General features: G+C 35.9%; 1 protein-coding gene, 2 long non-coding RNA genes and 1 pseudogene across 4 annotated transcripts; 3 read left to right on the forward strand and 1 right to left on the reverse strand.

Annotated features, from left to right (window-relative positions):
• The first annotated feature begins 42,456 nt into the window (after positions 1 to 42,456).
• On the forward strand, positions 42,457 to 111,647 carry LOC139888322 (G-type lectin S-receptor-like serine/threonine-protein kinase CES101; annotated as a pseudogene).
• LOC139894398 (uncharacterized) lies at positions 91,580 to 93,473 on the forward strand. Its single transcript, XR_011774970.1, has 3 exons — positions 91,580 to 91,771; positions 92,408 to 92,462; positions 93,303 to 93,473. It is a non-coding gene; the product is annotated as an uncharacterized lncRNA (long non-coding RNA).
• On the forward strand, positions 97,679 to 99,572 carry LOC139894400 (uncharacterized). The gene is made up of 3 exons (XR_011774971.1): positions 97,679 to 97,870; positions 98,507 to 98,561; positions 99,402 to 99,572. It is a non-coding gene; the product is annotated as an uncharacterized lncRNA (long non-coding RNA).
• Positions 111,648 to 111,752: 105 nt separating the features above from the next.
• LOC139894397 (cysteine-rich receptor-like protein kinase 4) lies at positions 111,753 to 114,856 on the reverse strand. 2 transcript variants are annotated; one of them, XM_071877656.1, is made up of 6 exons: positions 114,673 to 114,856; positions 114,151 to 114,392; positions 113,092 to 113,540; positions 112,795 to 113,000; positions 112,568 to 112,661; positions 111,753 to 112,337 (listed from the first exon to the last, which is right to left on the reverse strand). In XM_071877656.1, exons 4-6 carry the CDS (start codon positions 112,854 to 112,856, stop codon positions 112,188 to 112,190), a joined length of 306 nt encoding a protein of 101 aa, XP_071733757.1. In that variant the 5' UTR covers positions 112,857 to 113,000; positions 113,092 to 113,540; positions 114,151 to 114,392; positions 114,673 to 114,856; the 3' UTR covers positions 111,753 to 112,187. The 2 variants fall into 2 exon arrangements, 1 of the variants encoding a protein (XP_071733757.1); XR_011774969.1 differs by having other exon boundaries at positions 111,758 to 112,661; positions 114,745 to 114,841.
• Between the last annotated feature and the right edge of the window lie 29,323 nt (positions 114,857 to 144,179).

Below are 144,179 nucleotides of genomic sequence, written 5' to 3' on the forward strand. Positions count from 1 at the left end.
TCGTCAACCTAAATCAAAGGTTACTAGGTCAGTAGGTTGCCTTTATAAATTCTAATAGTGCATAAAATAAGTTTAAGTGTCATCAGCATCATCATTCATCATCATAAAAGCTAAGTAAGTTTGACGAGAATAGAGATCGAAACAATAGGCTGACTTCGGTCAGCTGCTACGACCTCTACGTAAATCGAAAAGACACATGGTCAGTGGCTATGGCTCCGTATATGAGTCCCCTAACAGCTGACCAATTTTCAGAACCTTGGCGACAGTTTAAATGCGAGTAGGTCAGAAATTTCAGCACAACGTTAATAGGGTGTAATGACTATCGGAGGGCCATAAATCCTAAACCGTAACTCGGATTAAGATGAGGCCTAAACGGAAAATCATCTACTCGAACCGAATTAACTGAAAATCAACTTTCCAGTAGCCCAGGTGGTCTGATAAGATACGAAAATCAGTGGACAAGTGCTCCGGTGGGGTTCTTGGTGCTTGATGCTCATCACGGTTCTCATCCTTGATGCTTGTAGCTTCAAGTGTACAACTCGTTGATGGTTTAGCATCACTTTTGACCAAGATTCACCATCAATACACAATATGTTAAGACCAAGTAAGAACACAACTCATTCATGAGTCTTAGATGGATGATGAACCAAGGTTACATCATGTCCTTAGTCTTAACACAATTTCAATTCACAATAACAACTAAAGTTACAAACTTTACATTAATTCAACAAGTAATAGCACAATCTAAGTCAAATGAGGTGATGGAACCCTAAGCTAGAGAGCTTGGATCCATTTCACACAAGTTACAAGGTTGCAAATCTAGAAAGCTTGAACCTTTAAGTGTTCTTGAAGATCTTGAAGCATAAAGCTTCGATCTTTAAGATATATGAAGATAACAAACACAAGTTTGAATCTTTTTCACAAAACAACATGATCAAAGTAAAAAGAACTTAGATCTAACAAAAAGATATGAAGATCCAAGCTAGAAAGCTTGCATCTTGTTTGTTCTTGAAGATCTTGAAGCATAAAGCTTGGATCTTGAAGATGCATGAAGATTACAAACAAAAGTTTGAATCTTTATCATAAAATAGAAAGATTAAAGTATAAAAGAATTAGATCTACAAAAGATATGAAGATTGAAGCTAAAAAGATTGAATCTTCCATGTTCTTGAAAGATTCATGCTTGAATCAACAAGATATAAGTAAGATCAAAGCTAGAAGGAACTTGATCTTCCACATAATGATGATGATATACACGAATTTAAGAAGAAAAGAGGAAGGAAAAGAAAAACTTACAAGCTAGGAAAGAAAGAAAGAATAAGTGTGTGAAAAGCAAAAATGATTAAGTGTTGGAATGAGGGACTAAAGGCTAGTATTTATAGGCAAATGAAGATCACATGGATTGATGAGGTGGCCAAGACCATGGTGGTGGTGGTGGACGGAATTAGAGGGGGGAGGGGGAGACAAAAACTTGCTTTTTGGCTAATGGTGTCTAAAGTGTGTCCTTTTGCTAGAATCTTATGTAACATTTAGATAAACCTTATCCATTATGCTAGTATGACTCATTAATTAATTTATTTATTATTTATTTATTATTATGGGCCACTAGTAATAATACTTGGGCTAATTAATTGGGTCACTAGCTAGAGTAGGGTGGGCTTGAGCCCAACAAGGTAGAAAGTCCAACAAGACTAACTATTGGGCTTTAGCAATTAAATAAATAAAATTAAGCATCCAAAAGCCCAGGTAATTATTATTAGAAAATAATAATTAATATTTCGCAGTCCAAAAGTTCCGGTTCCGACAAAAGTCAAACGTGCGCGCAGTCCGCGGTTTATTCGTAACGGCAAGTAACACAAACGGTTATAAAGCATCCAATGGACAAGTTAAGCATCCTACATACCCCAGGGCACGTTTTTAAGTAAATATGAATATAAAACACGTGTGCCAAAGTTACGGAGTAATAAAGTAACACAGTATGCACAAATACGCAGTTTCGCTAAAATACAAGGCATAAAAGCAAGTCGAAAAAGTCGGGTCGTTACAGATTAACTTTGTTTACGAACAAGTTTAGAATTAACTAAACTATGTTCTAGTGATTACAAGTTATAATCTTCGAATAAGATAGTTTTATATATATGAATCGAATGATGTTATGAACATCATTACTACCTTAATTTTAGTAGGGAAACCTTCTAGAAATGAGAAAAATGGATCTAGCTTCAAAGGATCCTTGGATGGCTTGAAAGTTCTTGAAGCAGAATCATGACACGAAAACAAGTTCAAGTAAGATTTCCACTTGAAATAAGATTGTTATAATTATAGAAATTGAATCAAAGTTTGAATATGAGTATTACCTTGAATTAGAAAGATATCTTACTGTAAATAAGAAAGATTTCTTGTGAAATGTCCCGTTCATATTGATTATAAACGTTCCATATTAATTGATTTCGTTGCGAGGTTTTGACCTCTATATGAGACGTTTTTCAAAGACTACATTCATTTTTAAAACAACCATAACCTTTATTTTATCAATAAAGGTTTCAAAAACATTATGTAGATTATCAAATAATGATAATCTAAAATAAAGTATTTACACACGACCATTACATAATGGTTTACAATAGAAATATATTACATCGACATATGTTTCTTGAATGCAGTTTTTACACAATATCATACAATCATGGACTCCAAATCTTGTCCTTATTTTAGTATGCAACAGCGGAACCTCTTAGTATTCACCTGAGAATAAACATGCTTTAAACGTCAACAAAAATGTTTGTGAGTTATAGGTTTAACCTATATATATCAAATCGTAACAATAGACCACAAGATTTCATATTTCAATACACATCCCATACATAGAGATAAAAATCATTCATATGGTGAACACCTGGTAACCGACATTAACAAGATGCATATATAAGAATATCCCCATCATTCCGGGACACCCTTCGGATATGATATAAATTTCGAAGTACTAAAGCATCCAGTACTTTGGATGGGGTTTGTTAGGCCCAATAGATCTATCTTTAGGATTCGCGTAAATTAGGGTGTCTGTTCCCTAATTCTTAGATTACCAGACTTAATAAAAAGGGGCATATTCGATTTTGATAATTCAACCATAGAATGTAGTTTCACGTACTTGTGTCTATTTTGTAAATCATTTATGAAACCTGCATGTATTCTCATCCCAAAAATATTAGATTTTAAAAGTGGGACTATAACTCACTTTCACAGATATTTCCTTCCTCGGAAAGAAGACTTGGCCACGGATCAATTCACGAACCTCTATAAATATGTACATATATATCAAAGTATGATCAAAATATAATTACAACCATTTTTTATTATGTTTTAAAGATTTGAGTGTATTAAGTTAGCTGTCCTCGTTAGTAACCTACAACTAGTTGTCCACAGTTAGATGTACAGAAAATAAATCGATATATATTATCTTGAATCAATCAACGACCCAGTGTATACACGTCTCAGGCTAGATCACAACTCAAAGTATATATATTTTTGGAATCAACCTCAACCCTGTATAGCTAACTCCAACATTATTGCATATAGAGTGTCTATGGTTGTTCCAAATAATATATATACATGGGTCGATATGATATGTCAAAACATTTGCATACGTGTCTATGATATCCTAAGATTACATAATATATTAGAATACATGTATAATACAATATAAGTTAGCTAGGATATGATTTGTATAGATTTGTTAAACATTTCCCGTAGCTAAAAAGATCAAAAATATCCAATCTTGTTTTACCCATAACTTCTTCATTTTAAATCCGTTTTGAGTGAATCAAATTGCTATGATTTCATATTGAACTCTAATTTAAGAATCCAAAAATAAAAAGTATAGGTTTATAGTCAAAAATTTAAGTTACATGTCAATTACTAAAGAGGTAGTCATTTCCGTCGAAAGAACGACATCTTGATGACCATTTTGAAAAACATACTTTCACTTTGAGTTTAACCAAGATTTTTTGATATAGTTTCATGTTCATATGAAAAATCATTTTCCCAGAAGAACAACTTTTAAATCAAAGTTTATCATAGTTTTTAATTATCCAAACCAAAACAGCCCCCGGTTTCACTACGACGGCGTATATCCGATTTTATGGTGTTCATCGTGTTTCCAGGTTTTAAATCATTAAGTTAGCATATCATATAGATATAAAACATATGTTTAGTTGATTTTAAAAGTCAAGTTAGAAGGATTAACTTTTGTTTGCGAACAAGTTTAGAATTAACTAAACTATGTTCTAGTGATTACAAGTTTAAACCTTCGAATAAGATAGCTTTATATGTATGAATCGAATGATGTTATGAACATCATTACTACCTCAAGTTTTCTGGATAAAACTACTGGAAATGAGAAAAATGGATCTATCTTCAAAGGATCCTTGAATGGCTTGAAAGTTCTTGAAGCAGAATCATGACACGAAAACAGTTCAAGTAAGATTTTCACTCAAAATAAGATTGTTATAGTTGTAGAAATTGAATCAAAGTTTGAATATGAATATTACCTTGAATTAGAAAGATAACCTACTATAAATAACAAAGGTTCCTTGATCTTAGATGATTACTTGGAATGGATTAGAAAGCTTGGAAGTAGACTTGCAAACTTGGAAGTATTCTTGATTTTTATGAAACTATACTTATGGAATTTATGAAGAACACTTAGAACTTGAAGATGGAACTTGAGAGAGATCAATTAGATGAAGAAAAATGAAGAATGAAAGTGTTTGTAGGTGTTTTTGGTGAAATGTCCCGTTCTTATTGATTAAACACGTTCCATATTAATTGATTTCGTTGCGAGATTTTGACCTCTATATGAGACGTTTTTCAAAGACTGCATTCATTTTTAAAACAAACCATAACCTTTATTTCATAAATAAAGGTATAAAAAGCTTTACGTAGATTATCAAATAATGATAATCTAAAATATCCTGTTTACACACGACCATTACTTAATGGTTTACAATACAAATATGTTACATCGAAATCAGTTTCTTGAATGCAGTTTTTACACAATATCATACAAACATGGACTCCAAATCTTGTCCTTATTTTAGTATGCAACAGCGGAAGCTCTTAGTATTCACCTGAGAATAAACATGCTTTAAACGTCAACAAAAATGTTGGTGAGTTATAGGTTTAACCTATATATATCAAATCGTAACAATAGACCACAAGATTTCATATTTCAATACACATCCCATACATAGAGATAAAAATCATTCATATGGTGAACACCTGGTAACCGACATTAACAAGATGCATATATAAGAATATCCCCATTATTCCGGGACACCCTTCGGATATGATATAAATTTCGAAGTACTAAAGCATCCGGTACTTTGGATGGGGCTTGTTGGGCCCAATAGATCTATCTTTAGGATTCGCGTCAATTAGGGTGTCTGTTCCCTAATTCTTAGATTACCAGACTTAATAAAAAGGGGCATATTCGATTTCGATAATTCAACCATAGAATGTAGTTTCACGTACTTGTGTCTATTTTGTAAATCATTTATAAAACCTGCATGTATTCTCATCCCAAAAATATTAGATTTTAAAAGTGGGACTATAACTCACTTTCACAGATTTTTTACTTCGTCGGGAAGTAAGACTTGGCCACTGGTTGATTCACGAACCTATAACAATATATACATATATATCAAAGTATGTTCAAAATATATTTAAAACACTTTTAATATATTTTGATGTTTTAAGTTTATTAAGTCAGCTGTCCTCGTTAGTAACGTACAACTAGTTGTTCACAGTTAGATGTACAGAAATAAATTGATAAATATTATCTTGAATCAATCCACGACCCAGTGTATACGTATCTCAGTATTGATCACAACTCAAACTATATATATTTTGGAATCAACCTCAACCCTGTATAGCTAACTCCAACATTCACATATAGATTGTCTATGGTTGTTTCGAAATATATATAGATGTGTCGACATGATAGGTCGAAACATTGTATACGTGTCTATGGTATCTCAAGATTACATAATATACAATACAAGTTGATTAAGTTATGGTTGGAATAGATTTGTTACCAATTTTCACGTAGCTAAAATGAGAAAAATTATCCAATCTTGTTTTACCCATAACTTCTTCATTTTAAATCCATTTTGAGTGAATCAATTTGCTATGGTTTCATATTGAACTCTATTTTATGAATCTAAATAGAAAAAGTATAGGTTTATAGTCGGAAAAATAAGTTACAAGCCGTTTTTGTAAAGGTAGTCATTTCAGTCGAAAGAACGACGTCTAGATGACCATTTTAGAAAACATACTTCCACTTTGAGTTTAACCATAATTTTTGGATATAGTTTCATGTTCATAATAAAAATCATTTTCCCAGAATAACAACTTTTAAATCAAAGTTTATCATAGTTTTTAATTAACTAACCCAAAACATCCCGCGGTGTTACTACGACGGCGTAAATCTAGTTTTACGGTGTTTTTCGTGTTTCCAGGTTTTAAATAATTAAGTTAGCATATCATATAGATATAGAACATGTGTTTAGTTGATTTTAAAAGTCAAGTTAGAAGGATTAACTTTTATTTGCGAACAAGTTTAGAATTAACTAAACTATGTTCTAGTGATTACAAGTTTAAACCTTCGAATAAGATAGCTTTATATGTATGAATCGAATGATGTTATGAACATCATTACTACCTTAAGTTCCTTGGATAAACCTACTAGAAAAGAGAAAAATGGATCTAGCTTCAATGGATCCTTGGATGGCTAGAAGTTCTTGAAGCAGAATCATGACACGAAAACAAGTTCAAGTAAGATCATATCTTGAAATAAGATTGTTATAGTTATAGAAATTGAGTCAAAGTTTGAATATGATTATTACCTTGTATTAGAATGATAACCTACTGTAAGAAACAAAGATTTCTTGAGGTTGGATGATCACCTTACAAGATTGGAAGTGAGCTAGCAAACTTGAAAGTATTCTTGATTTTATGAAACTAGAACTTTTGGAATTTTTGAAGAACACTTAGAACTTGAAGATAGAACTTGAGAGAGATCAATTAGATGAAGAAAATTGAAGAATGAAAGTGTTTTTAGGTGTTTTTGGTCATTGGTGTATGGATTAGATATAAAGGATATGTAATTTTGTTTTCATGTAAATAAGTCATGAATGATTACTCATATTTTTGTAATTTTATGAGATATTTCATGCTAGTTGCCAAATGATGGTTCCCACATGAGTTAGGTGACTCACATGGGCTGCTAAGAGCTGATCATTGGAGTGTATATACCAATAGTACATACATCTAAAAGCTGTGTATTGTACGAGTACGAATACGGGTGCATACGAGTAGAATTGTTGATGAAACTGAACGAGGATGTAATTGTAATCATTTTTGTTAAGTAGAAGTATTTTGATAAGTGTATTGAAGTCTTTAAAAAGTGTATGAATACATATTAAAAAACTACATGTATATACATTTTAACTGAGTCGTTAAGTCATCGTTAGTCGTTACATGTAAATGTTGTTTTGAAACCTTTAGGTTAACGATCTTGTTGAATGTTGTTAACTCATTGTTTATTATAACAAATGAGATGTTAAATTGTTATATTATCATGATATTATGATATATAATATATCTTAGTATGATATATATACAGTTAAATGTCGTTACAACGATAATCGTTACATATATGTCTCGTTTCGAAATCATTAAGTTAGTAGTCTTATTTTTACATATGTATTTCATTGTTAATACACTTAATAATATATTTACTTATCATTTAACATAATTAACCAAGTGTATCAATATCTTAATATGATTCATATGTACCTAGTAAGACGTTGTTATAACGATAATCGTTATATATATCGTTTTCGAGTTTCTTAAATTAATAGTCTCATTTTTATGTATATAACTCATTGTTAAAATACCTAATGAGATACATACTTATAATAAAATCATGTTAACTATATATATAACCATATATATATCATCGTATAGTTTTTACAAGTTTTGACGTTCGTGAATCACCTGTCAACATGGGTGGTCAATTGTCTATATGAAACCTATTTCAATTAATCAAGTCTTAACAAGTTTGATTGCTTAACATGTTGGAAACACTTAATCATGTAAATAACAATTTCATTTAATATATATATAAACATGGAAAAGTTCGGGTCACTACATTTGGTCGTTGGTATATGGATTAGATATAAAGGATATGTAATTTTATTTTCATGTAAATAAGTCATGAATGATTACTAATATTTTTGTAATTTTATGAGATATTTCATGCTAGTTGCCAAATGATGGTTCCCACATGTGTTAGGTGACTCACATGAGCTGCTAAGAGCTGATCATTGGAGTGTATATACCAATAGTACATACATCTTAAAGTTGTGTATTGTACGAGTACGAATACGGGTGCATACGAGTAGAATTGTTGATGAAACTGAACGAGGATTTAATTGTAAGCATTTTTGTTAAGTAGAAGTACTTTGATATGTGTCTTGAAGTCTTTCAAAAGTGTAAGAATACATATCAAAACACAACATGTATATACATTCTAATGGAGTAGTTAAGTCTTCGTTAGTCGTTACATGTAAGTGTTGTTTTGAAACCTTTAAGTTAACGATCTCAATTAATGTTGTTAACCCAATGTTTATTATATCAAATGAGATATTAAATTATTATATTATCATGATATTATGATGTATGAATATCTCTTAACATGATATATACATTAAAATATCGTTACAACGATAATCGTTACATATAAGTCTCGTTTCGTAATTCTTGAGTTAGTAGTCTTGTTTTTACATATGTAGTTCATTGTTAACACACTTATTTATATATTTAAATATCATTTTATCATGTTAAATATAGTGTATCAATATCTTAATATGATACATATGTATTTAGTAGACGTTATCATAACGATAATCGTTATATATATCATTTCGAGTTTCTTAACTTAGTAATCTCATTTCTTATGTATATCACACATTGTTAATATACTTAATGAGATACTTACTCATCATGATCTCATGTCAACCATATATATATGTCTATATATACCACAACATGTAGTTTTTACAAATTTGTAACGTTCGTGAATCGCCGGTCAACTTGGGTGATCAATTTTCTATATGAAACTTATTTCATTTAATCAAGTCTTAACAAGTTTGATTGCTTAACACGTTGGAAACATTTAGTCATGTAAATATCAATCTCAATTAATATATATAAACATGGAAAACTTCGGGTCACTACAGTTCCTACCCGTTAAATAAATTTCGTCCCGAAATTTTAAGCTGTTGAAGGTGTTGACGAATCTTCTGGAAATAGATGCGGGTATTTCTTCTTCATCTGATCTTCACTCTCCCAGGTGAACTCGGGTCCTCTACGAGCATTCCATCGAACCTTAACAATCAGTATCTTGTTTTGCTTAAGTCTCTTAACCTCACGATCCATTATTTCGACGAGTTCTTCAATGAATTGAAGTTTTTCATTGATTTGGATTTCGTCCAACGGAATAGTGAGATCTTCTTTAGCAAAACATTTCTTCAAATTTGAGATGTGGAAAGTGTTATGTACAGCCACGAGTTGTTGAGGTAGCTCCAGTTGGTAAGCTACTGGTCCGACACGATCTATAATCTTGAATGGTCCAATGTATCTTGGATTTAGTTTCCCCCGTTTACCAAATCGAACAACGCCTTTCCAAGGTGAAACCTTAAGCATGACCATTTCTCCAATTTCAAACTCTATATCTTTTCTTTTACTGTCCGCGTAGCTCTTTTGTCGACTCTGGGCGGTTTTTAATCGTTGTTGAATTTGGATGATTTTCTCGGTAGTTTCTTGTATTATCTCCTGACCCGTAATCTGTCTATCCCCCACTTCATTCCAACAAATCGGAGACCTGCACTTTCTACCATAAAGTGCCTCAAATGGCGCCATCTCAATACTAGAATGATAACTGTTGTTGTAGGAAAATTCTGCTAACGGTAGGTGTCGATCCCAACTGTTTCCGAAATCAATAACACATGCTCGTAGCATGTCTTCAAGCGTTTGTATCGTCCTTTCGCTATGTCTATCAGTTTGTGGATGATAGGCAGTACTCATGTCTAGATGAGTCCCCAATGCTTGTTGCAACGTCTGCCAGAACCTTGAAACAAATCTACCATCCCTATCAGAGATAATAGAGATGGGTATTCCATATCTGGAGATAACCTCCTTCAAATACAATCGCGCCAACTTCTCCATTTTTTTCATCTTCTCTCATTGGCAGGAAGTGTGCTGACTTGGTGAGACGATCAACTATTACCCAAATAGTATCATAACCACTTGCAGTCCTTGGCAATTTAGTAATGAAATCCATGGTAATGTTTTCCCATTTCCATTCCGGGATTTCAGGTTGTTGTAGTAGACCTGATGGTTTCTGATGTTCAGCTTTGACCTTAGAACACGTCAAACATTCTCCTACATATTTAGCAATATCGGTTTTCATACCCGGCCACCAAAAGTGTTTCTTGAGATCTTTATACATCTTCCCCGCTCCGGGATGTATTGAATATCTGGTTTTATGTGCTTCTTTAAGTACCATTTCTCTCACATCTCCAAACCTTGGCACCCAAATTCTATCAGCCTTATATCGGGTTTCGTCTTCCTGAATATTAAGATGTTTCTCTGATGCTTTGGGTATCTCATTCTTCAACTTTCTTTCTTTTACAACCCCCTGTTGCGCCTCCTTTATTTGAGTAGTAAGGTTAGTATGAATAATTATATTCATAGCTTTTACCCGTATAGGTTCTCTGTCCTTTCTACTCAAAGCGTCGGCTACCACATTCACCTTCCCTAGGTGGTATCGAATCTCAAAATCATAATCATTCAACAGTTCAATCCACCTGCGTTGTCTCATATTTAGTTGCTTCTGATTAAATATATGTTGGAGACTTTTGTGGTCGGTATATATAATACTTTTGACTCCATATAAATAATGCCTCCAAGTCTTTAATGCAAAAACAACAGCACCTAATTCCAAATCGTGAGTCGTATAATTTTGCTCGTGAATCTTCAATTGTCTAGACGCATAAGCAATCACCTTCGTTCGTTGCATTAATACACAACCGAGACCTTACTTTGATGCGTCACAATAAATCACAAAATCATCATTCCCTTCAGGCAATGACAATATAGGTGCCGTAGTTAGCTTTTTCTTCAATAACTGAAACGCCTTCTCTTGTTCATCCTTCCATTCAAATTTCTTCCCTTTATGCGTTAATGCAGTCAAGGGTTTTGCTATTTTGGAGAAATCTTGGATGAATCTTATGTAGTAACCAGCCAATCCTAAAAATTGACGTATATGCTTCGGAGTTTTTGGGGTTTCCCACTTTTCAATGGTTTCGATCTTTGCCGGGTCCACCTGGATACCTTATTTGTTCACTATGTGACCGAGGAATTGAACTTCTTCCAACCAAAATGCACACTTTGAAAACTTAGCGTACTGTTTTTCTTTCCTCAATACTTCTAGCACTTTTCTCAAATGTTCTTCGTGCTCTTGATCATTCTTTGAGTAAATAAGTATGTCATCGATGAAAACAATGACAAACTTGTCAAGATATGGCCCACACACACGGTTCATAAGGTCCATGAACATAGCTGGTTCGTTAGTCAATCCAAACGGCATAACCATAAACTCGTAATGACCATAACGCGTCCTAAAAGCAGTTTTTGGAATATCATCCTCCTTTACTCGCATTTGATGATATCCAGAACGTAAATCGATTTTCGAATAAATCGACGAGCCTTGTAGTTGATCAAATAAGTCGTCAATTCTAAGCAGTGGATAACGGTTTTTGATGGTAAGTTTATTCAACTCTCTGTAGTCAATACACAACCTAAATGTACCATCTTTCTTCTTGACAAACAAAACAGGAGCTCCCCATGGTGATGTGCTTGGTCGAATGAAACCACGTTCTAATAATTCTTGCAGTTGGCTTTGCAGTTTTTTCATCTCGCTGGGTGCGAGTCTGTAAAGAGCACGAGCTATTGGTGCAGCTCCTGGTACAAGATCTATTTGAAATTCAATAGATCGATGTGGAGGTAGTCCCGGTAATTCTTTCAGAAATACATCGGGAAATTCTTTTGCGACGGGAACATCATTGATGCTCTTTTCTTCAGTTTGTACTTTCTCGACGTGTGCTAGAACAGCATAGTAACCTTTTCTTATTAGTTTTTGTGCCTTCAAATTACTAATAAGATGTAGCTTCGTGTTGCCCTTTTCTCCGTACACCATTAAGGGTTCTCCTTCTTCTCGTACAATGCGAATTGCATTTTTGTAACATACGATCTCTGCTTTCATCTCCTTCAGCTAGTCCATGCCAACTATTACATCAAAACTCCCTAACTCTACTGGTATCAAATCAATCTTAAATATTTTGCTACCCAGTTTAATTTCTCGATTCCGGCATATATAATCTGTTGAAATTAATTTACCGTTTTCTAATTCGAGTAAAAATTTACTATCCAACGGCGTCAATGAACAACTTAATTTAGCACAAAAATCTCTACTCATATAGCTTCTATCCGCACCCGAATCAAATAAAACGTAAGCAGATTTGTTGTCAATAAGAAACGTACCCGTAACAAGCTCCGGGTCTTCCTGTGCCTCTGCCGCATTAATATTGAAAACTTTTCTGCGGCCTTGTCCATTCGTGTTCTCCTGGTTCGGTCAATTTCTAATAATGTGGCCCGGTTTTCCACATTTATAACAAACTACATTGGCATAACTTGCTCCGACACTACTTGCTCCGCCATTACTCTTTCCGACACCATTTGTTCCTTTCGTTCTGTTAACCCCTGGTCCGTAGACCTCACACTTCGCCGCGCTATGACCATTTCTTTTACACTTGTTGCAAAATTTGGTGCAGACCCCCGAATGATACTTTTCACACCTTTGGCATAGCTGCTTCTGATTGTTGTTGTTGTTGCGGTTGTTATTGTTGTTGAGATGATTGTTGTAGTTGTTGTTGTTGTTGTTGTGCCGTTTATTGTAGTTTCGATTGATGTTGCGATTGTTGGGATAGTTGTTGTTGTATTGGTGACTCTCATCACCGTTTTCCTCCCACTTTCTTTTGACTAGCTTCACGTTAGCCTCTTCGGCCGCCTGTTCTTTAATTCTTCCCTCAATCTGGTTCACTAGTTTATGAACCATTCTACATGCCTTTTATATGGAGGTGGGTTCGTGTGAACTTATATCTTCTTGGATTCTCTCCAGTAACCCTTTCACAAATGCGTCGATCTTCTCTTCCTCATCTTCGAACGCTCTCGGACACAATAGGCACAATTCTATGAATCGTCTTTCGTACGAAGTAATATCGAATCCCTGTGTTCGTAACCCTCTAAGTTCTGACTTGAGCTTATTGACCTAGGTTCTGGGACGGTACTTCTCGTTCATCAAGTGCTTGAATGCTGACCACGGTAGCGCATAAGCAGCATCTTGTCCCACTTGCTCTAGATAGGTATTCCACCATGTTAACGCAATACCTGTGAAGGTATGCGTAGCGTACTTCACTTTGTCTCCTTCATCACACTTACTTATGGCAAACACCGATTCAACTTTCTCGGTTCACCTTTTCAATCCGATTGGTCCTTCGGTCCCATCAAATTCTGAAGGTTTGCAGGCAGTGAATTCCTTGTAGGAGCATCCTACATGATTTCTTATGCCTTTAGTTGTATTGCTAGATTCAAAGTTATTGTTGGTATGTAGCACGGCCTGTACTGCGGCTATGTTTGAAGCAAGAAAGGCACGAAATTCCTCTTCGCTCATATTCAAGGTGTGTCGAGTAGTCGGTGCCAATTCCTTCAAAATAGTCAAATGAAACAAGTTAATCATACAAAATATTAAGAGTAGTCAATAGTATCTCGTAGCATAATATGAACTCATTTATAAAAGCTTTTTCTTCATATTAGCGTTTTATAAGTTTAAATTCGGGTACTACCTACCCGTTAAGTTCATACTTAGTAGCTAATATACAATTCAACTACTACAATTCCATATGAAAAACTGATTATAATAATATATCACATACAAATATTCTTCAAACTTACAACTTCGCTATATTACATATAACATGAAATATAGTACACTATGATACAGGACAGTTTTGAAGATAAATCTAGTTAATACGCAAGTTGTTCAGCAAAGGAAATAAAGACACGTAATTCATAAGTCCAGAAACAAGTCATGCATTCTGGTTTTACTAAGACGACTTCCCATCCTTGGTCTTGTGGAAAATAATCGTTATGACCATTGGCTAGGCAGCTTGTTGTAATGTCGTCAAAAGGACGAGGGTTTCGTAATGTCCAACAGCCCCGTAATAATCTAAAAACCTTGTTTCTCACCCCAACTACTGAATCCGTCACTTGTGGGGAGGTTTTATTTAAAAGCTGCAATCCAATGTTCTTTTTCTCACTTTGGTAAGAAGCGAACATCACTAACCCGTAAGCATAACATGCTTCTTTATGTTGCATGTTAGAAGCTCTTTCTAATTCATGAAATCCTAGGTTGGGATATGTTGAGTCAAAATAGGTTCTTAACCCGTAGCGTAAAATTGCATTTGGGTTCCCCGCATTTAACGCTTTAAAGAAAACACGGCGTAACTTAAAGTCTCCCAAATGTGATATACCCCACCTATCAAAGGAAAGCCTTTTATAAACTAAGGAATTTCTAGAAAGTCCTTCAAATGTTTGACAAGTTAATTTCACCATAACTAAATGTGCTGATGAATTCTGACCGACTCTAGACAAGATTTCCTCAATCATATCCTCTGGTAGGTCTTCTAAAATATTCGGTTGTCTACCCTTAACATCCATTTTGTTTTTATACTGTAAAATAGACAAGGATTAGATTCGTAATAACAAACAATACAAGCAATTTTTACATAGAACATAAAATTACAAGCACACTACAATACATTTATTACACAACATGCTCACACCCCTCTAATCTGAATCACTGGTTTCTTCTTCTTCGGACTTGGTTCTTTTTCCTAATCTTCTAGGGATATATGATGTTCCTCTAATACGAGTTGTCGTTTTCCACATTGGTTTAGAAAAACCTGGTGGTTTAGAGGTTCCCGGGTTATTGTCACGATATTGAAAATACGGGTGTTGACGGTACATATAAAGTTCATCGGGGTCGGAATCAGATTTCTCTATTTTGATGTTTTTTCCCTTATTATTTTCTTTTGCCTCATTAAATTGGGTTGGGGTAATTTCTATAACATCTTCGGAATCCACATCAGGATCCGATTCATTGAAAAATTGGTAATTTTCCCAATATTTTGCTTCCTTAGCGGAAACACCATTGACCATTATTAACTTTGGTCCATTGGTTGAAGATTTTCTTTTATTTGACCGGTTTTCTATGGTTCCTACTATTCCCCCCTCCAGAACCTCTTCTTCTTCTGGTTCCTCTTCTTCTGGTTTCTCTTCTTCCGGTTCCTCTTCTTCCGGTTCCGTTTCCTCTTCTTCCGGTTCTTCGGGAACTTGTGAATCTTGCTAATATATATTCGACTCTACGTTATTATTAGGTGAGTCAATGAGATTTGAGCTAGATGTAGACATCTATCAGACAATATCAAACATGTTAAGAGATTAATATATCACATAATATTTACATGTTAATAATATATAGTTTCCAACAAAAATGTTAAGCAATCATTTTTAAAGAAAAACACTGTCGAAGTCCAGACTCACTAATGCATCCTAACAAACTCGATAAGATACACTAATGAAAATTTTCTGGTTCTCTAAGACCAACGCTCGGATACCAACTGAAATGTCCCATTCATATTGATTATAAACGTTCCATATTAATTGATTTCGTTGCGAGGTTTTGACCTCTATATGAGACGTTTTTCAAAGACTGCATTCATTTTTAAAACAACCATAACCTTTATTTTATCAATAAAGGTTTTAAAAACATTACGTAGATTATCAAATAATGATAATCTAAAATATACTGTTTACACACGACCATTACATAATGGTTTACAATATAAATATATTACATCAACATATGTTTCTTGAATGCAGTTTTTACACAATATCATACAATCATGGACTCCAAATCTTGTCCTTATTTTAGTATGCAACAGGGGAAGCTCTTAGTATTCACCTGAGAATAAACATGCTTTAAACGTCAACAAAAATGTTTGTGAGTTATAGTTTTAACCTATATATATCAAATCGTAACAATAGACCACAAGATTTCATATTTCAATACACATCCCATACATAGAGATAAAAATCATTCATATGGTGAACACCTGGTAACCGACATTAACAAGATGCATATATAAGAATATCCCCATCATTTCGGGACACCCTTCGGATATGATATAAATTTCGAAGTACTAAAGCATCTGGTACTTTGGATGGAGTTTGTTAGGCCCAATAGATCTATCTTTAGGATTCCCGTCAATTAGGGTGTCTGTTACCTAATTCTTAGATTACCAGACTTAATAAAAAGGGGCATATTAGATTTTGCTAATTCAACCATAGAATGTAGTTTCACGTACTTGTGTCTATTTTGTAAATCATTTATAAAACCTGCATGTATTCTCATCCCAAAAATATTAGATTTTAAAAGTGGGACTATAACTCACTTTCACAGATATTTCCTTCCTCGGAAATAAGACTTGGCCACGGATCGATTCACAAACCTATAAAAATATGTACATATATATCAAAGTATGATCAAAATATAATTACAACCATTTTTTATTATGTTTTAAAGATTTGAGTGTATTAAGTCAGCTGTCCTCGTTAGTAACCTACAACTAGTTGTCCACAGTTAGATGTACAGAAAATAAATCGATATATATTATCTTGAATCAATCAACGACCCAGTGTATATACGTCTCAGGCTAGATCACAACTCAAAGTATATATATTTTTGGAATCAACCTCAACCCTGTATAGCTAACTCCAGCATTACTGCATATAGAGTGTCTATGGTTGTTCCAAATAATATATATACATTGGTCGATATTGAAGGTATTTCATATGCCCGAGAGACATATTAAACTAATGTGGCTAACATGTTATGATCCAAGTCGGGTCATACCTAATAACAAGCTTACCGACACCTTAATCGTATTTAATCTTAATGAATGGATCATTAAATGAATACGCGACACTTGGATTTAGAAAATCGGTTTTCTAAAATATTATTACTTGAGATAAATTGTTTGGATAATTTATATGATGAGGATTTAATTATTTATAGGTTTTAAATAATTAAGTTGTGTTATATTTTATAAAATGGTTTATAAAAGGAAATTAACAAGTAACATGGGTTTTTATTACATGTATATAAATAACATGTTTTATATAAAAAAAATTAAAATCCTCTTGACCACCCATGGGTGGACGGTTTTTTTGTGTCCCAAGACACTAAACCCATGCTTTGTTTTGTTGATTTTAAGATGGCACAAGTCCTTAAGAGAGCATGCTTGATTCTTGAAAAACGGTGAGACTTCTACATGCATTAAAAAGACAAAGTAATAAGAAAAACTCTTCTCTTGTTTTCTTGCTGCTGCTGGCCGGTTTTTACAAGCAAAAGAGAGGGAGTTTTGAGTTGAATAAAAGCTCATTTCCTAGTGTAATAAAATCCTAACTAAACTTCAAGGTTTTGGTGATAAGTTTGGGGTATTTCTCCTTGAGGTTTCATCATTTTGAGACTTCATTCGTCATCATCATTTGGGCAGCTGCTGTCCGGATTTTAGTAGAAGATACAAGTGAGTTTCAAGCTTGGTTTACTAGCTCATTAAGGTTCTAAAGCCTAACTACATTAAGGGTAGCGTTGGTGCATCAAAAGCTTGGGCTTTTACACAAATTGTTCATCACTTTGTTCTTCATACACACCCTCAATTAACTTGAGGAGGTAAATACATTCTTACTTCCTAGTTACTATTTGTAAGCATATATTTAAGGCTTGATAATTATTAATGGAGTTCAATCTAAAATGGTTTAACATATACACTTGTTTATAAATAATATAATGCTTCCACTTGTCTTAATATTCATAAAATTGGTTTTGTGATTATATAAACATATGAACTTGTTGTCATGTTGAATTCCATCAATGGTATCTAGAGCCGAAGTCTTGAAATATGCTTCGAGATGGTTTTTGAACTCACCATAACTTTGCATTTTATGTACATGCATGAAAATAGAATGCAAAAATTATTGGTTTTGGGTGGGTTAAGGTTTAGGCCGAATTTTGGGGGCTCCAAAATAGGTTTTGGTTTGCCATTTGGTTCATATTTTGTTCATATGTTGTTGTTCACAATCATAGCCAAGACCTTGTGGTTGAATGAATGTTTGGTTGGTTGATTTGTTAATTTCAATATGGTTGTAATTATTCATTCAATTGGTTTGTAATAATATTCATTTGGTTATGTAATTTATTTTATATTTGGCATGTAAAATAGATTAGGTTGTATTTTCATTTTCTAGACAAAATGTATTAGGAAGATGAAGATGCATGAAGATCACAAGGAAGAACACAAGAAGCATGTGGATGCAAGGTTAAGTGGGAGGTTAAAACCTCTTACTTTGTGTTTTACCCATTGATCGGTGGCATTTTGTTTTCGGCTAAACAAAATGTCCACCAAAAGGCTTGATTGTGAACATTTGTTTTGCATGCGTGGTTGTGTTAATTTCTTGTATGATTGTGGATTGTGTATGTTACTACAACAAGTTATCACACAAGTTAACAACAAGCAAAACTACAATTTAATTGGTTAAATTATTAACAACATGAAATTTACCAAACCACAATTTAATCGGTTAAATTGAAATGGCTAAAAGGACATTAATAAATGGTTATTAAGAACTAGAAACGGATTACACATATAAAAGGGTTTATATCAAAGTAATAAAATTGGCATTATTACATGCATGAAAATGGATTTTCATAAGTACCATACACTAAATGCATGTTGGTGTATAGTATAAAAGTTTTCTCAAACTAGAATTAATGAAAACTTAAAACCCTTTACACACTAGGTTAACAAGTTTAATGCCATCCTATTGTATGACACTTAGACGTATTAGGGGACTTATAATGGGATAAAGGTCACCTAACCGTTATGAGCAAACTAATATGATTAAGGTAAATTTCACACACTTGTGGGATAAAGGTCACCTAACCACTTGTATGTTAAGTTTACATGTCTATACAAGTAGGACGACTTGATTTGGAAATCATGAACTTAGGGTCACCGAAGCATGATGAACAAATAGTTGTTGATGGGATAATATGGCATGCAAAAGGATTGCATGATCCCATAACTTAGAAGTTGCAAAAGGATTGCAATTGTCGTATAATGACTACCTAGCTAAATCAAATGACGGGATAAAGGTCACCTAACTGAAATTTGGTTTACCGTTGGATTCTAAAATTTAATAAATATCAATTGGATTTAAAGGGTATTGATTGTTAAATTAAAATTAATACTTAAACTACTTTGTTAAATTTTGTAGATGGCCGCCAATAACAACAACATTCCAAACGCACCAATAAACTTTAACAACCTATCGTTGAGGTCAATCCTCGAAAAGGAAAAACTCAACCATACGAACTTCATGGATTGGTTCCGCAATCTAAGAATTGTCCTCAAACTAGAGGACGGGGCGTATGTGTTGGAAGACCCCATTCCCGATCAACCGGACGAGGATGATACGGAAGGCATGGCTTATTGGGAGAAATATTGCACCGATTCGTTGCAAATTTCTTGCCTCATGCTTGGGACTATGATACCCCAACTCCAAAAGGATTTTGAGCATCATAGTGCATATGACATGATCACACAGTTGAAGGAGATGTTCCTTCAACAAGCTCGTGTGCTTCGAAACGGTTCGAGCGCTTCATGCATGTCGGATGGACGACTCCCAATACGTTTCATCTTATGTCCTTAAGATGAAAAGCCTAATTGATCGAGCAAACCGTCTTAACTGCAACGTGTCTAATGAATTAGCCACGGACCTTATCCTTAATTCTTTGTCAAAGAGGTTTGACACATTTGTAATGAATTACAACATGAATGGATGGGATAAGAGCATTGGCGAATTACACGCCATGCTTAAGACGGCCGAAGCGAGCATGGGTAAAAGGACTTCACCCATGTTTATGATCAATGAAGGCGGGTCCAAAGGCAATAACACTTCTAAACTGAAGGCAGCTAAGAGGAAAGGACCAGCCTACCAAGGCAAGGGCAAGGGAAAGGGGAAGATGGTTACCCCAACCAACAACAACAAGAAGCAAAAGGTTGCCGGAAAGGCTAACCCCAAGGAAGATCCGTGCTTTGGTTGCAGTGAGATGGGTCGCTAGAAACGCAACTGCCCGGTCTATCTGAAGGAGTTGAAAGAGAAGAGGGATGCAGGGCAAACCTCAGGTAATGTATATATGGTATACATTGAGCTTAGTATTACTTCTTCTAATACATGGGTATTAGACACAGGATGTAGAACTCACATTTGCAATTCTATGCAGGGGTTCAAAAGAAGTAAACAAGAAGCGGGAACGTCAAGTCTCTACATGGGAAATGGAGCTAAGGTGCACGTAGTAGCTCAAGGAGACTTTATTCTAAAGCTTCCAAGTGGTTTGGAACTTATTTTGAAAAATATTTTGTATGCACCCGATTTATCGCGAAACATTATTTCTGTATCCCGTTTGAAACAATGTGGTTTTAATCTTAATTTCATTAATGATGACATCCATGTTTCTTTAAATAATGTGTTCTATTTTAAGGCTTCGCCTTTGAATGGTATTTATGAATTGGTTCATGACAACACATCATACAATAGCTCAATATACCATACAAACATCAAGAAACTCAAAATGGATTTGAGTGATTCCTACTTATGGCATTGTTGCCTTGGTCACATAAACAAGAACCGAATGCATACACTTCAAAAGAATGGACTTTTGAAATCAAGTGAACTAGACTCGTTTGATGTATGTGAATCTTGTTTACAAGGCAAAATGACTAAAGCACCTTTCAAAGGGACTTATGAAAGGACTAAGGACTTATTGGGATTAATACATTCGGATGTATGTGGACCCTTTAAGCCCATAACTAGGAATGGTGAAAGATACTTCGTTACTTTCATTGATGACTTCAGTCGTTTCGGATATGTCTACTTATTAAGACACAAGGACGAAACTTTTGAAGCATTCAAGGAATATCAAAACGAAGTACAAAATCAACTCAATAAGACAATTAAGGTACTTCGTACCGATAGAGGAGGTGAATACCTTAGCGATGCTTTCCAAGATCATCTTAAAGGTTGTGGGATTATCTCACAACTTACTCCCCCTGGAATACCCCAACTTAATGGAGTTTCTGAAAGGAGGAACTGAACCCTAATGGACATGGTTCGATCTATGATGGCTAGAAGCTCTTACCTCTATCATTTTGGGGTTATTGTCTATGCTCCGCGGCTCGTATTTTAAATATGGCCCCAACCAAGAAAGTGGAACGAACACCTCATGAGATGTGGTTTGGAAAACCTCCATCTCTATCATACTTAAAGGTATGGGGATGTAAAGATTACCCTAAGCGTTACGTCCCTAATAAGTTGAATGCTCGATCCACGAAGTGTATCTTCATAGGATATCCCAAGGATAATATGGGATATTATTTCTATGATCCTTCCGAGCAGAATGTATTTGTTGCTCGGAAAGCTGAATTCCTTGAGACCAAGTTCCTATTGGAAGGAAATAGTGAAAGGAAGGTAGATCTTGAAGAGGTTCAAGATCAAGTGGATGATACACAATTGGTTGATACTAGCACTCAACATGAAAATGTTGAAAGTGATCAAATGGATGATCAAAATACACAAGACGTTCGCAAATCTGGTAGGATTAGTAATCCTCCTGAGAGATATGGGTTTCTCATGGATGGTTGCTATGTGGTTGATTTGGATGAACCAACAAGCTACCAAGATGCTTTATCAAGGATTGATAAAGATAAATGGCAGGAAGCCATGAACGCCGAGATGCAATCCATGTATGACAATTAAGTTTGGGAACTGGTTGTACAACCTATTGGCTCAAGGCTAGTTGATTGTAAATGGCTTTTCAAAATGAAAACCGACATACATGGAAACTTGGATACAGATAAAGCTAGACTTGTAGCAAAAGGTTTCACTCAAACTCAAGGGTTGACTATGATGAAACTTTTTCGCCTGTGGCAATGCTAAAGTCTATTAGGATATTACTTGCCATTGCTGCTCATTATGATTATGAAATATGGCAAATGGATGTGAAGACCGATTTCCTAAATGGACATCTTGAGGAAGATGTCTATATGGTTCAGCCTGAAGGTTTTGTTGATCCTAAATATCCTAAGAAGGTATGCAAGTTAAAGAAGTCAATCTATGGATTGAAACAAGCATCTAGAATGTGGAATCATCGTTTTAATGAGGAGGCCAAGAAATTTGGCTTCATTAAAAATGGTGATGAAGCTTGTGTATACAAGAAAGCTAGTGGGAGCACTATCATGTTCCTTGTATTATATGTGGATGATATATTATTATTTGGAAACGATATTCCGGCAATGCAAGGTGTTAAAACTTGGTTAAGTAAATGCTTCTCCATTAAGGATCTTGGAGAAGCACAATACATTTTGGGGATTGGGATCTACAGGGATAGATCCAAGAAATTGATAGGTTTGAATCAAAGTGCATACATTGAAAAGATCTTGAAAAGGTTCAAGATGGACAACTCAAAGAAAGGTTTGGTACCTATTCAAAGAGGAACGCCTCTCAGTTCATCTCAGTGCCCTACCACGAAAGATGAACAGGAGAGAATGAAGAAAGTCCCATACGCATCTGCTATTGGGTCAATCATGTATGCAATGATATGCACTAGACCGGATGTGTCATGCGCTCTTAGCCTGACACGTAGATACCAGAATAACCCAGGAAACAGTCATTGGATTGCTGTCAAAAGTATATTGAAATACCTTAGGAGAACTAAGGATATGTTTCTAATATATGGGTCTGGTGAGGAGGAACTCGCTGTAAAAGGTTACGTGGACGCGAGTTTCCAAACTGATCGAGATGATTCTCGATCACAGTCCGGTTATGTCTTCACATTAAATGGTGGTGCGGTCTCTTGGAAGAGTTTAAAACAGGATGTTGTTGCATTATCCACTACAGAGTCGAAGTACATTGCTGCCTCATTGGCAGCTCAGGAAGCTGCATGGATGAAGAAATTCATCGACGACTTAGGAGTAGTCCCTTCTATTCAGGACCCTCTTGAGATCTTTTGTGACAACGAGGGTGCGATTGCTCAAATCAAAGAACCTCGTGCTCATCAAAAGACCCGTCACATTGAGCGGAGATTCAACTACATAAGGGATGAAGTTGAAAAGGGAAAGATATGTATTCGCAAATTTACACAGATCTTAACATAGCGGATCCACTCACGAAGCTCTTACATGGATCAAAACATGCAGGACATGTTTGTGCTTTAGGGCTTCGATATTCTAGTGATTGGTCATGATCTGTTTTAAGTAATGTAACGGAACGAAATTATTCAAACTCATTAATATAATTATGGTATTAATTTATTTTGAGTTATGTTCCTATTTTGCATATTTTATCCATGAATAAGTAATTATTCTAAATTCCGTAGTCGATTACATTTGTGGGAACAAGTGTGAGGTTTAGACTGTTATGAACTTGGATTGGTATACATTCACATGATGAATGTGGGGCAAGGTTGCTACCAAGGTTCATAGATATTTGTGGGATATAAATATTGGAAGACCCGCCCTCAAGACTTACTAAATGGAGCCTTTGTGGTTGATCACATGTAATTTGGAGTAAAGGCGAATATCATTGTATCCTCTGACCTGAGATACATATTGAGTTCGGATATTTACCAAATATTGTACCTTGATTCTTTCCTTCGCTATTCTGAAATATGGTAGTTCATAAGGAAGAGCTCAGGTATAATACAAAGTACATATTTAGGACGTATGTAGTCAAGATGGAATTTGTCCCTCTTATTCGTTGAGAGTCAGATATCTAAGGTCTGATAAAGTTAACTCTAAAATAGAGTGATCACTCTGTATCTCTTGGAATTAACATGACATCTAGGTTGAAAGGATAAATGAAAGATTCACATATTCATATCCGAGATGGGAACTCGAAAAGGATGATGTTATTGAATGGCACAAAGTCATAACATATTGGGGGTGATGGACGGTCGTTAGGTGGTATCCATCACTTGCATTAATTTCTTATGTTTCTCGTGCAAGTGGGAGATTGAAGGTATTTCATATGCCCGAGAGACATATTAAACTAATGTGGCTAACATGTTATGATCCAAGTCGAGTCATACCCAATAACAAGCTTACTGACACCTTAATCGTATTTAGTCTTAATGAATGGATCATTAAATGAATACGCGACACTTGGATTTAGAAAATTGGTTTTCTAAAATATTATTACTTGAGATAAATTGTTTGGATAATTTATATGATGAGGATTTAATTATTTATAGGTTTTAAATAATTAAGTTGTGTTATATTTTATAAAATGGTTTATAAAAGGAAATTAACAAGTAACATGGGTTTTTATTACATGTATATAAATAACATGTTTTATAAAAAAAAATTAAAACCCTCTTGACCACCCATGGGTGGACGGTTTTTTTGTGTCCCAAGACACTAAACCCATGCTTTGTTTTGTTGATTTTAAGATGGCACAAGTCCTTAAGAGAGCATGCTTGATTCTTGAAAAAAGGTGAGACTTCTACATGCATTAAAAAGACAAAGTAATAAGAAAAACTCTTCTCTTGTTTTCTTGCTGCTGCTGGCCAGTTTTTACAAGCAAAAGAGAGGGAGTTTTGAGTTGAATAAAAGCTCATTTCCTAGTGTAATAAAATCCTAACTAAACTTCAAGGTGTTGGTGATAAGTTTGGGGTATTTCTCCTTGAGGTTTCATCATTTTGAGACTTCATTCGTCATCATCATTTGGGCAGCTGCTGTCTGGATTTTAGTAGAAGATACAAGTGAGTTTCAAGCTTGGTTTACTAGCTCATTAAGGTTCTAAAGCCTAACTACATTAAGGGTAGCGTTGGTGCATCAAAAGCTTGGGCTTTTACACAAATTGTTCATCACTTTGTTCTTCATACACACCCTCAATTAACTTGAGGAGGTAAATACATTCTTACTTCCTAGTTAATATTTGTAAGCATATATTCAAGGCTTGATAATTATTAATGGAGTTAAATCTAAAATGGTTTAACATATACACTTGTTTATAAATAATATAATGCTTCCGCTTGTCTTAATATTCATAAAATTGGTTTTGTGATTATATAAACATATGAACTTGTTGTCATGTTGAATTCCATCAGATATGATATGTCAAAACATTTGCATACGTGTCTATGGTATCCCAAGATTATATAATATATTAGAATACATGTATAATACAATATAAGTTAGCTGGGATATGATTTGTATAGATTTGTTAAACATTTCCCGTAGCTAAAAAGATCAAAAATATCCAATCTTGTTTTAATCATAACTTCTTCATTTTAAATCCGTTTTGAGTGAATCAAATTGCTATGATTTCATATTGAACTATAATTTAAGAATCCAAATAGAAAAAGTATAGGTTTATAGTCGGAAATTTAAGTTACATGTCAATTACTAAAGAGGTAGTCATTTCCGTCGAAAGAACGATATCTTGATGACCATTTTGAAAAACATACTTTCACTTTGAGTTTAACCAAGATTTTTGGATATAGTTTCATGTTCATATGAAAAATCATTTTCCCAGAAGAACAACTTTTAAATCAAAGTTTATCATAGTTTTTAATTATCCAAACCAAAACAGCCCCCAGTTTCACTACGACGGCGTATATCCGATTTTATGGTGTTCATCGTGTTTCCAGGTTTTAAATCATTAAGTTAGCATATCATATAGATATAGAACATGTGTTTAGTTGATTTTAAAAGTCAAGTTAGAAGGATTAACTTTTGTTTGCGAACAAGTTTAGAATTAACTAAACTATGTTCTAGTGATTACAAGTTTAAACCTTCGAATAAGATAGCTGTATATGTATGAATCGAATGATGTTATGAACATCATTACTACCTCAAGTTTTCTGGATAAAACTACTGGAAATGAGAAAAATGGATCTATCTTCAAAGGATCCTTGGATGGATTGAAAGTTCTTGAAGCAGAATCATGACACGAAAACAGTTCAAGTAAGATTTTCACTAGAAATAAGATTGTTATAGTTGTAGAAATTGAATCAAAGTTTGAATATGAATATTACCTTGAATTAGAAAGATAACCTACTGTAAATAACGAAGGTTCCTTGATCTTAGATGATTACTTGGAATGGATTAGAAAGCTTGGAAGTAGACTTGCAAACTTGGAAGTATTCTTGATTTTTATGAAACTATACTTATGGAATTTATGAAGAACACTTAGAACTTGAAGATGGAACTTGAGAGAGATCAATTAAATGAAGAAAATTGAAGAATGAAAGTGTTTGTAGGTGTTTTTTGTTGTTGGTATATGGATTAGATATAAAGGATATGTAATTTTGTTTTCATGTAAATAAGTCATAAATGATTACTAATATTTTTGTAATTTTATGATATATTTCATGCTAGTTGCCAAATGATGGTTCCCACATGTGTTAGGTGACTCACATGGGCTACTAAGAGCTAATCATTGGAGTGTATATACCAATAGTACATACATCTAAAAGCTGTGTATTGTACGAGTACGAATACGGGTGCATACTAGTAGAATTGTTGATGAAACTGAACGAGGATGTAATTGTAAGAATTTTTGTTAAGTAGAAGTACTTTGATATGTGTCTTGTAGTCTTTCAAAAGTTTAAGAATACATATCAAAACACAACATGTATATACATTCTAATGGAGTAGTTAAGTCTTCGTTAGTTGTTACATGTAAGTGTTGTTTTGAAACCTTTAAGTTAACGATCTCAATTAATGTTGTTAACCCAATGTTTATTATATCAAATGAGATGTTAAATTATTATATTATCATGATATGATGATGTATGAATATCTCTTAATAAGATATATACATTAAAATATCGTTACAACGATAATCGTTTTATATAAGTCTCGTTTCGTAATTCTTGAGTTAGTAGTATTATTTTTACATATGTAGTTCATTGTTAACACACTTAATGATACATTTAAATATCATTTTATCATGTTAAATATAGTGTATCAATATCTTAATATGATACATATGTATTTAGTAGACGTTATCATAACGATAATCGTTATATATATCATTTCGAGTTTCTTAACTTAGTAATCTCATTTCTTATGTATATCACACATTGTTAATATACTTATTGAGATACTTACTCATCATAATCTCATGTCAACCATATATATATGTCTATATGTACCACAACATGTAGTTTTTACAAATTTGTAACGTTCGTGAATCGCCGGTCAACTTGGGTGATCAATTTTCTATATGAAACTTATTTCATTTAATCAAGTCTTAACAAGTTTGATTTCTTAACACGTTGGAAACATTTAGTCATGTAAATATCAATCTCAATTAATATATATAAACATGGAAAAGTTTGGGTCACTACATCTTGAGATTAATTGATCACTTGAAATGAATTTGCAAGGTTGGAAGTAAGCTAGTAAACTTGAAAGTGTTCTTGGTGTGTTCTTGAGTAGTTGTTTTATAACCTGGTTTATGTATGGATTTATGAACTAGATTGAGCTATATTTTGTTGAAGATGATGAAGAACACTTAGAACAATATGAGAGAACTTGAGAGAGAGTAATTTGATGCATAAAAATTGAAAAATGAAAGTGATAAGAATGATGGTGAAAACGTGATTATGGTCTCCATTATAATGTCACATTAGTTTGTAATTTTGTGTAATCATTCATGCTAGTTTCCAAATTATGGTTCTCACATGTGTTAGGTGACTCACATAGGCTGCTAAGGAGCAGATTTTTATGTGTATATACCAATAGTAAATACATCTAGAAGCTGTGTATTGTACGAGTACATATACGGTTACATACGAGTAGAATTGTTGATGAAACTGAATGAAAATGTAATTGTAACCATTTTTGTTAACTGGAAGTAATTTGATATATGTCTTGAAGTCTTTCAAAAGTGTTCAAATACATTTAAATACATTACATGTATATACATTTTAATGGAGTCGTTTAGTCATCGATAGTCGTTACATGTAAGTGTTGTTTTGAAACCTTTAAGTTAACGATCTCCTTTAATGTTGTTAATCCATTGTTTTTTATATCTAATGAGATGTTAAATTATTCTATTATCATGCTAACATGATGTATGAATATATCTTAGTATGATATATATACATTAAAATATCGTTACAACGATAATCGTTACGTATATGTCTCGTTTCGAAATCCTTAAGTTAGTAGTCTTGTTTTTACTTATGTAGTTCATTGTTAACACACTTAATGATATATTTAATTATCATTTTATCATTTAAATATAGTGTAACAATATCTTAATATGATTCATATATATTTAATAAGACGTTGTTATAACGATAATCGTTATATGTATCGTTTCGAGTTTCTTACGTCAATAGTCTCATTTTTAGGTATATAACTCATTGTTAATATACTTAATGGGATACTTGATTATTATTATATCATTTTAAACATATATATTTATCCATATATATATCATCATGTCATATACAAATTATAACGTTCGTGAATCATCGGTCAAACTGGGTGGTCAAACGTTTACATAATTTCTGTTTCAATTAACCAAGTCTTAACAAGTTTGATTACTTAACATGTTGGAAACATTTAATCATGCAAATATAGTTTTCATTTTATATATAATCATGGAAAAATTCGGAAAAGTTCGGGTCACTACAGATGCAATGTTAGAAACTAGCCAATCCTCTCGACCAGCATCTTCTGCTCAGCCAGCTACACAACAACAGCCAGCAGAAGTTATAAACCTTAATGATGACGATGTTCAGGGGTAGCATCTTGTTATTGTTCCCTATCTGCCTTTACAAGAACCAGTATCAACACAAGAACCATCAGCTGAACTCAGGCCTATCGATAAACAAAGGGTAAAATCTGCTCCTAGGGATAATCAGCCCTTAAGGAAAGGACCCCTATTTGAGGCAGCTGATGAAGATACTGTGGCAGTTGTGCCAGTTGATACTAATCAGTCAGCTGGTACTGAAGACACAGCAAGGAGTGCTGTGAATGAAGACCCATCCAGTAGTGTGATGCTGGGTGTAATAAGTGTTGAAGACCCAGCAAAGGTGGATGAGCTGGGTGCTAATAAAGACGCTGATACTGTTGATCCTGCTGATTTCACAGTCTGGGGAAGAGGGGATCACTTATTTGTTCAATCACCTATCTCTGCCCGGACTCGTGCTTATTTTGACAGAATACAGGATGAACGTATTGATCTGTTTTCAGTAGGTTCTTCTGGCATAGCAGAATCACTCATGTATCCTCCATCTTCCCCAAAACGTCATGATAAACAACAACCTGGGAAGATGATCCAGTTGTAAAAGGTGAGCCAGATCTAAGAAAGATGAATCCAGATGAAAGAGAGGCTTACAGGCTGGAGATCACTGTACCTGAATTGCTTGAGCAAAGACAAGCATCTATTTCTGAAAGGATACGCCAAGTTAGATTGCTGCATCATCCACTTGATCAACCATTCTATATCACTGCCTTGACTTATGGCATTTAAATTGGCGTGTATCTAAATAATAGGGGTCAAAGGCTACATAATGATGAAGAGAAAGCTCAATTTCATGAGGCTCTGCAACTGGGTATGGATCTAAGGCAATATCGTGATGCCCTTAAAACTTTTGAGGGTAGGAAGATGATTGAAACGGCAAAATCATTGAACATCACTGTCGATGACTATCTTTTGGGTCTACAAGTTGAAAGGCAAAGAAGGGAGGATGTTGATGCCGAATTTGCTGAGAGGCTAAGGCTTCAGGAAGAAGAAGCTAAGTTGGCTGCTAATAGAAAGCAAGAGGCTGAGTCCCTCAAGTTAGCCAAAGCTATTGTTAAGGAACAGGATAAAGCTTTTGATGAATTGGAAGCTGCTGAGAAAGCACCTGCTACTGCCCCTATAGAAACTGAACGAACAATTGAGCTATCTGATCATTATTATAGGAGCAAGTATGGTGATGTGCTGACCAGGAGATCAAATCCCAGTAAGATCATCAAAGTGCACAGAGACACAAAAAGTGCTTTCAGTATCAGCAGGGAAAATAACATTCAAGAGAGGATAGACTACACTGAATTAAGAACCTTAGGATTCAGTGAATGGATGGAGATATTGGAGTACTTTATTGGTAAGGGTAAAAGTGGTATTAAAGATACACTGAAACCTGAACTTCAAGAGCTCTTCAACAAAGCAGCAAGATATGGGAATGCACCAGTAGTGAATGTAGAAGAAGTACTTTCTCAAAAGCCTAAAGGGAAGAAATCTACTGGTGAAGCCCCACACAGAAGAGATCTCATCATCCTACCTCCTCATATTCCAGTATATGACCCTGCTGAGCTACCTATCCTATTTCCTGAAGCCTGGGCTTCCTGGAAAGTAAAGGAAGAAGAGCTATCTGGTGATGAACAAGAGAAAGATAAAGATAGAGACAGATAGTCTTCTAGTGCTCAAATTGTATCTTTTGTTATTTCATTTTTCATTATACTATGTTGTGGATGTTTGTATATATACTCTGTTGTAATGAAAATGAAATGAGTTTATCTTCAAAATCATATCAAGTTATAAGATATAGATAACTCAGCAAAAGATCCTAAAACAAACTCCAAAGGGACAAACTTACTGCCTATTTTTCATTAGGTTCCTGAGTGCTGGCTTTAGTGTTTTCTCTATATGTCATAGGTTTTGTCATCATCAAATAGGGGGAGATTGTTGAGTCCCCAAAATAAATAAGGATTTAATTATGACAAAACATAATTTATTTGCACTAAAATGTTATGTGTAGCCAGCACAAGTTTGTTTATGTATAGACAGCAGATATTGCTATGTCAAGTGTTTAGTATGCTGCCTAGTCTACCAGCACAAAGTAGAGAGTATTCTTCAATTCAGCACAGGATGAGTACCCAGTAATTCAAGAATATCAACTGACTCAGCATGAGAAGAACCAGTATACCTGGTAAGCAGTATACAACACAAGACAGCCATGATCCATTACAAGCATGGTGGTTTCCTGAGTGGTCTACATCAATTGTACTATTCAACAGAAGTCGAAGACAAAGTTAAACAGAAAAGGACACGCGTCGGCGGCTGACAAGTGACCTTACAAGACCACGTAGGAATGTAGAAGTTTAACGCATGTGCAGACATGGTTATCCTTTGTCAACGCCTAGGGAACACAACATTCTATTTGTTTAAACAAATAGTGGTGGCAAACCGAATTGGGGTGTTCCTGCAAATAGCTACCAAAGAGGAAAGAAGGGAGCACGCTCTCTGACACAATTGTCCCCACAAGTACAGACATCCTATGTACCAGTGGACAATGAAACAATTACACGGTTAATAGGATTATATAAATTGATGTATCCACTATTGTAACAACTAGTGGTGTGGGTTTTGTAACAACTAGTTCCCGACATCTATAATTCATGAAACCTTTCTCAACATGCTTAGAATAGATGCCCTCTCCATACTCAATTGAGTTTTGGTCATAAAAACACTAATTGTGGTTAATTACGCCTAATGACATCTTAATGACAAATTAACTAATATTATGCATAACACATAAGTGTTAATCAACAACTTGTGATCTTAATTCTTATCTAGACATCCTTAGTATGATCATCAAGTACCAACACAATTAAGCCAATGTCACTAAAACAATAATTGCTATTGAAAATGACTTAGTGATTAATTAAGGCTAAATGAGGAACAATGCTCTCAAGTATAACTAGTAATGACTTGTAATTCTAAAATACACTTAGATACATTTAGGATGGTCACCAAGTCCCAACTAGAGATTACTCTTCCCTTGTGCATGTGTTGGACATTAATGTGTGCTTACACATTAATCAAGCAATATGTTATATTGCAATTAAACTTGTTAAAAGCTTGAATTATAAGTTGTGCAAGTATCTATATGATTGATCCTAGAATAACTATCTCTTGCTATGTGTGATTATTACTTGCTACTTGACAATATGCTTAATACTCATAAACTTGTCAACTTGATTAATATGTTTGCTATGTGTTTACTAGTTAGGATTCAAGTAACTAACCTACTCCAATAAATTAAGTGTGAAATGGTTCACAATGAAATTATAGTCAATTGTCTATTTGGTCTAGTCTAAGTAACTAAGTGTGATTGCTTATTCAAGTATGACTTAATCTTGATGTCTCTACTTACTTAATGATTATCTTAGAAAGACATCATTCAATTAATCTCTACCTAAACTTAAATGGAACATGACTTGAGATTAATTGAAACTAGGAAGTTAATGACATAGTGACTAGTCTTTAGTATTGAACTAAAGGCATTAATGTGACTAACTAAGTCTTGACCAAACTGAGATTTCCCAAAATATCAATCAAGACACTTCTCCAAGAATGTTGGGTTTACCACTTTTGGAATGTTAAGTTAATTTCATGCAATAAGACCAAATCTCACACACTTAATGCATATAGTACTTGTATAGGATGTTTGGTTTCTTTTGCAGGTGCTAGAAGGAGTAAAGGTGCCAAAATGTGGTGTTCAAGTTTGAGTCAAACGGCTATACAATGAATACCAAATTTGGACTAGAGCACGCACAGTCGCACCACGGTCGACCGTGCAGGCAATCGTGTGTCAACGGCTATTTTTTGAATCCCACTATAAAAGGCAAACATTAAAGAGCATTTGAAGCTGACCCTCTTGCATATTTCAAAGGCTTATTTCTAGAGATCATAATGGCTCTAATTACTACTCAAATGTGATCAAGCAAGAGAAGATTCTATGATTTTATAGATATAGAATTTGGTTGTTGTAAACTTATTAATAAAAATCATTAATCTTGTGAGTTTTCTTAGTGTAATGTATGTCCTAGTATTGTCTTAGGATCATCATTACAAGTGTATAAGTCTTGTAACTTCAATTAGTAGAAGCATAGGCTAGCTTAGTGATCTACTTCCTTAAAGGGACTTAGGAAGTTGATTAATCTTATTTGGAGATTAATACTTGTCCAAGGTGAAGACAAGTTGATCTAGGTTGGAGTTGATCTTTCAAAGGGATAGAAAGATTAGGTTTGTTGTCTAACAAAAAAGTTGAAGACTTGTAAATCGGATCTCTACCGGGTTTGGAGAAAAGTGCTTAGTGAAGCAACAAATCCTGATTAGTGTAATCGGGGAGTGGATTAAGGTGAATTAGTTAACATCCACCCGAACCACTATAAATCCTTGTGTCTATGTTCTTTACATTACTTCTTTTATCATTTTGAACATATACACTACACACATCAAGTTTGAGTTGAATTGGTTGATCAAAGTTAATCGAATTTGGTGATCAATCGAAAAAGTGTTAAAATCGTATTAAGTAACTATTTACCCCCCTCTAGTTACTTACAAAAACTATTCAATTAAGCATACCAAGTTAAAATCAAATGAGGAATAGCCATCTCTTAAATGCAAAAGGGTGTACCAACACAATAATTCAACATAGCAGATAGACAACAAGAATACAAATCAACTATCAGAGGCATTACCATGGATTTATTCAACAGTACTCCAGGTTTGCCGGGAAAAAATCACTACGGTGGTCACCACCCTCAAACACTTCCCTCCACCGGTCACTACCAAAGTCATCACCGTCATCGTTCAATTTGAAATCGCTAAAGATCTAGCTTAATTCCATTTGAATGTTAATTTAGTTCATAATATCTTAATCGAGTAGCGTTATCGTTCATAAATATGCGGAGAAACGGTTATTGATCCAAAATTCATCAAAAATGACGTCATCCGTAACCGAAACGGTGACGGTGATATCAATGAAATTGATTCATTTTTTTTTTTTTTTTTTGAACGACAATAATATTTAAAAACTCAAAATTTACAAGGTTATTACATGATAATAGCAATAATGATACTGATCTAGAATCTTACGCTACCACCTAGTAACTACTCGAAATAAAACTCAAAAATGAAAAGATTACAACACGAATAGAAAAGGGTTTTGCAACCAATCGATCCACTCGATATGCTTTGATTTGCATCGTCTCGATATCCATTCATAACTCTTAACTTGTATGTCATTTAGAGCTACCGGTGGAGACCAACAAGATATTTTAAAGACTTTGTGATTCCGATTACTCCAAATGAGATATGCGCATGTCCACTTTGTTGCTTGCCAAATTTTCTCACCACTTTCCGAACATTGCAAAAGAGAGTTCCCTTTAATTAAACTATTGAGGTCATATTGGCCCGAATTTATTCCCCACCATTTTAGAACCTTGTCCCATACCTCTCGAACCTTTACACATGAAAACAAAGCATGCTCAACCGTTTCCACAACCTATTCGCATAGAGGACAAAGAATGGAATGGAGATCGATTCCCCTTTTGTCAAGTTCAAACAAAACGGGGAGTCTACCCCGTCTCACCCTCCACACGAAGATACCCACTTTTTTTGGAGATAAATGATTCCTAAGATTTGCTTCATTTGACGCAATCGGAGGGTAACAATATGACATGAGAATCTTCCTAAAAGAGTGTGATGAAAAAATACCGGAGCTGCATAAACCCCATTGCCATCAGTCTTCCTCTTCCAATGTCATATTTGATGTCGAAATCAACCTCTCTAACTCGATTAATTTTCCCCGCGTTCTTCCTGTTATTTCTTGAAGCCAGCACCAATTCGGCCACCCTTTTTGCTCATCCCAAATTACACGATCCGCCACTAAAGCATTTGGACTTGATTCGAGTCGCACAAGTCTCTTGAAGAAATCCTTTAATGGGCTTTCCTTGATCCACACGTCGTCCCAAAACTTTGTGCTTTTGCCATTACCAATCTTCTTTGAAAACGACTTTGAGAAGTTCACACCAAGTTTATCAATCCCGCAACCTGTTTTTATAATATTACACCAAGTAGAACAAGCAAGTGAAGATACCCCACCCGAAAAAATATGTCCCGACCTCCCATGAATACTAGAAATAACTCTAACCCACAAGGAAGTGGGTTCGGTAAGAAACCTCCACCACCACTTGCCGATTAGAGCCAAGTTAATGCAATTAAGAGAACCAATGTTAAGACCGTCATCCGCCCAAGGGCGAATAACTTCATCCCACTTAACCCACGAGATTTTTGACTCGTTACCCGCCCCACCCCAAAAAAAATTTCTCCTCACACTCTCAAGTTTTTTAAGCACACTAGGCGGAGCACGGAAGAGCGAAAAGTAATAGAACGGTAAGCTATTAAGAACCGAATTCACGAGTGTTAAACGTCCACCAAAAGACATCGCACGTGCTTTCCAATCCGATAGTCTTTTTTCAAACTTATCAATAACCGACTTCCAATTTTCTAATTTGTTCATCTTTGCGCCAATAGGTAAGCCAAGATAGATGAAGGGAAACGAGCCAACCTTACAACTGAATAGATGAGCCAAGGACTCCACTTCATTCGCATCAAGACCCACACCAAAAAGATTACTTTTATTGTAATTTACCTTTAACCCCGAAATCACCTCAAAACATTTTAACAACTTCATGAGATTTTCAAAGTTTGCCAAACTCCAAGTTCCAAAAAAGATCGTGTCGTCCGCGTATTGAAGATGAGATAAAGGGACTTTATCTTTACCTATTTCTACCCCACTATAAAGATTATTCATGACCGCCGACTTGGTTAACAAATTAAGGCCCTCTGCCGCAATAATAAAAATAAAAGGAGATAACGGATCCCCTTGTCTTACACCGCGCCCGAGTTTGAATTCCTTTGTGGGGGACCCATTGACAAGTACCGAAATTGAAGCCGTCTTTAAGCAAGATCTAATCTAACCCCTCCATTTTAAACCAAACCCCATTAAGTTCACCATGTCATCTAAAAACTCTCAACTAAGGCTATCAAAAGCCTTTTCAAAATCAACTTTGAAAATCATACTTTTCTAACGATTGTTCTTTAAAAAAATCTAATGACTCATTCGCAATTAGTGCCCCATCCAAAATATTACGCCCCTTAATGAAAGCACTTTGTTCAAAACTCACTAGATTCGGAATCACCTTTCTTAGCCTAAGGGAAAGTAACTTCGGAATAATTTTGTAGAAGCTTCCTATCAAGCTTATCGGCCTATATTCATTTAAACTCACCGGGCCCGTCTTTTTAGGGATGAGCGTGATAAAAGAAGAGTTGCACCCTTCGGAGATTTCACCCGATGACCAAAACCAGTTAATTGCCTCCACTAAATCTTCACGAATTATTGCCCAAAACTTCTTATAAAATAACATTTTAAAACCATCGGGTGCGGGAGCTTTATTATTTGCACATCCTTTTATCGCGCCCCATATTTCTTCTTCCGAAAACATAGCCTCGAGGTCTCTTGCTTTTGTTTCAGTGATTCGAAAATTCAGGTACTGTTGTGTAGGACCTGTCCCAGCAGCTTCACTCTCATTGAAAACAGCCACATTTTCGTGGATCAACAGATTGCTATTCAGCTTGCTAGGCCCAAAATGACAAGGCTGTGGAGATTGTAAACCAGTTACCTACGGCCCAACTTGATCAGGGTCCAAAAGTCGTGGCCTGCTTCCTGTTTGTACCATAAACTGTTTAAGAAAATGTTGGAAAATATGGTTTTTAACCACCTCATGCTCCTCAATCCATTTGCCATCGATATTGATTCCACGGAAATTACATTTATTATTTTTCCTACGTATTGACGCATGAAAGAATTTAGAATTCTCGTCCCCATCAATTGTCCATTTGATACGAGCTTTTTGCTTCAATATGCCGGATTTGATCTTTTCTTTTTCTAACCAACGCCATCTACAATCAAGCCACAAATCCCTATCTGAATCACTGAGTGTTTGACACTCCGCCTTTAGTTCCCACTCCATTGCTTCCTTTTTAAGGCTTTTGATCTCATTATCAAGGCCACCGAACTTTGAAATACTCCAAGATTTGAGAGCCGATTTCACTTTTTTTAACCTATCTCTAAAATTACAATCTTTTCTATTTCCCCGAATTGGTTGATTCCACACAACTTGAATTACCTCACTAATATCTTTAGAATTAAACCACTCGTCGAAAACTTTAAAGGGTTTCGGGCCATAGTCAAGAGCCTTTTCCCGAAGCACCAATGGGCAATGATCTGAAAGATTTCGGTCCAAAGCAATAATCAAAAGATCTTCCCAAAGGCTCATGAAATTATCCATAACCAAGAACCTATCAAGTTTACTAAACTTCAAACCATCATCACTAATTCTAGTGAATTTTCTCCCACAAATTGGAACTTCAATTAGGTTGTTTCTCGAAATGAAATCATTAAACCGATCGGCCCTACTTTGATGAAATTGAGAATTAAGACGATCCGAACATTCCCTAACCTCATTAAAATCCCCACATAGAAGCCACGCGGAATTAATACTATTGATGAGTTTTTCAAGCAAATCCCACATTAGTTTTTTGTTACGGTCTTTATGTGGGCCGTAGACATTTACTATTGTTGATTCCTCCCCCGAGTTTTTCCATTTCCCTTTAATAGCCAAGAAAAAATCACACCCCGTAGTGCTTTCTACTTCAAACCCACTTTTGTCCCAAATAACTAGCAACCCACCCGATTTACCTACCACTTCCTTTTGAATAAAACCACAATTCGAGTTTCCCAAAAGCGCTTGTACCCACGAATCCGAAACGGCCTTGCATTTAGTTTCTTGGAAAACCGCAATGCAAGGCCTTTCTTTTAAACAAATGCTACGCACCCACCCAAATTTCCCTTTAACCGCAAAGCCACGAACATTTAACGACAAAACCTTCATTAAAAAACAAAGAATGAGCGATAAATGGGGAAACAGGTACCTACTGATGATGCAAGGTAGCCCATCTCAGCCCAATTTGCTCTCCATACCTTTTGACTTCTTCACTGTCAATGGACCTAGACGATACGATCCCACCCTTTTCGACATTCATTTTCCCCACTTTTCTTTTCCCACCTTTCCCACAAGATTTACATTTGGAAGAATTACAGTTCGACTCCCTGTTAGTGCGGTTCCTCAGTTTCATGATCCTTGTAGACGCCCGACAATTTGACATCGCCATCACATAGCAATCACTGCAATAGGATGATTCCGTCTTCCTTGATGATTGACTATTCGCTGGATTGCAATTTGGAGGTTTCCTGATGTCGCAATTAAATTTCTCCTTGGGTTTTTTAGTAGCAGGTTTGTGAACTCCATTACCCTCAACATTATTGCCTGGCCCAACATTGCATTTACCATGGATATTCTCGATTACATCAGGCCCAACAAATTTACTTTCAAAGTCTGGCCCAACAGATTTACTTTCAAAAGTGTTGTTGGGCTTTTCACACTTATCATTGATATCTGTATTACATGTGCTGTTTATCCCAACCCTATCCCCATTCAAACTCGTATCATTATTATTATTTTTGATAATAGGGCTACCCCCATTAATAATGCCTGCGTATCCTGCATTGGAACTCCCACAATTGCCGCTACTCTCCTCTGGTGTCTCAACAACTACCTCATCATTATGGCTATTACTTTGGTTTCCAAGAAAACCCGACTCTTTATCTTCAATTACATCCTCCACATTCCACCGGTTGTCTGCCAAAACCTGCATCTTTTCCGGTGATCCTTCGAAATTTTTTGAGTCGGCACCTTCACTTTTCTCGTCGTCACTCTTAAGGACATCGTTCAGCAAACTACACTCATCATCCTCCATCTCAATATCATCTGAATCATCATCGTTATCTTCAACATCGTAATCATCTGACTGTAATGAATCCGAGTCGCTGTCGTATGAGGAACCATTTTTTTGACATGCCCCATGACAGCATGTATCCATATGATGACTTTGGACAATGTTAAGATGACTAACCTTCCCATCCTCACTGATATTAACGAAGTATTCCTTGGATTTGTAGATTAATTTTAGTGAATCGTTGACCACATCCGGATTGTTGAGTTTCACAAAAATCTTCCCGGTTAGCAGACTCTGGTTTCCTGTTAGATTACAATTTTCCATAACATATACCACACCATACCATTCAGCGATAGAGGAGAAAGTTTTTTCATTCCAACAAGGTAATGGAACCCCGTTAATCGAAAGCCAAGCCATACGTCCATTAGGCCAACTTGAGAAATCCCACAGATTTAGTTTGGTAATCCATTTTTTGATCGGTTTATCCCCTTCCAACACAGTTTTTGCAGACTCTTGCAAAGAGAAAATCAACAAAATACCAAAGCCCCCTAATCGTTTGACCTCCACATCCACGTAACCTTCAGCGAAAAGAATTGTTTCCAGATTTTCTAAGATATCCCTATTTTTTCTTCTCCAACGATTGCCTTGCTGAGAGTTTCACAGTTTTCCTTACACGCCTCCTCTTCTATTTGAATCACCTTCTTTTCAGCCTTCATCTTTTCAACATTCTCCTTTTTTTCTTCTTGTAGATTCCTCAGCCTATTTAATGTTTTCCGTAGATCCTTGTTGTTTTGACCCAAAATATCAGAAAATGACCGCCCGTCTTGAAACCTGTTGGCATCGAATCTCCCATTATTTTTTGATATGGGGGATTGCTTTGCTTCATTCTGCTTCGGTGCCCTCTCAGTAGCTTTGAATACTCAAATCTCAGCTCCATTGAATTTTATTTCTTCAAGAGATTTTAGCAATTTGGCGCTATCCTTCACCTCCGCGAACCTAACGAAAGCAAACTTCTTGCCGTTGTGCAATCTCTTAGCCGCAATGTAAACATCTCGTACCACCCCGAATTGTTTGAAAAGTTTCCAAAAATCAACAACTCTCCATTCATCCGAAAAGTTGAAAAACATATACGATGTTAATCTGTTTGGGTTTTCCCACCTGTTGTTGTTGCCCTCATAGTTACCGTTGTATCGCTCTCTAACCCTATCTATGCCCGCCTTAGTAGCTCCATGCCTCACACTCTCACTTTCTCTCTCTAATTTTTCTCTCTCACACATTTTGTGCACTATGAATTAACTATTATAAGTTATAACTATTGATTCATTTTTTATTATCATCGTCGGTGAAGGAATTAACGAGATCTGATATTAGAGCGATGAAATTTGAGGAGAAGTTGCAGCGATGGTTGGATCATAGGTTGAAGGATTTGTTTCCAGTGGACTTACCGTTGTGAACCGTAGATTGAAGGTTTCACAGTAACATTTTTTGAAGGAAATAAGAAGGTGATGGTTCCGGTGCATCCGTGGATATGCTAGGGAAAGACTAGGAAAATACGTTACAGTTTCATATAGTTCAACGTTCAACACTACATCCGAATTTTTTTTTAAGTGGGTTAGGTTATTTTCTTTTCGAAAAAGTAATAACATCATTCAAAAGTTAACAAGTACAACCATTACACTAGAATCCAAAAAGAGTCCTATCCAAATTAAACATACCTAAGCAAACGGTTCAGTAACAAAGCGAAAACACATTTGAACTACGATACAAAGTAAGACTCAAGGTATAACAAATGTATACTAAAGTAAGGCTACACTAAATATATACGGAGTACAACGAAACAAACAAACAATGACGATGACTGGGAGAATGTCGATCATCACCGGAAAAAAAAAAAGAACATACACCACAGACACCGCAAGCTCCCAAGCCACACCAAAAAGTAACCCATCCGCAAAAACCGACCCGCCCACAACAAGGATAGCAGATCTGCAACGAAAAGTTTGTCGTGTAGTCCACATTCTGAAGACGAAACCAAAAAAGAATGATCCTAACCATACCATCGACGGTATGGGTATGGGTAGTAACTAGGAACATAATTTTATCGAACTAAATACAAAAAATTACAATTGCCTTGAGTCCTTAACATAGTCTTTTGGGTGGTAACTCATTGTTTCTAACAAAAGGCAAACTCTTTGGGTGCAGGGGCGGATCCACCATGGTGCAAGCGGGGTCATCCGCCCCCGACGACCGAAATTTTTTAACGTAATTTTTTTTATGGGGTGTTTGGATTTGCGTTTTGAAAATTGATTATGCGTTTTAAATAATCAGAATTAGATAATCAGCTGCAGAAAAACGTGGTTTTAATAAATGGTGTTTGGATTTGATTATGTTGCTTGATATCGTGATAATCATATAATTAGTTTTTCGAGTGTTTGGAAAAATCAGATTATTTGATAATTAAACTAGTAAAATTACCAAAATGACATCCTTTTAAAAAAAATAAAATAGATAACGAAAATGTGGTTTTGGAAAAAGAAAAGATTTTTTTTACTTGATATCGATCAAACATAGTTTATTGGACTTTTTTGTTACTGCGATTAAATTAAATATTAAATATTAAAATAATAGTAAGTGAAGTTTTTATTTACTAGATACTGTAATTCTTTATAGGTGGTGATAGCAAATTTTACCTTTTTCTAGGGGTCATAGTACTATTTTGGAGACATATGGTTGTTAGAGCAAATGGACCCAAGAGAGAATAAAAATTACTAAAGTGTTGTATGTGCGCGTATTGTAAAAATATAGTGGTTACTTACGCTAGACTCCAAAGTAGAATATGTTAGAAACAGGGTATCTAAATAGATAATTCGGATATTTCTAAAATCATGAAACACTTTCCTAATTTAATATTCTGACTCTACTTGTCTCGGGTTACACGAAATTTCAATTGGGATAAGACTATAAATGCAAAATCGTTTCCCTGACAAGAAGAACGCGATTTTTGTGTATAGATTTGTGTGTTCGTTTCTGTGTGAAATTGAATATTAGAATGAAAGCGGTTATCCAAACTGATGATCTAAATCAGTTTAAATCAGTTAGTAAATGAAAGGTTATGACGGTTGGAAAAAGGAGCGGGAAAACGTTTGGATTAAACGTTTTATTAAAACGTATCACTCAAAACGTTTTTGTTTCGGGGCGCTGCCCCGAGCCCCGCGAGGGGCGCTGCCCCCTTGACCCCCGCCATTACCGTGCGCCAGTGTCTAGTTCACTCTTATGGGCGTGCACTCCGCACTCACCGAATCCATGTTAAGTATCACTAGTCAACTCCTGCTTTCTAGTAAATCACAATCAGCTAAAATGATATCACTACACAATAATATCCTATCGAGCCTTTTGCTAGAAAAACTATAAAAAAGAAAATCATAATCAAAATATTTATTGAATATACCAACTTTATGTGTCACTTCTGATTACACCGTCACATTTTGTCCAAATCCAGATTCGTTGTCAACAATTAAATCTGGAGACCGAATCAACTCAACTGACCAGCTTGTTTCCATTGGTAGAAGTTTCACATTGGGGTTCTTTGGTCAAGATTATAGTTATTTGGGAATTTGGTATACGAGTGATCCGGAATCCAGAAAAGTATGGGTAGCTAACCCTAATGCGGCGATAAGGTCTAGCGACCATGCGTTGTATGTCGACCCGAAGACTGGAAACTTGATCATCACTGCAGGAGAGAGTACTCTGATGAATATTACTGATGTTCGAGCCGGTTCTGTTAGATTAGATATTTAGCCCATAACCTATATTATCTGTATTGTATGGGCTCAACCCAATTAGCTTAATTAGGGTTATTTGCCTATATATATGGCTTTATGTTATGTACGTATGCAATCAATCAATAAACATCATATCATTTGTTGATATGATGTTGATTGATTGATTGCATACGTACATAACATAAAGCCATAAAGTCATATATACAGGCAAATAACCCTAATTAAGCTAATTGAGCTAAACCCATACAATACAGATAATATAGGTTATGGGCTAAATATCTAATCTAAACACAAACCCCCACACACACACACAAAACGAAAGAAATAAATGGCTGCACACGTTTGATTAAATTGAGTTGAAAAGTGGATGCCTTTTCAAGCAAGTGGCCCACGTTTGATTATATTTTATTTTTTCTCCTTGAGACTTGATACCCGATTCATTTTTTGGTGTCTTTATGCCTTTTTGATTTAATATTGGGCACGAATAATCTTTTGATTACATAAAAAAAATAGTATAGTAATAATAATAATAATAAAATGGATACTAATGCCCAGCTTCTGAAAATAATTCAAGACCAACAACAGGCACGACTGCAGGACCAATGCTTTTTCACAGCCCCACCCAATTACGGTAATGCAGGGTGACACATGGACACGGGTGCGTCTTCACATCTTACCTCCTGTATTAATAATCTTAGTACCGTTTTTAATAATTGCAAGTATCCATCAGTAGCCGTTGGTAACGGGAACACCATCCCTGTCACTAACACCGGTCATAGCTTGTTACCCAATGTTCAACGACCGTCACATTTAAATAATGTACTTGTAACCCCTAACATCGTTAAAAACCTCATATCTGTTCGTCAATTCTGTAACATCCCAACCCGTTATCCAACCGACAACGCTTAAATTTTTTTTTTTAAAATCAGTCCAGTTTCAGGCATATGGAGCGCCGCTCAAAAGTGGCATGTCCACTTTCTTTTTATGCTTGTTCGTAAAACACGTTCCGCAACACTTTTAAATGAAACAATTTATCATAACACGTCAATATAAGTAAAACTAAGAGTTTCCCACAATAAAATCGAGTTTTACAGCACCGGGCCCACATCGACCCAAATTACGACAAAGTGACCATTTCGACCCATTTTAGTTTAATACAAAACATAGACCGAGCATGGCGATTGGGAATACGCTACCCAATCCTAATCAAATCCAACATCACGTCTTCTAAAGCAAACTACGCAAGTCCACTAGTCCCGCACACTTACCCGAGCCATCCTCCACGCAAATCTATAAAAATGTAAACAACGAGAGGGTAAGCTAACGCTTAGTGAATGCAATAATTATACACATACATATATAATATACCAACTTGCAAACACTTACTCACATACCGCATACATGCTAGCAACACAATTAGCTTATCATCACAAGTACAAAGCTATAACCTTTAATATCACAAGCTAGCACAACAATAGCATATATATAACCTGAATAATATAATATGCTACACTACAACACAATAACCATGGTTAACCAATCGTACAAGGGAATGGCGCCCGCGAAAGGCCATCGGAGTTCACAACATCCATTAGTGTACTTAGCATCTCGTATCACTAACCCCCGGGTGGCATCTTAACACCTCGATACTTCACCCTCGGGTGGCGTCTTAACACCTCGACACTTCACCCTTTATTTTGGAGTGGCGTCTTAACACCTCGACACTTCACTCCTAGGTGGCATCTTAACACCTCGATGCTTCACCTCGAGTGGCATCTTAACACCTCGATGCTTCACTCGTCACGTGAAACGTGGTGTCTTAGCACCTCGACACTTCACATCTCACGCTACAACAAATAGATACATTATATACCTACACATATAATTATTCCACTCACCTCGGAATGCCCGCACAAGTCATGTACATCATGATCTTCGTCCTCAAATCCGAGCAAGTAACCACCTATATCACACATAGGTACAATATACACATAAATAGTCATTCTCTAAAAGAGAACTCGACACAAACATCCCTTAGCCGAGGGATCACACCTTGCTCGCCAAAACCCGCCCATTTAATCTACTAATGGACTCAAACCAATTATCACTTCGGGTGGTAATTCAAACCAACACAACAAAGTAAGATTTAACTAAAATCATACTTTACACCTATTAGACCAAACCTAGGTCTTAATGCTAAATTACTACTTAGGTAGTAATCATTTCAAACGCCAATTACACCAAAACCTCAACACGTGCAATATTGACCCATAACACGGTTGACCACGTTTGACTAAAATCTTAAAATATCATTTTTAACCCAAAATTACTTCTCGCGAGTAATTACGTCCAAAAACATCATTTAACACTTAACAAAAGCGTTTAACATCCATTTAATCTAAATTAGTGTCATCCTCAAGTTTGACCCAATTCAAATTACCCATTTTGACCAAAGTCATAAAACGCCCCAAAATCACTAACGACTAGTGATTATATTTCCAAGACAACCACTAACACTTAAATCAAGTATTTACCTACTTGATTTACCAAAACTTGACTTAAAACTTAATTTAACACCGAATCAAGCTTACTTGTCCCAAAATACCCATTTGACCCGTTTTGACCTAAATTAGGGTTTACACCCAAAAACCAAGACAACACAAGTGTTCTAACGTTTAACCAACACACGCAAGACCCAAACTCATAATTTCATCACTCGAAACCCTAAGTCGCCCATTTAGGCTTACTTACTTGAATCTTACCCAAAACCCTCAAATTTCACAATAAAATGGGTTTATAACACTAACTAACACAAACCCTAACTCAAACAATAATCTTAACAATGAAATTTGGATTTAGAATTTACCATAACAATCAAAACGTAGCCGAGAACGAAAGGAACAACTTCATCACTCGCACATTTGATCGATTCAAGCTTCATCTTTATCAAAGCTCCAAATCTCTCTCTAGAATCTCCATCTCTCTCTAAGATAAGATGAGAGAGATGTGTGGATGTCAAAACGATCCAAAAGTGGATCTAAAACTGCTCTAAGTGCCACAAATCCGTTCACAAGTGAAAGGACCAAAGTACCCCTCATTTAACCCTTTAAAATGCTGAAAATTGCATCAGACGCGATCGGAGCGCCGCTCCAAAGGGTGGAGCGCCGCTCCAACCTTCAGGTCAGTTTTCAGCAACTTGTTTTGGCCATAACTTTTTGACCGTAGCTCCGTTTTCGATGAATCAAATATAGTTGGAAACGTAATAAGATTTCCTTTCTAATGGTACGGTTTTAAAATATCAACTCAAACTTTTTTTGGGGTCGAAAAGGTACGTACACACCTTGTGACTCCAAACAACGTCCAGTTTTCTTCAACGTTCGAGCAAGCAACACGTACATGTCTCGTACACTTCATACACGCATCGTACACCATAAATACATTATATACAATAAATATTTGGGTCTTACAACTCTCCCCCACTTAAACTCGATCACGTCCTCGTGATCTTCGTCACTCAACCCATCCGGACCTACACCCTATGGTCCTTCGACGTACTTTCGAACTCGAAGTCTACGAAATTTCCCGCAACCCAAAGATCTCACACCGCACTTAAGCGACCCTTCCGATGAATCACCCCCTTTCAACTTAAATCTCCATCCGCGATTTACTAAATCCACGAATCCGAGCACTAGAAACTTGCTCAATCCCTCACATCGGGAAGAACTCAACCAATCTCGTACCGAGATATCACCCCTTTAGTGTACCCTTAACAAGTACAATGCCAATAGTAACCACGTCCCACAATAAGGTCAACATCCAAAATGACGAAGACCGAGTAAAAGTAAATCCTTACGGATAACACTTACCACTTAACATCCCTTCAAGTTCTCCCAGCTACAACTCGCAACAAGCTACATCCTTGCATTAATCCAAATCGAGAAGGATTTATGTCGCGTCAAACCTCTGGACTTCAACGACTCGTAAACCAACCAATCAAGAATGTTCTATGAATCAAGAACCAACTTCCCCCGTCTGCACCACCGGGTCATCTCTTCGACGAAGAAATTTTGGTATCGCCAAATAATCACACTAGGGATACAACTTTCCCATCAATCAATCTGTACACGACCACCAGTCTCTGGATTAATCCAGGACGACGATAATACACCACGAGTTAGACGAAACATCAACACTCGACACAAAGTTTCTCCCCTAAACCCTGCAACACATCCATACAATGCGGCTTCCTAGCACTAGCATGGAAACAATTCGTGCACTAGAATCCTGTCAACAGCGAATTATCATTCCAATAATTCGCAATTAGTCACGCGACCTTCAAAAATATTCACCAACACTCGGTAAATCCTCTTACCTAGACCGTCCGTTAAGGATAGCCTCGACATTTCAATGCAACCAACACGTCACATCACTAGGGAACACACCCCCGCAAAGAAACAATATCCGCGTGTCTCTATGTGAGACAATCAGAACCGGCACTCCGCGCCTCACAATCGTCCATAAAATAGAATAATCCACTGACGATTTCCACGATCACATTTCCCGAAAGGGAAAATATAGTATCCATACTGAAATCGAACTCGTACCTACTCAACAGTACTATCCGGGTAAAATGTCCCGTTCTTATTGATTAAAAACGTTCCATATTAATTGATTTCGTTGCGAGGTTTTGACCTCTATATGAGACATTTTTCCAAAGACTGTATTCATTTTTAAAACAAACCATAACCTTTATTTCGTCAATAAAGGTTTAAAAAGCTTTATGTAGATTATCAAATAATGATAATCTAAAATATCCTGTTTACACACGACCATTACATAATGGTTTACAATACAAATATGTTACATCAAAATACGTTTCTTGAATGCAGTTTTTATACAATATCATACAAGCATGGACTCCAAATCTTGTCCTTATATTAGTATGCAACAGCGGAAACTCTTAGTATTTACCTGAGAATAAACATGCTTTAAACGTCAACAAAAATGTTGGTGAGTTATAGGTTTAACCTATATATATCAAATCGTAACAATAGACCACAAGATTTCATATTTCAATACACATCCCATACATAGAGATAAAAATCATTCATATGGTGAACACCTGGTAACCGACATTAACAAGATGCATATATAAGAATATCCCCATCATTCCGGGACACCCTTCGGATATGATATAAATTTCAAAGAACTAAAGCATCCGGTACTTTGGATGGGGTTTGTTAGACCCAATAGATCTATCTTTAGGATTCGCATCAATTAGGGTGTCTGTTCCCTAATTCTTAGATTACCAGACTTAATAATAAGGGGCATATTCGATTTCGATAATTCAACCATAGAATGTAGTTTTACGTACTTGTGTCTATTTTGTAAATCATTTATAAAACCTGCATGTATTCTCATCCCAAAAATATTAGATTTTAAAAGTGGGACTATAACTCACTTTCACAGATTTTTACTTCGTCGGGAAGTAAGACTTGGCCACTGGTTGATTCACGAACCTATAACAATATATACATATATATCAAAGTATGTTCAAAATATATTTACAATACTTTTAATACATTTTGATGTTTTAAGTTTATTAAGTCAGCTGTCCTCGTTAGTAACCTACAACTAGTTGTCCACAGTTAGATGTACAGAAATAAATCGATAAATATTATCTTGAATCAATCCACGACCCAGTGTATACGTATCTCAGTATTGATCACAACTCAAACTATATATATTTTGGAATCAACCTCAACCCTGTATAGCTAACTCCAACATTCACATATAGAGTGTCTATGGTTGTTCCGAAATATATATAGATGTGTCGACATGATAGGTCGAAACATTGTATACGTGTTTATGGTATCTCAAGATTACATAATATACAATACAAGTTGATTAAGTTATGGTTGGAATAGATTTGTTACCAATTTTCACGTAGCTAAAATGAGTAGTTTTTACCAATTTTGTTTTACTCGCCATTTCTTCGTTTCTAATCCGTTTTGAGTGATTTAAGCAGTCACGGTTTCGTATTGAACTTGACTTTATGAAACTAAACAGAAAAGGTATAGGTTTATAATCAGAAATACAAATTACAAGTCGTTTTTGAAAGAGGTAGTCATTTCCGTCGAAAGAACGACATCTTGATGACTATTTTGAAAAACATACTTTCACATTTGCCTTCAGAGTTTTTGGGGTTTCCCACTTTTCAACGGTTTCGATCTTTGCCGGGTCCACCTGGATACCTTCTTTGTTCACTATGTGACCGAGGAATTGAACTTCTTCCAACCAAAATGCACACTTTGAAAACTTAGCGTACAGTTTTTCTTTCCTCAATACTTCTAACACTTTTCTCAAATGTTTTTCGTGCTCTTGATCATTCTTTGAGTAAATAAGTATGTCATCGATGAAAACAATGACAAACTTGTCAAGATATGGCCCACACACTCGGTTCATAAGGTCCATGAACACAGCTGGTGCGTTAGTCAATCCAAACGGCATAACCATAAACTTGTAATGACCATAACACGTCCTAAAAGCAGTCTTTGGAATATCATCTTCTTTCACCCGCATTTGATGATACCCGGAACGTAAGTCAATCTTTGAATAAACAGACGAGCCTTGTAGTTGATCAAATAAGTCGTCAATTCTCGGCAGTGGATAACGGTTTTTGATGGTAAGTTTGTTCAACTCTCTGTAGTCAATACACAACCTAAATGTACCATTTTTCTTCTTGACAAACAAAACAGGAGCTCCCCATGGTGATGTGCTTGGTCGAATGAAACCACGTTCTAATAGTTCTTGCAGTTGGCTTTGCAGTTCTTTCATCTCGCTGGGTGCGAGTCTGTAAGGAGCACGAGCTATTGGTGCAGCTCCTGGTACAAGATCTATTTGAAATTCAACAGATCGATGTGGAGGTAGTCCCGGTAATTCTTTCGAAAATACATCGGGAAATTCTTTTGCGACAAAAACATCATTGATGCTCTTTTCTTCAGTTTGTACTTTCTCGACATGTGCTAGAACAGCATAGCAACCTTTTCTTATTAGTTTTTGTGCCTTCAAATTACTAATAAGATGTAGCTTCGTGTTGCCCTTTTCTCCGTACACCATTAAGGGTTCTCCTTCTTTTCGTACAATGCGAATTGCATTTTTGTAACAAACGATCTCTGCTTTCACTTCTTTCAACCAGTCCATACCGATTATCACATCAAAACTCCCTAACTCTACTGGTATCAAGTCAATCTTAAATATTTCGCTACCCAGTTTAATTTCTCGATTCCGGCATATATTATCTGCTGAAATTAATTTACCGTTTGCTAATTCGAGTAAAAATTTACTATCCAACGGTGTCAATGGACAACTTAATTTAGCACAAAAATCTCTACTCATATAGCTTCTATCCGCACCTGAATCAAATAAAACGTAAGCAGATTTATTGTCAATAAGAAACGTACCCGTAACAAGCTCCGGGTCTTCCTGTGCCTCTGCCACATTAATATTGAAAACTCTTCCGCGGGCTTGTCCATTCGTGTTCTCCTGGTTCGGGCAATTTCTAATAATGTGGCCCGGTTTTCCACATTTATAACAAACTACATTGGCATAACTTGCTCCGACACTACTTGCTCCGCCATTACTAGTTCCGACACCATTGGTTCCTTTCGTTCTGTTAACCCCTGGTCCGTAGACCTCACACTTCAGCGCGCTATGACCATTTCTTTTACACTTGTTGCAAAATTTGGTGCAGAACCCTGAGTGATACTTTTCACACCTTTGGCATAGCTGCTTCTGATTGTTGTTGTTGTTGCGGTTGTTATTGTTGTTGGGATGATTGTTGTAGTTGCTGTTGTTGTTGTTGTTGTTGTTGTTGTTGTTGGGCCGTTTATTGTAGTTGCGATTGATGTTGCGATTGTTGGGATAGTTGTTGCGATTATTGTTGTAATTTCTGTTGTTATTGTGTTGGTGATTCTTATCACCATTTTCCTCCCACTTTTATTTGACTTGCTTCACATTGGTCTCTTCAGCCGTCTGTTCTTTAATTCTTTCCTCAATCTGGTTCACTAGTTTGTGAGCCATTCTACATGCCTGTTGTATGGAGGCGGGCTCGTGTGAACTTATATCTTCTTTGATTCTTTCCGGTAATCCTTTCACAAACGCGTCGATCTTCTATTCCTCATCTTCGAACGCTCCCGGACACAATAGGCACAATTCTGTGAATCGTCTTTCATACGTGGTAATATCAAATCCTTGGGTTCGTAACCCTCTAAGTTCTGTCTTGAGCTTATTGACCTCAGTTCTGGGACGGTACTTCTCGTTCATCAAGTGCTTGAATGCTGACCACGGTAGTGCGTAAGCATCATCTTGTCCCACTTGCTCTAGATAGGTATTCCACCATGTTAACGCAGTACCTGTGAAGGTATGCGTAGCGTACTTCACTTTGTCCTCTTCAGTACACTTACTTATGGCAAACACCGATTCAACCTTCTCGGTCCACCGTTTCAATCCCATCGGTCCTTCAGTTCCATCAAATTCTAAAGGTTTGCAGGCAGTGAATTCTTTGTAGGAGCATCCTACACGATTTCCTGTACTACTAGATCCAAGGTTATTGTTGGTATGTAGCGCAGCCTATACTGCGGCTATGTTTGAAGCAAGAAAGGCACAAAATTCCTCTTCGCTCATATTCAAGGTGTGTCGAGTAGTCGGTGCCATTTCCTTCAAAATAATCAAATGGAACAAGCTAATCATACAGAATATTAAGAGTAGTCAATAGTATCTCGTAGCATAATATGAACTCGTTTATAAAAGCTTTTTCTTCATATTAGCGTTTTATAAGTTTAAATTCGGGTAGTACCTACCCGTTAAGTTCATACTTAGTAGCTAATATACAATTCAACTACTACAATTCTATATGAAAAACTGATTATAATAATATTTCGCGTTCAAACTTTTATACAATATTTTACAAAATTACAATACCGCTTATTTTACATATATCATGAAATATAGCACACAATAACTTTGATACAAGATAGTTGTGAAGATAATTCTAGCTAGTACACAAGTCGTTCAGCAAAGGCAATAAAGACACGTAATTCATACGTCCAGAAACAAGTCATGCATTCTGGTTTTACTAGGACTACTTCCCATCCTTGGTCTTGTGGAACATAACCGTTATGACCATTGGCTAGGCAGCATGTTGTAACGTCGTCAAAGGGACGAGGGTTACGTAATGTCCAACAGTCCCATAACAATCTAAAAACCATGTTTCTCACCCCAACTACTGAGTCCATCACTTGTGAGAATGTTTTGTTTAATAGTTGCAGTCCGATGTTCTTTTTCTCACTTTTGTGAGAAGCGAACATTACTAACCCGTAAGCATAACATGCTTCTTTATATTGCATGTTAGCCACTTTTTCTAAATCATGAAGTCCTATGTTCGGATACATTGAGTCAAAATAATTTCTTAACCCGTTGCGTAAAATAGCACTTGGGTTCCCCGCAATATATGCGTCAAAGTAAACACATCGTAACTTATGGGTTTCCCAATGTGTAAACCAAGGCATTCTTGAAACGTTCTTCAAATGTCTTACAAACTGATTTTGCCGTAAATAGTTGTGCCGAAGAATTCTGACCGACTCTAGACAAGATTTCATCAATCATGTCTCCGGGTAGGTCTTCTAAAATATTGGATTGTCTATCCATTTTGTGTTTTTATACTGTAAAATAGACAAGAGTTAGATTCATAAAAGATACTTATTAATACAAGCAGTTTTTACATATATCATAAAGCATAAGCACACTATATTACATATATTACACTGCACGAATACAATTATCTTATTCCGACTCACTCGTTTCTTCTTCTTCGAACTTGGTTCTTTTTGCTAATTTTTTAGGGATATATGATGTTATCCTAATACGAGCTATCGTTTTCCACAACGGTTTAGAAAAACCTGGTGGTTTAGAGGTTCCCGGGTCATTGTTACAACTTAAGGACTTCGGGGGTTGACGATACATATAAAGTTCATATGGGATGGAATTAGATTTCTCTATTTTTATGCCCTTTCTCTTATTATTTTCTTTTGCCTTTTTAAATTCAGTTGGGGTAATTTCTATAACATCATCGGAATTCTCGTCGGAATCCGATTCACCGGAGAATTGGTAATCCTCCCAATATTTTGCTTCCTTGGCAGAAACACCATTGACCATAATTAACCTTGGTCGGTTGGTTGAGGATTTTCTTTTACTTAACCGTTTTATTATTTCCCCCACAGGTTCTATTTCCTCCTCCGATTCCTCCTCTTCCGGTTCTGATTCTTCTTCCGGTTCTGATTCTTCTTCCGGTTCCTCTTCGGGAACTTGTGAATCAGTCCAATATATATTCGACTCTTCGTTATTATTAGGTGAGTCAATGGGATTTGTGCTAGAGGTAGACATCTATCACACAATATCAAACATGTTAAGAGATTAATATATCACATAATATATACATGTTAATAATATATAGTTTCCAACAAAAATGTTAAGCAATCATTTTTAAAGAAAACACGGTCGAAGTCCAGACTCACTAATGCATCCTAACAAACTCGATAAGACACACTAATGCAAATTTTCTGGTTCTCTAAGACCAACGCTCGGATACCAACTAAAATGTCCCGTTCTTATTGATTAAAAACGTTCCATATTAATTGATTTCGTTGCGAGGTTTTGACCTCTATATGAGACGTTTTTCCAAAGACTGCATTCATTTTTAAAATAAACCATAACCTTTATTTCATCAATAAAGGTTTAAAAAGCTTTACGTAGATTATCAAATAATGATAATCTAAAATATCCTGTTTACACACGACCGTTACATAATGGTTTACAATACAAATATGTTACATCGAAATACGTTTCTTGAATGCAGTTTTTATACAATATCATACAAGCATGGACTCCAAATCTTGTCCTTATATTAGTATGCAACAGCGGAAGCTCTTAGTATTTACCTGAGAATAAACATGCTTTAAACGTCAACAAAAATGTTGGTGAGTTATAGGTTTAACCTATATATATCAAATCGTAACAATAGACCACAAGATTTCATATTTCAATACACATCCCATACATAGAGATAAAAATCATTCATATGGTGAACACCTGGTAACTGACATTAACAATATGCATATATAAGAATATCCCCATCATTCCGGGACACCCTTCGGATATGATATAAATTTCGAAGTACTAAAGCATCCGGTACTTTGGATGGGGTTTGTTAGGCCCAATAGATCTATCTTTAGGATTCGCGTCAATTAGGGTGTCTGTTCCCTAATTCTTAGATTACCAGACTTAATAATAAGGGGCATATTCGATTTCGATAATTCAACCATAGAATGTAGTTTTACGTACTTGTGTCTATTTTGTAAATCATTTATAAAACCTGCATGTATTCTCATCCCAAAAATATTAGATTTTAAAAAGAGACTATAACTCACTTTCACAGATTTTTACTTCGTCGGGAAGTAAGACTTGGCCACTGGTTGATTCACGAACCTATAACAATATATACATATATATCAAAGTATGTTCAAAATATATTTACAATACTTTTAATACATTTTGATGTTTTAAGTTTATTAAGTCAGCTGTCCTCGTTAGTAACCTACAACTAGTTGTCCACAGTTAGATGTACAGAAATAAATCGATAAATATTATCTTGAATCAATCCACGACCCAGTGTATACGTATCTCAGTATTGATCACAACTCAAACTATATATATTTTGGAATCAACCTCAACCCTGTATAGCTAACTCCAACATTCACATATAGAGTGTCTATGGTTGTTCCGAAATATATATAGATGTGTCGACATGATAGGTTGAAACATTGTATACGTGTCTATGGTATCTCAAGATTACATAATATACAATACAAGTTGATTAAGTTATGGTTGGAATAGATTTGTTACCAATTTTCATGTAGCTAAAATGAGTAGTTTTTACCAATTTTGTTTTGCTCGCCATTTCTTCGTTTCTAATCCGTTTTGAGTGATTTAAGCTGTCACGGTTTCGTATTGAACTTGACTTTATGAAACTAAACAGAAAAGGTATAGGTTTATAGTCAGAAATACAAGTTACAAGTCGTTTTTGAAAGAGGTAGTCATTTCCATCGAAAGAACGACATCTTGATGACTGTTTTGAAAAACATACTTTCACTTTGAGTTTAACCATGATTTTTGGATATGGTTTCATGTTGTGATGACCCGAAAATTTTTGACTTATTTATACCAATTCTCTATACGATTTATTATTTTAACACGTTAAACAAAGTCTGTTAGATTGAGTCTCAAAATTTTAGAACTGTTTCATATATACAATTACCTTTGATTACTCTCGACGATTCATGAACAATTATATGTATGTATATATATATATATATATATATATATATATATATATATATATATATATATATATATATATATATATATATATATATGTATGTACAAGTAAAAACGACTTTCCTACAGTAAAACACTATTTGCTACAGTAAAACACTACAGTGCTACAGTGAAACCGTATTTTTCTACAGTGCTACAGTGAAAACGACTTTGCTACAGTGATTTGCTACAGTGACACACTATTTGCTGCATTAAATACTATTTGCTACAGTAAACACTATTTGCTATAGTAAAATACTATTTGATGTCGACGAACTAGCAAACAAAAACGGAAAAGGCGGCCATGCGATCGCATGGCAAAAATACTGAAAACTCATGCGATCGCATGAGCTACAGTAAATCGAAAAGTACTATAAAAGGTCAGTCTTGCTCGACGAATTTTTCATAATCATTCTTCTGTAATTTATTTATAATTATATTATAATTATAATTTTAAATTTAAGTTTAATAATAATAAAGTATATTCGAGGGTGTTTTAATTCGGGTTTCAAACCGCTTTAAGCTAAGGAAATATTGGGTATTGTTCTTGAATCCAAAGGCCAACCATACAGTCGTCTACCATCATTACGTCTACGCATTTTGCCTACAATATTGAGTCTCAATATTGAACTGTGAGTTATAGATCCCTTTTTAAATACTTTAAATATTTTTGGGCTGAGAATACATGCAATTTATTTTAAACGCGATAAGACACAAGTACATACTAAATTCTACACTGAGTTAAACCGAAAATCCCTTAGCTTTGGTAACTAGTAGCTGCCAGTACATAGGATATGGACTGGTGGGCGCGAATAATTGTATATGGATCCATAGGGCTTGACATCCCCGTCCGAGCTAGAGCGCTAGCCTTTTAACGGACGTATGTTATTTGAGTTTAAGACACATTGGTTTGCGTGTATTAAAACGAATGGGGTAATTATCACTATAGCGTTAAGTTTAGTTACCAGGGTGCTCTGTTACGTAGAATATATTGATAAACTTTTGATGAAATCTTGTGGTCTATCTTTATATATGTTTATGACTCGAGCAATTAAACCTATAACTCACCAACATTCGTGTTGACTTTTTAGCATGTTTTATTCTCAGGTCCTTAGAATGCTTCCGCTGTGATGTGCTTGTTGCCTGCATGGAGTCTCTCATGCTTTGTACAAAGTTTATTGCATTCAAAATAAAACTGCGTTGTGTAATAAATAATTGGACTGTGATGTCAACCTGTAAATTAAAGACTTATGTATTTTGGGGTTTTGCTTATACCTAAGCACTCGCCCACATGTTTATAACTTTCTATGTTTAGAAAGTCACTTATTTTAATGAATGCAATATTTTATCAAAACGTATCATATAGAGGTCAAAACCTCACTGTGGAATCAATGATTAACGTGCCGCGTCAATAGTGATTTTGACGGGTCGTTACAGTTGGTATCAGAGCTTGAGGTCATAGAAAACCAGAAATTACATTAGTATGTTTAACTGGTAATTGTTAGGATGCATTAGTGAGTCTGGACTATGACCATATCTGTTTTTACTGATTTTTGCTTATTATTTGGTCAAAAACATTATATGTGATATATTTATATGCTAACGTAATTGTTGTTTCAATTATGTGATAGATGACCTATCATTTTGTACGACTCGGAATCGGACACTGAATCTATTCTATCCACAACTGAAAAGGGCGTTCCAATACCTATTAAAAAAGAAATTGTGTTAGCCGAGGAATCTCAACTCCCGATAAACCCAGAGGAGGTTCCAGCTCCACCCAGCTTTAGTTTTCCGGAGCCACAGTATCGTTGACATGGACCCATGATCCCTGGAGTAAACGAGGATCATCCATTTCTAAACAAATATGGACATTGGTCCAGATATACCACCGACGGGCGGGTTGTGCCGATTAAGCCTGGCAGATTTCGGTTCATGACCACCGGTACATATTCTCGCAGTTCGTCATCATATTCTCCTACGCATGACTCAGACAGTTCGTCATCAGACAAAATCAGTAAGGAGGAGGATTTCGCTAATGAAATAAAAGAGGTCACTAAGGAGAAATTCCAACTTGCTATAGATAATAAAAACAACCACAATAATAAAAAGTCCTTAATTATTAAAAAGGAACATGACCATTCGATCCGTAACCACCCTTATTGTATTAAACAAACTGAGGCAACGGGTACCTCAAAACCCCAACCAAAAATAAAATACACTGCCAGAATGTCTGTCGGACCATGTGCACACAAACAATTGGCAGAGAGAACCAAATGGGAAGAAGTTTCTGATAGTTCTGAATAAACGACATCGCAACCATAAATCTTCCATGCACTATTTTATTGCTTATGTGTGCTACTCTATCTTGTTATGTAAAATAAGCATATGTAAAATATCAGTATTGTATGGTATTGTATTATTTTGGTTTATTAATAATAAATGCATGGAATGATTATTTGTATTATTACTACTTCTTATTATTATTATTACATAATAATGTAGTAACTCGCTATAATTTTTCATAGTGAAATATTATTAGGATTTTAGTAGTTAATTCCTTGTACTAGCTATTATGTATGAACTTAACGGGTAGGTAATACCCTAGAAATAATTATAAAATGCTAATAAGAAGAAAAGGCTTTTATAATAATTAGTTCATATTATTAATATGCTACGATTAACTATTGACAACTCATTTTACCTGTAATATTCTATATGATTAAATTATCTCTGTTGTGTTTATTGAAGAAACATGTCTCAAATGTCGGATGCTGAGTTCGAGGAACTAGTCGAGAAATGTGTGAATGAAAGAATTGCTGCAGCCGAGGCAGCAAAAGCAACAGCCGAAGCAGCAGCCAAAGCAGCAACCGTAAACACAAACTCATGAAACGGATGCTCATACAAAACTTTTCAAGGATGCAAACCACAGACGTTTAGTGGAACCGAGGGACCAGTCGGTCTAACCCGATGATTTGAAAAGATGGAGTCCGTTTTCAAAATCAGTAATTGTGCGAACGAAGACAAGTCAAAGTATGCTTCGTGCACGTTGCAAGACGGTGCACTTACTTGGTGGAACAATTATGCTAAAGCATAAGGAATAGATACGGCATATGATATCTTTTGGGAAGAACTGAAAAAGATGCTAATCGAGGAGTACTGTCCTCGAAACGAGATCAGAAAAATGGAATCTGAGTTACGTAATCTGAAGGTTATCGGCACGAATCTCAATAACTATGAAAAGCGTTTCATGGAACTAGCCTTGTTATGTCCCGAATTGGTGCCAAACGAGAAACAAAAGATAGAAATGTATATTGACGGTTTATCGATCAATATCAAAGGAAATGTTACATCGTCCAAACCGAATACGATGCAGGAAGCCATGACAATGGCACACCAACTCATGGACCAGATCACAGAGAGTTCTGTTAAGGCACCAATTACCGAAGTCAAGACAACTGAAGGAAAGAGGAAATGGGAAGACTATAAGGGCAAAAGTACTCACCTGAAGAAACAAGAAACTTTTAAAGGTAAACAAGATGGGGCAACTGCAAGTCCAAACTATAAGGGACCTCATCCGTTCTGCAAAAGATGTTACACACATCATGCAGGTTATTGCCAAGTGGTCTCTGATAAGTGCAACAAGAAAGGACATGTGGCGAAAGATTGTTATGCCACCGTTTCTAAAGTAAAGACAAAACTGACCGATGTCAAGAAATGTTTTGGATGCGGGAAGTCTGGTCACTTTATAAATCAATGCCCTGATAAGGAGAAGAACAAAGAACCCGCACGTGGGAGGGTATTTAATGTTAGTGCCAGTAAAGCACGTGAGGATCCTAATCTTGTCACGGGTACGTTTACCGTTAATAATCAACTAGCTTCTATTATGTTTGATACGGGTGCTGATAGAAGTTATATGTGTAAAGACTTTAGTTCTAAACTAAAATGTGCATCATTACCTCTAGACGATAAATATACTATTAAATTAGCTAATGGTAAACTGATAAAAGCCGATAAAATTTGCCATGGTTGCGAAATGAATCTCGCTGGTGAAACTTTCAAAATCGATTTGATACCCGTAGAATTAGGAAGTTTTGACGTAATCGTTGACATGGACTGGATGTGAAAAACAAGAGCGGAAGTTGTTTGCGCTGATAAAGCAATCCGCATCCCTCGTAAGGATGAAACGTCATTAATAATTTATGGGGATAAGAGCAACTCGAAGCTGAACCTTATCAGCTGTATGAAGGCCCAGAAACTTATAAAAAAAGGTTGTTATGCTATTCTGGCACACGTAAAGAAGATCGATACTGAAGAAAGAAGCATTGATGACATGCCGGTTGTAAGAGAATATCCCGGAGTATTTCCAGAAGAATTACCGGGGCTACCTCCACACAGATGTGTAGAATTTCATATTGATCTCATACCAGGAGCTGCACCTGTAGCCCGATCTCCATATAGACTTGCACCTTCAGAAATGCAAGAATTACAAGACCAGTTGCAAGAATTATCGGACCGTGGATTTATTCGTCCCAGTTTTTCACCTTGGGGTGCTCCTATTCTGTTCGTCAAGAAGAAGGATGGATCTATGAGAATGTGCATAGATTACCGAGAATTAAACAAATTAACGATCAAGAATCGGTACCCATTACCGAGGATTGATGATTTGTTTGATCAATTGCAAGGATCAAGTATTTATTCTAAGATTGATCTACGCTCCGGATATCATCAGCTGAGAGTGAAGGAAGAAGATGTTCCTAAAACCGCGTTCAGAACCCGTTACGGTCACTATGAGTTTCTAGTCATGCCTTTTAGATTGACTAATGCTCCAGCAGTATTCATGGATCTAATGAATCGCATCTGTAAACCGTATTTAGACAAATTTGTCATTGTTTTTATCGACGACATATTGATTTACTCGAAGAACAAGGAAGAACATGAGCAACACTTAAGATTGGTACTAGAGATACTCAAGAAAGAAGAATTGTACGCAAAATTTTCGAAGTGTGATTTCTGGTTACAAGAAGTACAATCTTTGGGCCATGTTGTCAGTAAACATGGAATTAAAGTTGACCCCGCCAAGATCGAAGCCATTAGTAAATGGGAAACACCGAAGACTCCAACACAAATCCGCCAATTCTTAGGTCTTGCTGGTTACTACCGAAGATTCATTCAAGATTTCTCTAGAATTGCCAAACCCTTAACTACATTGAATCAAAAGGGAAAGAAGTATGATTGGTCCACGGAACAGGAATTCTCATTCCAGTTATTAAAGAAGAAGTTAACGTCTGCACCCATTTTGTCATTACCGGAAGGAAATGATGATTTCGTGATCTATTGTGATGCTTCGCGCCAAGGTTTAGGATGTGTATTAATGCAACGCACAAAAGTTATCGCATATGCCTCACGACAACTAAAAATTCATGAAAAGAACTATACGACGCACGATTTGGAACTTGGAGTAGTAGTTTTTGCACTCAAAATATGGAGACACTATCTATATGGCACCAAGTGTACAGTGTACACTGACCATAAGAGTCTTCAGCATATTTTTGATCAAAAACAACTCAATATGAGGCAACGTCGCTGGGTAGAGTTGTTAAACGATTACGATTGTGAAATCCGTTACCACCCCGGAAAGGCTAATGTTGTAGCTGATGCCCTAAGTCGGAAAGAAAGAGTAAAACCTCTTAGGGTCCGAGCTTTGAATATTACAATTCGTACTAATCTCACAAAACAAATTCAAGCAGCACAATTAGAGGCTTTAAAAGCAGAAACCGAAAAAGGCAAAATGAGCAAAGGGTTAGAAAAACATCTTGAAGTAAAAGCCGATGGAACCCTGTATTTTGCTGGTAGGATATGGGTACCAAAACATGGTAATCTAAGGCAACTAGTACTGGATGAAGCACATAAAACGAGGTACTCAAATTCACCCAGGAAATGGGAAAATGTACCACGATCACAAGAAGTTTTATTGGTGGCCTAATATGAAGACAGAAATTGCTACTTATGTAAGCAAATGTTTGACGTGTGCAAAGGTCAAAGCTGAGCACCAAAAGCCGTCAGGATTACTGCAACAACCAGAAATTCCGCAGTGGAAATGGGAAAGAATAACCATGGATTTCATTATGAAATTGCCAAGGACTACAAGTAGTCATGATACTATTTGGGTGATAGTTGATCGTCTAACTAAATAAGCTCACTTTCTACCAATAAAGGAGACAGACAGTATGGAGAAATTAGCACGCCTATATTTGAAGGAAGTAGTTTCCAGGCATGGTGTATCTATCTCCATCATATCTGATCGCGACACCCGATTCACATCACGTTTCTGGCAGTCATTACAAAAAGCATTGGGAACTCGATTAGATATGAGCACCGCTTATCACCCACAGACAGATGGTCAAAGTGAAAGAATAATACAAACATTGGAAGACATGTTACGGGCATGCGTGATTGACTTTGGAACCAGTTGGGATCGACACTTACCGTTGGCAGAATTTTCATACAATAACAGCTATCATACAAGCATCAACGCAGCGCCATTTGAAGCACTTTACGGTAGAAAGTGCAGATCTCCTATATGTTGGAGTGAAGTAGGAGAAAGACAACTTACTGGACCAGAAATTATTCACGAAACCACCGAAAAGATCATTCAAATACAACAGCGATTGAAAACGGCCATGAGTCACCAAAAGAGTTATGCTCATGTAAGAAGAAAACCGCTAGAATTTCAAGTGGGCGACAAAGTCATGTTGAAAGTGTCACCCTGGAAAGGCGTTGTACGATTCGGTAAACGAGGAAAGCTAAGTCCTAGGTACGTAGGACCCTTTGAAATCACCGAAAGAATTGGAGCAGTTGCTTATCGATTAAAGCTACAGCAAGAACTTAGTAGTGTTCACGACACATTTCACGTGTCAAATTTGAAGAAACGTTTAGCTGAAGAGGATGTCATAATTCCTCTTGACGAAATACGAATCAATGATAAACTCCATTTTGTCGAAGAACCTGTTGAAATCATGGATCGTGAGGTCAAACAATTAAAACAGAGCAAAATACCGATAGTTAGAGTTCGTTGGAACGCTAGACGAGGACCCGAGTTTACTTGGGAACGTGAAGATCAAATGAAGCAAAAGTATCCACATTTGTTCACTAATATCGCTCATGAAACAGGTACTACTCAAAATTTCGGAACGAAATTTTCTTTAACGGGGAGGTACTGTGATGACCCGAAAATTTTTGACTTATTTAAACCAATTCTCTATACGATTTATTATTTTAACACGTTAAACAAATTCTGTTAGATTGAGTCTCAAAATTTTAGAACTGTTTCATATATACAATTACCTTTGATTACTCTCGACGATTCATGAACAATTATATGTATGTATATATATATATGTACAAGTAAAAACGATTTTCCTACAGTAAAACACTATTTGCTACAGTAAAACACTATTTGCTACAGTGAAACCGTATTTTTCTACAGTGCTACAGTAAAACGACTTTTCTACGGTAAACACTATTTGCTACAGTAAAATACTATTTGATGTCGACGAACTAGCAAACAAAAACTGAAAAGGCGGCCATGCGATCACATGGCAAAAACACTGAAAACTCATGCGATCGCATGAGCTACAGTAAATCGAAAAGTACTATAAAAGGTCAGTTTTGCTCGATGAATTTTTCATAATCATTCTTCTATAATTTATTTATAATTATATTATAATTATAATTTTAAATTTAAGTTTAATAATAATAAAGTATATTTGAGGGTGTTTTAATTCGGGTTTCAAACCGCTTTAAGCTAAGGAAATATTGGGTATTGTTCGGGGTATTGTTCTTGAATCCAAGGCCAACCATACAGTCGTCTACCATCATTACGTCTACGCAATTTGCCTACAATATTGAGTCTCAATATTGAACTGTTAGTTATAGATCCCTTTTTAAATACTTTAAATATTTTTGGGCTGAGAATACATGCAATTTATTTTAAACGCGATAAGACACAAGTACATACTAAATTCTACACTGAGTTAAACCGAAAATCCCTTAGCTTTGGTAACTAGTAGCTGCCAGTACATAGGATATGGACTGGTGGGCGCGAATAATTGTATATGGATCCATAGGGCTTGACATCCCCGTCCGAGCTAGAGCGCTAGCCTTTTAACGGATGTATGTTATTTGAGTTTAAGACACGTTGGTTTGCGTGTATTAAAACGAATGGGGTAATTATCACTATAGCGTTAAGTTTAGTTACCAGGGTGCTCTGTTACGTAGAATCTATTGATAAACTTTTGATGAAATCTTGTGGTCTATCTTTATACATGTTTATGACTCGAGCAATTAAACCTATAACTCACCAACATTCGTGTTGACTTTTTAGCATGTTTTATTCTCAGGTCCTTAGAATGCTTCCACTGTGATGTGCTTGTTGCCTGCATGGAGTCTCTCATGCTTTGTACAAAGTTTATTGCATTCAAAATAAAACTGCGTTGTGTAATAAATAATTGGACTGTGATGTCAACCTGTAAATTAAAGACTTATGTATTTCGGGGTTTTGCTTATACCTAAGCACTCGCCCACATGTTTATAACTTTCTATGTTTAAAAGTCACTTATTTTAATGAATGCAATATTTTATCAAAACGTATCATATAGAGGTCAAAACCTCACTGTGGAATCAATGATTAACGTGCCGCGTCAATAGCGATTTTGACGGGTCGTTACACATGTTCATAAGAAAAATCATTTTCCCAGAAGTATAGCTTTTAAATCAAAGTTTTTCATAGTTTTTAATTATCCAAACCAAAACAGCCCCCGGTTGTAACTACGACGGCGTAAATCCGGTTTTATGGTGTTTATCGTGTTTCCGGGTTTTAAATCATTAAGTTAGCATATCATATAGATATAGATCATGTGTATAGTTGATTTTAAAAGTGTAGTTAGAAGGATTAATTTTATTTGCGAACAAGTTTAGAATTAACTAAACTATGTTCTAGTGATTACTAGTTTACCACTTCGAATATGATAGCTTTTTATGTATGAATCGAATGATGTTATGAACATCATTACTACCTTAAGTTCCTTGGATAAACCTACTGGAAAAGAGAAAAATGGATCTAGCTTCAACGGATCCTTGGATGGCTCGAAGTTCTTGAAGCAGAATCATGACACGAAAACAAGTTCAAGTAAGATCATCACTTGAAATAAGATTGTTATAGTTATAGAAATTGAACCAAAGTTTGAATATGATTATTACCTTGTATTAGAATGATAACCTACTGTAAGAAACAAAGATTTCTTTTGGTTGGATGATCACTTTACAAGATTGGAAGTGAGCTAGCAAACTTGAAAGTATTCTTGATTTTATGTAGCTAGAACTTGTAGAATTTATGAAGAACACTTAGAACTTGAAGTTAGAACTTGAGAGAGATCAATTAGATGAAGAAAATTGAAGAATTAAAGTGTTTGTAGGTTTTTTTGGTCTTTGGTGTATGGATTAGATATAAAGGATATGTAATTTTGTTTTCATGTAAATAAGTCATGAATGATTACTCATATTTTTGTAATTTTATGAGATATCATGCTAGTTGCCAAATGATGGTTCCCACATGTGTTAGGTGACTCACATGGGCTGCTAAGAGCTTATAATTGGAGTGTATATACCAATAGTACATACATCTAAAAGCTGTGTATTGTACGAGAACGAATACGGGTGCATACGAGTAGAATTGTTGATGAAACTGAACGAGGATGTAATTGTAAGCATTTTTTTTAAGTAGAAGTATTTTGATAAGTGTCTTGAAGTCTTTCAAAAGTGTATGAATACATATTAAAACACTACATGTATATACATTTTAACTGAGTCGTTAAGTCATCGTTAGTCGTTACATGTAAGTGTTGTTTTGAGACCTTTAGGTTAACGATCTTGTTAAGTGTTGTTAACCCAATGTTTATAATATCAAATGAGATTTTAAATTATTATATTATCATGATATTATGATGTATAAATATCTCTTAATATGATATATATACATTAAATGTTGTTACAACGATAATCGTTACATATATGTCTCGTTTCAAAATCATTAAGTTAGTAGTCTTGTTTTTACATATGTAGTTCATTGTTAATATACTTAATGATATGTTTACTTATCATAATATCATGTTAACTATATATATATATATATATCCATATATATGTCATCATATAGTTTTTACAAGTTTTAACGTTCGTGAATCACCGGTCAACTTGGGTGGTCAATTGTCTATATGAAACCTATTTCAATTAATCAAGTCTTAACAAGTTTGATTGCTTAACATGTTGGAAACACTTAATCTTGTAAATAACAATTTCATTTAATATATATATATAAACATGGAAAAGTTCGGGTCACTACACCGGGTTTCGCACCAACCCAATTTTACATCACGAGAGCACCCGAACGACAGTTTCATTCTCTTGCTCCGGAATCTCAAACTTCATATTTGGTCTCATACCGCACATTGGTACTACACGACCACTTTACATAAGAAGACTTACACTCCCTTCGATCCCACCATCACAATCTTCACGCATAACATTCTGGAATTGTAACTCACAATCGTAAAGCACGATCTCAAGTCGACATTAACAACCCGTCACTCTTCCTCGTTAAGAACCCCGAATACCTATTGAGGCTTAGCACGGTACACTCCAACATTTCACTATTCATAACACTACTGGAGTTCTCCTCGGGCGGCAGTAAAAACTCCCCCACTTAGGATTTATCTCCCCATCCTCACCGCCAAGATGATAACATCCCGCGGAATTGTAATTCCACGTCACACCTGACCATTCTCACCGTTGGTCATAAACATCAAATCATCGCAAATTCACTTTAGGCTCTCAGAGCCGACATGCACAACCACTTGAGACGTCGTACACGCGACGACATCACACCTTCATACCACAAATCACAATTAATAGTTCTTCATCGTTCGCAAAGCGAACTCCACCAAAGTCCCACATACGCCTCTATGACTAGGCATATGCCACTCTGCTTAATCAGTCGTGCATCACAGTCGAGATCACCCGACCTTCTACGCAACGAGTCTTTATCAACAATTGCTCACTCTCATGGAGAAAAGTGACCAAATCCGACACCATAATTGTGTCTACCACAATATCAACACGTCATCATAACCTTTGGCTTAACCAATCATTAAGTCCATCACCGGCTCACCGGTCATCTTTACCCGTCTAACACTTAAGAGCAACAATATTCTCATCCGCCACTTCATAAGAAGTATTTACTGCAATGCTCTTAAACTTCGACTTTCGTAACCATCGAATTACTATCACCCGTCGATCACTATTTAAAATCTTCGATGCTTCCAAGGGTATCTCACGGGCACCCTAAGCACAAAGTGATCACACCATCACGGAGTTGAACATTACACTAGCAGGTATAAGAAGGCACCTCGTGTCATGCAGACTCCCACCACAATCAACCGAATTTTTAGAAATCCGATCTTTAGGTTCCATACACCCGATGTCACCCATCTCTCAATAATAATGACCCGCAGTCATACCTACCCGGCAAACCTTACGTTTTATCGTCTTATCGAAAATTCCTAGCGATCACACGCTACCCGCAATTTCCACAAGGTCAAATGATATAGCCTCACGAAACCCTTCATCTAACACTAAAGAGATGCTTGGAAACACCAAGTCTTACACTCTTTCGCACATCGACACAACCACGTCATCAAGGGGTATTCCGTTAGGAATGTTACCCTAATATCCCCAACATGCTAACACACTACACAATCACCGTCATACGGGTCCCACTCCCATGAGTTTAACGACCCGAAGACTCCTCGATTTCGCCAATTCCAAGGCGACTCACAACAAGAATCCTAACACTATTCTCTAACCACACTCTACCGAGTGTAACTCAAAACTACAACCATTAGACTTATTGCATTCCATTACGGAATTCAAGTCTTCGCCACACACACGCACACGTAAATCGGTCATCCTAGTTATGATAGGTAACTAAAACCAATAACATTCTCAACAGTACATCCACTACTTAGGGTGACTAAGCACGCGCCAAACTCGTGAGTTGCTCACTCACCTTAGCTAACCGAATCCAGCGTAACACTTCCTGACTCGTAAAGAACTCGAAGTGACAACAAGCACATCACTCGAGACCACTATATCCTAGGAACCAATAAAAGATTCCTAATACGTCCCGTTCTACCCCAACCATGCCACGTTTCCTCCGTTCGGTACTTGTCATGTCATGCTTGGTGTCAAAATACACTTTCGTAATAATGGTAATCAGTCACTATTACAAATGCGTACCTTACCATTTCCACATGGTCATGCAAAGTACTTTCCCGGACTGACGCAACATTCACACAAAATAACACGCGATAACTCCTAGTACCCGAATGACCCAAGTCCTTACCGTGAACTTGATCACTCAAACCGCCAAACATGCGAACCTCTCCAATAGATTCGTCCCTTGGACACCGCACCAAAAGATACCTGTATATATACACCAATATACAATAATAATAAACGTACACAAGTATACCACAACAACAAGTCAACCTACAACCTAGGTGACTATCACTAAAACAACGTCCAAGTTTGCCTACTTACATTAGGCACTAGCGATCTAAGGTACTAATTTACACATGAAATAGGGCCCCACAAAATTCCACATTGGACAAGCACAAGTCCTAGTTAGTCACCTACTCTAAGGCACTAACAAATCTCAATCCGACCCGTAATCCTATAAGTCCCGCAATTAACGCACTACTATCAATAAGTTTAAGACTAGGCACCTATTCCAAGGTCACCTAATTCCCTTAGACCATGCTCTGATACCACTTGTAACATCCCAACCGGTTATCCAATCGACAACGCTTAAATTTTGTTTTTTTTAAAATCAGTCCAGTTTCAGGCATATGGAGCGCCGCTCCAAATAGGGGCGCGCCGCTCCAAAGTGGCCTGTCCACTTTCTTTTTATGCTTGTTCGTAAAACAAGTTCCGCAACACTTTTAAATGAAACAATTTATCATAACACGTCAATATAAGTAAAACTAAGAGTTTCCCACAATAAAATCGAGTTTTACAGCACCAGGCCCACATCGACCCAAATTACGACAAAGTGACCATTTCGACCCATTTTAGTTTAATACAAAACATAGACCGAGCATGGCGATTGGGAATACGCTACCCAATCCTAATCAAATCCAACATCACGTCTTCTAAAGCAAACTACGCAAGTCCACTAGTCCCGCACACTTACCCGAGCCATCCTCCACGCAAATCTATAAAAATGTAAACAACGAAAGGGTAAGCTAACGCTTAGTGAATGCAATAATTATACACATACATATATAATATACCTACTTGTAAACACTTACTTACAAACCGCATACATGCTAGCAACACAATTAGCTTATCATCACAAGTACAAAGCTATAACCTTTAATATCACAAGCTAGCACAACAATAGCATATATATATAACCCGAACAATATAATATGCTACACTACAACACAATAACCATGGTTAACCAATCGTACAAGGGAATGGCACCCGCAAAAGGCCATCGGAGTTCACAACATCCATTAGTGTACTTAGCATCTCGTATCACTAACCTCCGGGTGGCATCTTAACACCTCGATACTTCACCCTCGGGTGGCGTCTTAACACCTCGACACTTCACCCTTTATTTTGGAGTGGCGTCTTAACACCTCGACATTTCACTCCTAGGTGGCATCTTAACACCTCGATGCTTCACCTCGAGTGGCATCTTAACACCTCGATGCTTCACTCGTCATGTAAAGCGTGGTGTCTTAGCACCTCGACACTTCACATCTCACGCTACAACAAATAGATACATTATATACCTACACATATAATTATTCCACTCACCTCGGAATGCCCGCACAAGTCATGTACATCATGATCTTCGTCCTCAAATCCGAGCAAGTAACCACCTATATCACACATAGGTATAATATACACATAAATAGCCATTCTCTAAAAGAGAACTCGACACAAACATCCCTTAGCCGAGAGATCACACCTTGCTCACCAAAACCCGCCCATTTAATCTACTAATGGACTCAAACCAATTACCACTTCGGGTGGTAATTCAAACCAACACAACAAAGTACGATTTAACTCAAATCATACTTTACACCTATTAGACCAAACCTAGGTCTTAATGCTAAATTACTACTTAGGTAGTAATCATTTCAAACGCCAATTACACCAAAACCTCAACACGTGCAATATTGACCCATAAAACGGTTGACCACGTTTGACTAAAATCTTAAAATATCATTTTTAACCCAAAATTACTTCTCGCGAGTAATTACGTCCAAAAACATCATTTAACACTTAACAAAAGCATTTAACATCCATTTAATCTAAATTAGTGTCATCCTCAAGTTTGACCCAATTCAAATTACCCATTTTGACCAAAGTCATAAAACGTCCCAAAATTACTAACGAATAGTGATTATATTTCCAAGACAACCACTAACACTTAAATCAAGTATTTACCTACTTGATTTACCAAAACTTGACTTAAAACTTAATTTAACACCGAATCAAGCTTACTTGTCCCAAAATACCCATTTGACCCGTTTTGACCTAAATTAGGGTTTACACTCAAAAACCAAGTCAACACAAGTGTTCTAACGTTTAACCAACACACGCAAGACCCAAACTCATAATTTCATCACTCGAAACCCTAAGTCACCCATTTAGGCTTACTTACTTGAATCTTACCCAAAACCCCCCAAATTTCACAATAAAATGGGTTTATAACACTAACTAACACAAACCCTAACTCAAACAATAATCTTAACAATGAAATTCGGATTTAGAATTTACCCTAACAATCAAAACGTAGCCGAGAACGAAAGGAACAACTTTATCACTCGCACATTTGATCGATTTAAGCTTCATCTTCATCAAAGCTCCAAATCTCTCTCTAGAATCTCCCTCTCTCTCTAAGATAAGATGAGAGAGATGTGTGGATGTCAAAATGATCCAAAAGTGGATCTAAAACTGCTCTAAGTGCCACAAATCCGTCCACAAGTGAAAGGACCAAAGTAACCCTCATTTAACCCTTTAAAAATGCTGAAAATTGCATCAGACGTGATCGGAGCGCCGCTCCAACCTTCAGGTCAGTTTTCAGCAACTTGTTTTGGCCATAACTTTTTGACCGTAGCTCCGTTTTCGATGAATCAAATATCGTTGGAAACATAATAAGATTTCCTTTCTAATTGTAAGGTTTTGAAATATTAACTCAAACTTTATTTGGGGTCGAAAAGGTATGTACACACCTTGTGACTCCAAATAACATCCAGTTTTCTTCGACATTCGAGCAAGCAACACGTACATGTCTCGTACACTTCATACACGCATCGTATACCATAAATACATTATGTACAATAAATATTTGGGTCTTACAAATTCACCCGTGATAATCTTGTCTCTATTGAATTTGATCCTTTCAGTTTTTCTGTTAAAGATTATCTGACACGTCATCTAATTCTTCGATGTGATAACACCGGGGATCTCTACCCACTTACATCACCCACCTCTCACTCTTCTCAGCAGGTTCTTCTCACCAGTTCGGTTACATGGCATCAACATATCGGACATCCCGGACATGATGTTTTTCGAAGACTCCTTTCTAATAAAGATATCATTTGTAATACATCGTCATCCCCCGTTCTTTGCCATGCCTGTCAGCTTGGCAAACACGTGCGACTCCCTTTTTCTGTTTCTAGTTCTCATGTTAATGCTACCATTGATATTATCCATTCGGATTTATGGACATCTCCTATTCCTAGTCTTAGTGGTTTAAAATATTATATTATATTTCTGGATCATTTTTCGCATTACGTTTGGGTTTTTCCGTTACGCAATAAATCTGATGCACTTACCACATTCATACAATTTCGCCAATTTGTCCGCACTTAATTTAACAAAGAAAACAAATCTTTTCAATGTGATAATGGGGGTGAATTCGATAACATTGCATTCCATCACCTTCTTCAAACTAATGGTATTCAATTTCGATTCTCCTGCCCATACACCTCTCAGCAAAACGGAAAATCTGAATGCATGCTCCGCACCATTAACAATCTCATCCGCACGCTCCTCTTTCAAGCTCATCTTCCACCTACTTACTGGGTGGAAGCACTCAACATGGAAGCTTACCTACTTAACATTCTTCCCTCCTCCGCCATCAATCACGATATCCCGCACTTCCGTCTCTACAAACAAAAACCAAACTATACCACACTTCTTGTCTTCGGATGCCTATGCTTTCCTCACCTCCATACTCCTCACAAACTCGCTCCACGTTCTACTCCCTGCATCTTCCTTGGGTACCCCTCTAACCATCAAGGTTACTAATGTCTTGACCTTACCACCAACAGAATCATCTTATCCCGACACGTCACTTTTGATGAGTCTTCTTTCCCATTTGGCTCCATGACTTCCACTTAGCCACCATCATATGACTTTCTGGATCCTCCATCAAATTTGTTTTCCCGTTCATTTCATCTCTCTTCCACCTCTAATCCGTCCCCAGAGACACAGCCTCCTCCTACTGAGGCTACCGTCAATGAACCTACGCCAACCTCGGAGACACAGCCTCCTCCTACTGAACCTACATCTTCCTCCACCTCCACTCACCCCATGATCACCCGTACTCGCGATGGAACCACAAAACCTGTGCAATGTCTTAAGCTTCACACCAGTGTCATTTCTCCCGTTCCTCGTACTTATCCTGAGGCCCTTCACGACCCTAATTAGAAACAAGCTATGACTGATGAATATAATGCTTTAATTAACAACAGTACTTGGACACTTGTGCCTCGACCATCGGACACGAACATAGTTCTCTCCATGTGGTTATTTAAGAACAAGTTTAATGCAGATGGTAATTTGAGCAGGTATAAGGCTCGACTCGTTACTAACGGTCGAAGCCAACAGGTTGGCATTGATTGTGATGAGACCTTTAGCCCGGTTGTTAAACCGGCATCGATACGCACTGTACTCAGTTTGGCGGTATCTCGACACTGGCCAGTTCATCAGCTAGATGCCAAGAATGCCTTTCTTCAAGGACAGCTTTCAGAGACTGTCTATATACACCAGCCACCAGGGTTTCGACATCCTCGGTACCCGGATCATGTCTGCCTTTTGCAGAAATCTTTATATGGCCTTAAGCAGGCCCCCCGTGCATGGTTTCAGCAGTTTGCAAGTTATGCTCAGTGGATTGGCTTTCACCAGAGCCGATGTGACACTTCTCTTTTTATCTATCGCCAGGGTTTGGAAATAGCATACCTGTTATTATATGTTGATGATATTGTGTTGACTGCCTCCTCTACAGGCTTAGTCCAACGGATTATTGCTTCCTTACATAAGGAATTTGCTATGACTGAGTTAGGCCCGCTAAATTACTTCCTTGGCATTCATGCTACTCGTACTGCATCTGGAATGTTCCTCACCCAGAAACAATACTCCTCCGAGATCATTGAGCGGGCTGGTATGCCCTCATGTCATCCTTGCAGGACCCCGGTCGAACCGGGTGCCAAACTTACTAGTCATGGTCCCCCTGTTAAGGACCCCACTCTCTACCGCAGTCTCGCAGGCGCACTACAGTATATTACATTTACTCGACCAGACATCTCTTACGCTGTTCAGCAGATATGTCTCTTCATGCATGACCCTCGAGAGCAACACATGCACGCTCTCAAGTAGATCATTCGTTACATTCAGGGTACCGCTGACCTTGGTCTACAGCTATATGCATCTTCTCTAACCACATTGGTTGCTTATTATGACGCTGACTGGGCAGGCTGTCCCACCACTAGACGATCCACCTCCGGCTATTGTGTTTTCCTCAGCAACAATCTACTATCATGGTCTTCTAAGAGGCAACCCACGCCTTCTCGTTCCAGTGCAGAGGTGGAATATCGGGGAGTTGCCAATGCCGTTGCCGAGACTTGTTGGATTCGTAATCTTTTGCGCAAGATTCATTGTCCTCTTACTTCTGCTACCGTGGTTTACTATGATAATGTCAGCTCTGTCTACCTCTCTACTAATCCGGTTCAACATCAGCGAACCAAGCACATTGAGATTGATATTCACTTTGTTCGTGATCTAGTTGCTCAGGGACAGGTACGGGTCTTACATGTTCCATCCAGATACCAGTTTGCAGACATCTTCACCAAAGGACTCCCATATGCACTATTTGACGAGTTCAGATCCAGCTTGAGCGTCCGGAGTACTCCCGCTCAAACTGCGGGGGAATGTTAGATTAGATATTTAGCCCATAACCTATATTATCTGTATTGTATGGGCTCAGCCCAATTAGCTTAATTAGGGTTATTTGCCTATATATATGGCATTATGTTATGTACGTATGCAATCAATCAATAAACATTATATCATTTGTTAACAGGTTCGAGCCCCAATGTGACTGCAACTCTCGAAGACAATGGTAATTTTTGGTTGATTGACGAAATAGATAAAAATGTTTTGTGGTAGAGTTTTGATCACCATGTACTTTTACTGGGTATGAAGCTTGGGTATAACTTAATATCAGGACAGAATTGGAAGCTAACTTCTTGGTTGAGTGATAAAATCCCAAATTCAGGAGCATTTATGTTAAGCTGGGAGGCCTGTAACATCCCGTTTTCCCCATGTGTGATTTAAGGTGCGTAATTAATCCCGTGTATGTTTAATACTGTAATCATGATCGATTGTTTATAGTTTATGTGGTAGAAACTTGAGTTTGGGGCACCTACTGGAAATCTGTCGCGTCCCAAGGGGGTTCATCGCGTTCTGTTTCATTGCGATACGCAATGGGTGCTACTAAAACGCGACGGGTTCTGAAACCCAACTTCTGTTCTTTTATCGCGTTTAAAAAATGGGTATCGCGTCCTGGTGTCGCGAAACGTGACAAAGTGTCGCAAAACGCGACAAATGTCGCTGTAATGACAATTTTAGTCATTTTAATGGAATCTTTTGGGGGTGTTTTGGTAAATTCATATGTGGACGGTTTGGAGAGCCTAAAAGCTGATTGGAGCTTATCTTATCCTCTTTTACACACAAAAACTATCTCATCTTCAAGTTTAGAGAGAGGGAGAGTTTAAGAGAGAGAGAGCTTGGTTTGGGGAAGAAGATGAGTGAATCGGGTCAAGTCGAGAGAATTAAAGTTGTTCATCTCGTTCACGGCTACATTTTGATAGTAGTGGTAAGTTCTAACTCCGAAATTCATTATTTGATTTTGATATTCAATTTAGGGTTTGAGCTTGATTTTGTTAGAAACCCTTTAATGGTTGTGAAATGGGTTTATTGTGGTTAGTAGATGGGTTTTGACCCGTTATTGGTGGGTTAGGGTTTGATGACAAATTTGGAAGTATTTTTCATGGTTTGAGTGTTAAATCACTAAGATCATAGTGTGTTAGTGTTTAGGTGTTCTTAAAGAACATGTTAGTTAGTCAAAATGGGTGTTAACCTCAAATTGTTGTCAAACTAAGTTTTGAGTCAAGAATTGAAGGATCGAGTATATAAGTGTTTGATTCAAGTGTTAAATGGTATTTTGGAAAGTTAATCACTAGCCGTTAGTGATTAAAGATGTTTTTGGGACTTATGTCAAAAAGAGTTGACTTAGATGGGTCAAATTTAGTAATGACTTTAATTTTGGATTAATTGAATGATAAGCAATTTTGTTAAGACCTAGATTGGTTTAATTGGCGTCAAGTATAATTTAGGTTAAATTGTACTTGTTTGAATGGTCAGAATTACCACCCGTAGTGGTAATTGGTGAAGTCCACTTTAGGTATCTAAATGGGCGGATTGTGGAAGTAGGTACAAACCCTTGGTTAAGTTCTTTGTCGTCAAATTCTTTTGTAGAGAATGTATGTTGATTGTGTATATATCTATATGCGTATTATAGGTAAAAGCTTGCTCAGTTGCGTTTGGAGACGATTTTACATTATGACTCGTACGGGCATCTCGAGGTGAGTGGAAAATCTATGTATGTACGTATATGATTTATGTGCCCATATTAATGGTGTTACATAGCCGTTTTTGTGACCATAGTTGTGGGACGTAGCCATTTTGTCCAATTGATAATTATGCACATAGCCGTGTTTGTGCATATGGTGGTGAGTAATAGCCGTGTTTTACTCCCACGTTGTTGCCCGTATAAATTGTTGCACATAGCCATGTTTGTGCACATGATTCTGAGTAATAGCCGTGTTTTACTCACACATTGATCAAGTGATGCCATAGCCATTTTTGGAACACTTGGGGGTGATGCCATAGCCGTTTTTGGAACACCTCGGGGTTAGCATACCATAGCCGTGTTTGAGCGCTAATGGTTATTATGAACATCGATGACTTGTTTCGCGAAGTCATTCCCTTGCAAAGAATTGGTTAACCATGGTTTATATTTGTTGATGTTTAGCATTTCATTGTTATTATGATTATTATGCTAATGAGGTTGCTAGTTGTACGATTTGACGATACTAGCTATTGATTGCTTATGAGGTTGCTAGTTGTACGATTTGACTATACTAGCTATTGATACGAAAGGGTATGTGATTATATGTATTTATGTGATGTCGTGGTTACGAGTAGGTAAGTTGTATATGCATGTATATATTTATTCTACTCACTAAGCTTTAGCTTACCCTCTCGTTGTTTACCTTTTTACAGGTATTGTGTTATGAAGCTAGCTAGTTGTTAGACTAGTTGCGTAGGAGCACTTGGGCTCGATGGGGTAGCGATTGGATATTGGACGTGGATTGGGGATTTGGTAGATCCTCGGGATTATGCTCTTGGTATCGGGTTGGGCTATTGTGTCTTAACCGTGGTGTTGTGTAAATGTTTCGAGGTCACATCGTTTCGTTGTATCGAGTCAAACTTTGTATGTGAAATACATTCTCGTAAGGATGTATGGTGTTATTTGTAAACCAAGAGTCGAGATAAAATGTTTAACGTGTTATTGTGATAAATTGTACTTGGATAACTATTTGAAATGGTTTATGTAAAGTGGATATTTAATGGGACCTATCTTATAAATAAAAAAGAAAAAAATGTGTGCTCCGTTTTTGGGGAAACGGGTTGGGGTTGTTACAAGTGGTATCAGAGCATAGTCTAAGGGAATTAGGTGACCTTGGAATAGGTGCCTAGTCTTAGACTTATTGACAGTGGTGTGCTATTTGCGGGACTTGTAGGAATACGGTTCGGATTGAGATTTGTTAGTGCCTTAGAGTAGGTGACTAACTAGGACTTGTGTTTGTCCAAAGTGTGATTATGTAGGGCCTTATTTTGCGTGTAAATTAGTGCCTTTGATAGCGAGTGCCTAATGTAAGTAGGCGAACTTTTACGTTATTTTAGTGATAGCCACCTAGGTTGTTGGTTGACTTGTTGTTGCGGGGTACTTGTGTACGTTTATTGTTATATTGTATATAGGTGTATATATATACACGTATCTATTGGTGCGGTGTCCTAGAGACGAATCTATTGGAAAGATTCGAATATTTGGCGGTTTTGAGTGATCAAGTTCGCGGTAAGGACTTTGGTCATTCGGGTACTAGGAGTTATCGCGTATTATCTTGTGTGAATGTTGCGTCAGTCCGGGTAAAGTACTTTGCGTGACCATGTGAAAATGTTAAGGTACACATTTGTAATAGTGACTGATCACCATTATTACGAAAGTGTATCTTGGCACCAAGCATGACATGACGAGTACCGAGCGGAGGAAACGTGGCATGGTTGGGGTAGATTCGGGATGAATTAGGAATCTGTTATTGGTTCCTAGGATATAGTGGTCTCGGGTGATGTGCTTGTTGTCACATCGGGTTCTTTGTGAGTCGGGAAGGTGTTACGGTGGTTTCGGTTAGTTAAGTGAGTGATCCAACTCACGAGTTCGGCGCGTACTTAGTCACCCTAAGTAGTGGGCGCATTATTTGAGATTGTTATTCGTTGTAGCTACTCATCGTAGCTAGGATGACCGATTAGTGAGTGTGCGGGCGACGAAGACTTAAATCCCGTAATGGGACATAGCAAGTCTAATGATTGTAGAATTTGTTTACACTCCGTAGAGTGTGTAGTTAGAGAATCGCGTAAGGATTCTAATTATGAGTCGTCTTGGAATTTGCGAATCGGGGAGTCTTCGGGTCATTAAACACATGGGAATGAGATCCGTATGAAAATGGTCTCGTTAGTGTGATATGAATTATAGGGTAACATTCCTAACGGAATATCCCTTGTTGTAGCGGTTGTGTCGATATTTGGGAGGGTGTAAGACTCAGTGTTCCAAGCACCTCTTAGCGTTAGATAGAAGCTTTCGTTAGGCTGTTTCGTTTGGCCTTGTGGAAATTACGGGTAGTGTGTGACCGGTAGAAACTTTTAATAAGACAATAAACCGTAAGGTTTTTCGGGAAGTATGACTTCAGGTCATTATTATGGAGAGATTGGTGGCATCGGGTGTAGGGAACCCAAAGATTGAGTTTTTAAATCTGGATAAGTTGCGGTGGGAGTTGCATGACACTGTGTCAGGTGCCTTCTTATACCTGCTGGTGTAATGTTCAACTCTAGTGTTGGTGATCTTTTTGTGCTTAGGGTGCCCGTGAGATACCCTTGGAAGCAGCAGAGATTGTAATCGTGATCGACGGGTGATAGTAATTCGACGGTGGCGAGAGTTGAAGTTTAAGAGCATGGCGGTAAATACTTCTTGTGAAGTGACGGGTGAGCGCATCTTATTACTCTTAAGTGATAGACGGGTGAAGATTACCGGTGAGCCGGTGATGGAGTTAATGGACGGTTAGTCCGAAAGTTATGATGAGGTATTGATATTGCGGTCGATGCGATTATTGTGTCAGATTGGTCACTCTTCTCCATGAGAGTGAGTAATTGTCGATAAGGTTTCGTTATGTGGAAGGTCGGGTGATCTCGACTGAAAGCACGACTGGTTAAGCGGAGTAGCGTATGCCTAGGCTTAGAGGCGTACATAGGATTTTGGGTGGAGTTCGCATTGCGAATGATGAAGGGCTGTTAGTTGTTAATTGTGGTACAAAGGTGCGATGTTGGCGCGTGTATGGCATCTCTAGTGATTGTGTATGACGGTTCTAAGAGCATAAGGTGAATTTACGGTGATTTGGAGTATATAACCAACGATGAGAATGGTAATGTGTAAATTGAAATTTTAATTCCGCGTGATTATCATTTTGGCGGTTAGAATATGGAGCTAAATCCTAAGTGGGGCAGTTTTTGCTGTCGTATGAGGATGCTCTGGTGGTGTTAGATCAAGTGAAGTGTGAGATTTCTTATGTAAGGTGATCGTGTAGTACCAATGTGCGGCATGAGACCAAGTGTGAAGTTGGAGATCACGGAGGTGAGAGAAAGAAGTTGTTGTTGTAGGTTCTCTCATAATGAAAAATCTGGGTTGCGATGAAACTCGAATAGTACTATTGAGTAAGTACGAGTTAGATTTTGTGGTGGTTGATGTATTTTTCCCTGTCGGGAAACGTGATCGTGGAAATTGTCAAGTGGATTATTCCACCTTACAGACAATTGTGGGGCGGAAGTGTCGGTATTGATTATCTCACGTAGAGACACGCGGATGTTGTTTGGTTGCGAGAGTGTGTACCCTAGTGATGTGACCCGTAGGTTGCATTGAAATGTCGAGGCCATCCTTAACGGACGGTCTAGGTAGGAAGGTTCACCCGGATTTGATGACTATTTTGTGAGTCGTGTGGCGAATTGCGGAAATTTTTGGATGATGATTCGCGGCTGAAGGGATTTTAGTATACAAGTAGCTTCTATGCTAGTACTAGGAAGCCGTATTGTATGGTTCAGAGGAGAAATCCTATGACGATGTGTTGGTGTTTCGTCTAACTCGTGGTGTATTATTGTCGTCCTGGATTAATCCAGTGACGTATAGTCGTGTGCGGATCGATCGATGGGAAAGTGTAGCTTCTAAAGTGATTATTTTAGGATTTTGAAAAAATTCTTCGTTGAAGGAATGACCCGGTGTGGAGCCGGAGGAAGTTGGTTCTTGGTCCAGAAAGTATTCATGAATGACCGGTTGAGTAGTACGTTTATGAACCAATGGAGTACGGAGTTTTAAGGAAGCATAAATCCTTCTCGACTTGGATTAATGCAAGACATGGTTCACGACGTAGTGGATTTAGTAGATTACATTGGGTGATACAATTACGAATGTAGCTTGTTGCGAGTTGTAGCGAGAACTTGAAGGGATATGTGGTGTTTTTCGTATTTTCCTAAATGGAAATTCTGGACGTTGAGTGTATGAGATATCGCTTGTTGCGGTAGTGCACGCTAGTGATTATTAGCGTGTGGTGAGATCTTAGAATTCACGGAAGATGTTATGGATGTCGGGCTTGGTTGTGTTTCGTAGGATTGAAAGGCACGACGACGATGGTCGTCGGTGAATTGATCTACTTTTAAGACGATTGTGGAGTGTATGGTACGAGTTTGGATACTCGGCGTAGGAGCAAACGGTTGCAGTTGTTTAAACTCGAGGGTTGATTACCCGATATCGTCGTAATATGATGCATTAGAGCACGAAGCGAGAATTCGGATGCGTTTACTACTTGCGTGACTCCGCGTTGGAAGCGGAAGTGTTCGAGGGAGAAGTGCTTAACTTCTAGTGTTAGTGCGGATCACGAGGACGTGATCTAATTTAAGTGGGGGAGAGTTGTAACATCCCGTTTTCCCCATGTGTGATTTAAGGTGCGTAATTAATCCCTTGTATGTTTAATACTGTAACCATGATCGATTGTTTATAGTTTATGTGGTAGAAACTTGAGTTTGGGGCACCTACTGGAAATCTGTCGCGTCCCAAAGGGGTTCATCGCGTTCTGTTTCATCGCGATACGCGATGGGTGCTACTGAAACGCGACGGGTTCTGAAACCCAACTTCTGTTCTTTTATCGCGTTTAAAAAATGGGTATCGCGTCCTGGTGTCGCGAAATGTCGCTGTAATGACAATTTTAGTCATTTTAATGGAATCTTTTGGGGGTGTTTTGGTAAATTCACATGTGGAAGGTTTGGAGAGAGAGAGCTTGGAGCTTATCTTATCCTCTTTTACACACAAAAACACTCTCATCTTCAAGTTTAGAGAGAGAGAGAGTTTAAGAGAGAGAGAGAGCTTGGTTTGGGGAAGAAGATGAGTGAATCGGGTCAAGTCGCGAGAATTAAAGTTGTTCATCTCGTTCACGGCTACATTTTGATAATAGTGGTAAGTTCTAACTCCGAAATTCATTATTTGATTTTGATATTCAATTTAGGGTTTGAGCTTGATTTTGTTAGAAACCCTTTAATGGTTGTGAAATGGGTTTGTTGTGGTTAGTAGATGGGTTTTGACCCGTTATTGGTGGGTTAGGGTTTGATGACGAATTTGAAAGTATTTTTCATGGTTTGGGTGTTAAATCACTAAGATCATAGTGTGTTAGTGTTTAGGTGTTCTTAAAGAACATGTTAGTTGGTCAAAATGGGTGTTAACCTCAAATTGTTGTCAAACTAAGTTTTGAGTCAAGAATTGAAGGATCGAGTATATAAGTATTTGATTCAAGTGTTAAATGGTAATTTAGAAAGTTAATCACTAGCCGTTAGTGATTAAAGATGTTTTTGGGACTTATGTCAAAAAGGGTTGACTTAGATGGGTCAAATTTGGTAATGACTTTAATTTTGGATTAATTGGATGATAAGTAATTTTGTTAAGACCTAGATTGGTTTAATTGGAGTCAAGTATAATTTAGGTTAAATTGTACTTGTTTGAATGGGTCGGAATTAACATCCGTAGTGGTAATTGGTGAAGTCCACTTTAGGTGTCTAAATGGGCGGATTGTGGAAGTAGGTACAAACCCTTGGTTAAGGTCTTTGTCGTCGAATTCTCTTGTAGATAATGTATGTTGATTGTGTGTATATCTATATGCGTATTATAGGTAAAAGCTTGCTCAGTTGCGTTTGGAGACGATTTTACATTATGACTTGTGCGGGCATCTCGAGGTGAGTGGAAAATCTATGTATGTACGTATATGATTTATGTGCCCGTATTAATGGTATCACATAGCCGTTTTGTAACCATAGTTGTGGGACATAGCCGTTTTGTCCAATTGATAATTATGCACATAGCCGTGTTTGTGCATATGGTGGTGAGTAATAGCCGTGTTTTACTCCCACGTTGTTGCCCGTATAAATTGTTACACATAGCCGTGTTTGGGCACATGATTGTGAGTAATAGCCGTGTTTTACTCACACATTGATCAAGTGATGCCATAGCCGTTTTTGGAACACTTGGGGGTAATGCCATAGCCGTTTTTGAAACACCTCGGGGGTTAGCATACCATAGCCGTGTTTGGGCGCTAACGGTTGTTATGAACATCGATGACTTGTTTCGCGAAGTCATTCCCTTGCGAAGAATTGGTTAACCATGGTTTATATTTGTTGATGTTTAGCATTTCATTATTATTATGATTATTATGCTAATGAGGTTGCTAGTTGTACGATTTGACGATACTAGCTATTGATTGCTTATGAGGTTGCTAGTTGTACGATTTGACGATACTAGCTATTGATACGAAAGGGTATGTGATTATATGTATTTATGTGATGTCGTGGTTACGAGTAGGTAAGTTGTATATGCATGTATATATTTATTCTACTCACTAAGCTTTAGCTTACCCTCTCGTTGTTTATCTTTTTACAGGTATTGTGTTATGAAGCTAGCTAGTTGTTAGACTAGTTGCGTAGGAGCACTTGGGCTCGATGGGGTAGCTATTGGATATTGGACGTGGATTGGGGATTTGGTAGATCCTCGGGATTATGCTCTTGGTATCGGGTTGGGCTATTGTGTCTTAACCGTGGTGTTGTGTAAATGTTTCGAGGTCACATCGTTTCGTTGTGTCGAGTCAAACTTTGTATGTGAAATACATTCTCGTAAGGATGTATGGTGTTATTTGTAAACCAAGAGTCGAGATAAAATGTTTAACGTGTTATTGTGATAAATTGTACTTGGATAACTATTTGAAATGGTTTATGTAAAGTGGATATTTAATGGGACTTATCTTATAAATAATATAAAAAAATGTGTGCTCCGTTTTTGGTTAAACGGGTTGGGGTTGTTACAAGGCCAATGAAGAAGTGTCTCAGAGATTATTGATTCGAAGAAGAGGCGAACCGTACTGGACTAGTGGCAATTTGAATACTCAAGCATTTCAAAATATGTTTGCATTAAACGCGTCTGGTAACCAATCACGTTATAATCTCACTTCTGTTTACAGAAATGAAGAGCGTTATATTAGTTACCAAGGTACTAATTCTGATTTACCTATGTGGATTTTGACACCAAAAGGACAAATTAGAGATAGTGATAATTACCAAAGAGCCAATGGCTTGGCGGTATCGAGGTCACCCTTACAACCTTGAGGTTGAGGGTTCGAGTCCTGCTTAGGACAATTCGTGGTGTATATATTCGAGTTAGATTTAAGTGGGTGTGTGAGTTTGCCTCTAAAAAAAAAAAAGAGATAGTGATAATTCTACTGTATGGACCCCTGAGTTTTGTTATGGGTACAATTCAAGTAATGGATGTGTACAACAGTCTAATTTGCCTCAATGTAGGAGAGACGTTGACAGTTTTAGTGAAAAGAATGGAGATTTTGATCCTGTATTGACGAAAATTATTACCGATGATAACTCGAGTTTAAGCATTAGTGATTGCTTCATTAAGTGCTGGAGTGATTGTAGATGTGTGGGGTTTAATAGCAGTACTACCAATGAAACTGGTTGTTTTATTTGGATCGGAAAGAGTAATAACTTTTTGATTATTCCACGTGACAACTCTACGCTAAAGTATGTAATCAACCAAATGCCAATCAATCTAAGTACAGGTATTACTATTACTATTACTATGTTACTATATTATCTACTAGACAAAAATGGTGAATAGTAACTAGCAGTATTTTCGTCATTTCACTTTTTTTTTAAATTCTAATTAAATTTCACTACACCAACAAAGACCCCCACACTTTTTCCAAATATTCAAATCGACCCCCCAAACAGGGGGTAAAGTGTCAAATAACTATTTTCATAAAAAAATCTTAAATAAACTTCACCCAAATATTCAACGGATCATATCTTCTCGCTCGCAACGAGTTAATTTTTTCCGACACCATCGTTAAACTCGAAATAATTTTAGGAACACAATGTCACTAATTATACGCAAAACGGACGCTTTTTAAAAAATGCTAAAAAATTGGGGTACTTTTCATACACGTTGATTTTGCGTTAAATTTTTAAAAGTCGATAATTACATAGCTAAAATGGACATATATTGTTAATTTAAAATAACATTTAAATCTTTCACGGGTTAAACCTTTTAGTTCGACTCGAGTTGCGCTTCAACGACATCATTCTTTAACCACGAAATAATTTTTCAAACTAAACGCAATAAAATACATTGAAAACCGAACCTCCGGCGCGAAGCGAGGGTTCAACAACTAGTTAGGCCACTCCCTATCGTAACTAAACTATTCATCATCTTAATCTTCCACATCAGCGCCACATCAACACCAATATCCTATAACTAACTCATAATTAAACACTCCCTATAATGGCTAAAACAATACTCCTCTTAATATACAACGTACAAGCAATAAAGCATCAAGTCCAACAATAAAAAGCCACTGGACCCACAATTCCTATAACTAAACTTAAAACTTCCGTTAAATCCATGGTGAATGCGGGTAACTAAAGCGGGTAATGGGCCCGTGCCTATGGTTAGTTACGGGTAACGACGGGTAATGTGCGGGTAACGGACGGGTAACTAACGATAGGGGGTGGTCTCACTACTATATGTTTATATCCAATTAAGTTTTGCTGTAGTTTTGAATCTAAACAAGTCTGATATGCAGAAAACGAGAAGGGAAAAAGTATGAAATGGGCATGGATAGTTATTGGTGTTGTTATTTCTCTGGTTATAATTTGTTTGGGGCTTTTGTGGTTTATAAATATGAGAAAGCGTAAAAGAGAAGGTATATATATAACTATAAAGATCAAAATGAGCGTATGTTTTTTTTTCCTCTCAAAGTCAAGACACCAAAGTGTAGTCCATAGGGTTGAACTTGGGTCTCCTTTATAGATTCCCATCACTACAAGAAAAAAACGGCCTTAGTAACGAAGATTATTTGGTCACTACCTATACATAATACATAAGTGGTCACTAATTCAAATTAGTGACCAAAATAAGTTGGCCACTTATTGTCATTATAGGTTCGTCATAAAACTTTATTAGAGACCAAAATACTAAAATGGTCACTATAGTGACCAACCTATGATATGATGGTCACTACAATTAGTGTCAAAAAAATAGTCACTCGCATTGACCGTTCGTGGCCAAAAAATGGTCATTGACCATTCGTGACAAAATAATAAGTCATCACTAAATAATGGTCACAAATGACCATTTTTCTTGTAGTGCATGTACATACGCACTAGTAGGCTACCCCTTGGGGTTATGTTATAGTTGTATTAATTTCTAATCTTGTTAAGTACTTATTGATATACTTATTGTAGAGCACGAGAGGCGAAAGAGAGATGTTGAAATTATCAATCTAATTTGCATGTTACTTAGTGTATGATTAGTTGTGCAGGTTTTCTGGATCAAGTATAGAAGGGGTGAAGACCATGAAGATCAAGTTACACATGAAGATTATGAAGAGCTAAACCCTTTATGGATCGAGTATAAGTTAAAAGTAGCTAACATACTTAGTATGGGGGTGAAATTATACTTATACAACGACGAGACATAGTTGGGTTTAGTTTTATTACTTCAGGGACTAAATCTGTCAATTCCTTTTTTCTTTAAAATATACAGGAACCTGAATGTCTTTTTTAAAAGTGTGTTTAGTGTCGGTGTTAGTGGTTGATATAGGCATCAGATTAGGGTTTGGTGAATTATTCATTGTATTCATTCTAAAACACACACACTCTAAAATTCTCTGTATTTTTTGATCCTTAGTTTGGATTTGTGGTTTATGTTCATCTAGTTGATGAACAAAGTATTGTAATCGTTGATTATTGTTAAAGTGGTTGATTAAGTAAATTGTTTCTGGTTTATTCAAAGTATACGATCTTGTATACTGATTGTGTAGATTCGATTTCATCTTTTTTAACATGGTATCAGAGCGATTCGTCTGATATTATTCGGTGTTCAGACATTCTACGATCTAGGGTTTGTTCTTCGAAGGATATTTTGGGCGTTTTTTGCTGATCTGGTTAATCTAGGGTTTTCAAAAACCTAATTTGTTATCGGTGTTCTTCTTCGCTGTTATCTTGTTTTCTTCCGCTGCAATTGATAAAGATCTAGGGGAGTTTTTTTGATTCTCTCTTATTTGTCTTTATTACTGTTTATTTGAAGTTTGTTAATTCTTCGATTGATCACCATAGCCCAACTCTTGACCTTGATTCGTTGAAATCAATGGAAACCTGATCAAGCTTTGGTTGATCATCAAAGAATTGCTATTTTTTGTGTTTATTATTTTCTGTATTGATGTTATTGTTTTGTTTCATATCTGTTTTACTCATGGCAAAAGATGATGATGATTCTGGTAGTAGTTCTACTCAGATTAGTAAACTGGACTTTGGAGATCCTCTTTATCTTCATCCAAGTGATATAAGTAGCACACCTTTAATTACTGTTAAACTTAAAGGGACTGAAAATTATAAATCTTGGTCTTGTGCAATGAAACTTGCTTTACAAACAAAAAATAAAATGAGTTTCATAAATGGTACTTTAAAAAGAAGTGGAGATAATGAGGTACTTGGAGTCCAGTGGGATAGATGTAATGCTGTGGTTTTATCTTGGATTTTAGGTTCTATGACTGATGAACTTTACAATGGTCAAATTTATTCTAAAATTGCTTCTGATGTTTAGAAAGAGCTAAAAGAAATCTATGATAAAATTGATGGGTCTGTTATTTTCAATCTATATCAAAAATTGAATTCAATCACACAAGGTGGTAGTTCTGTTTCAAATTACTATCACAATTTAAATTCTTTATGGAAACAATATGATACTATGGTACAACTTCCTTGTTGTGACCTTACTTCATCCAAAGCTTTTAAAGATCACACCAGTTTAATAAAACTCATGCAATTTTTAATGGGTTTAGATGATATTTACCAACCTATCAAAAGTAATATTCTTACCAGAGATCCACTGCCCTCAGTGAACACTGCTTTCTCAATTATTTCTAGAGAAGAATCACATAGAAAATCTAATATAAGTGGTAAAAAGAATACTGAGTCATCTGCTTTCTACACTAACACATTTAAACCCAGTGCTAATCAACAATTCAAAGAGTTAAAATGTACCAAGTGTGGCAGAACAAATCATACCATTGACAAGTGTTTTGAAGTTATAGGGTATCCTACTAGGTCTGGAAATCTTAAATGTACAAAATGTGGTATGACTAATCATACTATTGATAAATGTTTTGAAGTAGTAGGTTACCCAAACAATCTCAGGAAAAAGGGTTTTGGATCTAATAACAATTTTAAGGGTAATGCAAGTAAAGCTAATAATGATTCCCCAGGGAGTAGCTCTTCTACTCCTATTTCTTTAAGTAATGAGCAGATAATGAGATTATTGAGTCTTTTGGATGATAAGGGTGGAGTTAAACCTGGTGTTTCTAATATGGCAGGTAATTTTGAGAATTATAATGTGTTTTTCAACTCTCAATTTGATATTTTTTATAAAAACAATATGATTAGTGATAATATTGAGAGTATTCATTATGGGTGGATCATTGATTCTGGAGCTAACCAACACATGACAAATTCTATTAATAATTTTATTTCACACACTGATGTGAGTGATTTTAATTTAACTGTTTCACATCCCAATGGGACCAAAGCTAAAGTTAGTAAAATTGGTAACCTTAAAATTTCAAATGACATTATTCTAAACGATGTTTTGGTTGTTCTAGATTATCGTGTGAGTCTTTTATCTGTTCATTGTTTGGTCAGGGATAACAACTTGTTTGTTGGTTTTGATAATGTTGTTTGTTATATCCAGGACTTGGTGTTCAAGAAGACCCTTGTGACTGGTAGTCAATGTGGTGGTTTATATTTTCTTACTGAAAATGAAAAAGGTATTGTTGGTAGTTCCAACATAACTAAAGTTGATAAGCATTCTGTTGGTCTTTGGCATTGCAGACTGGGTTATCCAGCTGAGCAAGCTTTAATGTGTCTAAAACATAGTTTAAACCTAAACAAACAAGATTTTAATAAACCTTGTGATATATGTGATAAAGCTAAACAGACTAGAGAATCTTTTGCTAATAGTAATCATAAAACTACTGAGTTAGGAGAGTTAGTGCATCTTGATGTTTGGGGACCATATAAAGTTTTAAGTCATAAAGGTTTTAAATATTTTTTAACCATTGTTGATGATTTTACAAGAGCTATATGGGTATACTTAAATCTAAAGAAGAAGTATTTGAGTGTTTGGAAAATCTATTTCAATTGTTCAAAAATCAATTTAAAAGGACAATCAAATGCTTCAGGTCTGATAATGGTACAAAATTTGTAAATTCAAAGGTTAATGATTTTGTTTTAAGTAATGGTATTGTTCACTAAACATCTTGTGCCTACACTCCTCAACGGGATGGGTTAGTTGAAAGGAAACATAGACACTTGCTGAATGTTGCAAGAGCTCTTATGTTTCAAGGGGGATTCCTCTTAAGTTTTGGGATGAATATATTCTAACTGATGTGTATTTGATTAACAGGACCCCTACATCTTTGCTAAATGGAAAATGTCCCTTTGAGATTATATATAATAGAGTTCCTAATCTTTCCCATTTAAGGGTGTTTGGTTGTCTTGCTTTCTCAACTATTTTAAATAATTCAGATAAGTTTGCTGAAAGATCTGAAAAGTGTGTGTTTCTTGGTTATTCTTCTGTTAAGAAGGGGTATAAGTTGTATAGTTTAGAAAGTAAAAGTTTTTTTGTGTCAAGATATGTTAAATTTTATGAAACCATTTTTTCTTTTAAAATCAAAAAAGAGGGTATGCAGTTTGAAAAATGTTTGAGTCAAATCAATTTTTTTGAAGAAATAAACAAAGACAATCAAAATACTCAAAGTCCCAATGATGAAGGGGAATATAATGAACATCAAAGTGAAGGTAGTAGTGACTCAATGCCTGTTGATGACACAAATGATTCATCTAGTTCAGACGAATCAGATGTGAATGCCAGGTTACCAAGTCCTACAGCAACACTTAGTGATGATAACACTAACCCTGAGGGCAATATTTTACAAAATCAAGAAGCACCAACTTATTCTTTTCAACCCTCTATTAGAAGATCTCAAAGGAACACTTCCATGCCAAAGAAATACACTGATTTTGTTCTTAATAGTAAAGTGAAGTATAATATCAACAAGTTTGTCAATTATTCAAACTTATCTAAAGATGTTTATTGTTTCTCTACTAATCTGAATAAGATGGTTGAGCCTACAACTTATTGGGAGGCTTGTAAGTCCAAACATTGGATAGATGCTATGAACACTGAAATGGAAGCTTTATTTAAAAATGATACTTGGGATTTAACTGAATTACCTGAAGGTAGAAAACCTATAGGGTGTAAATGGGTATATAAAATAAAATATAAATCAAATGGTGAAGTTGATAGGTTCAAAGCCAGGCTAGTTGCCAAAGTCTATAATCAGAGAGAAGGAATATATTTTGATGAGACTTTTTCACCAGTTGTGAAAATGGCTACTGTGAGATGCATGATTAATATTGCTGTTCAAAATGATTGGGATTTATTTCAGCTTGATATTAATAATGCTTTCTTATATGGTGATCTTGATGAATGTTTTTATATGACTTTACCATTAGGATATTATAATGAGAATGATAAAAGAGTTTGTGTAGTAACCCAAACTAATCCTCCCGGACGGAGTCTTCAACAGTTGGTTCCATTGCGCTGATCGACTCCAAGTAAGGTCCTTAGTATGAGCTATTGCACAGCGGAAGACTTAATTTGTACCTGAGAATAACATATTTTTAAAGGTCAACATAAAGTTGGTGAGATATATAGGTTTGATGCTAACAGCGTTATAACTATGGACCACAAGATTTCATATTCATAAACATAATACACTCGCAAGTGTATGGAAAGCATTCCAAGCAGTGGGCACCCGGTAACTAGCCTTAACAAGAGTGTGTACCCCTGAGTTATAATAATATGTGCACCGAATCAAGTGCGTTCCGTTAACCTCGAAGTACTAAACACCCGTTCTTCTAGTTTAGTAGTGACTAGAACAACATCTGGGTGGGGGTGTAAAACCCGATAGATCTATCTTTAGGATTCGCGCCTACCAGTTCATAAACCAATAGTTAAAGTTACCAAGCTAGGGGATTTTTGATTCAAACCCATGTAGAACGTAATTTTAGTCACTTGTGTTCATAACGTAAATCATTTATAAAAATAGCGCATGTATTCTCAGCCCAAAAATATTTAAAGTTTAAAAGGGACTATATACTCACCTAATGTATTTTGTAGCAAAAATACATATAACATCATTGAATAAGTGTAGGGTTGGCCTCGGATTCACGAACCTATATCAAGTATATATATTAACACATAATCGTAATTGAACAAGATTATTTATTATGCTATGTATTAAGATTAATATTCTTATATATATTTAATTAATACTTATAATATGTTATAATACTGATTCGATATATAATTCAATTAACGTTATAATATTGTATCAATTAAAACACAATTTTATATAATATTATTATACCTATGTGATAAATATATTTAATGTACAAAATATTTATTTGTTAAAATGATAGTTTAAAAATGTTGATTTACTACTAATATTAATAATTTTATTAATAATGTTAATACCAATAACAAAATGAAAATAATCATTTTTAATAATAATGATACTTATAATAATAATAATAATAATAATAATAATAATAATAATAATAATTAATAATAATAATATTAATACTAATAATATTAATACTAATAATCATCATCTTACAACTAATGATAATATCATATGTATTTATAATCTTAATCTAATCTTAATCATACATATATTATTCATAATCATTAAATGTAATCTTGCTTAAATTTTATCTTAATATTTTATCATTTATATATCTTTTATATTATGGTTATGATTATAATAATAACAACAATAATAATATAATTACTAATAATAATATAATATTAATAATAATAATAAAAAAAATGAAATAAGAAGTTATACCCTCTTTAAACCTTTTTATAAAAAGATTGCCCAAGACCGGGCTCGAACCCGAGACCTTTCGCTCACAAACCAACATCCTCGACCGTGGCACCAATTATGTTTATCTGATTTATTCTCGTATTTATATCTTTTATATATCTGCTTCGATTTCATCTTCTCCAACTCATTAATTCGTCCCAGGAACCAAATCAACTTCTTCACAATCTTAGTTTTAGGTTTTAATATAGAACAGCAACAACGAATTTAGAAATTTATTTTAGGATTTAATCTTTATACGGAAAATGACTAATAATTGAAGAGTATTAATAAAAAAAATAAAAATAAAAAGCTGTAAATGAATCTGTCGACTCTGATAGAAACTAAAAATCGTGTTCGAAATTTTATGAGGTTTCAGGCTGTAATCATAACATGAAAAAGTTCCTAATTTGATCCTAAAAACGTTATCAAGCATCAATTTGATCTGAAATTTCAAAACAAAAACGAATTTCTCCATGAACGGATTGGGTAACTAAAGTTTGACTCACAAATTGAGATTCGATATTACGAATTGAGGGACAAAACTTTGCATATACAATCACTATCGGATTCCTCATAAGACTGCATTATTACTTTTTCAAATTTCGCTCAAAGTCGAAGTATTGCATAAAAGTGTTCATGACAGGGGTCGATGGTTCCTTCTGTTTTCAAATTAATTCGATCCAGTTAAAGTGTTGAAGTGCAACGAAAAAGTTCTGATTAATTACAGGGGATCGTTGTAAGACCCGAATATTTATCTTGCTTGTTTGTGTATTAAGACGTTCGAGATTGGGTTTCGCGGATTATTTATATAAAGTTTAAAATGCAAAAGAATCTGTTTCAGTTAGGTCGCGCGCCGCGCGGGGATTCGGCGCGCCGCGCCGTTTGCTGCTGACAGAATCCCTTGTTTTTAATTGGCTTAAATGAAGGGCAAATGGGTAATTTCACTTGAGGCCGGATTTGTGAGGCTTATGAGCTAGTTTGGATCAGTTTTGGATCCCATTCACATCCACTCATCATCTTCATCCATTTTTAGAGAGAGAGTAAGAGTTTAGAGAGAGATTGGAGGTTTTGGTGAGGAAGAAGCTCGAATCGTGCAAAGTCTCGGGTTTTAAAGTTGTTCCTTTCGTTCTCGGCTACACGGTGATAGTATTGGTAAGCTCAAACTCCGAATTTCAATTATCTAATTTGATATTCAAGTTAGGGTTTTGAGTTAATTGGTTGTAAAACCCTTTTATGTGATGAAATGGGTTTAGTGAAGCTAGTAATCGGGTTTGTTGTTAATTGTTGGCGGATTTCGGGTTGGTGAACTATTTGGCCATGTTTAGAACTTGAAATTTAGTTAAATCACTTAAGTTAGTGATTATGGAAGTATTGGAACCCATTTAGGGTTATTTGGTTGACTAACTTTGACTTTGGGTCAAATTAGGGTTTCGTGGTGATTATGACCCAATTGGCGATTTAATGAAGTTTATAAACTTAAAATGGATTAAGTTGAAGTATAAAACCGAGTTAAATGTGTTTTGGTGTCAAAACTTGCAAAGAATGAGATTTTGACCTTTATGGGTCAAAATTAGGGTTTAAGGGTCAAAATGGGTATGACACGTGTTTAACACTTGAGTTCGGGTTTAATTGGCATATTAGGACCATTCTCACTTGTGTTAGTGACTATTGGTTAGTTTGGGCACGGTTTGTGCTTGGAAGTGCATTTGGGTCGAAATTGCACTTACGAATTGGGTTGATTTGTAAATCCACTCTAAGTGTATTGTTGTAATTGTGATAATGGAATAGGTATTTTCCATTGGCGAGTTGCGGATTACTTGGAAGCTTTCTTCAAGACTTCAAGGTGAGTGATATTATCCTATGTACATATGTATGTGTAGGATGGGTGCGGGTCGGGTGAAGTGAATCTCGGCTATAGAGCTCACTTCACGTGTAGGTGGACTTGATGGACTTTTGTATAAGTCCAATTGGCACGGTTGTGCGTTTTGGTTGACCATCTTTGGCGAAGTACACGTTCGTGTGTACATTATCACACGTGATTGTGATTTGGATGTTGTGGCCCCGATGTGGTGGATTATATAATCCCGTGACCGTGGGTTTGAGTTGGAGAAGTGAATCGCGTGTGGTTTCGGATTCACGATGACGCGTGTAGTTTCGGTCATCTTATCGAATGAATCTCGTGTAGTTCGGATTCATGGTGACTCGTGTAGTTCGGTCATCTTATTGAGGTAGTAATCTCGTGTGGTTTCGGATTACTAAGGCTCGTGTAGTTCGGCCAACCTCGATGTTGTGAAGATAGTAATCTCGTGTGGTTTCGGATTACTAAGGCTCGTGTAGTTCGGCCAATCTTCATTGTGGTATTTGGTTCTCGGTATTGGGTTAAGGTGTTAACCTTGTTCGTTTATATTATTATATATTAATGTATTGTTGTGTTGTAGCTAACCCTCCGGGTGTAGCTATTTGGCGTTGTTCACATCGTCGTTGGTGAACTTATATTGTTATTGTATCTTTAGCTCGTTGCTTAGAGATCGTACGGTATGCTTAGTGTAGTGCCTTATATGGATGCCTCGGTATGCGGTATTTGTTATTTTGTGGCGTGTCCATTTTATACATATATATGTATGTAGTATATTATCATTCACTAAGCATTAGCTTACCCTCTCGTTGTTGACTCTTTTTATAGATTGCATGCGGATGGTGGCTCGGGTAAGCGCGAGGATTAGAGGACTTGCATAGTTTGCGTAGAAGGCTTGCTTTTGGATTTATTAGGATTGGGTAGCGTGTCCCCAATCGCCATGCTCGGCTTTGTTTTGTATTAAAAGTCTTATGGTCGAAAATTGTATTTTGGTACTTAAGGGGTAATTTGGGTCAATGTGGGCCCCGCTTCGTAAACTCAATTTTATTAATTAAACGTGCTAGTTTTTCATATATGAAGTCATGGTTAAAAGCGTTTTAGCTAAATGTGTCGGGAACTAGTCAAACATTTTCATTAAATTGACTTCCGGGGACAGCGGGCTGTCCAGGTGGTTTGGCGCGCCGCGCGGCCACCTGGCGCGCCGCGCAGATGGCCTGCACCAGAAAATTTTTTTTTGTTTGAAATTTCGTCGTGTTTGGTCGGTTATGGTTTGGGTTGTTACAAGTGGTATCAGAGCATGGTCTAAGGGATTTAGGTGACTTGAGATAGGTGCCTAGACTTAGACTTTTGTGTGTGCTTAATTTGTTGCGGGACTTGTAGGATTACGGGTCGGAATGGGTTTGGTTAGTGCCTTGGCTATAGGTTGACTAACGTTTATATTAGTAATGCGGATATTATTAATATGTTGTTGTGTTGTGATAATAATTCTCGCGTGTGTTTGTACAGCGTAGAATTTTGGTTATGTTTGTGTATATCATCGAGCGAGACGGTCGTTGTACTAACGAGTCGATGCGGCATGTGTGCGTAATAAGAACTTGCAAACCTTATTACGGGTGCAAATCGTGTCTAACAAGTGATGTACGATGAGTGTTTAGCAAGATGGGGCTGTGTCGTGCGTACGGTTTTACACGTTCGTGGACTAATCGTTTTGCATTCTTTAGAATGGCGACGCGAAACGAGATCGAGACGAATGACGAGGAGTTTAATACTAGAGTTGCGGCCGCCGTTGCGGAGCAAATGAGTGCGTTAGAAGAAAGAATGGAAAGGAGGTATTCCGAACTTCAAAGTAGTGGTGAAATGGAGCGTTATCTTAAGAGCTTCATGAGGACTAAACCCCCGATGTATGACGGAAAGCCGGATCCTTTGGTAAGCACAACATGGATTTCGGATGTCGAAGGATGTTTTCGTACTATTGATTGCCCTCCCGAGAGGAAGACGAGACTCGCTACGAGTTTGTTGCGGGGTAGGGCAAGGGATTGGTTGGATGGTAAGATTGATCTTGTCGGTGGTGAGACGTTTATGGCCTTATCATGGGACGAGTTTAAGGAAGAATTCTTTGAGGAGTTCCGGACTTCGGCCGATTTGTGGGAATTGCGTAATGAGTTGCGAAATTTGCGACAAGGATCTATGGATTTGAGTACTCTTAAGACGACCTTTATGGCGAAGGCTCGTTTTTGTCCGGAGTATTTGGGGAATGATCGTTTGTTAATGGGGGATTTCTATCGGACCTTGAATGATGACTTGAAGGGTAAGATTAGTCGGGGTCAAGCGAAATCGTTTTCGGAATTATTCGACTTGGCTAGAGGTTTCGAGTCGTATTCACGATCGAAGAGGGGTGAATCTTCAAGTGAGAAAAGAGTTGTTTCTTATGGTGCTCCGAGTAAGAGGACTAAGGGTCCGAGTGTGAGCACGGGTGGTACGCGAACGGGTATATCGGATTCTAGTACGGCTAGATGTTACAATTGTGGCGTAAGGGGTCACAAGTCTTGGGAATGTTCGGTACCAAAGGGTGGTAGTATGGTGTGCTTCAATTGCCAAAAGGAAGGACATCGTAAGTCGGAATGTCCCAAGTTAGCGGGGACGGGTGCAGCGAGGAGACGTTAAGGTACGTTTAATTTTGATAAATATGTCTTTTGATTATTTATTAAATGCCGTTTGAGTTTGAGTTGCATGCCTTTGTTGTGTATGTTATGCTATGGGTGACGTTCCTAATGGAAGTACCCTAAGGTGATGTTTGATTGTCGGGCGAAGGGCGTAAGACTTGGTGCAACCAAGCATTCCTTAGTATTTGGGGTATGTTTCTACCAAGCCACGGAAATCGTTTTGGTGTTCGATTGTTAAGTGCGTGTTCGCTTGTGTGTTGAAGTTGATGAACCACGAGGTTCGTCGGGTGATTGGAACCTTGAGATCGAGTGTTTAAAATCTCGATGTGTGTTGGTAATGGAGTCTTTATGACGCGACATTAGGTGCCTCTTTTATACCTACTAGCGTGGTGTCGACTCCGATTGTGTTGTAGTTACATTGTACTTAGGGTACCGGGAGGAACCCTTAAGTATACGAGTGACTCGGTGAAATTGACAACTATAGTAATTGGATGATTGCGAGGGTGTAGTTTGTGTAATGCGTGGTACACTTTTCGTTCGAAATGTTTAAGGATTGTTTGAAATCCTTCGTATGCTCAAGGTTGGAGCAAGGTGTAGTGATGGGTCGTGTGTACCCAATCGTTGGTAAAGTCTACCTTTGGTAGCATTGTACGGTTGTACGAGTGTGATATAGGAACGTGGTTCCAAGAGGGGGAGTCGCATTTCCGCACGAGGAAGTTTTAGTGTGATATTTCGGATGATGTTTTTAGTAGATCCGGAAATTTCGTCGAGACCTAGTTTTGGTCAACTTGTGGTAGAGTACAATTTTGGTTAAATTGTACTTATGATATTGGATTGGAATTACCACTGAGGTGGTAATGTGGTAAATCTCGTTGAGAGATAATGGACGTGTTTGGTGAGCAAGGTGAAATCCTTCGGTTAAGGGAGGTGTGTGTCGGATTCTCTTTTGGAGAATCATTGTTTGGTACCTATGTTTGATATAGGTGGTTCTTGCTCGATTGTGGGGATGGTTAGTGGTATCCGTTAGGATTCACTATAGTGTAGCAGGGCGCGATGTTGCACTACTCGTTGTTTGAGGCCGAAAGTGCGTATGTGATCGATGAAGCATGATCTTTAGGGTCCGCTGACTTCATCGTGGTATTGATGATTTATGAAGCATGACCTTCGGGGTCCGCTGACTTCATTATGGTACGGTTGAGTGATGGAGCATGATCTTTAGGGTCCGCTAACTTCATCACGGGAGTACGTGATCGGTGAAGCATGATCTTCGGGTCCGCTGACTTTATCCGGTGTTGAGATTTGGTGAAGCATGATCTTCGGGTCCGCTGACTTCGCCATAGTAGTGGATCGCGTGTGGTTTCGGATTCACGATGACGCGTGTGGTTTCGGTCATCATATTGTGGAAGTGGATCGCGTGTGGTTTCGGATTCACAAATGACTCGTGTGGTTTCGGTCATTGTATTGAGGAGTGAGTCTCGTGTAGTTCGGATTCACAATTGACTCGTGTAGTTCGGTCATTCCTCCGGGATAGTGACTCTCGTGTAGTTCGGATTCACTATGGCGCGTGTAGTTCGGCCATTCCCGATTGTTGTTGTGTTGAAGGTAGTGAGTCGCGTGTAGTTCGGATTCACTAAGGCGCGTGTGTTTTCGGCCAGCCTTCGTGTGTTGTGTGATCCATTGGTTGTTTGATACACCGATGGTGGGGTCGTAAGGACCGTGTTGTTTGATCTATCGGTTGTTTGATACACCGATGGTGGGGTCGTGAGGACCATGTTGTGTGATTAGTGATGCGATAGCCGTGTTTCGCTCACATGTTGTTACGGGTGTGACGAAAGTCGATTTTGTACACCTTGGTTTAGCGTTGCCATCATCGTTTTGGACGCTATCGGTTTTAGCCGTTTGTTATGATGTTACGGTAGTTGCGCTTTGGTCGTATTGCGCACTACAAGGGATGTTAGTGGTTGGTGTTGTCCGTAAGGATTCGTTTGGTTCGGTCTTCATCGTTTCGGGTTGTTGACCTTAGGTTGAGACTTGGTTGCTTTTAGCGTTGTACTCGGTAATAGTACGCTAAGGGATTTATATCTCGGTACGAGATTGGTTGAGTTTTCCTGATGTTAGGGAATGAGCATGGTTTTAGTGCTCGGATTGTGGTTTTGATAAATCGCGGGTGACGATTTAGTTGTGGAAGGCGATTCGTTGGAAAGGAATTGCTTAGGAAAGTCGGATTGGGACTTATGTCGAGGACCGTAGGGTGAGGTCCACTTGGTTAAGTGATGAGGATCACGAGGACGTGATCGAGTTTAAGTGGGGGAGAGTTGTAAGACCCGAATATTTATCTTGCTTGTTTGTGTATTAAGACGTTCGAGATTGGGTTTCGCGGATTATTTATATAAAGTTTAAAATGCAAAAGAATCTGTTTCAGTTAGGTCGCGCGCCGCGCGGGGATTCGGCGCGCCGCGCCGTTTGCTGCTGACAGAATCCCTTGTTTTTAATTGGCTTAAATGAAGGGCAAATGGGTAATTTCACTTGAGGCCGGATTTGTGAGGCTTATGAGCTAGTTTGGATCAGTTTTGGATCCCATTCACATCCACTCATCATCTTCATCCATTTTTAGAGAGAGAGTAAGAGTTTAGAGAGAGATTGGAGGTTTTGGTGAGGAAGAAGCTCGAATCGTGCAAAGTCTCGGGTTTTAAAGTTGTTCCTTTCGTTCTCGGCTACACGGTGATAGTATTGGTAAGCTCAAACTCCGAATTTCAATTATCTAATTTGATATTCAAGTTAGGGTTTTGAGTTAATTGGTTGTAAAACCCTTTTATGTGATGAAATGGGTTTAGTGAAGCTAGTAATCGGGTTTGTTGTTAATTGTTGGCGGATTTCGGGTTGGTGAACTATTTGGCCATGTTTAGAACTTGAAATTTAGTTAAATCACTTAAGTTAGTGATTATGGAAGTATTGGAACCCATTTAGGGTTATTTGGTTGACTAACTTTGACTTTGGGTCAAATTAGGGTTTCGTGGTGATTATGACCCAATTGGCGATTTAATGAAGTTTATAAACTTAAAATGGATTAAGTTGAAGTATAAAACCGAGTTAAATGTGTTTTGGTGTCAAAACTTGCAAAGAATGAGATTTTGACCTTTATGGGTCAAAATTAGGGTTTAAGGGTCAAAATGGGTATGACACGTGTTTAACACTTGAGTTCGGGTTTAATTGGCATATTAGGACCATTCTCACTTGTGTTAGTGACTATTGGTTAGTTTGGGCACGGTTTGTGCTTGGAAGTGCATTTGGGTCGAAATTGCACTTACGAATTGGGTTGATTTGTAAATCCACTCTAAGTGTATTGTTGTAATTGTGATAATGGAATAGGTATTTTCCATTGGCGAGTTGCGGATTACTTGGAAGCTTTCTTCAAGACTTCAAGGTGAGTGATATTATCCTATGTACATATGTATGTGTAGGATGGGTGCGGGTCGGGTGAAGTGAATCTCGGCTATAGAGCTCACTTCACGTGTAGGTGGACTTGATGGACTTTTGTATAAGTCCAATTGGCACGGTTGTGCGTTTTGGTTGACCATCTTTGGCGAAGTACACGTTCGTGTGTACATTATCACACGTGATTGTGATTTGGATGTTGTGGCCCCGATGTGGTGGATTATATAATCCCGTGACCGTGGGTTTGAGTTGGAGAAGTGAATCGCGTGTGGTTTCGGATTCACGATGACGCGTGTAGTTTCGGTCATCTTATCGAATGAATCTCGTGTAGTTCGGATTCATGGTGACTCGTGTAGTTCGGTCATCTTATTGAGGTAGTAATCTCGTGTGGTTTCGGATTACTAAGGCTCGTGTAGTTCGGCCAACCTCGATGTTGTGAAGATAGTAATCTCGTGTGGTTTCGGATTACTAAGGCTCGTGTAGTTCGGCCAATCTTCATTGTGGTATTTGGTTCTCGGTATTGGGTTAAGGTGTTAACCTTGTTCGTTTATATTATTATATATTAATGTATTGTTGTGTTGTAGCTAACCCTCCGGGTGTAGCTATTTGGCGTTGTTCACATCGTCGTTGGTGAACTTATATTGTTATTGTATCTTTAGCTCGTTGCTTAGAGATCGTACGGTATGCTTAGTGTAGTGCCTTATATGGATGCCTCGGTATGCGGTATTTGTTATTTTGTGGCGTGTCCATTTTATACATATATATGTATGTAGTATATTATCATTCACTAAGCATTAGCTTACCCTCTCGTTGTTGACTCTTTTTATAGATTGCATGCGGATGGTGGCTCGGGTAAGCGCGAGGATTAGAGGACTTGCATAGTTTGCGTAGAAGGCTTGCTTTTGGATTTATTAGGATTGGGTAGCGTGTCCCCAATCGCCATGCTCGGCTTTGTTTTGTATTAAAAGTCTTATGGTCGAAAATTGTATTTTGGTACTTAAGGGGTAATTTGGGTCAATGTGGGCCCCGCTTCGTAAACTCAATTTTATTAATTAAACGTGCTAGTTTTTCATATATGAAGTCATGGTTAAAAGCGTTTTAGCTAAATGTGTCGGGAACTAGTCAAACATTTTCATTAAATTGACTTCCGGGGACAGCGGGCTGTCCAGGTGGTTTGGCGCGCCGCGCGGCCACCTGGCGCGCCGCGCAGATGGCCTGCACCAGAAAATTTTTTTTTGTTTGAAATTTCGTCGTGTTTGGTCGGTTATGGTTTGGGTTGTTACAATCGTGTGAGTTCACTCATACTAGAATTGATCGATTGATGTATACATATATCGAATAAGTTACACAGGTACCGACCCATAATCACGGGCTAAACAGAAATGTTGAAAAAAAAACATCTGATAAAGACAGGCTATAATCCCTTATGCGTAAGATATTTATAATTATATTTATATAATTAGTTTTTAATATTTATTTATATTTGTATTTATCTGCATATATAAATTATATAAATTTATATAAATATGTTTCCTTTTATATAATTATAATTATAATTATTATTAATAATGGCTAAATCAACATATATAGTTATTAATAATACAGTTAATGATACTAATGCAAATACTAGTAATATAAATAATAATAATAATGATATTATCAAAGTAATACAGTTAATAATAATAATAACTTTTAAAATCATAATTATAACAGTAATAGTATCAGTAATAATAATATAAATGATAATTCCTTTTAATATCACTTTTAAAAATAATGATACTAAAAAAATATAGTATTAATAACGAAAATAATGATAATCGTTAATAATGAAACTTGGTAATAATAACTAATAACTTTTAAATTATAACTAAGTTATACTTTTAATTATTCCTACAACAATATTTATACTTATAAATTATATGTTATCTTATTAATAAATGTAAATACAATAATAGTAATACTCTTTAATATTGTAATTATTAATAATTAAAATATAATAGTAATAGTAATAATATCATTACTAATGATAATAATTATATTAACATTAATAGTAATATAACAATTTACATTTACCAAATTTTATATATATTTATATTTTTATTCAAACACAAATGTTCGTGAATCATCGGGCATGGTCAAAAGGTAATTGATTATCCGAATATAGATTTTAAACTTTCCAGACTCAACATTATAGATTTTGCTTATCGTGTCGGAATTATATAAAGATTACAGTTTAAATTTGGTCGGAAATTTCCGGGTCGTTACAGTACCCACCCGTTAAAGAAATTTCGTCCCCGAAATTTGATAGAGGTCGTCATGGATAACAATAGGAATGTTTTTATGACGAATATGAAGTAATGATAGAGTTTTATCATTATTGGAAGATATGGATAAAACGATTTGATCATGTGAAGCGCACGAGTGAAGCTATCACAAAAGAATGAAATGAGTGAATATGGAATTGTTTTAACCGATGACGTGAATATGTTTGAATTTCCGGGGTTTAAGGGATTTAAAGAAAATCTTACATAATAAGATTTGGTTATTCGGCGATCAGGATCTTCTTTTGATTTAATGCGACAATCTTTTTGATCTCTCTGTCGGATATTTCACTATAAATCCACCTCCTTTACTTCTTTATTTCCATAGCCTACATCTTCCACTATTTCTCCTTAATTCCTATTTTAAAACATTCGTCGACATGCTCCATCAAATTCTGATTCTTGATATACCCCAAATTTTCACATCCGTCATTCTTCTCTTTCATCTACCACTGGAAAAATTTATTTACTTCCACTATTATCTTGGGGTTATAGTGTTCTTTAATCTTCCCATGCCTTTACATGGCAATACGTATTGATATGCACGGTTTGAGGTTGTTATTGGGTTTTATATTTTTCCTTATATCTCGATGTCCCTATTTCTGTCTTTTATGATTATCGTTATCTATAGTTAATTCTCTCTTCGATTTGCTGTGATTTATACTCCAATTTCTAGTTTGGAGTCTTCATCCTTTCGTTTCCTCTTCCCGTCCTTGAGTCAAGTGAACAATGGTCCGAAATTTGAGTGTGTGAAATTTAGAATAAACATAGCTAATGCTCTCAGAAAGGAATGGTAATGGCACGATTTTGATTTGTCAAATTACCAGAATATCCAGGAAAATAGAACTATCAAGATGATTCGTTCTTAATATGTTTCGGAATTGGATAGAATGTAAGAGCCGTGTAACATGGCACATGATGACGGTACTGTGAATCGTCACATTCCATTAGAAACTTAACATGACTTACTGTAATATAATGAAGTTGATCAAGTTTCATTATATTATACTAATTCATGCATCAGTTCCCAACACTACTTCAAAACATTCATATTTTAAATTTGAAGGTTTCAAAATTTAGAAACTAACACAGTTTCTTTTATGTTGTAACGCAGATGTTACGAAGAGATAAACGATCCCAGATAGGAATAGTTGTGAAATTATCTCTAGAAATATGGAGAATATGTATAACGGAAGATATGATGATATCTTATATATCTTAAGATAAGATGATGATGAAAAATATCATCTGGAAAGGTTTAGAATAAGAAGTAGGGTTCTTACTAACGGTTTCAGCAGGCACTGAATTGTTTGAATTCTTTGAAGTCAAACTTATTCTTTATAATTTGTCAACAGCCTCTTTCCTACTTTGCTTAATTCGTTTTCCAGTTTCAACCCTTTTCTTTTTCTGAGCTTTTTCAACATACTGTACTTCATTGTCAAGCTTTTGACTGTTAAAGTCGTTTACAGTTTTTGCTGCTTCATTAGCATTTCAAGAACTACTTCATAGTTCAGGGTGTTTTTCAGAAACTTCACATTTGAAGTATAAGATTCTTAGAGATAAACGTTGTAGGTATAACTGAAGAAGTTCTGCGAGATTTTCAAAATACTGATTGCTGATTTCGCCAAAGAGATAACGAGCTGCTGGTACATCTGCTGATGATGTCGTGGAATATAAAAGGTTCTCTGGTAATAACGGCGAAGGGACAAGGTATAAATATCGTGGTTATAATAAGAGTAGTCTTTCTGAGGAGTCGAAGTGGAGCTGTGACAAAATTGACTACTTTGAAAAGGAATCGTATGGTTACTTTTGCTAATGAATGATAAGGAATTCGACGCGGATACGGTTTAACTACAACTTCGGTTTCGAAAGTTTTTTTTTTTTCAGGTGCATAACGGTATGCATAAATCTTTCTTCCGTAGACGAGGTGCGGCGGGTTCAACTTCTCGATCGAGGTGTTTTCAAGAATCATGAAAAGATTTGAACGCGGATTGTAACTGTCGAGGTACAAATGAGGTTTAGGATGAAATCAAGTGGCAAACTTGATGAATTATTTAGTTTCATATGTTATAATCAACATTTTAATTTATTTTAATCGTCCAAAGTTAGCAGTCTAATAGTCCGATTGTCCAATGGTCCAATAAATTCATATATATAAATTAAACATATAATATTCGAACTAATTAATACGTATCGTGACCCGTGTACCGGTCTCAGTGTCGATCACAACTCAAACCATATATATATTTTGGAATCCACCTCAACCCTGTATAGCCAACTATAGAGTGTCTATGGTTGTTCCGAAATATATATATAGATGGGTCGATATGATAGGTCGAAACCTTGTATACGTGTCCCGTTATTTAAAGTGCGCAAACGTAAATAACAGAAATTAAATGACGATAAATAAAATTGCGAGAATGTAAATTGCGATAATGTAAATGTTAATCAGTTAGCTGGGAACAGTTAGCCGGAACAGTTAGCGTGAAATCCTATCACAATTTTAATTAATTAATTCGTTTGTTTCTAACACTTTTCATTTTTGTCTAATGTTTTCTTCGTTATGCCACTTGTTGGATTCGGATAGGTAAAAATCCGAATATGAAATTTGGATGGAAACGGTTATTTGGTGATGAACGGATACGTATATCGGTAATTGTAATTAGAATAGCAAACGACCGTTGAATCAGATTCGGAGAATGTACAGTGTAACTTATTAATGTGAATTCTAAATATTCCTCGGGTACTACCCACCCGTTAAAATATTTTCATCATTAACAGTTTGTACAAAAAAAATTTTAATTACAATCTTTATGAAAATATACTTGCATATATATTTTCATCGGATGAAATCATGAATTTAATGAGTCAATAAGATATTAAACTCATTTGATTTATTGTTAGTACTTGATTACGTGATCTCTAAAACATTAGAGATTACATAATTGCCATGCCGAACGAAGGTAAATGAGATAGAACAATACGTAGAATGAAATTAATCGATGTAGAACGATATGTAGAACGAAGATCATACTCGAAATACAGATGATAATATTGAGGCGTGTGATGTTGTTATCCGAGGTATAAGGTGTGATGAGATTTATGACACGGTTGTGGTTTATGGGTGATAAGGATACCGTTGACGTTAATGGTGGTGATGCTGCTGGTACTGAAGCTTGCGATGTTGATGTTGTTGTCGGTACTGGTTATGCTGCCGGTGCTGCTGCTGGTGTTTGTAATCTTCGCACCGTGTCCTCCAAAGCCGTCACGCGAGCACGAAGTTCGTTAACTTCTGCTAGTACACCGGGATGATTAGCGGTTAGAGTGAGCGAATGAACAAGATCCGAAACGTGGGATAGGATATAATCGTGATGAGATACTCGAAAAATGAGAGAGAAAATGGTTTCTCAAACAGGCTCGCCGGCAAGTGCTTCAGGTTCATCGTCAAGAGAGCAATTTGATGGATGGAAGGGATCTTCGATGTGAAATGATTTTCGGATAACAGATGATATTCTAACTATATAGAATATCTGTATGTAATACTAAAGATTTCGTAGGCTACAAAGGATGTTACGGCATATATCAGGCAAATCTACAGATACGCTAAGATAGGAATTATCAGATACACTAAGATATGAATTTCGTCTATACACTATCGATGCACTAAATGCAGTAGAGCGTGTCTAGACTTAAGAATGATAAGCAAGCAATTTCCTAAGGATGATAAGCAGATGGTTTCCGACTCGAGATGATAAGCAAAACTTTTTGACATGTAGACACGGTCAAAGTCCAGACTCACTAATGTATCCTAACAATTACTAGTCAGACACACTAATGCAAGACCTGGTTCACTAAGACCAACGCTCTGATACCAACTGTAGTAACCCGAACTAATCCTCCCGGACGGAGTCTTCAACAGTTGGTTCCATTGCGCTGATCGACTCCAAGTAAGGTCCTTAGTATGAGCTATTGCACAGCGGAAGACTTAATTTGTACCTGAGAATAACATATTTTTAAAGGTCAACATAAAGTTGGTGAGATATATAGGTTTGATGCTAACAGCGTTATAACTATGGACCACAAGATTTCATATTCATAAACATAATACACTCGCAAGTGTATGGAAAGCATTCCAAGCAGTGGGCACCCGGTAACTAGCCTTAACAAGAGTGTGTACCCCTGAGTTATAATAATATGTGCACCGAATCAAGTGCGTTCCGTTAACCTCGAAGTACTAAACACCCGTTCTTCTAGTTTAGTAGTGACTAGAACAACATCTGGGTGGGGGTGTAAAACCCGATAGATCTATCTTTAGGATTCGCGCCTACCAGTTCATAAACCAATAGTTAAAGTTACCAAGCTAGGGGATTTTTGATTCAAACCCATGTAGAACGTAATTTTAGTCACTTGTGTCCATAACGTAAATCATTTATAAAAATAGCGCATGTATTCTCAGCCCAAAAATATTTAAAGTTTAAAAGGGACTATATACTCACCTAATGTATTTTGTAGCAAAAATACATATAACATCATTGAATAAGTGTAGGGTTGGCCTCGGATTCACGAACCTATATCAAGTATATATATTAACACATAATCGTAATTGAACAAGATTATTTATTATGCTATGTATTAAGATTAATATTCTTATATATATTTAATTAATACTTATAATATGTTATAATACTGATTCGATATATAATTCAATTAACGTTATAATATTGTATCAATTAAAACACAATTTTATATAATATTATTATACCTATGTGATAAATATATTTAATGTACAAAATATTTATTTGTTAAAATGATAGTTTAAAAATGTTGATTTACTACTAATATTAATAATTTTATTAATAATGTTAATACCAATAACAAAATGAAAATAATCATTTTTAATAATAATGATACTTATAATAATAATAATAATGATAATAATAATAATAATAATAATAATAATAATAATAATAATAATAATAATAATAATTAATAATAATAATAATATTAATACTAATAATATTAATACTAATAATCATCATCTTACAACTAATGATAATATCATATGTATTTATAATCTTAATCTAATCTTAATCATACATATATTATTCATAATCATTAAATGTAATCTTGCTTAAATTTTATCTTAATATTTTATCATTTATATATCTTTTATATTATGGTTATGATTATAATAATAACAACAATAATAATATAATTACTAATAATAATATAATATTAATAATAATAATAATAAAAATGAAATAAGAAGTTATACCCTCTTTAAACCTTTTTATAAAAAGATTGCCCAAGACCGGGCTCGAACCCAAGACCTTTCGCTCACAAACCAACATCCTCGACCATGGCACCAATTATGTTTATCTGATTTATTCTCGTATTTATATCTTATATATATCTGCTTCGATTTCATCTTCTCCAACTCATTAATTCGTCCCAGGAACCAAATCAACTTCTTCACAATCTTAGTTTTAGGTTTTAATATAGAACAGCAACAACGAATTTAGAAATTTATTTTAGGATTTAATCTTTATACGGAAAATGACTAATAATTGAAGAGTATTAATAAAAAAAATAAAAATAAAAAGCTGTAAATGAATCTGTCGACTCTGATAGAAACTAAAAATCGTGTTCGAAATTTTATGAGGTTTCAGGCTGTAATCATAACATGAAAAAGTTCCTAATTTGATCCTAAAAACGTTATCAAGCATCAATTTGATCTGAAATTTCAAAACAAAAACGAATTTCTCCATGAACGGATTGGGTAACTAAAGTTTGACTCACAAATTGAGATTCGATATTACGAATTGAGGGACAAAACTTTTCATATACAATCACTATCGGATTCCTCATAAGACTGCATTATTACTTTTTCAAATTTCGCTCAAAGTCGAAGTATTGCATAAAAGTGTTCATGACAGGGGTCGATGGTTCCTTCTGTTTTCAAATTAATTCGATCCAGTTAAAGTGTTGAAGTGCAACGAAAAAGTTCTGATTAATTACAGGGGATCGTGTGAGTTCACTCATACTAGAATTGATCGATTGATGTATACATATATCGAATAAGTTACACAGGTACCGACCCATAATCACGGGCTAAACAGAAATGTTGAAAAAAAAACATCTGATAAAGACAGGCTATAATCCCTTATGCGTAAGATATTTATAATTATATTTATATAATTAGTTTTTAATATTTATTTATATTTGTATTTATTTGCATATATAAATTATATAAATTTATATAAGTATGTTTCCTTTTATATAATTATAATTATAATTATTATTAATAATGGCTAAATCTACATATATAGTTATTAATAATACAGTTAATGATACTAATGCAAATACTAGTAATATAAATAATAATAATAATGATATTATCAAAGTAATACAGTTAATAATAATAATAATAATAATAACTTTTAAAATCATAATTATAACAGTAATAGTATCAGTAATAATAATATAAATGATAATTCCTTTTAATATCACTTTTAAAAATAATGATACTAAAAAAATATAGTATTAATAACGAAAATAATGATAATCGTTAATAATGAAACTTGGTAATAATAACTAATAACTTTTAAATTATAACTAAGTTATACTTTTAATTATTCCTACAACAATATTTATACTTATAAATTATATGTTATCTTATTAATAAATGTAAATACAATAATAGTAATACTCTTTAATATTGTAATTATTAATAATTAAAATATAATAGTAATAGTAATAATATCATTACTAATGATAATAATTATATTAACATTAATAGTAATATAACAATTTAAATTTACCAAATTTTATATATATTTATATTTTTATTCAAACACAAATGTTCGTGAATCATCGGGCATGGTCAAAAGGTAATTGATTATCCGAATATAGATTTTAAACTTTCCAGACTCAACATTATAGATTTTGCTTATCGTTTCGGAATTATATAAAGATTACAGTTTAAATTTGGTCGGAAATTTCCGGGTCGTTACAGTTTGTAAATTGAAAAGATCTCTCTATGGGTTAAAACAAGCACCCAGAAAATGGAATGAAAAACTGTCTTCTGCTTTAATTGAAAATGGTTTTAGACAAAGTTTAAATGACTACTCTTTGTTTATTAAGTCTGATAATGATGTCTTTATTGATATCTTGGTTTATGTTGATGATATTGTTGTTACTGGTAACAATACATGTGAAATTAACAAGTTTAAAGACTTCTTAAAGTCTAAATTTCAAATAAAAGATTTAGGAGTTCTCAAATATTTTCTGGGAATTGAGGTTATTAGAGAAAATAAAAATATTTGTTTATCTCAAAGAAAATATACTCTTGATCTTTTAACTGAGTTTGGGTTATTGAACTGTAAACCTATTTATACACCTATAGAACCTAATCTCAAGTTTAATAATGATGATGATCATAATGATTTACCTCTAAAGAATATCACTGAATATCAAAGATTGATTGGGAAATTAATATACCTTACTCTGACCAGACCTGATATCTCTTATTCTGTTCATGTCTTAAGTCAATATATGCATGCACCTAAGGTTTCTCATTTAAAATGTGCATTAAGGGTTTTAAGATATCTCAAGTTTGCACCTGGAAAAGGTATTTGTATTAAAAAAAAGTAATGATACTGATCTTGTGTGTTATGTGGATTCTGATTGGGGTAAAAGAATCATGGCTATGAAATCTGTGACAGGTTATTGTTTGTTTCTGAATGGTTCTCTTCTTACTTGGAAAAGTAAGAAGCAAGATTGTATTTCTAGATCATCTGCAGAGGCTGAGTATAGCGCCCTTGCAGATGCTTATTGTGAAGTTATTTGGATCTTAAAAGTTCTCAATGATTTTGGTAAAAGTTGTATTATTCATGTTCAAATACATATTGATAATTCTGTTTTCCATGAAAAAACTAAACATTTTGATTTGGATCTGCATTTTGTTAGAGATAAAATAAATAAAGGTGTTATTCAAACAAAAAAGGTTGATTCTGCTAAAAATAAAGCTGATATTTTTACAAAAGAGTTGTGTTCAACAAAATGTGTAATCTTCTTGGTTTAAAAGATTGTTTTGGCAATTAGATTGAGGAGGGGTGTTGAAATTATCAATCTAATTTGCATGTTACTTGGTGTATGATTAGTTGTTCAGGTTTTCTGGATCAAGTATAGAAGGGGTGCTGACCATGAAGATCAAGTTACACATGAAGATTATGAAGAGCTAAACCCTTTATGGATCGAGTATAAGTTAAAAATAGCTAACATACCTAGTATGGGGGTGAAATTATACTTGTACAACGACGGGACATAGTTGGGTTTAGTTTTATTACTTCAGGGACTAAATCTGTCAATTCCTTTTTCTTTAAAATATACAGGGACCTGAATGTCTTTTTTAAAAGTGTGTTTAGTGTCGGTGTTAGTGGTTGATATAGGCATCAGATTAGGGTTTGGTGAATTATTCATTGTATTCATTCTAAAACACACACACTCTAAAATTCTCTGTATTTGTTGATCCTTAGTTTGGATTTGTGGTTTATGTTCATCTAGTTGATGAACAAAGTATTGTAATCGTTGATTATTGTTAAAGTGGTTGATTAAGTAAATTGTTTCTGGTTTATTCAAAGTATACGATCTTGTATACTGATTGTGTAGATTCGATTTCATCTTTTTTAACAAGAGACGATTATTTTCTTGAGTTGACAGCTTCTCTAAGCTTCAAGAATATACACCAGCTTGAAAACAATAGCGGTAAAGGAAATGATTTGTTATTATTTAGTTTTGCATCTATTATGACTGCCACAAATGATTTCGCCAATGAAAATAAGTTAGGACAAGGTGGTTTTGGACCCGTTTACAAGGTAGCTTGCCTTTTCGCCAATTTCATAGACTTGTTTGGTTCTTGCAATTGTACAAGTGATCTGACATAATTCAAAATGATGTTGCTAAAACAGGGAAAACTAAGCGATGGACGAGAAATTGCAATAAAAAGGCTCTCAAGAACATCAGGGCAAGGGCTTGTGGAATTCAAGAATGAACTGATTCTTATAGCCAAACTTCAACCCACGAATCTTGTTCGAGTTATTGGTTGTTGTATTCATACAAATGAAAAGATGTTAATTTACGAATATATGCCTAACAAAAGCTTGGATTTTTTTCTCTTTGGTAGTGATTTTTGTAGCATAAGTCCATGTATATTGTGGTTGATTTGATAATGTTTGTGCGTGATACATTCTTATACTGTCTTACAGATGAAAATAGAAAGGCAGAGCTAGATTGGCCCAAAAGATTCAACATCATTGAAGGAGTTGCTCAAGGATTGTTATATCTTCATAAGTATTCAAGAATGCGAGTTATTCATATAGATTTAAAAGCCAGTAATATTCTTTTAGATGAGAATTTGAACCCAAAGATTTCTGATTTTGGTTTGGCAAGAATATTTAAAGAGAATGAAACGGAAGCAACGACTAACAGAGTGGTTGGAACATAGTAAGTTACCTTCTTTCAAGATCTTAGTAAGTTATATCTTCATAACCAATTCATGTTCAGATTCTTATATATAATGGTGTGAAAAACAACAAGGGTTTAAACAGTAGATGCATACATGTGAATTCGTTATTGATCTGATTTAATACTGTATATTTGCTGACATCATATGCAAATTTTTTGTGTTCAGTGGTTATATGTAGAGTATGCAATGGAGGGGACGTTCTCCATCAAGTCCGATATCTTCAGCTTTGGCGTATTGATCCTAGAAATCCTTAGCGGAAGAAGAAATAGTAGTTTCGTTCATCTTGATCGTACATTCAATCTGATTGGCTATGTAAGTCTACTCGCAATACGTATGAAACATCCAATATACATATAATGTCATACAACAAGACTACTGGAAGTACCTTACAGTGATTCCAAATATCTTATGCTATGGAAATATTATTGTAGAAAAAGTTGTTAATTCTTAATGATTTAGGCATGGGAGCTATGGCAACAAGGAGATATATTGGAGTTGGAAGGATCCAACAGTAGAAGATACATTTGTGGTACAAAAGTGGTTGCGGATTGTTCATATCGCTCTTTTGTGTGTCCAAGAAAGTGCAACGGATAGATCAACATCATCAGATATGATCTCCATGTTTCTCAATGACACCATGTTGCTACCCACACCAAATAAACCAGCATTCGTCATTGGCAGATTGGAGTCAAAGTCACCTATGGACAAAAGCAAAGAGAAAGATTGTTCAGTGAACAATATGACCATTACTGTTATGAAGGGTAGATAGTGTATGATCAGAGGAGAAAAGATTATTCGCATATGAGTATTTTTACGTTTAAATGATTAATACTTTTATTTTCTGGTATAATTAACTATCCCATCAATCTTGTAGGACATCCATGTTTCCATATGTACTATACTGTTTCAATTTTTGGATTTACAAAAGATTTTTACTTTATAGATTTCTTAATTCATATATTGTACTAGCTTCGTCCAATTGTGCACATCAATTTTTCGACGATCCGACTCCGGCAATCAGCCATTACCAAACGAGAAAGACTGATTTTTAGCGAACATTGCTTCTACGTAGTTTCGTACCCTTGCAGTGGAATAGGAAAAAGTCTAGGGTTCACCACCGGAGTGTTAACGACGCTGATCCTTAAAACCCTCCTTGGTACTCAAGCGTATCTTTGCCCAAGCGACACGAATACGTTTGATCAATTGACGCTATCTGTGGGACGAAAAGAATTGGAGAGAGTTCGTCAAAAAGGATGTCGTCATGTTCAGATCCATTCGTTTCTGGTGGTGGTACAATTGGTCGTGGGTAACACATCGGGTGGCAACAATAAAAAGAAGGATCCTAAAACACAGCCTAGAGTTTTGTGCAATAGGAAGATTGAAGGTAATATCTCTGATCATACTTGAGTCTTTTTCATCATTTTCTATTGATAAATTAAGAAATCAATAAAGAAAAAAAAGAAAAAAATATGAAACAGTAAAGTACCAATGGAAAAATGGATGTCCTACAAGATTGATGGAATAGTTAATCATACCAGAAAATAAAAGTATTAATTATTTAAACGTAACAATACTTATTATATGCGTATAATCTTTTCTCCTCTGATCAAACCCTATCAACAATTACTAACACTTATGGACATATTGTTCACCGAAGCATCTGTCTCATTGCTTTTGCCCGTAGTTGACTTTGACTCCATTCTGCCAATGACGAATGCTGGTCTATTTGGAGTGGGTAGCGACATGGTGCCATTGAGAAACATGGAGATCACATCTGATGTAGTTGGTCTATCCGTTGCACTTTCTTGGACACGCAAAAGAGCGATATGAACAATCCGAAAAACTGTTGCTGTACAACAAATGTATCTTCGATTGTTGGATACTTCAATATATCTCCTTGTTTCCATAGCTCCCATGCCTAAATCATCAAGCATAATAATTTTTTCTTCAATAATATGTCCATATATACCATAAGCAATTTGGATTCATTGAAAGTACGGGACTTTCAGCCTGCTGTATGGCATTATTATAATATGCATATTAGGATATTGGATGTTGCAGACGTGTTATATGGATAGCGAGTAGACTTACATAGCCAATCAGATTGAATGTACGATCAAGATAAAAAAAACTACTATTTTTTCTTACACTGATGATTTCTAGGATCAATACGCCAAAGCTGAAGATATCAGACTTGATGGAGAACGTCCCTTCCATTGCGTACTCAGGATGCATATAACCACTGAAGAAACAGACACATTTTTGCTAAAGATATAACGAAATATATAGTAATAAATCTGACCAACGACAAATTCATATATGCAGATTGACCATGAACATATAACTCACTAAGATCTTGAAGAAAGATAACTTACTATGTTCCGACAACCATGTTAGTCATTGCTTCTGTTTCGTTCTCTTTGAAAATTCTTGCCATACCAAAATCAGAAATCTTGGGGTTCAAATTTTCATTCTAAAGAATATTACTGGCTTTTAAATCTCTATGAATAACTCGCATTCTTGAAGCTTTCAGAAGTTGTCAACTCAAGGAAATATTCATCTCTCTTTCGCCTCTCGTGCTCTACAATAAATATCGGTAAGTACTTAACAAAATTAGACACTAATACAAGTACAACATAAGCTCATTTTGATTTTAATAATTGTATATATACCTTCTCGTTTACGCTTACTCTTCTTTATAAACCATAAAAGCCCCAAACAGATTATAACCAAAGGAATGGCAACACCAATAACTATCCATGCCCATTTCATGATTTTCCCTTTCTTGTTTTCTGCATATCAGACTTGTTTAGATTCAAAACTACAACAAAATTAATTGGATATAAACATATAGTAGTAACACATGTATTTAGATTGATTGGCTTTTGGTTGATTACATACTTTAGCGTAGACTTGTCGCGTGAATTAATGAAAAAGTTATTACCAAATAACACAACCAGTTCCATTGGTAGTACTGCTATTAAACCCCACACAGCTACAATTACTCCAGCACTTAATGAAGCAATCACCGATACTTAAACTCGAGTTATCATCGGTCGCACTTGTTGTCAAAATCGAATCAAAATCTCCATTCTTTTCACTAAAACTGTCACCCTCTCTCCTACATATAGGCAAAGTAGACTGTTGTTGTACACATCCATTACTTGAATCGTACCCATAACAAAACTCGGGTGTCCATACAGTAGAATTATTGTTAGAATACAGAATCAAAGATGTACAAGTTGACTAGGATCAGAAGGTTGACCTTCATCATTTCCAGTTTTCGCAAGTCACAAGGCAACAGTAACAACAGAAGACACAAACGGCTAATCTCAACAGCTATTTCCTTATTTGTATAGAAGGGTTCCAAAAGTATAATTGGATCCTAACACTCTTTTAGAATTAGCTGTTAGGATGTTAGGATCTGTGTGTATAAGAACACACTTGTAATTTTTCAGATTTAAATCAATTTTCAAGCTTGTATCAATTCAAGTTCATAAATATAAACTGATCAATACAATTACAGCTTTTTAATTCTCTTAAAGAACATGGTATCAGAGCTAACGGTGTAGATCGAGGGATCAATACAACCGTTTTTTAGCTTCAATCATTTACTGGAAAAAATTCAAGCCGCCTTGTCAAGAATTGACGGCAGCTCAATGATTATAGCTGCCATGTCAAATAATGACGGTAGCTCAATTAATCAAACAAGCTGCAATAATTTCAGTTACCTGGATGTTCTCTGTCAACCATCAAAACAGAAACCACCAACTTCCATCACCAAAACAAAAACCATCATTGCAAACAACCATCAAGCACAAGAACAACCGAGTTGTATACACTGTGGTATGTCAAGACACACAATAATTCAGTGTTTTAAACTGATTGGTTATCCCGAATGGTGGAGCAAACGGAAACACGGCAGAGTCGTGACGAAAGTGGAAGTAGCGGGAGGCGGCAACCATACGACTACCTGCAACAGCACCAAAAGAGGTAAAACTTTACCTTAAAATGCCTGTTCATTGCAAAAAAGGACCGAATGGGTAAGCGTTAAATCCTCAAACCCTAAGGTTGCTTATAAATCACAACCTTTGACCAACGTGAAAAGGGATAACCCTAATCGTTTTCACTGCCTTCAAACATTTGAAAAGATTAGGAAGAACCCTAAATCACGCCACGAATCGCAAATAGCGACTGAGAAAGGTGGAAACCCTAGAATCGTTCAACAAACGGATTTGGGGGTCAAAAATTACCTTGAAACGGATATACAAATGGCAAGAATTAGGGAAAGTCGGCCAAACCCTAAATTTGTTTCAAAACCGTACCTTGAGGTTAAGAATGAAAGTATCAGTATGAGTTCTAACAAAAATAAAAACCCCAAATTTGGAGATGATATAAAAGTGGTTGGGATCAATTATAAAGTAAAACACTCTTCTGAAATTACTGTGTCAAAAGACCCCTCAAGTGACAGAGTCAAAAGAATGGTCAATTGCCCTTTCAAAAAGGAGGAGTCAAAAGTGCATCCTTTTTTTTAAGTAATCAGGAGTCAAAAAATTATTTTGAGAATAAAGGGTTAAATTCCTTTTCAGAACCCCCTAAAACATACGACCCATAACTAAAATAAGTCTTATTATGGTTCTGGAAATTCAAATTTTGACACCAAATTTTCTAAAAATCAAATTTTTAACACTAGAATTTTAAATGGTAAAGCAAATATAGTTTCAAATAACGTAAAAAGTAATGAATGGATTTTTGACTGCGGTGCTACCCACACCGTGACTTGAAAAATTCGATTTTTATTCCGAATCAAAATCCCGGGTCAACAAAATTCAAACTGCAAATGGAGGGGTTGTACAAGTAAAAGGGGGTGGAAATATTGAAATTACTCCGACTATGAAACTATCTAATTGTTTATATATTCCCGCCCTATCTCATAAGTTACTATCAATTAGCCACGTTACAAAAGAACTAAACTGTTCTGTTCTATTACACCCCACTTTCTGTATCCTACAAGATATCAAGACTGGGGTAATTATTGGACGTGGCACCGAACGGGGTGGGTTGTACTATGTGGACGAAGTAACCCAACAAGGTACCGTGATGCTTGCTCACGAAACACCTACGATGGAAGCTTGGTTATGGCATAGGAGGTTGGGTCACCCATCTGCCAGAATATTTACATGCTTTATTTCCTAGTCTTTTTTTGTCGAATATAAACTTAAACTGTGAAACTTGTATTTTGGCCAAAAGTCACCGAAGTACATTTAAACCTAGTAATACTAGAAAAGATGTACCTTTTGCTTTAATTCATTCTGATGTACGAGGTCCTGCACCAGTTATTGGGGGGAGAAATTTCCGGTACTTTGTCTTATTTATTGATGACCATTCACGAATGACTTGGATTTATTTTTTAGCCCACAAATCAGCAGTTTTTGATAAATTTTCTCACTTTTATAAAATGGTACAAACTCAATTTAATAAATATATACAAATGTTAAGATCCGATAATGGGGGTGAGTTTGTAAACTCATCAATGAAACTTTTTTGCGAAAATAATGGGATTATTCATCAAACATCGTGTGCTCATACTCCCGAGCAAAATGGCGTCGCCGAACGTAAAAATCGACTACTTTTAGAAATGACAAGAGCTTTATTAATTGAATCCAAGGCTCCGAAAAGTTTTTGGCCCGAAGCTCTTGCTTCCGCTACCTATCTTATCAACGGATTACCTACTAAAGTTTTGGGCACAAAAACTCCTAAAGATACTCTTTCCCAATTTCATACACTTCCGACCTCATTTAGCATTGAACCTCGCATATTTGGGTGTTCCGTCTTTGTTCACATCCCAAAAAGTGAGCGCACCAAACTAGATCCATGTGCGGAAAAGTGTGTGATGGCTGGCTATGGGATCAGCCAAAAAGGGTATCGGTGCTATAGTCCAAAGAAACGTCATGTCTACACTACCATGAATTGTGACTTTCTCGAAACTGAATTCTTTTATCATACCCAACTCACGAGTGAGGGGGAGAAAGAGGATAATGACACTCTAAGTTGGATACAATGGATACCTAGACCCGACAATATCCAAACACCATGTCCCGATTCACCAAACCCATGTCCCAATTCACCAAACTCAAGAACACCTAACCCATGTCCCAATTCACCAAACTCAAGTCCCGAGTCACCAAACCCATGTTCCGATTCACCAAATAGTATGTCATAAGATTCTGAACCCACCGAAACCTCCTCAAACAATGAACATCCAGTTCAAGAGGAACAAAACAACACAACTTCCGATACCGCAAGGAAAATGAAACCACAGAAAGATATGTCTTACCTCAGAGAGTCAACAGAGGAGAAAAAGAAGCTCAAAGATCAAGATACCCAATTGCCAATATTGCACAAGGGAACCTATCAAGTGAAGCACATAAATTCAATTCTGCTTTATATTCTGAAGAAATTCCAGCTACAGTTGATCAAGCAATGAAATCTGACAAATGGAGAAAGGCTATGGAAGAAGAAATGGAAGCACTGAAGAAAAGTGATACATGGGAAAAATGTGTCATTCCTCAAGGGAAAAAACCAGTAGGAAATCGATGGGTGTTTACAATAAAATACAAACCAGATGGTACTATTGAAAGATACAAAGCCCGACTAGTTGTCAAGGGATATACTCAAACATATGGAACAGATTATTCCGAGACTTTCTCTTCAGTTGCAAAGATTGATACCATCAGGGTTCTTTTCTCAGTTGCTGCAAATGAAGATTGGCCACTTCACCAATTCGATGTGAAAAATGCCTTTCTACATGGTGAACTAAAAGAAGAAGTCTATATGGAAGCTCCTCCAGGATTCTCCGGAAACTTCAAAAATGGGGAAGCTTGTTGACTTAAGAAATCTTTACATGTGTTAAAACAATCCCCACGGGCTTGGTTTGGGAGATTTACTTTATTTATGAAAAAATATGATTTCAAACAAAGTGACTCGGATCATACTCTCTTTTTTAAACGAAAAGGAAATTTAATTACATGCTTAATCATTTATGTTGATGATATGATAATAACAGGAAATGATAAAGAAGAAATTTCTAACTTAAAAATGAACTTATTTAAAGAATTTGAAATGAAAGAATTGGGTAGACTTAAATATTTTTTAGGGATTGAGGTATTACGATCCCAACAGGGAATATTTATCTGTCAAAAGAAGTATGTTCTTGATTTTTCTTGCAGAAACAGGTATGATTGATTGCAAACCAGCTGATACTCCAATGATTCCAAACCAGAAGCTATTTATGGAAGATGAAGTTGATCTTGCCGATAAAGGGCAATACCAAAGGATGGTGGGAAAACTCATCTATCTTTCTCACACTCGACCGGATATAGCACATGCAGTTGGAGTTGTGAGTCAATTCATGCATCAACCACAAGCTCACCATATGGAAGCTGTAACGAGAATCATCAGATACTTAAAGAAAACAGCAGATCATGGAGTTGTTTTTAAAAGAAACGGACATCTAAAGACTCAGATATATACAGATGCAAGTTGGGCTGGAGAAAAAGGAGACAGAAAATCTACATCCGGATTCTTCACACTTGTCGGGGGTAATTTAGTTGCATGGAAAAGTAAGAAACAAAAGGTTGTCTCACTTTCAAGTGCCGAATCAGAATTTAGAGGAATAGCCAAAGGAGTAGTCGAGGCCTTATGGATCAAGAAGTTACTAACGGAAATTGGTTTTCCACCACAAGAAGCTATTCAAATCCTGTGCGACAATGAAGCAGCAATCGCTATTTCAGAAAACCCCGTTCAACATGACCGCACTAAGCATGTTGAGATTGATAGACATTTTATCAGAGAGAAGTTAGATGGCGAAATTATTTCACTTCCATCAATCAGATCAGAAGATCAGCTAGTCGACATCCTCACCAAATCAGTCAACGAAAGACTCTTCAGTGAAGTTCTTAGCAAGTTGAATATCGGAAACCCCACTATTCAACTTGAGGGGGAGTGTTAGAATACAGAATCAAAGATGTACAAGTTGACTTAGATCAGAAGTTTGACCTTCATCATTTCCAGTTTTAGCAAGTCACAAGGCAACAGTAACAACAGAAGACACAAACGGCTAATCTCAACAGCTATTTCCTTATTTGTATAGAAGGATTCTAAAAGTATAATTAGATCCTAACCTCTTTTAGAATTAGCTATTAGGATCTGTGTGTATAAGAACACACTTGTAATTTTTCAGATTTAAATCAATTTTCAAGCTTGTATCAATTCAAGTTCATAAATATAAACTGATCAATACAATTACAGCTTTTTAATTCTCTTAAAGAACAATTCTCACTATCTCTAATTTGTCCTTTCGGTGTCAAAATCCACATTGGTAAATCAGAATTAGTACCTTCGTAGCTAATATAACGCACTTCGTAGCTTCATGCCCAGTAAAACCACATTTGTCAGGTGATCAAAACTCTGCCACAAAACCTTTTTATCCATTTCGTCAATCAACCGAAAATTACCATTTTCTTCGAGAGTTGCAGTCACATTGGTGCTCGAACCAGCTACAACATCGGTAATATTTATCAATGTACTCTCTCCTGCAAATTTATTTGAAACATAATTGTATTCAAAACATAATTGTAAAACCCGTGTAAGTTTTTTGTGTGTAATACAAAGTACATAAAGTATGATATACCAGAAGATAAGTACAAGTAAAAGAAGAAGAATAAGGTCAGAGATGATGATGATGATGATGATGATGATGATGATGATGATGAAGAATTAGTGTAGTGAGCCGAACTTTTCCATGATTATATATTACATGAGATTAATATTTACATGAATAAATGTTTCCAACATGTTAAGCAATCAAACTTGTTAAGACTTGTTTAATTGAAACGGAATTTATGTAAACGTTTGATCACCCAGTTTGACCGATGATTCACGAACGTTATAACTTGTATATGACATGATTAAATATATATGGTATATATATATATATATATATATATATATATATATATATATATATATATATATATATATATATATATACATATGTTTAACATGATATAATGATAATCAAGTATCTCATTATGTATATTAACAATAAACTATATATATAGAATGAGACTACTAACTTAAAGATTTCGAAACGAGTTATATATGTAACGATTATCGTTGTAATGACTAACGATGACTTAACGACTCAGTTAAAATGTATATACATGTTGTAACGACCCTGGATTTTCCAACGTTTAATTAATAATTATTATTATTAATACTTGTGATTTATTGAATGTATTGTTTATATACATTTACTTGTTACCGCGATTAACTTTAAATGCCCGAAACGTCTTTGTGACACACGTACATTATACGAATAATATTTTCAGATATTATTTACATTCATGATTAATTTTATTAATCATTTTAATTAACTAAGGTTATTAGTTAATTACTTGGGCTTCTATTGGATTTATTTGTTAACTAATGGAACTTGGGCTTTTATTAGTGTTAATGGACTTAAGAGCCCACTCTACTCACCTTAATGGACTAATTAGCCCATTACTAGCATACAAGTATTACTTAAGACTTAACAAGATTAGTTATGTGTAAAGAATCTAGTTACTTACACCTTTCCCATGCAAACACCTCTAGTAACCAACTTTTAAGACTTTAACATGCAAGAGACTAGTGGGCAATTTTCTTCTCCCTCCCCCATTCAAACCGTCGGCCTTTGTAGGCCATGGGGAGCTCAAAATCCTTTTTTTTGTGTGTTACATATTACTAGTATCTCTTTTTATTTCTCACACTGATAATGCTAAAAACGAACATATATTTCATAGCATTATTCTTCAAGAAAGACAAGCTTTTAGTTGCAATTGTTCTAATTTCAAGTAATTATCGTTTAAATAATAAAAGGTGAAGACAAAAGACAGATTCGACGAATTGAAGACGCAAACGACCAAAAAGCTCAAAAGTACAAAATACAATCAAAGAGGTTCCAATTATTGATAAGAAACGTCTCGAAACTACAAGAGTACAAGATTCAAAACGCAAAGTACAAGATATTAAATTATACGCAAGGACGTTCGAAAATCCGGAACCGGGTATGAGTCAACTCTCAACGCTCGACGCAACGGACTAAAAATTACAAGTCAACTATGCACATAAATATAATATAATATTTAAATAATTCTTATAATTATTTAATATATTATATTATTTATAAAACCGTCGAAAGAAGAAAACAACCAAATATGAGCCTCCACAGCTGGCCATGCGATCGCATGGCCTGGAAGGCATAAATCCATGCGATCGCATGAGCCCCAGTTCCAGCCCACATGCCTATAAAAATCGAGCTTTGGTGCACCACAAATCCATCTATCTTTCTCTTTTCTCCATTCATACGATATATTTATATTTATAATTTATATTTTAATTTTAATTTTAATTATAATTCTAATAATAAGGGTATGTTAGCGAATATTGTAAGGGTGTAAGTCGAAATTCTGTCCGTGTAACGCTACGCTATTTTTAATCATTGTAAGTTATGTTCAACCTTTTTACATTAATGTCTCGTAGCTAAGTTATTATTATGCTTATTTAATCCGAAGTAATCATGATGTTGGGCTAATTACTAAAATTGGGTAATTGGGCTTTGTACCATAATTGGGGTTTGGACAAAAGAACGACACTTGTGGAAATTAGACTATGAGCTATTAATGGGCTTTATATTTGTTTAACTAAATGATAGTTTGTTAATGTTAATATAAAGATTTACAATTGGGCGTCCCTATAAATTACCATATACACTCAATCGGACACGATGGGCGGGGTATTTATATGTATGAATAATCGTTCATTTAACCGGACACGGGAATGGATTAATAGCCACTAGAATAATTAAAACAGGGGTGAAATTATGTACAAGGACACTTGGTATAATTGATAACAAAATATTAAAACCTTGGGTTACACTCAGTCGACATCCTGGTGTAATTATTAAACAAAGTATTAAAATCTTGTTACAGTTTAAGTCCCCAATTAGTTGGAATATTTAACTTCGGGTATAAGGATAATTTGACGAGGACACTCGCACTTTATATTTATGACTGATGGACTGTTATGGACAAAAACCAGACGGACATATTAAATAATCCAGGACAAAGGACAATTAACCCATGGGCATAAAACTAAAATCAACACGTCAAACATCATGATTACGGAAGTTTAAATAAGCATAATTCTTTTATTTCATATTTAATTTCCTTTATTTTGTATTTAATTGCACTTCTAATTATCGCATTTTTATTGTTATTGTATTGCACTTTTAATTATCGTACTTTTTAATTATCGCAAGTTTATTTTATCGCACTTTTATTATTCGCAATTTCATTATCGTTATTTAATTTATGCTTTAATTTAAGTCTTGTATTTATTTTTAATATTTTACATTTGGTTTTAACTGCGACTAAAGTTTTAAAATCGACAAACCGGTCATTAAACGGTAAAAACCCCCCTTTATAATAATAATATTACTTATATATATATATATATATATATATATATATATATATATATATATATATATATATATATATATATATATATTTGTATTTTTATAAAAGTAAACTAATATAGCGTTAAGCTTTGTTTAAAAAGATTCCCCGTGGAACGAACCGGACTTACTAAAAACTACACTACTGTACGATTAGGTACACTGCCTATAAGTGTTGTAGCAAGGTTTATATCCATTCTATAAATAAATAAATATCTTGTGTAAAATTGTATCGTATTTAATAGTATTTTCTGTAAAAATATAAGCTATTTTATATACTACTCTGCTAAAACATCAAGTATTTTTGGCGCCGCTGCCGGGGACATCATTCTAGCTTAAAAGCCGGAAGCGCAACGCTAATATAAAAAAAAAAAATTTTATTTTTAGTACGCTTTTGTAAAAATACGTTTTAAATATTCAAAAATATTAAAAGAAAAACAAAAATATAAATATTTTTTTTTGAGTTTGGTAAATATTTAAGTTTTATAAAGTTTCTTTATTTCTATATTTTTTTTAGTTTGTAAAAATATAAGTTTTATTTATTTAATAAATATATTTTATATTTTACAGCAAAAACAGAAAAAAAATAATAATTAATTCGGCCCGAACACTGTAGCAGCCCAGCTCTTGGCCCGAAACCCTAGCCCATGCGATCGCATGGCTGGGCAACTGAGGACTCATGCGATCGCATGAGCCCATCTGACACGCCCTACTGAACCTGCCGACAGCATTAATTACGAATTATTATTAATTATTATTAATATTAAACCCTAATTAGGTTTAGTTATTATATTAATTAATTTTAGATATTAATTAATTTGTATTTTTAGTTTAATTAGTTTATTTAAATTGTAAAATTAATAGTTTTATAAAATAAATAATATAAAAATAATATTTTTATAAAAAATGTACTTTTTACAACTTTTTATATATTTTTATATTTTGTCCCTTTTTAATCGTTTTAGCGTAATATTTGTATTTTTCGCTCATATTTAGTTTTAATTCATAGTTTTTGCCATAATTATTTTTAATTCTAGATTTTTAGGCTTTGCCGTAGAATTCCTTAAGTGCTTTTTCTTTAGACTAAGATTTAAGTGCTTTAGAATTTTGCGACGCCTTTTTAAGTTTTAGTTTCTTTTTAAGTTAATTCCATTTGGGATTTAGTTTTTCCTGTAAGCTTTAATATTTTTAGACACCTTTTACTATGTATCAATTATCATTCCAATTAGTAATTTCAATTTGCGATTATAATTTTAAGTTAGTTGTAGTAATAAGGTTAGGTTAGTCAAAGTACTTTTAAGTTTTATAAGTTTCTTTAATTTTTCCGTCACCTTTTATTTTTCAACCATTTTTCTTTTCCGATCTTTTTCGACGAACTCTTTTTCTTTCTTATTTCTCGCTATTCTAGTTTTTAGGACATAGATTTTTATTCTACTTCTTATCTAATTTTCTTAAAATTACGAAAATTTATTTTAAGTGGTTAAATTGATAGACATCAAAATTTTCTGGTTCGTAGTAATAGTTGGATTTGTACGTGGACCGGGTTATTGGAGCCAAACAGTCCTCAATTATATTGAGACCAAACGAATCATGCCCCTCTGCTGCATCTTTTGGCTATTCGAAACGTGGGCAAAATCAGAAAAGTCTATTGATTGGATAACTTATTATAATTTTTCTTTCCTTTTTAAAACTAATAGGATATTCAGTGAATGCACCGAGCAAGACGTTCACCACCTTTTGTACGTTCACCACCTGTAACTAGATCAAGACATTTAGCAAATATAACCGCCGTTGATTTCTCTTTAGAATCGTCATCCAGTCGACCAAGTACTTAGTTCAAATTTCCGATAATCCATTTTTTGAACCCGACCTCACAATTGAGAATCCGGAGAATATTCAGGAACGGTTCGTAGATCCTGACCCACTAAACTTTCCCCCGGAACCACCAATCATTCAAACAGAGATTGTTGAGGAACGAACCATTAAATCAGAATCCTCTAGTGATTCCGATTCAACAAATTCAATTATGGAGAATCTGGAACCTTTAAGTATGGAAGACCGAATGAGAGCTAAACGCACTGGCCAAGGTCACGCAATTACTCATCCAGACATTAATGCGCCAGATTATGAAATCAAAGGACAAATTCTACACATGGTGACTAATCAATGCCAATTTAGTGGTGCGCCGAAGGAAGATCCAAATGAACATCTACGTACCTTTAATAGGATATGCACACTATTTAAAATCCGAGAAGTGGAGGATGAACAGATATATCTCATGTTGTTTCCCTGGACTTTAAAGGGAGAAGCCAAAGATTGGTTGGAATCGTTACCTGAAGGGGCGATTGATACATGGGATGTTTTAGTTGACAAATTTCTTAAACAATTCTTTCCTGCATCTAAAGCCGTAAGACTTCAAGCAGAAATTGTTACGTTTACACAGAAGCCAAATGAAACTCTATATGAGGCATGGACAAGATATGGAAAGTTGTTAAGAGGATGTCCGCAACATGGTTTAGACACCTGTCAAATAGTACAAATATTCTACCAAGGATGCGACATCACTACAAGGAAAGACATAGATATAGCAGCTGGTGGTTCTATTATGAAGAAAACCGAAACTGATGCTTACAAAATTATTGATAACACTGCTTCCCACTCACATGAGTGGCACCAAGAAAAAGATATCATTAGATCATCTAAAGCAGCTAGAGCTGATTTTAGCCATGACTTAGATTCCATTTCCGCAAAGATAGATGCTGTGGAGCGACGAATGGAAAAGATGACTAAAGATATTCACTCAATACGAATTAGTTGTGAGCAGTGTGGAGGACCACATTTGACAAAAGATTGTCTCAGTATTGAATTAACAATGGAACAAAGAGAGAATATTTCATACATAAACCAAAGGCCTGGAAATAATTATCAGAATAATTATCAACCGCCAAGACCGATTGACAATCAAAACCAGAATTATAACCGAAATATTCCATACAACAACCAACAAGGTCCTAGCAATCAACAAGTATCCAATAATAATTACAATCAGCAAAGACCGAATTTTCAAAACAAACCACCACAACAAACCGATGATAAAAAGCCGAATTTAGAAGATATGATGACGAAGCTAGTTGAAACTCAAACGCAGTTTTTCACCTCTCAGAAACAAACCAATGAACAAAATGCTCAAGCATTTAGAAATCAACAAGCTTCTATTCAAAATCTGGAACAAGAAGTAAGTAACCTAGCAAGGTTAATAGGTGAAAGAAAACCGGGAAGTCTACCTAGTGATACAAATGCTAACCCCCGGAATGAAACAGCTAAAGCCATTACCACAAGAAGTGGTACAACACTTAAACCACCGGAAATACCTGTAACTTCTGATGAAACTATTCCTACTCCACAAGAACCACAACCTGATCAAGATAAGAAAAAAGAACCGGTAGTTGAAAAGGTTAATGAAGATAACACAGTTAAGGATAAACCTTATGTTAAACCATACCAACCACCACTTCCTTACCCGAGTAAAATGAAGAAAGAGAAACTTGAAGCCGAGCAATCCAAATTTTTGGATATGTTTAAACAGATAAATGTAAATCTTCCTTTCATTGATGTGATTTCAGGAATGCCTAGATATGCTAAATTCTTGAAAGATCTAATCTCAAATAGAAAGAAAATGGAAGAACTCTCGGCTGTTACTATGAATGCTAATTGTTCAGCAGTGCTGTTGAATAAGATACCAGAAAAATTATCTGATCCAGGAAGTTTCACAATTCCATGTTTTCTGGGTAGTCTTAGTTCAATAGAAGCATTGGCAGACTTAGGTGCTAGTATAAATTTAATGCCGTATTCACTATACACTAAACTAGACCTTGGAGAATTGAAACCAACCAGAATAAGCATACAACTAGCCGATAGATCAATAAAATATCCTAGAGGGATAATGGAGAACATGCTAGTTAAAGTTGGTACTTTAGTATTTCCAGTAGATTTTGTTGTTTTGGACATGGAAGAAGATTCTCAAGTTCCTCTCATATTAGGAAGACCATTCTTAAACACGGCTAAAGCAATGATAGACGTGTTCGGTAAGAAACTGACCCTAAGTATAGAGGATGAGAGTGTTACCTTTTCAGTTGATAGAGCAATGCAACAACCACAATCTGCAGATGATACATGTTATTATATTCAAACTATAGATGCACATGCAGAATTATTAGAAGAATTTCCAGAATTACAAGGAACAGGAGAATGTTCTTGAGGAGAAGGTAATGAACCAATTGATGAAGCTGAAATGTTAGCTACACTTATAGCTAATGGATATGAACCAACAACAGAAGAAATTCAAATGCTAAAAGAAGAAGACAAATATCGATACAAATCATCGATAGAAGAACCTCCGAAATTAGAGTTAAAGCCACTTCCAAACCATTTGGAATACGCTTATTTACATGGTGAATCTGAATTACCTGTAATAATATCGTCTTCTCTTACTGAAAATGAGAAATCACAACTCATTTCTGTGTTGAAAGCTCATAAACCAGCCATTGCATGGAAGATTCATGATATTAAAGGAATAAGTCCTTCGTATTGCGCACATAAAATCCTTATGGAAGAAGGTCATAAAACGTATGTGCAACGCCAACGAAGACTAAATCCTAATATGCAAGATGTAGTTAAGAAAGAGATTATTAAACTGCTAGATGCAGGTCTAATTTATCCAATCACTGATAGTCCATGGGTAAGCCCAGTTAAATGCGTGCCTAAGAAGGGTGGCATGACTGTCATTACAAATGAGAAAAATGAGCTTATTCCTACTAGAACCGTAACAGGATGGCGTGTGTGTATTGATTATAGAAAATTAAATGACGCCACCAGAAAAGATCACTTTCCCTTACCTTTCATAGATCAAATGTTGGAAAAATTAGCCGGAAATAGTTACTATTGTTTTCTAGATGGATTTTCCGGATATTTTCAAATTCCAATAGCACCCGAAGATCAAGAGAAAACCACATTCACGTGGCCTTATGGTACTTTTGCTTACAAACGCATGCCATTTGGACTTTGCAACGCCCCTGCAACCTTTCAAAGGTGTATGATGGCGATTTTTCACGACATGATAGAAGAATGCATGGAAGTTTTCATGGATGACTTTTCAGTCTTCGGTGATACATTTGAATCATGTCTAGTTAATCTGGAACGAATGCTTCTTAGATGCGAACAATCAAATCTAGTACTTAATTGGGAGAAATGCCATTTCATGGTTAAAGAAGGCATCGTTCTTGGACATAAAATTTCAAAAGAAGGAATTGAAGTGGATAGAGCTAAAGTAGATGTAATTGCTAAACTTCCACATCCCACCAATGTTAGAGGAATTAGGAGTTTTCTAGGGCATGCCGGTTTTTACCGACGTTTCATAAAAGATTTTTCTAAAATTGCCACTCCTATGAATAAACTCCTAGAAAAGGATGCTCCATTCATCTTTTCAGATGAGTGTATCAAATCTTTTAATATTATTAAAGAAAAACTCACTAATGCGCCGATCATGATAACACCAAATTGGAATCTACCATTTGAACTAATGTGCGATGCAAGTGATTTTGCAATGGGAGCCGTTTTAGGACAAAGGATTGAAAAATGATTTCAACCTATATATTATGCTAGTAAGACGTTACAAGGAGCACAAACGAACTATACAACTACTGAAAAAGAACTCCTTGCTATTGTCTTTGCTTTTGACAAATTTCGATCATATCTCGTTCTAGCAAAAACGGTGGTCTATACCGACCATTCTGCTCTTAGATACCTATTTTCAAAACAAGATGCTAAACCAAGATTAATCCTTTGGATCTTACTCTTACAAGAGTTTGATATTGAAATCCGAGATAAAAGAGGAGCAGAAAATCTCGCCGCTGATCATCTTTCTCGTCTTGAAAATCCCGAATTAGAAGTTCTAAATGAATCAGCCATACAAGACAACTTTCCTGATGAATATCTATTGAAGATAGATTATAAAGAAATCCCATGGTTTGCAGACTATGCAAATTATTTAGTATGTGGATTCCTTGAAAAAGGATTATCGTACCAAAGACGAAAGAAATTCTTCAGTGATATAAAACACTATTTCTGGGAAGATCCACATCTGTTTAAAAGTTGTCCCGATGGAATAATACGCCGATGTGTATTTGGAGATGAAGCTAGTAAAATATTAAATCATTGTCACACAGGACCAACAGGAGGGCATTATGGGCCTCAACTAACAGCAAGAAAAGTTTATGATGCTGGATTCTATTGGCCTACAATTTACAAAGATGCACACCTTCTTTGCAAATCCTGTGATGCTTGTCAAAGGGCCGGAAAAATAAGTCAACGTGATGAAATGTCACAAAATGTCATCCAAGTATGTGAAGTATTTGACATTTGGGGTATTGACTTTATGGGTCCATTTCCAAAATCTCATAATAATCTATATATACTCGTAGCCATTGATTATGTATCTAAATGGGCGGAAGCACAAGCTCTCCCAACTAATGATGCACGAGTTGTAATCAACTTTTTAAAACGTCTTTTTGCAAGGTTTGGAACACCGAAAGCTTTGATAAGTGATCGGGGTACTCATTTCTGTAATAATCAACTTGAGAAAGTTCTTAAAAGATATGGAGTAACTCATAAAATCTCCACCGCATATCATCCACAAACAAGTGGACAAGTTGAAAATACCAACCGAGCCTTAAAACGTATTCTAGAGAAAACCGTAGGATCAAATCCGAAGGAATGGTCCATTAAATTGGAGGATGCACTATGGGCTTTTAGAACAGCCTACAAAACTCCGATTGGAACCACACCTTTTAGACTTGTTTATGGAAAAGCATGTCATCTTCCAGTAGAAATTGAACACAAAGCATTTTGGGCTTTGAAAACATGTAATCTTGATTTACATGAAGCTGGACGTCTACGATTAAGTCAACTAAACGAATTAGAAGAATTAAGACATGAAGCATACGAAAATTCGTTAATCTATAAGGAAAGAACGAAGAAATGGCATGATAAAAGAATCAGAAGTTCAAAAGAATTTAAAGAAGGAGACAGAGTTCTTCTTTTCAATTCACGATTCAAGCTATTTCCTGGAAAATTGAAATCAAGATGGTCTGGACCATTCATAGTCAAAAGAGTTTTCCCATACGGAATGATAGAATTAATAAATTCAAATGGGATTGAATTTAAAGTTAATGGTCACAGAGTTAAACATTACATACATGGTCCGATGGAAGTCGACAACGAAGTTAATCACAATTTCGACACCACAGCTAACTAAGTGTGGGGAGAATCAAGTCTTTAAAGGATAATATGTATTTCTGTTAGAGTTAGATTGTCTGTTTTCGTGTAGTTCTCGAAAATGGAACCCGAATGGTCTTTCCCTAGCAGACCCTAAAGAACTAGTCTTCTCCCCCCATTCTAAATTTTTATTTTTTTTAGGTTTTTACGAAATGAAGACTGCCTGTGAACTAAACCATGGTCTAATGCTACACGCTTTGATCACTAAACGTAATAATGACATACTACCGAGTGAATTAGTATCAGTAATCAGAGAAAGAATGGACGGAGTTAGAAAAGAATCCAGATGCGAAGATAATAAATTACAATTTGGTAAAGGAAAATCAAAATCCGCAGCGAAAAGAAGAGCACGACACCTAGAAAGATGTCACAAATGCGGAAAATGGTCACATGGAGGTAAATGTTCAAATAATCAAACCTATTCAAATACCGAATTTGTTACTTTATGCAGAGACGGACCGTTCATATGTTTAGAAGAAAAGACACTGAATGCTCGAGGTTACGCCTATGTAGCCATGGAAAACCCAATTAAACCGACTATCTTATGAATGGGATAGATCATATAACTTAAAAATCTATTTCACAGGTATGTCTGTACAGTTTTTATTTTTATTTTTATTTTTAACCTTTTGATAATAAACGCTAATTTGTTCGCTAAAAAGTATTAAATTGGTATTGAATAAAATTAGGTTTGGCGACCGAAATTATTGATATCATTCAAAAATTTATTACATCACTGCGAAATTTAACGTTTATTCTTAAGGTATAAATATCTTTAATCAATCAACCCAAAATATTTCAAAAATTCGTCATGAGTTAAATTAGGTCTTGGAACCGAAATTACTTTACCGAAAAGAGGGGCGCATATTTTTGATAATATTTGATTGATTAAAGTGGGATAAAAAGCCAAAAAGATTTTTAATTTTATTTTTACCATGTTTTTAAAATTAATATTTAAATCTTAAATTAATATTGTAAACTTTGTAAAAACAATATTTTTAAAAATGTAAATATTTGAAAAATTAAAATTAAGTTTGGTGTGAATTTTTAATTTTTAAAATATGAATTTTTAATTTTATGCATTTCAAATTTTAAGTTTGGTGTGAATTTTTAATATTAATTTTGAATTTTATATTTAAGTTGTGTGAATTTAAAAACAAAAATTTACTTTATCTCATTAAGTTAAAAATATGATTTTTAAAATTCTTCGTAAGTTGAAGACTAGGTCTTTGAACCGAAATTGCTTTACCCGAGGAAGGGACGAGAACTTTTATTATCATTATTTTTAATCTTATTGAATTAAAGTATGCCAAAAACATTAAAAAACCCAAAAATCTTTACTTTCAAAAACCGCGCTTTGATTTGACAAATTTTAAAATTTTGTCGAGGGACAGACTAGGACAACGATCCGAAACGCCCTCGCTCCTAAAGAAAAACAAAATTTTTAAAATTTAATTAATTATAAGTTTTATAAAGCATAAGGTTTTATAAAAAAAAAAAAAAAAAAAAAAAAGCTGAAAACACTGTAGCCGGCACCCCATGCGATCGCATGGGGTTTGCACTTAGAACCCATGCGATCGCATGGGGACCAAATGCAGGTCAGAAACAAATAACAGCAGCGGGTCTGTTCTTCACACAAAACACACACATACACCCGAAAAAACTCTCAAATCTTCACCAAATTTCGCCAAAATTGACCGTAATTCGTCATTTTTCTTGCTCTAATCATGCCTAGATTCTCATTCTTCAGCAAATTGGTAAAAATTACACCCCTAAACTCTATAAATTTCTAGTTTTTGTGATAATTACCAATTTTTTTTACCTAATGCAATTTTGTTAATTTCTAGTGTAATTAGTGTTAAATTGTTAGTATTTTATGCATGTATAACCTAGATTGATGCTATTTAACATGATTTAAAGCCAAAAACTTCAAAAATTTTAGAAATCTAGGGTTTGTGTTCTTGAGCAATTTGGGGCTTTTTGATATAAACAGGTTATGGCCGATTTTTGTCATGAATTATTGCTAAATTGAGTAGTGTAACATGTTTAGATAGTTAAATGATCCAAACAATGATCCTAAACATGATTTTTGGAGATTAAAGTGGACTTTTTAAGTCCAAAATTCATGAACTTGATTAATTTGATATATTTGCCATTTGAGACTTGTTTAATTATCAGTAATGACTATTTTGACATGTTATTTGAGTTAAATGCTTATGAATTTTGTATACATTTTCATATGTGCTTATTTGAAAAGTGTAGAATTGTGAAAAATTGTTAAAATGTGTATAAGTTTAATTTTGATTTAACATGTTATAGTGATTGTTTTAAGTTGTTATTTTGCTAACACTAATGCATATTTGGATGCACAATTTTTGTGTTTAATGTGTTTTACAGAGAGCCGATACTGGAGGTTCAGGAGCATCATCATCTAGACGACCATCACCAGCACCAGAACCAGAACCAGAAATGCAACACGAACAAGAACCACAACAAGAACAACAACAGCCTGATCAGCACATACCTTATTATGATCCAGTACAGTTTGTTGATGAATTCATAGTATTCCCAATGAGGCCGCCAGTAGAATTCCCAACGATTCCTGAGCACACTCTACATCCTAATCTGAGATTTGATAGAAGATGGAGAGATTACGAGACATATCAAAGGAACAAATTCAAATTGGTAACAAAAAATGTAGAGTTGCCAAGGGTAATTGATTGGGCCCCTTTGGAAACGGTCTATCTAGCTGACCGTGTTAGACAGCTTTTAGTTCAAAGGTATGGCAGTTCTTCTTTTACAGATTGGGAACGTCTTTTCACCATTCGTAGACCTGTATATAAGGAATGGTGTGTTGAGTTGATGAGTACTGTATCACTTGATACAAATATAGTTAGGATAGATGATAGAAGATTTCTTAAGTTTATCCTTGGCGGTAGGATGTACAGAATGTCCATGCTGGACATGGCCAGGGCCTTACAGATATATACTCCTGGTGAGTTGCTAATACCCGATTGTACAAACTTGATTCATTATGGTGAACGGGTAGATAGTAACTTTGACGCTGACGCCATTTGGAGGCGTATGTCACATTTTGATGTTTTTACACGAGCAGGAGGACACTCCTATACACATATTGACAGAGCCGAGCTTCGTATTATTCATAGATTTTTGGCTAACTCGATTACACAAAGAGGTCATAATAAAGAAAAAATTACCTTATATGATTTATTCTACCTAAAGTGTATTCGGGATCCTAGAAGCTTTGTCAATATCCCTTACTGTGTTGCTTTTTATTTATCTAAAATGGTAGAGGGAATGCAGGACGGGAGTATAATAGGAGGAGGTATTTTTGTTACTCTCATTGGAGAGTATTTAGGTGTTGATAGGAACCAAGGGGGTCCATTACAGATTTGTAGAGAACAGGTTGAGCCCTTAGGATTGAAAGTTTATGTGGGTGCTAAGGTATTGAAAAGTAGACGTAACCAGGCAGTACCCTATGAGGGATCTCATCCTCAGGTAGAGAGAGGCTCAGACGAGGAAATGGAGGAGGCGGAAGACATTAGGGATGTCTTTCGAGATGCTATTCTTGACGTCCACGTTCGTATAGATGAGGAAGCAATGACGAACGCGGCAAGACATAGTATGTATGAGCAGTGGAACTCCGAGCGAGTATACGAGGATTATAGGCGACGCCAACACGATAGCTGGTTAGTTCATCAGCACCAAATCATGAGCCAGCTATCATATCAGGTATGACTATAACCAAGCCTATCAGAACACCTATAACCAACAATGGAACCCACCCGATGAGATGAACTGGAACCCCTATCCAGACTGATTTAGTTCCATTTGGTTATTTTTATGATTATTATGTTTTTATCTTTTGACTTTTTCATGTTTAAACTTATGTTATTGGATAAATTTGTGTAATTATTATTATTTTATTATTATTGTGTACTAATATTTCATATTTAGAATTTGAAAGTGGGATATTAAGTCCCATTTCAAATTGCCATGCATGATTATACTTGTATGTATGTATATTGTCGATTGTTCAAAACAGGGTAAAACAGGGCATTTTCAAAGACTGGCATTAAGTTCAGCAAAAGCTACTAATTTTGACGACAAGATGACAAATAAATGTGATGTAACAACAGACGAAATGAACAAATGCTATGCACCATTTATCATTCAGCAAACAAACGCCAATATATTTGGAAACTTTGGTAAAATTTAATCATTTCTACGCTAATCACCCTCAATAATTTAAATTGTACTGATTTCTTGCAAATGAGGGCATTGCAAGATCTTAAGTGTGGGAAGGGGTTAAATTCTTTCGGATTTTTAAAATTTTTATCTTTATACACTTGGTTACCATTAAAAATACTAGTAACGTAGTAGTTGTATTAGAATCTAGTGCTCTCTGATAATAAAGAACAGCCCTAGTCTTATATACTGACTACCCAATTCTAGTAAAATTTTTCAAAATTTTCAATTAAATGAACTCAAAATCATGTTTATACATATTTATGAACGATAAAACTAGGTGTTAACACCGAAATTATTGTAACCTCGGAAAGGACATAAATTGAGAAACAAACCAAAATGTTGAAATTCATTTAAAATGAAATAGAGGACGATAAAAAGGAAAATAAAAGCCAAGTGTGGGAAAATTTACCAAGTTATCTTAAACATATGTCACATATATCTGTAACAAATAACTGAAAATACTTTTGCTTTGGACTAAACTAAACCATTTTACCCGATGAAAGAAAAGAAGAGATGGATCTACACGATGAATCAATTCCATCATTAAAAGGAAGTAAAGTCTTCCGAAAAAGACACGCGCTTCTTGATTTAGGTCAAGAAGTTGTCGTCTAGACCAGCTGTAGGTTGACGAAAAATCTAGAAAAGTCATCTCTAAAATCAGCAGGAAATCCACGGACCTCAGCATCAAACAGGGTCGCCAAGTGGTCAGATTTATCCTAACCATGAGAAGGATTTATCTCGTACAATGGGGGGGGCACCGTGCAAATTAGCTTGATAAGACTAATGAATCAGATCTCCAGAAAGGATAATCTCCTTAAAAGATCAAAAATCAGCTTTTAAGACTGATATTACTCAATCCTTGAGATTGACTTTAAAGATTGAGAATTACAAACTCATGGAATTCGATGATATCTAAACTCGAGCTTGAACGAGAAAATATTTTGATCAAATTAAAACCGATTTGTTTTCTGAAAACCCATTTTCAATGCGTTCATTACCATTGAACGTAAAATCCTAGGAATTCACCTGGAATTCATTAGGTCACCTGAACCAAATCGGGTGTCAACCGTAAGAACGGTGGTTGCATAGTGGTCAAAGACAGGACCTTGTGCCAGACCGAAAAATCATAAGGGTGAGCTTTACTATTGCTCCTACCAAGGATAGTAATTGCATCCGACAAGTTATAGACCATAATTAAAAGCATGTCAGGGGACATTGCCTTAACAGTTGCTTGTTCAACGCTTTCCTTTACAACCGGACGGTAGTTTATCGAAAGGTAATATACGGGACAAGTAAACTGGACGTGTTGCTTTTCAAATACAAGGTTAGCAAGTGGGTGACACAAAACCGCAAGTTTTGAGCTAAAATTTTCAAATCTGAAACCCACCAAACCCACAAAAATATTTTGCAAACACCGGTGAAGGGTTATTCCGGAAAACTTATCTAGGGTAAAAGCTAGATTGAATTTTCAAAAGATCAAATATTTTCATAAAGATCCAATTTCCTTAAGGATCTACATTTTCATAGTCATGTGGGACTGTAAACCGCCTTTCAAATGTGCACTTTGCTTTGGAAACCGAAAGTAAATCGGCTATTTGATTGCAAGTGTCGTTGACCTAAACCCGAGGCAACTGTTGATGACACACCCACCTTTAACCATGGTTCTATCGTTACTATCATTGTTTATACCGCCGTATAGAAATCACTGATGTACAAAGTGTGAAGAATAAAGAAGTGATTCTAGTATTTCAAGACGATATTGCTTGAGGACAAGCAACGCTTAAGTGTGGGAATATTTGATAATGCTAAAAACGAACATATATTTCATAGCATTATTCTTCAAGAAAGACAAGCTTTTAGTTGCAATTGTTCTAATTTCAAGTAATTATCGTTTAAATAATAAAAGGTGAAGATAAAAGACAGATTCGACGAATTGAAGACGCAAAAGACCAAAAAGCTCAAAAGTACAAAATACAATCAAAGAGGTTCCAATTATTGATAAGAAACATCTCGAAATTACAAGAGTACAAGATTCAAAACGCAAAGTACAAGATATTAAATTATACGCAAGAACGTTCGAAAATCCGGAACCGGGACATGAGTCAACTCTCAACGCTCGACGCAACGGACTAAAAATTACAAGTCAACTATGCACATAAATATAATATAATATTTAAATAATTCTTATAATTATTTAATATATTATATTATTTATAAAACCGTCGGCAGAAGAAAACAACCAAATATGAGCCTCCACAACTGGCCATGCGATCGCATGGCCTGGAAGGCATAAATCCATGCGATCGCATGAGCCCCAGTTCCAGCCCACATGCCTATAAAAATCGAGCTTTGGTGCCCCACAAATCCATCTATCTTTCTCTTTTCTCCATTCATACGATATATTTATATTTATAATTTATATTTTAATTTTAATTTTAATTATAATTCTAATAATAAGGGTATGTTAGCGAATATTGTAAGGGTGTAAGTCGAAATTCTGTCCGTGTAACGCTACGCTATTTTTAATCATTGTAAGTTATGTTCAACATTTTTACATTAATGTCTCGTAGCTAAGTTATTATTATGCTTATTTAATCCGAAGTAATCATGATGTTGGGCTAATTACTAAAATTGGGTAATTGGGCTTTGTACCATAATTGGGGTTTGGACAAAAGAACGACACTTGTGGAAATTAGACTATGAGCTATTAATGGGCTTTATATTTGTTTAACTAAATGATAGTTTGTTAATGTTAATATAAAGATTTACAATTGGGCGTCCCTATAAATTACCATATACACTCAATCGGACACGATGGGCGGGGTATTTATATGTACGAATAATCGTTCATTTAACCGGACACGGGAATGGATTAATAGCCACTAGAATAATTAAAACAGGGGTGAAATTATGTACAAGGACACTTGGTATAATTGATAACAAAATATTAAAACCTTGGGTTACACTCAGTCGACATCCTGGTGTAATTATTAAACAAAGTATTAAAATCTTGTTACAGTTTAAGTCCCCAATTAGTTGGAATATTTAACTTCGGGTATAAGGATAATTTGACGAGGACACTCGCACTTTATATTTATGACTGATGGACTGTTATGGACAAAAACCAGACGGACATATTAAATAATCCAGGACAAAGGACAATTAACCCATGGGCATAAAACTAAAATCAACACGTCAAACATCATGATTACGGAAGTTTAAATAAGCATAATTCTTTTATTTCATATTTAATTTCCTTTATTTTATATTTAATTGCACTTCTAATTATCGCATTTTTATTGTTATTGTATTGCACTTTTAATTATCGTACTTTTTAATTATCGCAAGTTTATTTTATCGCACTTTTATTATTCGCAATTTCATTATCGTTATTTACTTTATGCTTTAATTTAAGTCTTGTATTTATTTTTAATATTTTACATTTGGTTTTAACTACGACTAAAGTTTTAAAATCGACAAACCGGTCATTAAACGGTAAAAACCCCCCTTTATAATAATAATATTACTTATATATATATATTTGTATTTTTATAAAAGTAAACTAATATAGCGTTAAGCTTTGTTTAAAAAGATTCCCCGTGGAACGAACCGGACTTACTAAAAACTACACTACTGTACGATTAGGTACACTGCCTATAAGTGTTGTAGCAAGGTTTAAGTATATCCATTCTATAAATAAATAAATATCTTGTGTAAAATTGTATCGTATTTAATAGTATTTTCTGTAAAAATATAAGCTATTTTATATACTACTCTGCTAAAACATCACACACACACATACACTTGTATTCTTTTCTCTCTAATTCTTGTAAGTAACAAGCTCATTTCTCTCTTCTTTTCTTTGCTAAAAACCGAACCAAACACCCATAATCATCATCATTGCTTGGTTGTTATTTGTTCTTGTTTACGGTTTACTTACTTACTAGTTGTTAGTTGTTTACTTACATGTTGTTAAGAACCAAACTCTTTAGTTTGATTCTTCATTTTATCTTGTATTTACAAGAACAAACAAGAACAAAACTTCCTAGTTTATGTTCTACATTTATTGTTTTAAAAGATTGAAAGTTCATGTGTTGTTAAACTCATACTTGTGTTCATGAAGTAAACTTAAAGTCTACTTCCTTAAAGATCAAAGCTTTGGTTGAATCTTTAAAAGTATGAACAACCATGACTTATTAACTTGTTTATTTAGTTTATTACTTCATTTACTTGCACTTTAATTTCGTGATTCATGTTCTTGTTGGTCAAGTGTTACTAGTTAACTTTGATCTCATTAATCTTGAACTAAAGTTAACTTTAAAAGTTCAAGAACATAGAAGTATAACTTTATAGTTATAACTTCAAATACTTATGTAAGATCTAAGTTTATATAGCTTATGGTCTTCTAACTTTGTCATAATCAAGAGCTTATGAGCTTACATACCCTTTACAAGATGATAATCTAAGTTTTGTAACTTATGGTTTCATTAGAGTAAAGATTCAAGTATTATTACTTAGGATTTAACTTAATAACTTTAGAACTAGACCTTTGGGTCTTGGATCTTCAAGATCTAACTAAGAATTATGTTCTACATCTTAAGCTCTTGATTAGTTAGTTTACTTTCAAGTTTGTAGTTCAATATTACTTTTATATTTCATGTAAGTGTTAAATCTAAGACTTTGATGTAACTTTGGTTCATCAAAACACTTGCAACACTTAAGTGAGTTGTGCTACATATCTTAGACTTGCACTTGTGTTATGATGGTGAAACCTTGGTTAAGATGATGCAAACACATCAACGAGTTGTACACTTGAAGCTATATGCATCAAGGATGAGAACCGTGATAAGCATCGAGTACCAAGAAACCCACCGGAACCTACTGTTTTACTATTTCTGGGTCTGATCAGTACGACCTGGGCTACTGTAAAGATGATTTTCAGTTATCTCTGTTCGTGTAGATAACTTTTCATTTAAGACTCGTCTTAATCCGAGTTACGGTTTAGGATTTATGGCCCTCCGATCGTCACTATGTCCTTTTAACGTTGTGCTGAAAATTCTGACCTACTCGCACTTAGACAGTTGCCACGATCAAATGAAGATGAGTTTGCTTCTGAAATTTTTACCACAACTAAAGGACTCCTATACGGAGCCATAGCCACTGGTCTCACCTTATTTCAGTAGGTATAGAGGCCGTGGCGACTGATCAAAGTCAGACTTTGTTTTAAACTCCTTTCATGAACGAAACTTACTTTACACCTTTTGTTTGATGATGACCTTTAAGACCTAATTTACATATATTTAAACCTATTGGGACGATTTACTGACTTAGTACTATTTGACTTAGGTTGAGGACTTTCCGGACCTACGTACTTGCTTACTTCCCGACTCGACTTTACCACTACTTTACCACTGTGAGTTATAGCATCCCTTTTTACTTTAACTATTTTGAGAACTGAGAATACATGCGCATTTTACGTTTTACATACTAGGCACGAGTACTTAAACTTATATATGTGTGGGTTATACAACGGCATAAACATTCCCTTTAGCTCGGTAACGTTTAGTCATTGGTTTTTGAACCGTTGAACGCGAATCTTAGATATGGATCCATAGGGTTTGACATCCCCACTCGAGCTAGTCGCGCTAGCATTTAACGAGTGTTTAATACTTCGTATACATACGCACTTGCCAAGTGTACTTTCAGGGGGTATAAACGTTAAGTTAGTTACCAAGTGCCCACGGTTAAACATATACTTTATCATACTATTTTGAAACGCTCTTTGTAGCACTGAAATCTCGTGGCCTACCTTACATACTGTTATACTTAAACTATAGCTCACCAACCTTTGTGTTGACATTTTTAAGCATGTTTTTCTCAGGTGCTTAAGGTTGCTTCCGCTGTGTACTAGTCTTGCTGTAGACACCCGCTGCTTTAGAGATGTCACCGCATGAACGTTTATATTGCATTCATAAACTTTATTACTTTTGAAACTATGATTTGTAACGACCTATGGGTCACATACTATTATCTTTGCTTCTAGTCATAGAAGCATACTTTTGGTTGTAAAACAATTGACGTTGATTATGACGTCAGCTTTCATCATGAATGTAAACGTATTTTGAAAATGCATATAGTGTTTGACCTTGTAATGATCCTGTTGTTGATGATTCGTACACGATGATTTTGTACGGGGCATCACATTTGGTATCAGAGCATTGGTTGTAAGGAATTAGGTTGCATTAGTGAGTTAAGACCGACCCGAGTAGGATTCACTAATAGGACTAATCTACAACTTGCTAGTTTACTTGTTTCTGCTAAACTTACTGCATACTGCTGCTTACTTTTACTGTTATATGTCGTATGCTATTACATGATTTCACTACTACATGCTATTATCTGCTTTCGATTGCATGATACTTGTCGTTATTGCCATGCTACTTACTGTTATACATGATTTAGACAGTTGTAGTTACTTGGCCTAATACGTGCTTGCTTTATGACTTACTGACATGAAAAATTTATTTTTCCTTGTTCAGATGTCGAATATACCACCTGCTATCATTTTGGGCAGTTCAGACTCGTCAGCCACCTCACCTACTGCTGCTGCCGACACACCGATCCCGTTACCCACCAGTGACCCCAGCGCTTCATCCTCTGGTGCTAGCACCCATGCGCCTGCCCCAGTGGTTACTTCTAACGGAGCCCAGGACCTTCTGGAGATTCCAGCTCCACTTGCCCCGGTACCTCAGGAGCCACAGCACCATCCCGGTGGTGTTGTGATTCCCGCAGAATTTGGGGAAGGTCCATTCCATAATCAGTATCGTCATTGGTGCCGACGCGCTCCTGATGGACGTTTGGTGCCGATCCCGCCTTTTAGATACCGACAGATGATGGCCGCCCGAGGAGAGCCAGTGCAGCCACCCGTGCAGCCACCCCCACATGATTCAGATGACCCGTCATCCGACGACTCATCCACAGACGACTCTAGTGACGATGACTCCGACGAGGAGGACCCTGATGATGCACCTGTACAGCCACCCTCCACCCCTCCGAAGAAGCGGTACCATTTCGATGGTACCATCATTCCAGGGATTAATGGAGGTCGAGCATTCACTGACGCATATGGTCGGCGTCGTAGGGTTACCGCCCGTAAGCGGCTTGTGCTGTATCCTGCTGATCCCTTCATCCATAAGCCTTACAGCCTCACAGCCTCTACTTCTGGAGCCGGACCGTCTGCACCACCAGCTCCACCAACACCACCCATACCGACTGCACCGCCTGCCCCACCCACTCCCTCTATCGAGGAACTGATGAGGGAGGTGGAGATCCTCCGTGCTTGGGTAACTGAGCTCGAGGACCAGATGTCTCACGTATTGGACATCCTACACCCACCTTCACCGTAGGGCTTTTGTAGTAGATTTCATTATGTAATCTAGTTATAGTTTTATGTATTACTTATGTATTGTACGAACCTATGCTGATGTATGCAACTTATTATTAATGAATGGAACTTTGTGTTATGTAATTCTTGCACGATGTTCTATTTACATTACTGTACGATGGTTTTGTGATATCGGTATCTAGTTGCTCTACTTAATTAACATGTGTTGTGCTGTTTACATGTTGGTTGTTGTATACTGTATTATTATATATTGAATGCTGGATTTTGACTTGAGTCAAAATTTTTGTTTAGAACACCATGGCCAACGGATGATCAACACCTACTGCAGCCCAAATCGTGGAGATGATCAATGAACGAGTCACCGTAGCTTTAGCAGAAAGGAACCTCCAAGCTCCACCGCCACCACCACCGGTTATTCAGCCCATTCGTAATGGGTGCAAGTACAAAGAGTTCCAAAGCTGCAAAACCCACAACTTCAGTGGAACGGAGGGGCCGGTTGGTCTCACTAGATGGTTCGAGAAATTAGAATCTGTATTTCGAGTTAGTAACTGTTCTGAGGCGAATAAAACCAAGTTTACTTCATGCACTCTGTCTGACGGCGCACTAACGTGGTGGAACACGTTGGCTCAAGCAAAAGGTATTGATGAGGCATTTGCTACCCCATGGGAGGAATTCAAAGAGGCCCTGATTGAGGAATATTGCCCTAGGACCGAGATCCAGAAGATGGAAATTGAGTTTATGCAGTTGAAGGTTGTAGGGAACGACCTCGATGGGTACAATCGTAGATATTTGGAACTAGCCCTGATGTGTCCTACCATGGTCACCCCGGAATTCAAGCGTATGGAGAGATACTTGTGGGGACTTCCTAAGTCCATTAAGGGAAACGTCACCTCGTCCAAGCCACCTAATGTCCTGGAAGCGATGCGCACGGCGCATACTTTAATGAATCAAATTATCATCGATGAACCGGAGAAGGCTAAGTCTGAAGCGGGTAGTAGTGTGAAGCGCAAATAGGATAACAACAGGGGAAGGACCTATGATCAAAACCCGATGAAACGACATGAGGGTTTCAGAGGAAACAACAACGGTGGAAACCCCAACCCGAACTACAAGGGCACCTTACCACAATGCAAGAGGTGCTACAAGCACCATACTGGGTATTGTAACGTTGTTTGTGAAAAGTGCCAACGGACTGGGCATATCGGTAAGGACTACAAGGTCACCACTTTGAATGGGAATCCGAACACCAATGGACCTAAAAAGTGCTACGAATGCGGACAGACGAGCCATTTCATAAATGCGTGCCTAAACAAAAGAAAGGTCGGCGGACCACCCCGTGATAGAGCTTTCAACATTAATGCAAGGGATGCACACGAGAATCCCGACTTGGTGACAGGTATATTCACTATCAACAATTTATTAGCTTCTGTCCTATTTGATACTGGTGCTGATAGAAGTTATGTATTTAGACAATTTTGCGATAAGATTAATTGGTCGTTAGTTCCTTTAAAAGAGAGTATGCTTGTCGAGGTCGCCAATGGAAAACTTGAGAAAGTTGACCACATTAGTCGAGGAGCTATTATCAACATAGCTGGTGTAGATTTCGAAATTGATTTGATACTGATGTTATGCGAGGTGTATATAAAATAACTTTATTTTTACAACGAAATACTATTAAATACGTTTCAATTTTACACAAGATATTTATTTATTTATTGAATGGATATACTTAAACCTTGCTACAACACTTATAGGCAGTGTACCTAATCGTACAGTAGTGTAGTTTTTAGTAAGTCCGGTTCGTTCCACAGGGAAAAAAAATCTTTAAACAAAGCTTAACGCTATATTAGTTTTATTTTATAAAAATACAAATATATATATAAGTAATATTATTATTATAAAGGGGGGTTTTTACCGTTTAATGACCGGTTTGTCGATTTTAAAAACTTTAGTTGTAGTTAAAACAAAATGTAAAATATTAAATAAATAAAAGACTTAATTTAAAGCGTAAAGTAAATAACGATAATGAAATTGTGATAAATAAAAGTGCGATAAAATAAACTTGCGATAATTAAAAAGTACGATAATTAAAAGTGCAATTAAATACAATAACAATAAAAGTGCGATAATTAGAAGTGCAATTAAATATAAAATAAAGGAAATTAAATATGAAATAAAAGAATTATGCTTATTTAAACTTCCGTAATCATGATGTTTGACGTGTTGATTTTAGTTTTATGCCCATGGGTTAATTGTCCTTTGTCCTGGATTATTTAATATGGCCGTCTGGTTTTTGTCCATAACAGTCCATCAGTCATAAATATAAAGTGCGAGTATCCTCGTCAAATTATCCTTATACCCGAAGTTAAATATTCCAACTAATTGGGGACTTAAACTGTAACAAGATTTTAATACTTTGTTTAATAATTACACCAGGTTATCGACTGCGTGTAACCCAAGGTTTTAATACTTTGTTAACAATTATGCCAAGTGTCCTTGTACATAATTTCACCCCTGTTTTAATAATTCTAGTGGCTATTAATCCATTCCCGTTTCCGGTTAAATGAACGATTATTCGTACATATAAATATCCCGCCCATCGTGTCCGATTGAGTGTATATGGTTATTTATAGGGACGTCCAATTGTAAATCTTTATATTAAAATTAACAAACTATCATTTAGTTAAACAAATATAAAGCCCATTAATAGCCCATAGTCTAATTTCCACAAGTGTTGTTCTTTTGTCCAAACCCCAATTATGGTACAAAGCCCAATTACCCAATTTTAGTAATTAGCCCAACATCATGATTACTTCATTTTAAATAAGCATAATAATAACTTAGCTACGAGACATTAAATTAAAAAGGTTGAACATAACTTACAATGATTAAAAATAGCGTAGCGTTACACGGACAGAATTTCGACTTACACCCTTACAACATTCGCTAACATACCCTTATTATTAGGATTTAAAATTAAAATTAAAATTAAAATATAAAATATAAATATAAATATTACGTATACATATATAGAGAGAGATTGATTTATGATATTAAAAATGATCAGAATTCGTTGGGTTTTATAGGGATTTGAGTCCAGGGAATCTCCGCAACTCGCGGCATTTTTTGCCTTCAAACTCCGCGAGTCGCGGAGTTTGTTTTTACAGCTCACCAAGCCTTGGCTCCTAGCT

This window comes from Rutidosis leptorrhynchoides, chromosome 2, assembly GCF_046630445.1.
Source record: "Rutidosis leptorrhynchoides isolate AG116_Rl617_1_P2 chromosome 2, CSIRO_AGI_Rlap_v1, whole genome shotgun sequence".
NCBI classification, from domain to species: domain Eukaryota; kingdom Viridiplantae; phylum Streptophyta; class Magnoliopsida; order Asterales; family Asteraceae; genus Rutidosis; species Rutidosis leptorrhynchoides.

Coding starts and splice junctions, on each gene's coding strand:
- LOC139894397 (XM_071877656.1), bottom strand. CDS start 112,856: ATGGCAAGAATTTTCAAAGAGAACGAAACAGAAGCAATGACTAACATG. Junction 112,662..112,794: donor AACATGGTTGTCGGAACATA/GTAAGTTATCTT, acceptor CTGTTTCTTCAG/TGGTTATATGCATCCTGAGT. Junction 112,338..112,567: donor TGATCCTAGAAATCATCAGT/GTAAGAAAAAAT, acceptor TTGATGATTTAG/GCATGGGAGCTATGGAAACA.